At 41.2% G+C, this 137,289-nt stretch overlaps 1 protein-coding gene and 1 long non-coding RNA gene across 3 annotated transcripts; one reads left to right on the top strand and one right to left on the bottom strand.

Annotated features, from left to right (window-relative positions):
• Positions 1-36,171: 36,171 nt before the first annotated feature.
• Positions 36,172-134,630, bottom strand: LOC112546211 (uncharacterized). Of its 2 annotated transcripts, XR_012904103.1 has the most exons (8): positions 134,496-134,630; positions 130,901-130,976; positions 92,514-92,565; positions 66,802-67,312; positions 54,469-54,527; positions 44,744-44,862; positions 44,298-44,402; positions 36,172-37,742 (listed from the first exon to the last, which is right to left on the bottom strand). It is a non-coding gene; the product is annotated as an uncharacterized LOC112546211 (long non-coding RNA). The 2 variants fall into 2 exon arrangements; XR_003089851.2 differs by lacking the exon at positions 54,469-54,527.
• On the top strand, positions 52,724-61,288 carry LOC142829574 (interleukin-21-like). The gene is made up of 5 exons (XM_075929845.1): positions 52,724-53,023; positions 53,148-53,183; positions 57,544-57,687; positions 58,163-58,240; positions 58,360-61,288. Exons 1-5 carry the CDS (start codon positions 52,889-52,891, stop codon positions 58,372-58,374), a joined length of 408 nt encoding a protein of 135 aa, XP_075785960.1. The 5' UTR covers positions 52,724-52,888; the 3' UTR covers positions 58,375-61,288.
• Positions 134,631-137,289: the final 2,659 nt, after the last annotated feature.

The following is a 137,289-nucleotide window of genomic DNA, read 5'->3' as shown; positions in this document are numbered from 1 at the left end:
AACAAGAGATAGTTTATTGCTTCAAGCCTCTTGAAGCCAGCACTCTGCCCCCAAAACTCTCTCAGTAAGATTTTTTCAGGGTCATTCTCCCAGAGCTTGTCTAGGTTATGAACTTGGCTTTTCAACTTCTCTCTCAAATTTTCCGGTTATTTCTCACATAGGCCTAGTCTATATTGAAAATTTAGGTTAACATAACTACAGAGCTCAAGCATGTGAAAAATCCAAACCCTTCTCCCCCCAATGTTATGGCAACCTAACTCCCAGTGTAGATACAGCTAGTTTGAAGAAAGAATGCTTCTGTTGACCTTGCTATCATTGCTTGTAGTTGAAGAGTTCCTACAATGATGGAACAACATCTTCTGTCAATCTACCCTGTCAACACTATGGCTACGTCTACACTGGCACCCTTTTCCTGAAATGCTTAAAACAGAACAGTTTTCCGTTATAAGTATTTCCGGAAAAAGAGCATCTACATTGGCAGGATGCTTTTCCGGAAAAGCCCTTTTTCCGGAAAAGTGTCCGTAGCCAATGTAGACGCGCTTTTCCAGAAAAAAGCCCCGATCATCATTTTCGCGATCGGGACTTTTTTCCGGAAAAGACTACTGGGCTGTCTACACTGGCCCTTTTCCGGAACAGTTTTCCAGAAAAAGGACTTTTGCCTGAGCGGGAGCAGCATAGTTTTTCCGGAAAAACACTGACAATTTTACAGTAGATCGTCAGTGCTTTTCCGGAAATTCAAGGGGCCAGTGTAGACAGCTCGCAGCTTATTCCGGAAAAGTGACTGCTTTTCCGGAATAAGTGGCCCAATGTAGACACAGCCTATGGGATTACAGCAGCAAAGATACTGCACAGTAGCTACACTGCTGTAACACCTGTAACATAGGCATAACTACAGACAAAGAAACCTTCACCAAACGATATCCAGAAAAAGCTTGCTACCGCATGTGGTAGTGGCTGTTATTGTTTTAGCTACATGGTTGCATAAACAATAAAGAAATGGTCTGGTAGCACTTTATAGACTAACAAAACTTATAGATGGTATTATGAGCGTTCGTGGGCACAGCCCACTTCTTCAGATGACTGGAGAAGTGGGCTGTGCCCATGAAAGCTCATGATACCATCTACATGTTTTGTTAGTCTACAAAGTGCTACCAGACCATTTCTTGGTTTTTTCTGTACAGACTAACTCAGCTACCCCCTGAAGCTTCTGGTTTCATAAAGTCATTTACTGGTTTTCTACAAGGGTCTCAAATTCTCAGTTACACCCTCAGTTGCAAAAAGCTTTAATTCTCATCCTAACAATACAATGGCACAAATGCATTATAAATATAAGCACATCCCTCACACTCACAACTGTTTCATTGGATTGGCCCAGACTCAAACCAAACCACTGATAGCATGCGGATAAATCCGTTAGATGCTTTAGAAAAAACTCCCTCAAATTCTTTGTCAGTGCAGCTATGACAGCAGAGGCTCCCTCCCAACCCACCACTCAATGTGGATGGAGAATAAACTGAAGGGGGTATTCCTGCTAGATTAGATAACCCAGCTCCTTGAATGACATTAGCTAAAGGGACCCAAATATGGGTTGCCATTACATTTCAAAAGGGTCGCCAAGAGTCTCCCCAGGTGGCTGTGCTCCCTTCCTTTCCCCCTGATTTTGAATCGCCTTGGGGCACCAAGTCTTCCTGAATTGTCAAAATGGGTCCCCATCTGGAAAAGGTTGGGAACCACTGAGCGAAACCAACAGAGAGGCACTTTTCTGTTGGCATAATTGCATTTACACAGGGATTTTTGCCAGTATAACTGTGTCAGATAAGGGTGTGATTTTTTTTTACACTTCTAGATACAGATATGATGATAAAACTTTGTGGTATAGACTAAGCTATAGCATAGGTGTGCACAGCAGATCTGAAGTGTGATGCCGAGCCTGAGTAGGTTTTATAATATTGAATTAACTAGACCAATTATTATAGTGCACCTTTAAAATTAGTGTAATTAAAAGTCTGCATAGGGGGCTATGTGTGATCCTCTGGTTTATTGATTCACACCACTGATGCAGACATCTATAATAAATGAATTTCAATTCTCAAGCTTTCCATTTGACCTTTTAAACACTGACACACAACCTCAGTCCTTTTTAAGCCAAGGAAATGACATATGCGGCATTACCGACTGAGAAGCTCATTGGATATATTGTAAAGGTTGCAGGCACAGGGTTTTGAGTTTAAAATTTTCCATGCATGCGCTTTACTTCCTTAATTTTTGTCTATTATTAATGAGCAAAAGATAGAAGCCCTTGATAAGATCTTCAACAGCAGAAAAAGAGAGGTATGTTGGTAATTAATTAACATAAAAAACTTGGAGCTAATAGTTTGCATACCGTGCCATTTCTGTGACCTTATTTATATTTGTATTCCTTTGTTTATTTGTGTACACATTTTCAGTATAATTTTCCTCAGTGAACATGTATTGACATTTATTGGCTGAAACAGTGCACTGATCTGGAAAGTTTTTTTTAAAAAATACAGAGTAAAAACTTGTTATAACATTTTTTGATTGAAGTTATCCCTGGCATCACTCCACTGAAGACATTAAGGAGGAACATGAGTCTGGGATCTACTATTAAAGCATTTTTAACACTTGAACAGTGAGGGCTCATCAGAAGCAAATACCATCTAGAAGCCAATATTCTTTTGGTTGAGTTGCTTGTTACTATAGTATAGCATTTTAAGAAATGCTATTCTGGTGGTGGCTGATATATTAGTTTACTTTAAATGATGATAGGTAGCTTGAGAATGTATTTTTTTCAAAGTGACTCAAGGACCTATAGGAAAACAAAATCCTAGGCCGAGGGAACTCACATGCCAAATTAGCCATAATGCAACAAGCACTGAGGATAGTAGAATAAAGAGTGTGGATGAGCAGCAGGAAGGTTTCAACAGTAAAATAATGGAGTTGTTTGTTTCATGTGTGTCTGGTCAATCCCTAACTTTTTAGAACTATGTGGTCAGATATGAAAGCAGTATTAGATATAGCAAAATGGAGGAAGGCTAAATGGAATAAAAGAGAAAGTGCGTGCATGCATGCATACAAAATATCCTTATGCATGCAAATGTGTCACCATTCCTGTTAACTCTTACACAGTGGCAGGAACAAAGAAAAATCATAATTACCAGAATATCTGCAGTTTAATTCATTTTAGGACTAAGATTCCTTTGTATCAATACTGGGTGATATTTCTAGAAGTTTCGCATTAATAGTTGCCTTTTGAAATGAATTGAATCAGAGAATACTGGAACTGAAAGGAACCTTAAGAAGTCATCAAGTCCAGTCCTCTGCCCCCACAGCAAGACCAAGCATCATGTAAATCATCCCTGATAGACATCTATCTAACCTGCTCTTAAACATCTCCAGTGTTAGAGATTCCACAACCTCCCTAGGCAGTTTATTCCAGAGTTTAGACACACTGATACTTAGAAGGCTTTTCCTAATGTCCAACCTAAACCTTCCTTGCTGCAATTTAAGACCATTGCTTCTTGTCCTCTCATCAGAGGGCAAGGAGAACAATTCTTCTCCCTCCTCCGTGTAACACTCTTCTAGGTACTTGAAAATTGCTATCATGTCCCATCTCAGTCTTCTCTTTTCTAAACTAAACAAACCCAGTTCCTTCAGTCTTCCCTCATAGGTCATGTTTTCTAGATTTTAATCATTTTTGTTGCTCTTCTCTGAACCATCTCCAATTTCTCCACATGTGGTGTCCAGAATACTCCAACTGTGGCCTAATCAGCGCGGAAGAATTACTTCTTGGCTGCGTCTAGACTGGCAAGTTTTTCCACAAAAGAGGCCGCTTTTCCGGAAAAACTTGCCAGCTGTCTACACTGGCCGCTTGAATTTGTGCAAGAACACTGATGATCTGATGTAAGATTATGATGCTCCCGTCAGGAAAAAGCCCTCTTGCGCAAATGTATTTGCGCAAGAGGGCCAGTGTAGACAGCTCAGGACTGTTTTGCGCAAAAAAGCCCCGATGGTGAAAATGGCGATCGGGGCTTTCTTGTGCAAAACTGTGTCTAGATTGGCACAGACGTTTTTCCACAAAAAGTGCTTTTGCGCAAAAGCGTCCATGTCAATCTAGACGCTCTTTTCCGCAAATGCTTTTAACGGAAAAACTTTTCCGTTAAAAGCATTTGCAGAAAATCATGCCAGACTAGATGTAGCCCTTGTGTCTTGCTCACAACACTCCCATTAATGCATCCCATCCCAGAATCATGTTTGATTTTTTGGGTTTTTTTTTGCAATAGTGTCACACTGTTGACTCATATTTAGCTTGTGGTCCTAGATTCCTTTCTGTAATAGTCCTTGCTAGACAGTCGCTTCCCATTCTACATATGTGCAACTTATTGTTCCTTCCTAAGGGGAGTACTTTGCATTTGTCCTTATTAAACTGGGCATCATGATATTGTTAATCAATAACCTGTGGTTATCACAGGGACTTATCCTGATTTGTCCTGTCACTTACCATACAATAGGATTACCAGCAAAACAGTATTTTGGTCTTTTGCTATGCAGGAGACTAGAGGCTGAAATAGTATCATGGATATTAGTCCTCAAGGGCTGGGAATATTGTTGAGGCAACCTGTTGTCTTACATTAGTTTGTAGTGATCACTGACCAGTTGGAGAATGGCATTAATGAGACCTATTGGGTGGCTGCACTGTGCTTCCTTGACAATGAGAGTTGGAGGCTTGTGTGGAAATAGTAAAATTAAAAGGGAAGGGGCATTGAATGAATGTTGAGGCTTTGGGGTATAGGGGAAAGCAAGTGGAATTTTAATGATCTACAGATAATCCCACATTTGAGAGATTTCACCATGTCGTAGCTCATATAGTTTCATATAAAATCATTTCCCCTTGTTAACATTATCTCTCTCTCTGAGTTAGGCTGTCTAGGTCCACAGCATAACAGTCTATGGGCTAACAAAATAACTGGTAGCCATAGAATGCTGTTACTTCTATGGGAATCCGCCACTAACAGAAGATAGAGATGCACACTTTGCCAGTGGGTTTCAGAGCTATTTTCTGACAGCAAGAATATTGAGACTCAGGAATAATAGATTTTATTCCTAGCTCTGTTGGGAGTGTTTTCTAGTTGTTACAGATCCTCCTGCCTCACCCTCAGAGCAAATCACCACAGCAAATCACCATTGCACTACATATTAAGTAAGACCTGTATTTGGTCTAACAAATTATGTTTTCAGATTTCTTTGCAGCCCCATTGTTTTCTGCATCAAAAAGTGCACCTCCGTAAGCATGTGTTTTTCTCTTTAAATAGTTTTATTTACTGTTGTCATTTCAGGGATGTCCATCTAGCTTTGGTACTGACATTTAAACTTTTAATGCTGAGTAACTGATTGCATTATAAGTCAAAGTTCCTTCTGCAGATTCTAAGATGTTTGAATATTTTGTTCAATTCCAAGTCTGCTCTTTACTAAATTTGCGTAAAACTAGTTCTATTTTCCTAATTACAGCTTTTTAAACTATGCAGCACTAGTCTGCACAATCTCAGCAGAGAGGTGATGGATAACAGAGGCTTAGAGGATGATTCCTCAAGGTCAGATTTGAAACACCCACACTAAACCTTTTAGAAAAACAAACTGAAAAACTGTTGAAGTTCTTGCTATGTATTTTGTGTTTACAAATATTGTCTGTTGAGCTGTTACCTAGTTTCCACATTTTTTTCAGAACATAGTAACTTTATCTGACATTTTGTCACTTTTAAGCAACTTTAATATCCTTATTTGGTCTGACTGCAACTCTAGGCAACATATATTCAATAAACTGCAACTTTAGGCAGCACACTTAAATGGGAGAAGACCTCTATTTCCTGCCCATTGACTGAGAGTTTGGGAAGGTGTTTTCATAATTATATGGTTTATATGATCTCATAAACAAAGCTATATAAAGCCTTCTCAGGTTAGTTACAGTAAAATAAATAGAAAGCTGTACATCTACTTAAGCCAGCGATGACCAACCAAGGCAGTGAGTGGGTCGTATGAGTGACTCTTCTTCATCTCAGTAGGCCACATGATTGCCAGTGATGGGCAACCTGCAGCCCGCTAGATTCTACCTGGAGCCCATACATCCTCTCTCTTCCTACTTCCCCCACACCTCTTGCACACTGGGGCATTGGAGAAGCTGTGGCGTTCAAGCTTTGGGAGGGAGGAGGAGGAGCAGGGACAGAGCACAAAGGGTTCATGGTGCTTCAAAAGTGCTGGGAGGATGGGGAAGGAGTACGAAGTGTGGGGCTCCAGGGCCTCAGTGTGTGAGAGGTACATGGGGAAGAGGGATAGACAGATGGTGCATGGGCTGCAGATGAAACCCCAGTGGGCCACATGTAGCCAACAGCCAGAGGTTGCCCACCACGGCTTTAAGCTGGGTTTCCACCTCGGACCACGTTGGTCAGCCTTTGCCATACTGTTTGCAAGTTCCCCTCTCCTGTATTCTATCAACTTGCTTATCAAATCCCTATCTCCAGGTCACCCCCTTGGATATCCAGAAAAGTTCCTAGAGTTTATCATCATTGCAGACAGCACTCACCTGTGTGTGATGCATTTTCCCTAAGTAGTCTTTTAAAAGGTAGATGCACACAACAGGTGCCAGTGAACATCTACTTTTATTCTTCCTAAGAGATTATTCAGATAGGGGAAGAAGATCCTTTAGAAATGTTAAATAACCTCCTTTAAATGCTTAATAAATGGATCTTACCTGATAGGCAAACTCCATTCCACACCTTTGTCTGGGATTTGAAAAATAATGTACAGACACATGAGTAATATTTAAATATGGTCAGAATTAAGTTATTCACAAATACCACTGCTCAAATGTGTTATAAACAAACCTGCTTCCCTCCCATTAGTCAAAAATTTTTATATTATTCAAATGACCACTAAATAAAGTGGTCGGGGTTATATTTGAGAAGGGAAATTCCCTGGAAACATGACCTAGATGAGAATGCTTTTCTACCAAGCCTCTGGCCTGTCAACTTTGGTTGTCTTTTAGCTAACAGTCTTGCAGCTCTTATCCCTTTGAGTAGTTCCATTATAATCAAAAGGGACTGTTGGTGTGGTAAGGGCTGTAAATTCACACCCTTTTGTCTGATATCTAGTGAAGAAAAAGGTGTGTTCTTAAGTTAGCTAGTTTAAGGCAAAATTGTAGTGATGGGCAAGGAAGGTGGTAGTTTTCACAGAAGTTAGCAAGTAGAATTAAAGACAATTAAGAGTCCAGTCCTCTGCCCTCACAGCAAGACCATGCACCATGTAAATCATCCCTGATAGATGTGTATCTTTCTAATCTGCTCTAAAATATCTCTAGTGATGGAGATTCCACAATCCCCCTAGGTAACTTATTCCAGTATTTAGCCACCCTGACAATTAGGAAGTTTTTCCTAATGTCCAATATAAACCTTTCTTGCTGCAATTTAAGCCCATTGCTTTTCCTGTGAAAGCTGCAGCCTGCCTCAGGTTGGTTATCTTGAGTTAACACCACCTTCTCCATCACTACCCTCCTCCCCCAGAGAAGACACGGCTTTAAATTGTATCATCCTCTAGACAGAAACCTTTATGTATCTGTAAAATACTATGCACACCTATAATACCATAGAAGCAATAATAGCAAGGTGATCATTGTTATTAGCTATGGGTGGGAATTTGTCTCAGCAGTAAAACATAACGGCAGATTGTTATAGAATAGCTTTATGACTAAAGATCCAAGTTCCTGATTGGTGTAAATATATAGTTGGACTCGCTGAACAATGACCTATAGAAAGAGCAATATCGTGGACAGCCAGAACGCCACAGACATTGCTAGGTGACTTGACATAGCATTGGTCACTCGGAGTTTGAGGACTGTTACGTTGATGTTCTCTCATACCAAGTATGTGCTCTTGTACTTTAAACAGGAAAGAACCTGAATTACAGCATGTTTCTCTAGCTGAACCTGAGAATTCTAGTCAGGTACTTCTGACTAAGCCCGTGAGCCGCGGTGCGCTGCTCTGGCAAGAAGGCTCTGGCCAGCTGGGGGGTTCCGCTGCAGGAGGTGGCACAGTGCACTTCCAGCCTGGCTCCAGGGGCTCTCCTGTAAGGCTGCCAGGCTAAGAAGTAGGCAGATAAGCAGGTGAAAGGTGCTTTCTGGGGAAATGATTCCCCATCGTCTGGGAGTGCCTCAGCCCCCAGTCTGCCCAGAATGCCATTTAGGGAGGTCCGGGGAGGTGGGGGAGCGGGAGGGAGACTGAAGCTTCCCCACCAGGTTTGTACCAAGATGCTGCTTGCTCCTCCCCTTGCTGTCACTGTCAGGGAGCGAGAGGAAAGTGCACAGCTTATCTGCATTCCTCTCCTTCTGCCTGGTGATGGCAGGGGGTGCAGGAGCGAGTGACCCACACTGTGCACTTTCCCCTCACTCCTGGACAGTGATGGGAAGGGGAAGAGCAAGCAGCATCCTGGTAACAATCTCATGGTGTGGGAAGGATTCAGCCCCCTTGCCGTTCTTAAATGGTGCCCTTGCACCTCACATTCTCCACCACACCCCCCAATCTTCTGCCCAGAGTCCCCCCACACTCCCATTCCTGCATCCTCCAAACACACCTCAACCTTCTGCCCTGACTTCTGCACCCTCCACACCCTGCCCTGAACCCCCCTCAGCTCTGATGTCTGCACCTCCACATCCCCCCTCTCTGAGCCCCCCCGACTCCTGCACTCCTCCACACACTACAATCCTATGCCTTGAGCCCCTCCCCACACTCACCAACCCTGACTCCTGCACCCTCTCACTCTGAGAGCCCCACATCCCTAAGTCCCTGCCCGGATTCCTGCACACCTCCATATTCCTATCCTGGCTCTGAGCTCCCTCTACCCCTCCATATCCCATACCCTGACCTGAGCCCCCGCATTCCACCCCACACTTACATTTTGTACAGGTACTATCATATTGCAGCCCCCTGCTGTGAGAGGACATGACATTTAAGTTAGTTTCACCCATGTAAAAAAACAAAAATAAAATGACAGTTCTTTGAATGATTAAGACTCATTAAAGTACATAGACCTTGAAAGACCATTTGCTGTTCAACATGAGTCACTAAGGACAAAGGCTGGCATTTTTAAACACTGGGTCTCTAAAGTGAGACATCTTACTTAGGTGACCAACTAAGTTCCTGGTTTTGGAATATACCGAGTGCTGAGCAGCGCCCTTTGACTCATGTTTTAAAATATTGGCCAAAATCTTACTATCAGACCTGAAACATGGGAACAGTAACATTCTATCAAAGCTTACAAAGGCCAGAGAGGCCAAATGGAGGTTGTGGTGGTCAATTGGGAGCACAGTGGACAATTCTGTGTTTCTTAATCATTGTCATTTTCTGAGTACATGTGACACATGAGGAATAAGACAGCAGATTTGCTACTGCCCCATGCAAGCTAGCTAGCTTGTGGCATGGTAACACCAGCCTAGGCAATCAAAGATTTGATAGAAAGTGGCCCTTTCTTTTTGCATCACTATGATTATGGTTTTTCGCTGCAAGACAGAACTAACATGCATGTGCTACAAAGCAGCTCTATACGTCATTTGAACTCTAACTTCAGAGGCTTATTGAATGCCTTGGCATTTCCTCAACAGCCTCCCTTCAGTAAATCTCTCAGCCTTAGGATAAGCCAACAGCCATCCCTTTGAATGGCCTCCAGGTAAGACCAACATGCAAGTGGTTGAAGAAACCATCATAATTGGACTATATTCAACATATTTTAAAAAGTGGCAAATTTTAGACTCTGGGTCTCTACAGTGTGTCTGTACAGCAATTGAAAGTGTGGCTGCTGCTTGGGTAAGTATATTTGCACTTGCTTTAGTTCATCTAACATGGCTTTAAAAAAAAGCAATGAGGCATCAGCGGCACAGGAATCAGCACGTGTTCTGCAAGCTGGCTCAGTGCCCCTAGGTACATATTCATGTTGTTAGCCGCTGTTGATGCCCGGGTGCTGTGGCTTCACTGGTATATTTAGAGTAAGGCTATGTCTACTCAAGCAGCAATCACGCCTTCTGTTGCAATGTAGATATACTATAAGTATCGCTGAACCTTTTGGCGATATTTGTCGCAACACAGAGAGAAGCAGCCACAGACGTGTTACGGCTTTTCACATGTATGACTGGATCAAGGTTAAATGACCGCAGACAGGGAAATGAAAATCTGGTAAACAGACATGGAAAAGTGAAATACGTCAAATGATATTCTTACTCTGTCGTCAGAGCAGTTCAGGAGTTGCGGCTAGCATGGCAAGAAGTCTACAGAATGGGAGATTTCTGACGGTGAAGCCCGGTTGGGGTTTTTGGGACAGTTATATGTAAGATACCAAAGGAAAGGCTCAGAACGACTATCCCCACCTACAGTGTTTCTTTTCCTTTACATTTACCGTAACAATGGGCAACAACTTTATTTTTTTTTCAGTTCCTATTTACGATTCATTGTGAAACTTGGTAAGATTGGCCATGTTTGATTGTTACATTGTTCGGCACAGTTGGTTATTTCTCTGAAAAAATATTTTCAGTATATGTTTATTAGATTGTTGGAGGTATACATTGGGGTAGATTATGGGGATAGAGTGTTCCGGCATCCTTCTCTCTCCCTCCCGCCCTGTAATTTGCATTACTATGTGTGATTGAGGCTGAGATGGCACACAATCCTGACAAAATACATTGAGGACACTGACAATAACAGCAACATTGTAATAACTTCAAGCATATTTGTATTTGGAAATGAGTAAATCTTAGAGGACTCTGGCCCTTCCTTTTCAGTTTTTGCTGACTTTTACCAAAAATATTCCTGGTTTTACACAATCCTTTATTTGGTTTTTACCAGTTTTGGAGTGCACAACTCTCCAGACCCAGCTCCTCGCTCCAAAAGGAGAGGCGGTGGGTTGCCATGGATACCAATGTGCTCTCTTTCCTTTTGGAGTTGGGAACCATGTCAGATGTCCTTGAACTGTACTGGTGTACATACTGCTTTCAGTCCCACACGATCATGTTCATAGTACCCTCTTTACAGACCATTTAAATACTTATTCAAAGCAAATAAAAGTTAATGAAATACACTTCAAGCTAAAAATGGGTCAAAATGAAAAATTGAATGACTACATTTCAGAATAAGGTGTTTTTTAATATTTTAAGAAAACAAAACCAGAAGAGAGATATTTACACAGAAAACCACAAAATTAATATTCTGTACTGATTATTTACACTTTTTTAATTTTTGTAATAAACACTGATAATTACTGGGGACATTTTAAACAAAATAAAAGACAAAAATAAAGAGGCTTAATTATAACAAACAGTGAAGGAAAACTACAGTGTAATATAATATGAGTATCATTTCAGCTAGTTGTAATTACTACGGTTAATTACAAAAAGCAAGTCAGTGTTCAACTATTTTAACTAGAAATAATACATAATTAACTGCCAAATGGAAGCTTTCATCAGAAGATCAGGCTAAGAAATAATGGAATGATTACTTTAGAAGAAAGGAGACTTTCAAAGTTGTAAGGTAAGTGCTGTTATAAAAAATAATAAAGCATTTTTAAATTAAAACATACTACAGAGCTTAATTTACAACAATTTTGAACACATTCCATTTACTCAGATATTCACATTGAAACCACATTCCCTGGGCCATAATCTGAATGATGAGATTTAGCCTCATACCAAAACATCTCAGTAAAAGTGTGTGATGAAATAATTCTCACTATTCCTAATTACAGAAAATAATAAATATTTATTATTAATTGAAACCTGCAATAAAAACTAGCTTCCAATAGACAGCACTATTTCTAAAACAATATAGTCAACTTTGGGGAAACACTAAAAAGCTTTTCTTCAACAACTTAATTGCTTGTTTGCTGAAAGTGTTTTCAGTGTTCATGTATATATTGAGGGCCAAATGCAAGGAGTTCCTGCCTACCTGCTGGCTGGTATAATTTGTAGCATTTCAATTGAAGACAAATATTGCTCCCACAAATTTAAACTCAAGAGAAAACTCAGATATCTAGAGACACAAGTCATCTGATATCTGCCCATATTTGAATATGTGGAAGCAAAATATCACAAATAAAGCATTAACAGGTTCAAAATGCAGGCACAGTGAAGCTTGTCTCTCAGTTATACCACCATGTTTAATACAATCCTTACCAAATCCTCGTCCATTTTAGATCCTTAAAATATTGGGGGAGAGCTACCCTGTTTGCTCTTGGTCATTTTTATCAAGGCTATCATATTAAGGGGAATGTATTCAAATGCCAGGTTTCCCTTGTACACATGTAAAAGTTATGTTGGAGCATGCTTGTGTTCTCACTTGGCCAGAGAAAACACACACACACACACATACTAACAAACACTCATTTTGAACAGACTAGCATCTGCATGCGCCTTTGTGTCAGAACTTGCAACCACAAAACGTGGTTAGGGTTGAAAGTGCCAATTCTAACATCTGCAAATACAGTCCTACTGTACTTGAAGTGTTGGAAATTTTTATAGCGCACTGGCCAGTGTGTTCACTTTTAAAAGGGGGCAGGGGGAGTGCAAGAGTGTGATTGCAATTGTTCATTCACACAAGTGGAGATTGGGCAGAGGTCTGGATGACAAGTTATCCTATGGTCCTCAGAATGGAACACAATATCCCCTCTTCCCCCACTGCTATGTGACTCTAAATACAAGCCAGAAATCACAATGACCACTTTATATAGGGAATGTTATATGGGGAATGTGCGTCATCCAGATTATATATATGTCAAATTTACTGTCCACTATACTCCTGGCAATGGGTTTTGTTTGGCTTTATTGCTTTCCAGTAGTTCATTCCCATTGAATATCCAGGATCCAAGTATAGGTCCCTAGATGTGTTTTCCCATGGCATATTCCATTTTATTTCCTTTTAAAATGTTTCTAACCTTACCCTGTTTTATAATTTCTCTGTCCTCTTTGGTGTTTGAATTTACTACCTCCTCTCTCCTTGTATTGAAAATAAGCCATTACTCCATGAGTACTGCTGGCACCTTTGATACAGAACATCAAACGGGACTATAATGGACAGGGACAGAACATTTGAGGAAAAGTAAGTTTTAGAACTTAGCTGTAATAGCTGGTGAATATTGTAGCTGATACTGACCTTGTATCCTGCAGTCAAAACAGATAGTGATAATACTTTCAAGGACTCTTCCCCGAGGGGAAAATTCTCCTGTTTATCCCACAATGCAAATCTTAATGCTGATATTCTTTCCTCAACAGTATAGCTTTCCCCTTAGAGGGTGACATGATCATGTAAATAACACACAGACTCTGAAAAGGAATTTCTAAACACACACACATTTTACTCCTAGAAAACCCCAAGAGATAAACAAATCCATTAAAAAACAAGTTCCATTTGTTAATTTTGCATGGTATCTAGAATAGTTCCATTTAACAGTTATACATTTGTTTCTCGTAGCATTTATTTTAAAATTAATTTAGTCAGATAAAGTTTAAGCAGTGGGAAACATATAGAGGAGAATATAACTAGACATGTACTATATATTTTGAACTAGCCAGTTAAAATATCTAACTACATTTTTAGCTATCTGGCATGTTCTTAACATCAAGATATATTCTGAGTTATCTGTGTGAAAGTGTAATTAACAAAAAGAAGACAATTATATAAATAGTACCCAGTAACCAACAATTAAAAAAAAACCACCTCCCAGGATGAATTGGTATGTCTGTTAGACCATTTTCAAGTAAAATGATACCACATTGCCAGAATGCGAACCACAGAATTGCCTCACAGATAATAATCCAGCAAGCACATGAATTTAAGAAACCTCGTTTAGACTTTCTATAGTGAATCATTTTTTTTTGTTTAGTTGGGGGTTGCAGAGAGGGTGAATCATCCCATTCTGAAATTATTTCCAGTTTCAGTATATTACAACTTTGTATTCTATAACATCTTTCAAATGCATCTTTCCAACCCCCACCCCGGACAGACAGTTCTCAGGGGTGCCCCGCTTGAAAACCAGTCCTGGTTTGGAGTGCCTACACTGGGCACATCACAGCACTCGGCCATCAGACCGGCTGCACTTGCCACAGGCTGCCATCTGGGGAGAGGGGGCAATTGGGGGGCTGCAGGAGAGCTTCCACCCCCAGAAGCCCGCAGAGCCAGCCCAGTCCTCCCCATCGGGGGCTCGTACCCCATTCCTCCCTCACCTCCTTCCACTTACCCTTCCCTAGCCCCCCTTCCTGATGTACAAAATAAAGATAACGTTTCTTCCAACATTGAGTCTGTCTTTATTGAACAAAACTGGGGGAGACTGGGAAAAGGAGGTGGGAGAGGGGAAGAGAAAGGCTGGGAGAGGGGAGGGCAACTAACATGATCAGGGGTTGGGAACAGGTCCCAGATGAATAGAGGCTACAGAGACTGGGACTGTTCAGCTTAGAAAAGAGGAGATGGAGGGGGGACAGGATAGAGGTCTCTAAAAGCAGGGGTTGGGTGGAGAGGGTGCATTCATAAAAGTTCTTCATGAGTTCCCATAAAGAAGGACTAGAGGACACCAAAGGAAAGGAATGGGTAGCAGGCTTCAAACTAGTAAGAGAAAGTTGTTGTTCTTCACAAAGCAAATAGTTAACCTGTGGAACTCCTTGCTGCAGGAGGCTGTGAAGGCTACAACTAGAACAGAGTTTAAAGGGAATAGAATCATAGAATCATAGGACTGGAAGGGACCTCAAGAGGTCATCGAGTCCAGCCCCCCGCCCTCAAGGCAGGACCAAGCTCCATCTACACCATCCCTGACAGATGTCTATCTAACCTGTTCTTAAATATCTCCAGAGAGGGAGATTCCACCACCTCCCTTGGCAATTTAGTCCAATATTTGACCACCCTGACAGTTAGGAATTTTTTCCTAATGTCCAATCTAAACCTCCCCTGCTGCACTTTAAGCCCATTACTCCTTGTCCTGTCCTCAGAAACCAAGAGGAACAAATTTTCGCCTTCCTCCTTGTGACACCCTTTTAGATATTTGAAAACCGCTATCATGTCCCCCCTTAATCTTTTTTCCAAACTAAACAAGCCCAGTTCATGAAGCCTGGCTTCATAGGTCATGTTCTCTAGACCTTTAATCATTCTTGTCTCTCTTCTCTGTACCCTTTCCAATTTCTCCACATCTTTCTTGAAATGTGGCGCCCGGAACTGGACACAGTACTCCAGCTGAGGCCTAACTAGTGCAGAGTAGAGAGGCAGAATGACTTCACGAGTTTTGCTTACAACACACCTGTTGATACAACCTAGAATCATATTTGCTTTTTTTTGCAACAGCATCACACTGTTGACTCATATTCAACTTGTGGTCCACTATGACCCCTAGATCCCTTTCCGCCATGCTCCTTCCTAGACAGTCGCTTCCCATCTTGTATGTATGGAACTGATTGTTCCTTCCTAAGTGGAGCACTTTGCATTTCTCTTTATTAAACCTCATCCTGTTTACCTCTGACCATTTCTCTAACTTGCCAAGGTAATTTTGAATTATGTCCCTATCCTCCAAAGAAGTCGCAACCCCACCCAGTTTGGTATCATCTGCAAACTTAATAAGCGTACTCTCTATCCCAATATCTACATCATTGATGAAGATATTGAACAATACGGGTCCCAAAACAGACCCTTGAGGAACTCCACTTGTTATCCCTTTCCAGCAGGATTTAGAACCGTTAACAACAACTCTCTGACTACGGTTATCCAGCCAATTATGCACCCACCTTATCGTGGCCCTATCTAAGTTATATTTGCCTAGTTTATCAATAAGAATATCATGCGAGACCGTATCAAATGCCTTACTAAAGTCTAGGTATATGAGATCAAGTCATGGAGGTTGGGTCCATGGAGTAGTCTTAGCCAGGGGGTAGGAGTGGTGTCCCTGCCCAAGTTTGTGGAAGGCTGGAGAGGGATGGCACTAGACAAATGGCTTGGTCACTGTCTTCGGTCCATCCCTTCCAGGGTCCCTAGGGTTGGCCGCTGTCGGCAGACAGGCTACTGAGCTAGATGGATCTTTGGTCTGACCCAGTACGGCCATTGTAAGCTCAGGGTCGGGGGTCTCAGTGGACCCCCTTGATTTTCATGCCAACCTGCTCCTGGGTGGCCAGGCTGGCAGCTCTCCTGCCCTAGACGGCCACTTTCCTGTGCCTAGTGCGGAGATCGTGGACGAGGTCCACGATGTCTGCACTTGCCCAGGAAGGTGTCCGCCTCTTGCGGTCCCGGGCAAGCTCCCGGGAGCCGCCAGCCTGGTCCCGGGAAGAGGGGGTGGGCTGGAGGACATCGGGTGGGTGGCTCTGTGCCATGCCAGGTGCAGGGTCTGCTGGCTGGGTGCTGGCAGGCTAGCACCTGGCACGGGCACCGTAGCCAGCCCGTGCCCCTTTAAGGGGTCCGGGGCCAGGAGGGGGGCATACGAGTTTCCCTGGTGTTGGCCAGAGTGGCCACCAGGGAAACCTGGGGAGGGCTAGCCTCCCACTAGTTCGAATTAAGCTACACAGCCCTTAATTCGAACTAGCTAGTTCGAACTAGGCTTAATCCTCGTAAAATGAGGTTTTCCTAGTTCGAACTAAGCGCTCCGCTAGTTCGATTTAAATTCGAACTAGCGGAGCGCTAGTGTAGCACCTATGAATGTTAGTTCGAACTAACGTCTGTTAGTTCGAACTAACATTGTAGTGTAGACATACCCTCTGATATTTTCTCTCACACTAATCACCTTCTTATCTAATCTTATAGCATTTATATCACAAGTCAATACAGGGAAATAGTCAAACACATATTATGGCCACAGGATGTATCAACACATCCAAAACATGTGATTGCTCAGATTTAACAGTTACATCAACTCGAGAAGAAAATTTCTGCAACCTAGCAGTTTGCTCTTCATCTTTTATACCAGCAAAAATCTAGCATGTATGCTTGGAAAATTGGTTCACTGTCTAGTAAGGTTACTTGTGTGCTTACAGTGGCCAGATCTCCTTCTCTCCAACGAATTACGATACAGCTGAGCAAACAGAGGTATGGAGAGATGAAAAGACTCATCCTAGGTGTCACATTGACTCAGTGAGAGATCCTGGAATATAAACCAGTAACTAATTATCATAAATAGCATGCAAAAGATGACAACTAAAACTTTTACAGTTTTTTGTACAGATTCTCTTTATGATGGTGTACTCCTCAGATTACAGTAATTGCATGCTGAACATGCTCAGCATAGTACAGAACATGGAGTAGACATGGGGTGGGGGAACCTAAGACCCAGGGGCTGCATGCGACCCCCTAGCTTGCCTGGATCTGGCCCCCTGAGGCTCAGGGCTCCCCACTCCAGTATCAGGGAGCCCATGCTGGCGTTACAGCCCTCGCCGCTCCTCGCAGGGCTGGAGCACACAAAATCTACTAGCTAGGCCCCCCCACCCAGGCTCTGGTGTGGGAGGAAGAATGTGAGGAGTATCATGTCTTTTTCCTTCTCAGTCAAAGGCCATGTCAGTGAGAGGTTTGTTTAGTTTTTTTTTCTTTTTTTTTTCTTTGCTTGTATGCAGCCCCCAACTGATTTTTCTGTGGGTCAGTGACTCCTGACCCAAAAAAGGTTTCCCAGCCCTGGAGAAGACCAAAGAATTACATCATATTAAACATAAAAAATATGTAGCTGCCTCCTATGTATATTTCTACACTACAGCGTTATTTCAAAATAATTAATTTGAAATAAGTTAATCTGAAAAAATGCATCTATACACAAAATGCATTTGGAAATAGCGTTTTGCTATTTCGAAATAGCGTGTCCACACTGAGTGGACTCTGAATCGCATTTAAGGTTGGCTGGAACCAGTTCCAGCAGGGCACCAGGTCAGGACTTACTATGTGGGGCTGCTGCCTGAGGCTATCTGAAGTCTGTGCTTAAAGGGACCTCTCCCCCCCCCCCCCAAGACAGCCAGTTCTCAGGTTTCCCTGCTTGCTTATCTACCTTGATGAGGGACAGCAAAGCATTTTGTCTCTGTGTGCTCTGGTTGCCCTCACTTGGGACACCACAGCACTCTGCAACATGCAGCCAGAGCTGCCCCTGGGACTCTGGTGCTTCTCCTGGACTCGTTGCTGTGAGCCTGGCAGCATGTTCTGCAGACAGTAACAGTCTCCCTGGTGTGCCCCACTGGGGGCTTCTGCCTCATTCCTCCCTCACGTCCTTCCACTTCCCTCTCCCACCCCCTTTCCCCAGAGTTTCATTACCCCTCCCCCCCCCCGTTTTGTTAAATAAACAGAGTTTATATTTTTGAAAATACCTGTATTTCATTTGACATCAGGAAGGGGGGCTAGGGAGTGGTGAGGGGGAAAACTGGGAGGAGGGAGCTGGAAGGGGGAAGCAAAGGGAAGAAGGGGGAGGGGAAGCTCAGGGGTGGGAGTCTCGCCAGGCTGACTCTCTCCCAGCACGGCGGGTATGGAGGCCTTGGTGTCCCCAGGGGTGTGGAGGTTGAGGTGGGGTGTGTGGAGATTGAGGAGGAGGGTGTGGAGGGAGAGATGGGAGGGGGAGGAGGAGTGGGAAAAGCCGGTGCTGGAGCAGCACAAGGGTGCACGCTCTGCACCGCGGTGTGCAGGTGGTCACATATAGCATGACCTGGGGCAAGCAGAACCCGTCGGAAGTCCTTTTCATCCTGCACCCGCTACTCCAGGGTATGGTGCAGGGCTTGCAGGGCCCCCAGGTGCTGCTCGTGGTACCCCTGCAGTGTTCGGGTGGTCCTGCGGTGGAGCCCGTGGGTGCGGGAGGCTGTCCCGGGTGGGGTGGTGCACCCTGCATGTGCAGCTGGTGCGGCTGTGGAGAAAGAAGAGAAGTGGTCAGTACTCCCTGGGGATACAGTGGGTAAAGCCCAGACCCCTCTGCGAGGTGAGGATGACCATGCCCTGCACTGTCAGAGCCGCTGTGCTTGCACAGAGGCCATGTTTGGAATTTCCGGCTATCCCTGGGAGTGAGAGCTACCCCGAGACTGCACCAAGGCCCCTGTGCTGTGTATAGTGTGGGAAAGGTTGGGGGGAGATGTTAGAGGGGGCTTGTGAAGGGAGGGCATCCTGCTGTGTCCTGCCCCGGGTCAGGAGCATGTCAGGTCTCTTCACACACACGTGTGTATATCAGGCCATGGCCCTTGTGTGGCAGGCAGCTGGAGCCACCTGCCCAGGGGTGGCACAGCACGTGCTTGCACATGCACAGGTTGCTGCGTGATGTGTGGTAAGCAAGGGTCACACGTGCAGTCCCTGGTCTCTCTCCCACCCTCCCCCCTCCCCGCCCAGGAAGGGGACAGTGACAGCACTTACATGGTGTGGCCTCCCCGGACGACCCTGCTGACTCCTCTCCTGGGACTGCTCGGGGGTGCTGCTGGCATGGTGGCTCCTCCTCTGCACCCTGGTCAGGGCCCTCAGGTGTCGGCTCGCTGCCCCTCCGGGGTGGCACAGACCGCACCGTCCCCCTAGATGCGGCACAGGACGGCAAAGTAGTGGCAGCTCTCTGCCCCTGCTGCAGAGCTGCCCCGAGTGGCCCTGGCGTATGCCTGCCGCAGCTCTTTTATCTTGAGGCACACCTGCTCCTGGGTGCACTTGTGACCTTTCTTGCCAATGGTGGCAGCTATGTGGCCGTAGATGGCCATGTCCTCCATCTAGTGTGGAGATCATGGACATTGGGGGCCTGCCCCAAACCTCAATGAGGCCCATGATCTCCCCTGTAGTCCAGAAGGGCGCCCGCCGTCTACGGCCCCTGACTGGCTCCTGGGGGCTGGGGGACTGGGCAAGAGACAGCTCACTGCCACTGGCTGCCTAGTTCATTGTGTGGCCACTGGTGAAGGGCAGTGACTGCTGGCAGGCCTGGCTCTGGCACATGTAGTACTGCCAGAGTCTACCCCTTTAAGGGCTCCGGGCCTGAGGAGAGGAAAAGAATTTTCCTAGTTTGGCCCAGAGTGGCCACCAGGGGAAACAGGGAAGGGCTGGAGGCCCCCTATTTCGGATTAAGCATCTACACAGCACTTATTCCGAATTAGCTAATTCGAGTTTGGCGTTATTCCTCGTAGAATGAGGTTCACCTAACTCGAAATAAGTGCCCCACTATTTTGAATTTATTTCGAAAAAGCGGTTTGCTTGTGTAGACGCTATGGAAGTTAATTCGGAATAACGGCTGTTAATTCGGAATAACGGCTGTTATTCTTAACTTTGATATGTAGACATACCCTATGTCAGCCTTGTGCTGTACACAAGTAGGCGTTAACAGAAACAGCGGTCAGTGAAAATTGTCCTCTCACTGGACACAAGCTGCCCTCAGAGTCAATGAATGCAGCAATTCAGTGTGTTTGTGCAGGAAAAATAATATTCAGAAAACTGACTTTAAAAGACAGAAGTTTAAAGACACTTATTTCTCTCACACATTATCACCTGTGAGAAAGTAAGTTTCCCTATTCGTTGCTACAAGTATTCCTGCCACTGGTTTTGGGCAGGAGCAACTTTATAATTAAGCAACAGCTGTTAGGTAAACCACAATCCAGTTAAAAGCACTGGTTAAAAGAGGATTTGCTTCTTTTATTACTGGCTGCCTTTCAGAAAAAATCCCAAATATTTTGAATCTGAGGGCTTCAGCACATTTGATTTTTTCTGCAGAATAAGAAACTCTTTGTTTTAAATTTACTTTCTACTGTATCCTCTTGGTTCTAGTGCTTAGCTGAACAAAGGCTATACGCCTTCACAAATTTCCATTTACACGGAATTCTACCAGTTTAATCAAAGTGAAACATAAGGTACTGTTATGGTCCTCATACCTTAAGATTTCCTTACTGATAACCCACAAACGGTCTGTTAACCCATTGCATCATTGAGAAGAATAAACAAGCTGGGCTCAGCACACAGGAAGTTAGACAAAAAGGAAATAGAAAATATTAGTTTTAAAACACACACATATATATTTTGATTTACCCACAGTTCACACTGACAATTTTTCACAGACAAGAGTACCCCTTGTAAGAAGAAACTTAGATTCTCTGAAGAGAAAAATATTACTTTCTATTTTTTAAAAAAATCTATGAACATTTTAACATAAAATGTTTTCACAATGTTTGAACACTCTGGAGCTAAAAATTTGATTGATAGAAAGGATAGTAAGACAGTCTTAACTATGGAAGAGCTGGTACCCTTCATAGTAATAAACAGAGAAACATAAGCCTATTGTCCTTACTCCTAAAAATAGCATTCTTCATGCAGCATCTTTCTTACCCTTCTTTTGGCTTAACAATGAACTTATTATTTATTTGTGTTAATTACAGTGTAGGAGCCCTCGTCATGGACCATTGTGCTAAGTACTGTGCAAAACACAAAACAAATAATGATCCCTTCCTCAAGGAGCTTAGTGGAATAAATATGGGAAACAAAGATGGATATTGACAGGACAAGTGAACAATGAGACAACATTGGTCAGCATCACCAGTTGTAGTCTCAGCACACTAGCTAACTGCGGTCAAGTTTTATGTAGGCATCATGGCAAAGGAAGGATGCTAAGGTGAATAAAGTGACTCTATGGGAGTTTACAGGGGATGCTGCCCAAGTGTGTGTGTGTGTGTGGGGGGGGGGGGGGCACCATGATAGAAAACACAAAGATGTTTGTTTGAAAATTTAACGTAGAGTGATGGAGGCTGGCATCATAAGCTGGTAGGAGGGGAGCACAGATAGCTTGATTAAGAATGACAGATAATGAGGGAGAGGTATTGTCTGCAAATGGCCTTAATAGCAAAGACAAATAGTTAATGTTTAATGCACTCTCCCTACCTTTAATATCAGCAATTCACAGACACTTACCTTCCTTCCTCCCCCTTCCCACCCCCCCGCATCCCCCTTCTGTTCTGCAATGTGATTTGTCCTTTTCATATTTGTTCATTTTTTTAAATTGTATCCTTTGGTATATATGGTTGTGACTACTTTCTTCCACTATTTGATCTGAGGAAGTGGGTCTGGCCCACGAAAGCTCATCATCTAATAAACCATCTTGTTAGTCTTTAAAGTGCTACATTGTCCTGCATTTTGCTTCAATGTTTAATGCGACAGGGAAGGGGAAGCCAGAGGAGGGATTCAAAGAGAGGCAGTATGGCCAAAGCAAAGGGCTAGGAAAATTATCTTTACAAGGGCATTCTGAATGGATACAGGTGACATCCCACAATATTTGTCAAAGCCAGAGGAAAACATATGTAGTAACTGACACACAAGATTGTGAGAGAATCAAGAGTTTTAGTTTTTAGAGTTTGTAAGGCCATATATTAGGGTTTGTCTACACAGCAATACTATTTCAAAATAACTTAGTCCGCGTCTACACAGCAGACAGTTATTTTGAAATGTCGAAATACCGTCAAACTGGAGGACTTCGTACTCAAAATCACGTAACCCTCATTGTAGGAGGAGTAAGGGAAGTCGGAGCAAGAGTGCTCTATTTCGAAATAAGTGCTGTGTAGATGTTCCCAGTTTTGAAATAAGCTACGCAATTGACATAACTCAAAATAAGCTGTGCAAATTTAGTTAAGCCCCACTGTGTCGATGCACCCTTAGAGATGTTATGCAGAAAGAACAGGAAGATTTAGACTTAGCCCAGATGTTGGGGCCTAGAGAGTAGAAGTCCAAGTAGAAGATGACACCAAGGTTACAGGCTTGAGTAACATGTGGGATGAAATTTTTGTCCTGAGTGATTAAAAAAAATAAGTAGCAGAGAGAGGTTGGAAGGGAAGGTTAGGAGGTTTGTCTTTAGTTATATTTAGCTTCAGCTGATGGCTGCAAACCAACAAGGAAATGTCAGAAATGGGCCACGAGTTTTATTTTGCCAAAGAACTGAGGTATGAAACAGAGAGGTAGATCTGTTAGTCATCAGCATAGAGTTGGTAGTTGAATATATGTGTTTGCAGATGAGATGACCTAGATTGAAGGTGTAGAGAGAAAAAAGAAAGGGAACCAAGACAGAGCCCTATGGAACACCTACAGAAAGCTGAAGAGTGGATATAGAAACTTCCTCCAAAACTGAAGGAGCAATTGGAGAGGTGGGAGGCAAATCAGATGACTGTCCCAGAAGTCAAAGGAATACCAGCTAAGAAGAAGAGTACGGTTTACCTATCTCATCAGATTGTCAGGCATTCTATGCCCGTAGGAGGTTGATAACCTGATAAAGTTGGAGATACGTTTTTGGCCATCTGTTGAAAGGGGAAATGAAAGCCTTATGAAGCATTGGAGTGTGGTGTTAACTACAAAGATGGAAAGGAATGCATATGCCTGTCCTCTTAATCTCTCCTTTCCTTCCTATTCAGTTCTCAGGTGGGTGGAGCGTGGTCTGCTGCAATCTTACTGCCACTAAATGGAATTTTTGTCAAGAAAGAGAAGAGCTGCACCTGCATGGAGATATGAGAGAGAAACTGTGCTGCCCCTATATCAACCCTCCTAAAAGGTGTGCATGTCTGAAATGCAGCTCAGTAAATTGTCTGTTAAAATTTACCTCCCACCCCCACCCCTTATGGAAGTAAGTACACCAAGAGCAACTCTCCACATTCAGCAGTAATGACGTAGCCAGTCAGCTGGTGGGAACTTCTGTGAAGGAATGTAAACCATTCAGTGGCATTTCATGGATTTCTAAAGATTGGCTATAGCCAGGTGCAGCTTCAGGGTGAGCATATCTGCATTGCACCAGCAGCTGTGCCCATAATTCTCTTCCTTGACGGGCCAGTGTCAAGCACTCTCCTCTCCTTCAAATCCACCAATATGGCACAGCTGTACGTGTGACAGATACCGTTTGGATTGAACCCATGAGCTTCACAATGATGAAGCACGAGTCTTCACAGCTTGTGCTAAAAAGAACTGACCACTCAAGCTGAGTGTCATCTCAGACTCATACCTTCTATGGAAGGGACAGAGAGGGGAGACAGAACACACACATTACCCACGGGGCTATCCAGTTGAAAGATGCAGCAAATGTTTGTCACCAAATGCACACTTCACTCAATAGTTCACAGATTAAAGCCAGTTCAATGCTTAAAAATCCTAGGATAAAGTGACATTCCTCCCCCCCTCCCCCCGAGGGGGAATTGACTCCCAGACCAGTTTAAAATCCCAGGATCCTAAGGCACATTTGAGCTACAGGAATAATCACTAGGTCCTTTCTAAGCCTGCCATTAGGAGAGGACTTGACATGCTTTCCCAGCAGACTACATAACTAATTATTTGGCAGAAGAATATTGGTGACTAGGAATCCTGGATCCCATCCCTTAAAGGAGAGTGGTTTATTGCGGTTAGAAGCAGGATTCTCCAAGCTGGTTTAGTCACATTGGAAAAGTGGTGTACTGAATAAGATTTGGGTTCACCCTGTTTAGAAACCTGACTTCTGAACTAGCAATGTGCAAATCAGGCCAGCATAAAGCTGCTGCAGTTAGTATATCTTATGTGCGTACTTGGGTCCTTCATTGGCTATGCTTGAATTCATCATGCACGCTTGTGTCCATGCACAGTATGGTTCAACTTACCGTTGTCAGTGGCACTGAATTTGGGGAAATTGACAGTGCACAATGGGCAGAAACAAGCCATGCAAGGGAGCCTGGGCACAAGAGGTCCAGTTCTCCTCATGCAATTTTTTTCAACACACAGTGCTGTCTATATTTCGTTATTTGCACCCCTCTCTTAAGTCCATAAAGCTGCACAATACTTTTTGTTCTTTGTCATCAGTGGCAGACGCATGGAGCCCATGCAGCTCTAGACTATTGTCAGGAGTATTGCAAACACAGGCCGCATGATACGCCGCTATATGCAGTGCCAAAATGCAAATGACAGAAACGGGGGACCTGAGAATTCATGGAGGACTGATTGCTGTGGGACATGGTGGAAGCCCTTTAAGGTTGTGAACGGCATTCACAGAGACACTGTAAATAGTGGAGTGCTGCTCTGGGGCCTAAGAAACAGGTGCAGCCCACTGGGATTGTACCACAAAGTAGGTTTGGGATAACAAGCAGCGGCTGCAGAACTTTCAGACATACAAGGCCATGTTCCTGGATCTGGGAGCTAAGGTCATCCAAGCCCTCCAGAATAGGGGCATTGGGATGAGAGTTGCACCACCAGTTGAGAAAAGAGAGGTGATGGCATGGTGGAAGCTTGCAACATCAGCTTGCTAACAGTTAGTGGGAAATCATTTTGGAGCTGGAATATTAGGTGTGGGTGCAGTGGGGCTACTCACCTTATAGGAGCAACCCTGCCAGCCAGCTGTATCTTCACATGCACTCTCTCAACTTTGCTCAGCTTGCGGTGACCCCATGGATGGCTAACCTTCTTGAGCACATTCTCAGTGACTCAGCTGAGTCACACCCAGGCTGTTGATAAACAGACAGACCCCCTCCAGAGTACAAGTCAAACAGGGCCTCTCACAGTGCTCTCTTCTGTAATCTCTCCGTCCATGGCCTGTCTGTTTTTAATCAATCTAACAGAGCCTATTGCAGCACCCTCCTGGGCTAGCTTCCAGTGATACCTGCTCTGTTATAGAGCAGGGCCTCAGGGCTCCTCCCTGACGACTCTTCATGCCATAGCAAGGTTTCCTGATATCAGCTCTTCAACTGAGTCTCTAGTTCAGTCCAGTCCCCTTCCAGGGTAAAGAAAGTTCAATCTTCTGTCCCCTTCTGTGGGATTAGGCCACTTTACTTATGGGGGAGAAGGGGCCAGGCCAACTGCCCACCTCACTACTCCAGGGCCAAATCCAGGAACTCTATAAATAGCCACAATTGTCTACTTCCCTTTAACCACATGCTGCTTTGTTTTCTTGGGATACATCCCTTCGTAGCTCCTGCACCTTCAGCTTCACCTTTATATCAAGGCTGAAGTTTTGCCTAAAGCCCAGTCATTAGCCAGGATCACAAGCCTTGCTCCCTTAGCTCCAGCCAACAACTGATCTGTTCTGTCCAACAGCTCCTTTTATATGGGCCTGCTGGGTTCTGATTGGCTGCTCCCTGCAGCCTCTTTATGCAGGCTGGAGAGATCACCCCTACTGCTCTCTCTTGAAATTAGCTGTGGTAGGACCATGAGGCTTCTAGCAGGGGGCCTCAAATGGTCTGATACTCCCCATCACAGAGTGCCATTATCATGAAAGTGTGCAAGGCCATTAATCATCTCCTGCCGCACAGCAATGTGACTCAATAATATACAAGACTCAGTGGATGGATTTGATGCAATGGGGTTTCTGAGCTGTTGTGGGGTGATAGTGCACATGCATATTTTGATACCAACCCGCCTTGCAACAGAATACGTCACCAGAATGGACTACTTTTCTGTGGTTATGCAAGCATTCATTGATCATCAGGAACCCTCCACTGACCTCAGCGTTGGGATGGTGCACGATGTTCACATTTTTAGAAATACAGGCAGTCCCCGGGTTACATGGATCCGACTTACATCGGATCCCTACTTACAAACGGGGTGAGGAAACCCCGCACTAGCTGCTTCCCCCCAGCAGACCAGGGAGACGTGAAGCTAGCGCCCCCCCCCCCCCCCAGCAGACCAGGGAGACGTGGAGCAGCTTTTCTCAGCAGACACCTCAGCTTGAGAATAAAGGACTGAGGGAAGTGAGGTGTGGGAGAATAAAACTGAGCTCTGGAGAAATGTTTGGCTAGAGTTTCCCCTACAATATGTACCAGTTCCGACTTACATACAAATTCAACTTAAGAACAAACCTACAGTCCCTATCTTGTATGTAACCCGGGGACTTCCTGTACAAGAATGTTCAAAACTCTGGACTGCTATTATTGGTGTTGAAATACTAACAATGATCCGTGGGACTCAGTCTTCCCCTTCCTCTCCTGGCTTTTGATGCCACCTTGACAGCATCAAGGAAACGTTTAATTACAATCTCAACCAGTGCAGAACATCAGTTGAATGTGCTTTTGCTAGACTGAAGCGAGGCTGGTGGTTTACTCACCAAATTGGATCTTAGTGAGAAAATATCCAAATGATGACATGTCAAATGTCTGCAAAGCAAAGAGGGAAAGGTTGTCACCAGGGTGGAGGCTGAGTTTGAGCATTTAGAAGCAAGGGCTACTAGAGGAGCTCAACATAAAGCTATACAGCTGAGGGAGGCCTTGAAAGAGCATTTAACAGGCAGCCACAGTAATGTGGTGTGGTGGACTGTGCACTATTTGGCCCTGCAGTTTTGGAGCCTGTATTTTCAAGAACTTTTTCTTTTTTCGCCCAAAGCAGAAAGTTGTCACACACACAGTGATTTTCTAAAATGAAGGTACGGTTGGCTCATATAGATGTGCGGAATATATGACAAGATATTGTTCACCACAGCAGTTGGTAAAAGCATTTTTTTTAAAAGTTACATTTTTGTTCTGCTGCTCAGACTTCATCTGTTTGTAATTCAGTCAAACTGGGATGAGAGAAAGTCTCTTGGGGATAGCCCAGTTAGTCAGTAACTTTAAAAAACAAGTAGTCCTATGGTACCTTAGAAACTTACAAAAACAAATATAGTACCATGAGCTTTCTTGGGCAAAACCCACTTCTTCAGATGAGCTGGAGTGGAAAAAAACAGGAACCCAGAATTTATAAACAGAAAAAGGTGATGTGTGGAGGGGTGCGTGGGGAAAGGTACCAGTCAATTGTAGTCCTGGTGCTAATGAAGCTAATTGAGTGGGCTGGAAGTGTGCCATACTTAGCTTTTGATGTAAATGAGGTGTTAAATGCAGAGAAAGTTGGCTTTATAATGTGACATCCAGTTAATGTCTTTTTTTTCAAGCCCAGGGAAACAGTGTCAAATTTGCATATGAACGTCAATTCCACACTCTCTCTAATTGGCTTGTGAAATTCCTTTGTAGAAGAATGGCTACTTTTAAATCCATGATTGAGTGTCCAGTCAGGTTAAAATGTTCTCCTACAGGTTTATGTGTGTTACCATTTCCATGTCTGACTTGTGTCCATTTATCCTTTGTCACAGAGACTGTCCAGTTTGACCAATACACATGGCAGAGGGGCATTGCTGGCACTTATTGGCATATATCACCTCAGAGGATGTGCAATTGTACGAGCCCCTGATGTTGTGGCTTATGTAGTTAGGTCATGTGATGGTGTTGCTTGTATAGATGCGTTCACAGCATTGGCAATGGGGTTTATTGCAGGGGCTCCTGGGTGAGTCTGTCAGATGTGGTGTGTGACTTCTGGAAAGAACATGTTTCAGATTAAGAGGTTGTCTGAAGGCGAGGACTAGCCTGTCTCCCAAGGCCTGTAAGAGGAAGGGATCATTTTCCAGGATAGGCTGTAGATTGTCAATGATTCAGTGGAGGGGTTTTAAGCTGGGGGCTGTAGGTGATGTCTAGATGTGTTCTGTTATTTTCCACTCAATTAGCCTCATTAGCACCAGGACTACAATTGACAGGTAACTTCCTCCCCCACTCCCTCTTCTTTTTCTTTTATAAATTCTGTATTCCTGTTTTTTCCCCACTCCAGCTCATCTGGAGAAGTGGGTTTTGCCCACGAAAGCTCATGATTCTATATATATATATATATATATATATATATATATATATGTGTGTGTGTGTGTGTGTGTGTGTGTGTGTTAGTCTCTAAGGTGCTACAGTACTACTCGTTGAGATGAGAGAGAGAGAGCCAAAGAGAAGCCGCGACTGAGCTCAGATGTGTAGGAAGTACTTGATTCTGTATCTTCACGTCAGACTGTCTGAAAGAATACATTTTTTTGAATGCAGATTGTGCTTATACTACTGATACTACTTGCAAGTCCACTAGAGAGCAGTTAACCCCCACATTTAATGTGGTTTATTTTTGTATCTGATTCTGAGACATTCAATGCACTTCTTCCAAACGATTAGTAATGCCTCAAATACTTTCTAAGCACACGGCTGAGCCAATCACTGTTTTAAGGTTTCTCTGACTCATACCCATCTATAACATCATTCTTATTGAGCTGTAGAATGCTATGTTTGAAGATCTTGGAACACTTTTAATTAGGCAAGAATCACTTCATTTGAATGAAAAAATATGGGTATAATATACAGCACTGACTTTGATGGGATTTTTCCTTAAATAAGGACTGATTTTTTCAAGCATACCAGAAGTCCTAGGTAAAGATCAAGAGTTGAGAGGTCTCTGTACCTTGCAAGATCAGACCCTGAGTGAAGAATAGTTAGTATGGGCCTGATCGTGATTCCATTGACTGGCTCCATTGGTCCAAGTTCAGAGCATCTCTGATTACATTTAGCACTGGCATTAAATGATACTGAAGAACTTTTTACATTTCTTCAGACACCTTTCTATTGCATGCAGCTCTTCAACTCCTCCTGTCATCTTCATTTTAATGTTTGAAAACAATATTACAGTAGACTTCCGATAATCCGGCACCTTTGGGACCCAAGGGGTGCCAGATTATCAGATATGCCGGAGTATTAGGAGATACTCCGGTGGGGGGGATGTGATGGGTCTGCTGGGACCCAAACTGCAACCAGCAGGGGGCGGGGTGGGGTTGGCAGGGAATGGCATGGCGAGGGGCGAACCCTCCGCTGTTTTGCAGGGAGGCGGGGAAGCCCCGTGCAGCCGCCGGCGACAGGCCAGCTAGGGCGGCAGTGGCTGACTTAGGGAAGCGGCTGAGCAGAGCAGGTGGGGTGCTGCTGGGTTGGTCCTGCAGCACCACTGTTGCAGGTGGCTGCGTGGGGGCTTCCCCCACCTCCCTGCAAAATGGTGGAGGGTTTGCCCCTTGCCGCGCCATTCCCTGCCCACCCCGCCCTCCGGCCAGATGCAATGCAGTCCCGGCAGACCAGTCACAGGGGTATAATCCCCTTCCCCTTTCCTCCTCTTCTGTTTCCCGGCCCATGAGCGCACATGGGGCTCATAAGGAGCTCCAATTGTCCAGCTGGCTGGAGCACTTCTGGGTTCCAGTTGGTGCCGGACTATCAGGACTGCCGGACCACTAGATGCCGGACAATTGAAGTTTTACTGTATTTATATTTATAAGACATTTAATCGTATGCTAATGATCAAAAACACAGTTTGAATGCCAATGGCTACATGAGTAGGCTTAGAAGGATTCTGGTTTCATTGACAAATGGTAGTAAATGTTGATTTTACCATACACAAACAAAACAATTAATAATCTTTCCACTAAATAAAATTTAGAGATAAGCAAAGAAAGAAAAATGCTGTTTGAGAACTTATTAGAATTTGATTTAAAGATAATTACTGTGTATATTTTAACATGTGATGCTGATCTTTGTATTTTAATGATTCTAAAGCTTTAACTTTTTAAATCCCAGCTTCTACTGCCACTAAATAATTATCTGTTCCCCTAATGTGTGACAGATCTCCGCATAATATTCCAGAATGGTGAAAATTTAAAAAGGATAAAGATGTAAAAAAATACTTAAAGGAAAACATTAATATTAAGCTGTCAAATTATTTTTTTAAAAGAATTCTGCCAAGCCTATATATTAGTTACCATTCTGGCAGAGGAAATGAATTAATGAAATCCATTTTTAAAAATAATGCTCATATAGTTGAGAAGAATTTCAGAAGAAATCTATTTGATTTCATTGTAATGAAAGAATCTGCAATTTATGAAAAGGTAAATTCTATTTTCTGATTAAAAGATTTGTCTAGTGGCTGGAACCGAGGAATGGAAACCAGCAACTCTCAGTTCTACTCTTGGTTTCAACAGACTTGCTCTGAAGCTTTGAGCAAGCCATTTCACCTCCCTGCCTCAGTTTCCAGATGACATTTTGAGACTAAATTGTGAAATGAACATCTCTAAAGAAGTGCTCCATATTAGAGTCTGGCTATAGAAACTCATTTTTGTAGCAACAAATGGGGATTACCACTTTGCTAATGATTATTGGAGCCCCGGATCATGCCTTCTTCAAGGATCTTCTTCACTAGAAGTTCCATTATAAATTCTACTTAATCTGACTCAGCAAAGTGAGCCGAACTTCTCTTGTCTACTTGAGGTAGGTAAATAGTATTCCCTTTGACATGACCACCTCAATTCTAAATTTATTCAAATACGTCCACAGCAAGATGTCTTCATTGATAATGAGCTGCACAAGCCTTTTACAAATCTATTGTGAATAGCCTTCAGCCATATATGTGTCACCTTAAGCTTAGTTTAAAATTTTAAAAAGTCTCTCCTTTAAGACATTTAAATTTTGTGACTACAAAAGCAGGTTATCTAATCTTAAAATGGTACACAGCTGCTGCCTCTTGTTCTGCCTCAACAGTGGCTTTCCTGGACTGGTAAATTTATTTGGAGGGGCTGCCACACCCAGTAAGAAACTCCTTTGGGGATAAACAAAAACTCCCAACACAAAACAATCTTCAGCCATCCTCAGTTTAAACAATTCCTTGGTTGGTTCTTCCCCAGTAATTGCCAAGCTTTGCCCAACTCCATGGACCCTTTATATACATAGTTTAAAAATGCTCAGATTAGTTCATTCAGTAATTTGCATGCACACACAATTTGAAAATGACCATACACTTCATCTTAAGAGACATATTTTTGGCCCAAGAAGTACAAGGGACCTGGAGCTTTGCAAAACCTCATAGCTGGGGCTGATGGATAAATGTTGAAGGGTGTCTGAGGAAAAGTTGAGTGCTGGCACGAGAGTGGTGAGCAACAGTCAGGGCTGTTAGTTTGTGTGAATGAGTTGGGGTTGTTGAGATGATGTGGGGATAGACGTACCTGGATAGAAGGGGGAAAGTTCAGTGGGAAAGGATCTGATTTTGGGAAAGGTAGGAATTGCTGGGGGAAGCTGAGTTTGCAGATGTTTCTGGAAAAAAGAGCTGGATTTGTGGAGTGTCCAGTTAGGTATGGAAAATGCTGCGGGGGGCAGCATAGTTTGTGGGGGGGATAACCCTGTGTGCGCGCTCTGGGGAAATTTTTAGGGGCAGCCGTGCAGCTGGTTGAGCGTTAGGAGTTGGGTGGATGGGAGTGGCTAAGAGGCCATGACTGGGGCCCCCTCCTCACCTGCTAGTCCCATTTGCCTGTGCTTTCAAGCTGCTTTTTTCCTTGCTCCTGTCCAGGAGCAGCACAGTGTAACAATATGTGGCTAGTTACCACCTATTACAATGTTACATACGAAAAAGGTCACCCATAGTAACCCACGATTTTCATACTTTTTTCCCCTCAGCCATGATGCATTGTTTCCCAGGCTACAATTTCCAGGCACCATTCAGGTAATTACAATTTCCTTAATCTGCTCTTGTCTTAGTCCAGGCTTGTCCTATTGCCTGCCTTAAAGAGCCCCCACTTGGAGAAGGGATGTGTTGGCCCACACTTAAAGGAGGAGCACACCCTGAATCAATGACCCTGACAAATCTGTCTTGGTGCTCTCAACCAAGATGAGGTGAGATTCTGGGTAGCTAATGCTTGAGTCATTTGTGTGTTAGTATTTGCTGATCTCCCTTTCTCATACAAAATCACTTGTCCTTCATAGTAGAAATAACAGGAGTAAATACCACAGTTATACATATCCTCAGGGAAGTCAGATTTTTCTTGTTTAAAAAAATTCTCCTCTTTGGTCCCCATCGTTTTGAATACTAAACAGTTTCCCCCATGTACAATGGGTAGTTGCTTTCACCTTTTCAAAAAAAGCACGGTATAGGCATTTGTGCAAGGTACTTCAGGGGTTACACAAGAAGAGTATTTAATTATATACACATTATGAAGTACCTGTTCAATAAACTCATAATGCTTTCACCTGTGTCATTTTTGAACTTTCTTAAAGGTAAGCAATATGTCTCCCAAGGTTTGCTTGAGGAAGAACAAAGAGATAGATAATGTTCAACCAGCTCTGAAGCAGTAGTCACTATAGTGAACTAGCCACACTTAACTGGCCAAATAGTCATATGTGACTAGTGACTTCGGCACCCACGAGTCTATAATGATCTGGGCTGACTGCAGTGGTGTTGGAGCTGAACCAATGCAGTCGTGGTTAGGTTAGGAAACTTTCATGAGTGTGGAGGAGTCTGAAGCATCAGGGAGTGAATTGGAGAAGACAAAATGAAGCACAAGCACAGTGATAAAAGTGAGGAGGGAATTAGGATGAGAACTGGGGAAGCAAGTGTGGTTAAGAGTTTTTCTGAAGGTAAAAGCAAAGGAGCCAAGGTGAAGCTGAGAAAGGATGTAAAAGAGGACAGAGGAGGAAGAGGACGGGGCCAAAGGGGCAGCCTGTATGGTGAGAGGCTCAGGTTCACGTAAGTCAGATAAGGGGATAATAGAGATGAGGAGGAGGGAAGTGATTCTTGATGCCTCACGTGTGTCATACCAAACTTCAAAACAATTGGCAAAATCCTGGGAATAGAGGAGACATCAGAGCACGTCTGAGAGAGAGACGTGGGGCATGAAAAATGAAGGAATTCTCAAGGGAGAGAGGCATGCGAGTATATCAGGGAAAAGTAGAATTGTTTCAGCTCCCTGTTGCTTGTTAAAGACAATTTACAGTGAAATATAGTCATAGGGCTTTCCACAGAGGCCCTTAGCAGAGCTATACTATAAAAAGAGGCTGGCAAAGGCAAGGAGAAAGCCAGACTTGGTTGAAGATGTAGCAGACAGATGAGAAAGGGAAGCAAAAGCAATGAGAGTAACAGCTTCCAGCATAGTGAGTATATAAGGGTACGTTTCAAACCTGTAGTAAAGAGGAGTGAGGGTGGACTGTCAGGTGTCTCAGGTAATAGACCAATAAGCTATATCAGGGATAGTACAATAAGTATTGAGAAACGTATAGAACGCAGAGATGAACCTGGCTGAGATATCACTCCTGAGGTTGCCCAAGACCCAGAATAGGCAACTGCTTGAGGCCACTGTGGACTAGTGGACTGTACACTGCTGGTTTCTACATAGCGATGGTGCCGCTAGAGCTCATTGCAGAGCAGTGAGAGAAGATGTCCTACTGCAGCATGAGGCACAAGGCAGCCTTTCCGAGAAACGTTTGGTCAGAGCTTCAAGAACACATGCTTGACAACTTTATCATTCTAGAACGTGCTTGAGGACAAAATACAGAGTCATGTCAAAGTCTAACACACAGAAGAATTTTCATCACTGCCTAGTTCTGCAAAATCAGTTCGAAGCCATACCCCCCTGAACCAGCAATACATCATTTGTACCCTAAATCCAAGCTCAGAATACAAGTAATTTATTTTTGTGTTGGACTCTGAGCCTGAAAAAACAAAGCACCGGGTCTTTGTTTTCATGTTTGCTTTATAATTTTATTCATAAAGACTATATACTATTAATTACCACTTACTGGATTGCATGCAAGCATTATTTTAAATTGTCTATGTATTTCAGTGCTGACATACAGGTTTGGGTGTATTTCTTGTTCTGCTTGCAATACATCAACTTTCTAGAAGACTTACCTGGGTCCTTCAGCAGGCGTCTGGGAGGTACAGGAGTCAGGGCAGAGCTTTGGGGACGTGGGGTGCAAGACTGAGGGTTGGGGGTGAGGATGGGAGAGGCTGGGGGTACAAGAATTTGGGCAAGGGGTTGGTTGGAAGGGGAGCTCAGGAGATGGAGAACTCAAAGAAGAGGGACTTAGGGGCGGAGGGAAGGCGGTTGCCAGCTTTTCCCTAGGAGGCGGGGACCACACATCCTGCTCCCTGGCTTGTCCCTGAGGTAGGAAGGGATTCAGCTGCACACCCTGCCCTCTGGTTTCTCCAGGGGCCTGCCTGGGGGGGAACGCACACTGCCTGCTGGCTTCTACTTTTTCCTGATATACTCACATGCCTCTCTCCCTTGAGAATGCCTTCATTTTTCATGCCCCACGTCTCTCTCTCAGACGTGCTCTGAGGTCTCCTTTATTCCCAGGATTTTGCCAATTGTTTTGAAGTTTGGTATGACACATGTGAAGTACCAGGAATCACTTCCCTCCTCCTCATCTCTATTACCCCCTTATCTGACTTACGTGAACCTGAGCCTCTCACCACACAGGCTGCCCCTTTGGCCCCATCCTCTTCCTCCTCCTCTGTCCTCCTTTACGTCCTCTCTCAGCTTCACCTTGGCTCCTTTGCTTTTACCTTCAGAAAAACTCTTAACCACACTTGCTTCCCCAGTTCTCATCCTAATTCCCTCCTCACTTTTATCACTGTGCTTGTGCATCCCACAGCTCAGAGGGAACACTGGTGAAAGGGAGTTTTCTGAACAGAATTTTTTAAAGAAAGGAGCACAAATGAACACATTTACCTGACCTCCCTTCCCCTTCATCAATGGTTTCCACTTCAGGACTTGTTTTGAGTTGGGTTTGACTGGCTGTTGGAGGGTGAGAACAAGCATCTTTATTTCTGTGGCAATTCCACAGCTGGGATTATGCTTCCCCTTCTTCCCTCAGGCTGAGGAAGTCCAGAGCTTCTCTTGACATGGGCTGCAGCATAAGGCTTGCCTCACATTTTCTTAGCCACACCTCCATCGGGTAACATACCTGTGCACTTGGCTTGCAAAGGTGGGCTCATAGTAAGAGAATAATGTCCAAAACAAGCAGGGATGTTACACTGGGGGACAGGTTTCTGGTCTCTCAACTCATAAGGCCTCTAGACCCTGTGTTTGGATTCAATAGAGAAACTCCGTAGTGTCATACTACCCTTGGAGCCACCTGCTGAGAGCCCTCAGCAGCAGAATTCTAAACTGGCACCAAGAAAAATATCACCGACATACTGATATTTTAATACAGAAAGCTTACTATTTTCCTACACCTCAATTGCTTACCATTATGACATGTCTCCATTCAAGTTGTGTTGATGAAACATGAGCAGTATCAGCCCTTTGGTTTTCAGCTGAAAAGGAGATTTTCAAGCCTGGCACTTAGCAAACACATCTTTTTACCTGTAAAGGAACATATCTAAAACCGAGATCACTGAACAAATTTGTAGTTAAAAATCAACATATCTGACCTTTTTTACTTGTGAAGGCATGTGTTTGATACAGAAATCAGAGTTAGTAACACGAGTTTCTCAAGGCCATCTTCTCTGAAATGACTGTTCAGTCATATAATCATATACTAAATCCTTGTTAACACAAAATGCAGGCAAGAGAGTTCTATTATCTTTAAAGCTTTCAGGTGGGGTGAAAGGATGTTTTACACAGAAGTATCTAGCTCCTTTTTTATTTTGCCAGAGTCTGATTTATACATAAAAGTTACGTCAACTTTGGTACGTCACTCAGGGCTGTGAAAAATTCCAGACAGTGCAATGTTGTCTCAGTTGATGCAGCTAAGTCAACAAAGTAATTCTTTCATCAGCCTTCTCAAAAGGCTGGTAGATTTACTAGTAACAACAGGAAAATTCCCGTCCACCGCTGTAGTGCCTACGCTATAGCAGCATAGCTAAAGTATGTTGTAGTAGCATTTGTAGTATAGATATACCCAAGAAAGTTTGTGGGTATGTTTTGAATCTTTGAATGGTCTTTTTCTTTCCCTCTTTCAGATGCATAGGATTTAATTCACTTCCATTGCTTCATTTTGGAGAATGATGTATTGGCTGCATGGGCACTGATCCCATCCCTCCAGAAGGCCCCAGGTGTGGTACAGTTGATGGAGTTCTGCTACATAGGATGAGGGAAAACAGGATTTGCTGAATACAGAGGCCGAAATGCTCTGCATTCCACAGCTCTCAGGGTACCTATCTACACAGTAGCAAGAGGAGGAATGGTTGGGGTGAAGAGACAGGCTGAAGCCAGTGGATCTATTACTAGCAGAAGAGAGGTTCAGGAGTGACTTCTCTTCTGCTCCACAGCATAGGAAGACTAGTGAGACTTCCCCATCCCAAGATAATCCCTTTTTGGCATCAACACCTGGATTTAGCTCTCTAAAAGAACAGCAGATATTTACATGGTTCTATGTCGCTGTCATACATCTACTACAAAATCAAAGATTAAAAACATAATGATGTGGCTCAGTATTGAATCAAGGAATATGAGACTGCCTCTGACTCTGCTTGTCTGGTCTCAAAATTGATTCCAATCACTCAGGACTTACCCTCCTTCATAGTCTTCCCTGTGTCCTGTGAGCAACCAAAAGACCATAGTTATTGCAGGCTCCTAAACAGTATTAGTACTGTAGCTTATTTTGATTTAAATAATGTATATCAATAACTGAATGATTTAGTTTCTAATGTCAAAACTCTAGTTTGGAAGGCTCTGAGTTTGTAGAATCTGACTTAACATTGGTACTAAATTCCTCTATCTCCACATCAGAGAAATTGCCCCTTCTCTCCCTATCAACTGGTTACAATATTTTATTTAAGCTTACTTCTACAGGTAAAGCATTTTGACTGTTAATCACAGAAAAGGACATATTCCTCCTTTTCTCTTTGGAGGTCAAAGCAGGTTCACAGCAGGCTCTAAAATATTTGCACTGTTTTTGTTTCCACTGAATGCAAGGAAAATAGGGTATTGAGTTCATTAAATAAAATAAAATAAACGCAAAAGTCATTTTCATAACTCAGATGTTCAGATTTCACCGCTCAGAAATAAGGATGTCAAACGTGTCCAGCTTGTACAGCCCTCCTACGCAGCAACCACAAGTCTCAACGATAAGTCACTGAAACCACAGGATTCAGCTTTTTTTGTCCATGACTAGCATTACCAAATGGGTGCTCTTGTTGTAGTGCTGGGTTTGATCGCACAATCATTTTTCCAAAGTTCGCTTAAAATGCTGATCTCTGAAAAAAAAGAAAACCACATCATGCAAAGCAACTATTCAGTATAGCTTTTTAAATTTTTTAAAATGCATGTATACATACACGTCAAAAGGATCAGAGTAGAAGATCTTAACAGAAGCCATTTTCTAGGCATGCCACACAGGATTTGTCATATTTAAGGAGGGTACATTTCAATGTCCTTTCGAATGATACCTTAATTGCCAAAAGCAAAGAAATAGAACTTGACTGCACATAAAATTTGTGCCACTAACTATATTAGTATAGGTAAACAGTAGAATCACTAGTGTGTGAGCAAAGTGATTGGGATAAGGGTGTGTTTTACCTATACAGCATTTCTTATATGGGACATGGAGTAACTCTATTGGTATAAGGCATAACTTTGTCCTCACTAGGGCTTTTGCTAGTGTAACTATATTAGTTAAGTAAATCACACCAGCAAAGTAAACATTCGAGTACAATGGGAAGATAGGTCTCTGAGCTGTCTCTGTCCTCCTCTTCCTTAAAGGTCAAATTTAGCTCCAAACTTAAGTTTATTAAAAAATTAGGGGCCTGCTTCTGCTCTCACTTGCACCAGTTAAAAACCACTGACACTCAATTACTCCTGATTTACCACTGAGAGAAGACAATTGGGCCTGAGATTTTACAAAACCCAGGACAAACAGAAATGCTGCTATGGTTTTTAAAATTCATTTTTTTTAAAAATTCAACTTACAGTATTTACAGTCTAAAGATAACATCACCATTCTAATGCATTAGAAGAAAATGTCTTCACCTAAAACTAAAAGTAACATTCATTAATCAAAAATGCATAGTAGTCCAATATTAAATTAGATGTTTTGAAAGTTTTAATTTTAAATAATCTGTAGTATATTTGTTTAAAAAAACAGATAAAGGGATATCCAATAAATTTGTAACATAACATTATCCCTGCACAGGTATTGGAAAGACCTCACAAACTATTTATTTTAATACCATGCGTATCATTGTGATTTTAGTGCAATACAAGGAATGGCACTAAAGGGCATGCCAGAGTTTTCAATACAGACTATGATCTCCATCCAAAACCCATTAAAGTTAATAGTAAGATTCCCAGATTAGGCTTGCCTATCAGTCTTGAATGTAAAGTTTTGCAGCTTTTTTTGGCTTCTGGTTTTTAAATAAAGAAGTCTTTATTATTATTATTTTTTTTGCAAATGTAGTTTCTCTTGTTTCTTACTGATAGAGAATAAAACAAAGGCAACTCTCTTGTAATCCTGACCTATCCTGCTACCTTTATTTGCCAGATATGCCCGTCCAATAAGAAAAGAACAATTTTTTAACTTTATTTAAACCAGATTTCTTCTTGTATTCTTACTTTACATCACACTGAGTTGTGTTCCAGTATATTATGTCATTACTCTTTACAATATACATTGTACACACCGTGAATGGAGTTTTCATTATGTGTCTGTTATTCTAAGAGAACTCTTAGGTAGCAGAAAATAGTTTGTTGCTCAGTGTAGCTTGAATGATGACAGACCTACCTCATGAGAAGGGCTGAAGCTCTCCAGCACAATGAAAATACCCTAACCACACTAGACCATGAGCAAGCAATACTTTCAATATGGAGGAAGAAGAGGCTCCTCTCAGTCTGTCATTTCACCATCAATCCCAATCCCATTATTTTGGGGCTGGCTGAATTTCAGTTTCCATAATTATATTTTGCTTCCAAAAAATGGAAAGGTTACAATGTTTCTCACTTCCTGTCCTAAAATGTTATGTTACACTTCAGAGGTGACTACACTTTAATGGTGGTTAAGCTTATTAGTACACTACTAAGTGCATGTGATATTTTACAGAAGACAGAGTAAAACTGGGTTTTGGCACTATAATGTTCTGGAATGAGAAAGTTCAAAGATATTACTGATGATGTTGAGAATGCTTCATGAAATAAGCAAATTTCAACAGATGCGTAGAGAGAAAGAGGAAAGGTGCCATCCAGGAAGCACGAGGCTGTTCCAAAACTTCATATTTGTCTATACACAGACAACTCAGGAAAAATTAATCTGAACTGACGTTTTAGTAGTTAAACTGCACTCAGAATTGAAGTGGCCTTAAATCAGTTTAGTTTAACTCCCTGTGAAAGTGGGTTAAACTGAACAACAGGAATTCTTGTTCTGCAAGAACAGTGTCCCCAAATAGAGTTGTTCTGAAATAGCATTATACTTTAAATTCATAACTTTCTTTAACCTGCATTCTCTTTCAAGTGGACAGAAATGCTAACAAGTGGCAGAATATTAGATGCAAACCCAAGTGGTTGAGAAGGACAATGTGAACAGCTAGGAGAAAAAGTGTGAATGCATATTGAGGTGGTGGAAGACAAGATTAAAGATAAATTGTGAGAATTTTGAAGATGCCCATGATATGTAGCTTATCTACCAATGTTTTGTCATGAAAATGCGCTCATGGGAATAGTCTCATTAACTTCTTGTGAATAGATATGCATGTGCATATTGGACCCAAACTTTGATTCATGCTCCGGACTCATTACTAACTGCTGCAGCAACAGTCTTTCTTATTGACAAGAATCTAAATGGAAACAAAATATGAAGTCATACCGCTAAACAGATACATAGTGGGATAATCAAGTTGGGCAAAACCAAACATTCATCACGAAATTGGGAAATGGCTTTGTGGTCATATGACACGCTCAAGTGGTGTGGTCTTAGCAAAGATAAAAAAAAGTTAAAAGGGTTGAGATCTAGGCAAGTTGAGAATTACATAGGCCATGCTGTAGAACAATATTTTTACTTGCATGGGAAGCTATTTTTACATAGGTCATATTACTGTTACTTTTACATTGCCAGTTTTTTGCATTTAAGTTGAATGGCACTATATCTAAAGCCTAACTGCAATAACTTAAATGATGTTCATCAGAATAACATGTTTATTTTCAAATCTGCTAAGAATTAGAATGGTAGGAAATGTTTAGCTCGATGCAAAAGTTCCCACACTTAGCCTTCGTACAAGCTCAGCCTGTGTTCATGAGGCTTGTTAAAACTTTTTTAGGTCCAGAAAGGGCTAAGCTGAAAGCCCACTGAAGTCTATTGGAGTCTTTGCACTGACTTCAATAGGCTTTAGAGACAATGACTTAACTGTCTACGTTGTAATGAAACCTGACTATGAAAGCTGAGTTGGTACAAATCTAAATCTTTTTTAACATCAGGACTTGCAACATGGTTCTGTGTGAATGGTATGACTTACTGATTCAACCCCCATCCCAACAACCTTCCTTCAAGTTTGAATTGCTTCCAGGCATGAGCAGTGTTTCAATATAAGTTCCCACACAGTACAGAATTTTTTCCAAGCTGTTTGGGGAGCTTTTCATACCTAACCCTGGACCATTTAAGTAAATCTTATGGTGGAAGTTGCACTGTATTTTGCCTTGATCCTGGATTGGCCAAGTCCATTAGTAGGGTCATCTGACTTTCAGTTAGTTCTTCAGATGGAGAGGAAGAGGCAATTACATGGAGAAAATGTATTTGTTTCACTGATATTTGAACAGACCAGTAGTATTTTATTCCAGAACACAAACAGATGTGAACACAGGCACACAAACATTGCATTTTTTGTAATTATCCATTAATAGGAAGTACCTTAATATTGTGACTAAAGTTATGCTTATCATAGTTGGCTCAGAGATAAGGTAGATGAAGTAATATCTTTTATTGTATCAACTTCTGTTGTTGAGAGAGACAAGCTTTTCAGCTAACACAGAGCTGTTTAGTCTTCTCTGTATAAACTCAAGAGCTTTTCTCTCTCAACAACAGAAGATGGTCCAATAAAAGATATTGCCTCACCCGCCTTGTCTCTCTAATATCCTGAGACCAACATGGCTACAACTACACTGCACATATAGGGGTTTCAGTTTTATAAAGAGGAATTTTCTGTGATATGAATTTTTGTTTGCCATCAGTCTGAAAAGAGTTGGAAGTTTTTCAAAAGGACATTATTAAGGGCCCAAAAGCAAATTATTCCGCTGCATAGGAAAGATAGAAAGTACGACAAAAGACATTCTTGGTTTAACCAGGAGATCTTGCATGATCTAAAAATCAAAAAGGAGTCTCATAAAAAGTGGAAACTAGGACAAATTATAAAGGATGAATATTAGCAAACAATACATGTATATGCAGGGGCAAGATTAGAAAGGCAAAGGCACAAAACAAGCTCAAACTAGCTAGAGACATAAAGGGTAACAAAAAGACATATTCTCTCTCTCTCTCATATATATATATATATATATATATATATATATATATATATATATGAATGAGAGAGAGAGAGAGAGAGACACACACTAAGGACAGGGTAGGTCCATTGCTCAGTGAAGAGGGAGAAACAACAACAGGAAACTTGGAAATGGCAGAGGTGCTTACTGAATTCTTTGTTTTGGTCTTCACCAAGAAGTCTGATGATGAAGGAATGCCTGACATAGTGAATGCTTGTGGAAATGGTGTAGGTTTAGAAGATAAAATAAAAAAACCAAGTTAAAAATTACTTAGAAAAGTTAGATGTCTGCAAGTTACCAGGGCCTGATTAAATGCATCCTAGAATACTTAAGAAGCTGATACCTCCTCTATCTGAGCCTTTAGTTGTCATCTTTGAAAAACCATGGAAGTCAGGAGAGATTCCAGGAGACTGGAAAAGGACAAATATAGTGCCCATCTATAAAAAGGGAAACAAGAACAACCCAGGAAACTGGGTAAGGGACCAGTCAGTTTAACTTCTGTGCCAGAAAGATAATAGAGCAAGTAATTAAGGAATTAATCTGCAAACATCTGGAGGATAATAAGGTGATAGGTAACAGCCAACACGGATTTGTAATGAACAAATTACGTCAGACCAATCTGATAGCTTCCTTTGATAGGATAACAAGTCTTGTGGATAAGGGAGAAGCACCTAGACTTTAGTAAGGCATTTGATATGGTCTCTCATGATCTTCTTATCCATAAACCAGGCAAATACAACTTAGTTGAGTGCATAAGTGGCTGGATAACCATTCTCAGAGAGTAGTTATTCATGATTCACAATCATGCTGGAAGAGCATAACAAGTGGGGTTCTGCAGGGGTCTGTTTTGAGACCGGTTCTGTTCAATATCTTCAGTAACGATTTAGATATTGGCATAGAAAGTACGCTTATTAAGTTTGAAGAGGATACCAAGCTGGGAAGGGCTGCAACTGCTTTGGAGGATAGGATCATAATTCAAAATGATCTGGACAAACTGGAGAAATGGTCTGAGAAGTTTAATAAGGACGAATGCAAAGTGCTCCACTTAGGAAGGAACAATCAGTTTCACACACACAGAATGGGAAGAGACTGTCTAGGAAGGAGTAGTGCAGAAAGGGATCTAGGGGTCATAGTGGAGCACAAATTAAATATGAGTCAACAGTGTGACACTGTTGCAAAAAAAGCAAACATAATTCTGGGATGTATTAATAGGAGTGTCGTGAGCAAGACATGAGAAGTCATTCTTCTGCTCTACTCTGCACTGACTAGGCCTCAATTGGAATATTGTGTCCAGTTCAGGGCACCACGCTTCAAGAAAGATGTGGAGAAATTGGGAGAGGGTCCCGAGAAGAGTAACAAGAATCATTAAAGGTCTAGAGAACATGACCTATGAAGGAAGACTGAAAAAAACTACGCTTGTTTAGTCTGGAAAGGAGAAAACTGAGGGGGGACATGATAGCAGTTTTCAAGTGTCTAAAAGGGTGTCACAAGGAGGAAGGAGAAAAATGGTTCTCCTTGGCCTCTGATGATAGGAGGCAATGGGCTTAAACTGCAGCAAGGGAAGTTTAAGTTGGATATTAGGAAAAACTTCCTGCCTATCAGGATGGTTAAACACTGGAATAAATTGCCAAGGGAGGTTGTGGAATCTCCATCTCTGGAGATATTTAAGAGCAGGTTAGACAGACATCTATCAGGGATGGTCTAGACCAGTAGTCCCCAACCTTTAGATGCTGCCAGGCGCCAGGGGGCGTGGCCATTCACCTGCCGGGCGCCAGAGGGCAGGGACACATGCACGCCCGGGGGCAGGCGGCCCCCCCCATAGCCGCGTGCTCGGGGTCAGGGCCCCCCCCAAGCGCCGCGCGTCCGGGGCCGGCGCCCCCTCCTCCCCCAAGCGCAGCACGCCCGGGGCCGGCGCCCCCTCCTCCCCCAAGCGCCGCGCGCCCGGGGCTGGTGCTCCTCCTAAGCGCCGCGTGCCCGGGGCATGAGCGGCCAATTCGCGGCGCTCCCGGGGCCGGCACTTACCATGCGCCCGGGCCGGCTCCGGCATGATGCATGCACCACGTGCCTGGGCCAGATCAGCCCTGAGCACTTGGCGGACGCACACAAATGGCCCCGCGGGCACTGTGTTGGGGACCACTGGTCTAGACGGTGCTTGGTCCTGCCGTGAGGGCAGGGGACTGGACTCGATGACCTCTTTAGGTCCCTTCCAGTTCTAGTATTCTATGATTTTATGATAAACCATTATTTTGGTTAGAGACTCACAGCTTCCTTACCCTTGTACCACTTACTTCTGTAATTCCTTCAATTACCACTTTATTCTTCAATGTTAGCTTCATATTTGTGTCTTGTCATTTCCATTTTCCATGAACATGACTTTGGAGAATCCAGAAATGCTAGTGGTACAAAAGAACAAGATAAAGTTTATCTTGGAACATTAGCCAGACCTGAAAAAGAGCAGACAGGGGACAAGAGACAAGACCATATGCGTAGCTTCCTTAGCTTTGGAAGCCCTGCAGACTGGCAGCTCCATTTGCAAATTCTGGAGACTGACTACCCAGATATTGGACCAGATTCGCCATACACTCTGTGTTCTTTGTGCCAGTTTATTGATGCTACGTAGTCATAAACCTAAGTTCATTCTCTAGCTAAATTTCTACAAATTCTTCTAATCAGTAAGTGCGGTGAAAAGCAGGTTATGCCAATAAATATAGTGACAACTTTTTTCAAAGCATACCTGTGATTAAACAGATTATGAAGTGGGCAGCTGGAATGCAGGTCTACTTCAAGGATACTTCCAATGATAGAGAAATTTCTGGTCAGATCTTGAAATCGATGAAGATGCCAAAATGATGACTATAATTAAGGGAGTTGAAGAGAAAGAGCTGATATGGACTGAAGTAAAGAGACAATAGACTTTATACAGAGGAGCAGCAAACACCATGTTGGCTGTGGACATGAAGCTCTCATATTATATTTGTTTCCCCATTGCAGCACACATAAGTGTTCATGCAGTACAAAGTGATGGGACTGGCAAACAAGAGTACATAGAGAGCATGATATAGGGAAAAGTTGAAAAGTAATAAAAGTAGCATTTCAAAAACTGATGCTGGCATCTGCCCAAGCCACTGGCAGCATTCCAATGCTGCAGTGAGAGTCTGAGCATGGCTAAATCATATCTCAAGGTCCGCAGCACCAGCATCCCTTTGCAGCTGGGGCATTGTTGAAAATTCTAAAAAATATTTGGACTTAATGTTCCATCGGCTGTCAAATGCTTCGTTGTAAGTTACACAACACATGCCAAAATAATTTCCAATACAACTCATGTAAGCTGATTAATTCTTATTTAAACTTAAGCTTGAATATTAAGGCACCGTACTGAGTCTTAACTATCAAATTAAGTGACGAGTTTTATATGTGAAGTTTGGAAAGAAGCTCCTAGGTTAGGTAGAGCTGCCTTCCCATCCCAAACAGAGGGGAGGGAATGGGGGATTTATAGCTAAAACTATATTGTTAGTAGGAAAATATGTTGATTTTCCAACGGGAAAAGTAGAAGAAGAGAGAAGAGTGAAAATACATCTGGAAAAAATCCTGATTTTCCTCCCCCAACTCTTCCTTCCTTTTTTCAGTGGGGCAAATAGCATAGGGAATGGAGTGAGAGAAGAAATAAAGAAAGGGAAAGGAGAGGGAAATAATTCAAACCATAAAAATGGAAAATTTCCTCCCCCCTGAAGCTGTGAAATTGACAAGACAGCCACCAGCCAACATCAGAACTGCAGCATCTGCGCAGATACAGAATCATTAACTAAACTGGCATAAGTCCTATACATTACATTGGTATACTAGGCACTTTCATTGACAGGAGGATTTTATCTATGTTCTTATATGACCTCCAGCATTGTAAGACCTTAGCATCTCCCACAGACAATGAATTTTTGTTCGCGCAACCCAGTGAGGCAGGGAAATAAAATAATCTCGTTTTACAGATGGAGGAACTGAGATGCAAAATGACAACTTGTCAAAGCTTACACAGAGCTGTAGCAGAAAGGAAAATTGAATCCTGAACACCTAAAACACAATCCAATGCCTTAATCATAAGACCGTTTTTCCTGTAGTCTGTACAGTTTTTCACTTTTGTATATGTGGTGTTCATTTTTCATAGTTACAGCCTCACATTTCCCACTTACATTTATTCTGAATTTTATATTTAATACCATTCCAAATTAGTAACTTTGTTTTCCTTATTTTTCTATTTTCTTTGTGCTTTAGTGACTTAAAAGAAAAACTAATAATACCTATAGTGATAAAAAACAACAATACAGAAAGTGGCAATAAGAAACTGGTATGATTTTTTAAAAATGTTAACTATTTTAAAGACTTTTTTTTATCTCTGTTACACATTAGGTCTTTTGCCCCAGTCACCCACTTTGAAAAACGGTATCTTCTCCTCACTTTTCCTCCTACCCCTTGTGGTGTAGATGAAACTCCACAGAATTCTTTGAAAGCAGCTCTGTACATTTGTAGTTGAAAATGGTTGAAACTGCCTCTAACCCAGCAATGACTAAGCTATAGGAAAAGCCTTCATTCAGTTATAATGTAAAGGAAAATGTGGGTGGAGGAACTGGGCTTTCTGGGTCTAACTCATTTAAAATCTGGACAGTAACAGTCATCAAGAGGAAGACAACTCTCATCAGGCATGGATCTGAGGTTTTTCAGAATTCCATTGTCTGGCAGTTCCCCTTGTCCCTGACTGGTGATGTAATTCTAGAGAGAGTGCAATTATTTGACTCAGCATGTTCCTAAGCCACAAGAAAAAGTAGTGACGTACATAAAAAGCACAGTAGTCGCTCTTATCAGATGAGAAGGACAGCAAGACGTTTTCCCCGATTTATGAACACACGGGAAAGCTCTTCTTTGTCCTTGCTTTTTTTTTTTATTCACTTGATGCATGTGCCATTTTTCAAATGACCAAAATACATCGCTGACCATGTCCCTTAACATAATATACCAGGTTATGCTCTACTCCAGAGAAATGGCATGAGACCATTAATTGTTTCATTGCCAAAGATATATTACTTGGCTTCCTATTCTTGTTATTCAAGATATATCATAACTGATTTAAGTATCACAAATTATCGTTAGAAACGGGCTGGGCTCAGACACCCACCCATACATGCTACCCACAATATCCTCAAACTACCCACTGGATCAGTGAAATACTAATGGAATCTGTCATGTTTATAGGCTCCTTGTGGAAGTACTGCCTGTGAGTTAAACTGTACATCTGCTATTTCACATAGTTGAGTTTCATTGTAATAAAACTATGCTCTCTCCACTATCAGCTCCCACATAAAAATATTTAAGCTATATATCTTTTTTTCTTTACTTCATGAAGGACTTTCTGCAATACAATGGGATACCAACAGGTTCACAAGACCAAGAACAACATACATACTTACTAGTAGACCATCATTGGGGGATTTTGCTATCTCTCTATTCTGCAAGCTCATTAAATTCTCCTAAATTTAAGGGGCAAGCACAATATCTCTCCCACTAAAATATAAAGTTTATAAATGCTCAACTGAAGCATTTATAAACTTGAAATTAGTTTGAACAAACATTAATTTTAAGCCACTCACACTAGCCCTGAATTTGGAACAGTATGTCTAATGTTGCCTTATTTTACTGTAATTATTTGTTAACTTCCTAGGAACAACAGACTGTTTGAACCACCCAGATATGGCTACTCTTTGAAATCTTTTAATTATGTGATCTTGTCAGGTCATCTTATTGTTTTATTACTCAGAATATACCTCTAGTAATTTCAAAAAATAATTCAAAATAACGGGTGGCTTGTTTAGACGTGCGGTAGCTATTTCGGGATATCTCTGGATCCCAAAATAGCCGCGAAGTGTAGATGTACCCCAAGTGAACAGGCCTGGTTTTGATCCCTTGGTTTGATATCTCTCAGAAAATACCAAGCATGTTAATTCGGAGAACAGCTACATGCCAGTCTGAGAGAAGGTCAGATGGGTAAAAACCCCATCCAAATGTAGCCACTCATTTCAGTACAATGCTAGGCTTTAAAGTAACCAGTTTGCTAAAGCTACACAGCCCATCCAAAGGTTTCATTTATTTCAGCCTTTCAGGGATTAATTTTTAAGGGGCAAAACTCATCCACACCAACTAAAATAAAATAACTATAATATTCAATTTATACAATAAGTTCATCATTAACAAAAACTACTTATAAGTATATTTCTTGCCTGGTTCTAAGTTCAGTCCTATAACTCGTGTCTACTGGAAACAGTGTTCAACACAAAACAATGTTCAGTCTTAAAAGACAGCAAGCAGTAGCCAGAATATTGCATTTAGACTCCAGGCTCCTAAACCTGTTTTGGGATTAACAGCATGTTTCAGAAATTTCTTCACTAACTGAACCAAATGTTATTTCCACTGTGACTGAGGAAGGAGAATGGAAAAATGTATAGCACTCCAGCATCTTGGATGTTTCTGATTTGGTTTTACTATTAAATGCTATGCTAAATAACCTGTTCACTGTTGCAAGAGCCATTACTGAGATCTCATTAGGGTCACATAAGTGCTTGTAACAGGATTCTCAACCTTTTTCTTTCTGAAGCCTATCCAACAGGCTATAAGAAGTCCATGGCACACTGTGCTTTTTTGGATATAAAAGCCAGGGTGCATGATAATGGGTAGCAAGCAGGGCAATTGCCTAGAGCTGGATGACACAGAGGGCCTCACAAAGGTGAGCTGCTTAGCTTTGGCTTCAGCCCTGGATAGTGGGGACTCAGGGCCCCAGGCTTCAGTCCCATATGGCGGAGCTTCAGCTTTCTGCCTTGGGCCCCAGCAAATCTAAGACCAGCCCTGCTTGGCAGACCCCCTGACACCTACTGTGGCCCTCCAGGGGCCCCCAGACCTTTAGCTGAAGAACCACTACATAATAACATCCTACATAGAGAGAGATGTTTTATTTTGTTTCCTTCAGTGAGAATTTCTATCAGAAGTGTTGTTTTAGTAAAATGTTTTCATTGTTCCAGCCCACACTGGCAAAGATTTCTTGTGTTTGTGTTTTGGTTCCATTTGCCCATTTCAAGATATATTCAGATTTAAAAGCACTAAATTGGGCCTAATTCAAGGTTTAATGAAGTCAATGGGAATCTTTCCATCATTTTCCAAAGACTTTGAATTGGAGCCTTTGTACATGCATAACTCATAAAAGGACTGAAATATCAAGCTGAAGTTGACATTTTCCAGGAAGCTACTCCTCACTGAAAAAGAAAATTTAAAATAATTTTGTTATACACAATCAATTTTGCTCATGTTTGGTATGGTACTACCACTACATTTAGAATGACTATACTATTTTAAAAATTATGGAATAACATGATATGTTTGTAAGATAAATAGGTGTGAAATTCTATGGCTTTTCTAGTTATATGCCCCTGGACATACACGTGTGGGGCTTTACAACAGATCACAAAAAACTAACAACTGGAATTACACCCACAAACATACCAGTGGACAGTACTGTTTCTGATGCATCAATGTAATGTATGGAGCAGAGCAACAAAAATAAGTGGGCATTCACATTCTGCATTAGCTGAAGATTGAGAGGTCTTTAAGTATAACTCCATACCAAACACACTGCTATAATATAACCACATGGAAAATTGACAAGTGTCTAACAATGGCATGGTTAAATATGACAATGAAGATTTAAAAAGCTTTCTTTATTACTGTTATCTATAAATTCTAGAGCAGCTGATGGACAAGCAGACCACAACATGTGGCCCTCCATGAAAAACCTCCCCAAACCCCACAACCACAGAAGGCATCTTTTCCAGAGGTTCATTCTACACCCATCCCAACAGCATCACTAGTGTCAGGAATGAGCTCCAACTTACTCTAGTCTAAAATGCAATTTTAACCTGGCACTGGTAGAACAAAGAAACTGAATATCCAATTCATTAAAAAGGAAACACAGACCTAAGTATCATCTGTATTATGATAGTACTGCAGCCTAAACCGTCTCACCATCTATCCCAGTAGATTCACAGACGCACTGAACTGCTGAAGTGGAAAAACATAACCTTCTAGAATTTCACACAGACCTCTGGGGTAGATGTAAACCAGCCCATTATTAATCCATGGATTTTCTTTGAGAGAAAAGAATAGAGCCCCTCTAACTAGAATCTTTTTACTTCTGCCAGTCTCCATAAATGAACTTTGGTTATTAGTAATAGTTATTAATAATCAATTAATCTATCTATCTATATTTTAAATTCCAATTTGGTTTTAATTGGTATTTAGTGTCAGTAGCACACACACACACACACACACACACACACACACACACACACTTAAAAACTGTCAAAATTGAATTGAAAAAAATCCCAAGCTACATTTAAAAATATTTTATTTAGAAGAGGTTAATTATTTCCAGCATTTTTCATATGAACTTTAAATTTAAAAATGTTGCCTGCTAGGTCATTCTGAGAAATACATTTAACTTTTATTTTTTAAGTTTTGTTTTTCAGGGTTTTTTTTGTTTTGCCAATATTAATTGGCCATATAGCCCATCTTGTAGGAATTGTTAAAAATAAAAAATATATCTTTAAAATCTTCCTTTCTGAAAAATTCCAAAATGATTAAACTCTTTTTTAAAAAAATGCAGAAAATGAAAAATCAAAACTATAAAAAACAAAGACATAAAAATGTTTTTGAATTTGTCAATGTGATTTTGTTTTTTTTAACCAACTCTGTTCAGACAGATCAAAAAGAATCACTATGAATACTTGATCTGTGTGTGTGCCAGGGAGAGAAAGGTGCGCACGCATGTGTGCGCGCGCGCGCACACTCACACACACACACACACACACACACACACACACAGTACATTTTTATCAAACGAGTTAAGGTTGAATACATATGATTAACTGAAGGATAAAAATGTTACAGTGATCTTGAAATTAGCCCAAAACAATTGTACAGACTCAGGAAATTAAAAGGTTAAGATTTATTTGGGCTTTTGAATTAACCTTAACTCTGCCCTGTAGTAACGTCATACAATAACTGCTGCATAATAGTGTTTTCATTTCAGATTTAACTGATTTTCAGACACTAGCATTTTTCTTCTCTTTATGATTTGTCACTCTTGGGAACAATGGGTGTAAAGCAAATTGCTCCCAGAGCAGATGATGACCCCCTCCTATTGTAGTCTAATTGTGGCCTTAGCATAGCATTTGTAATGAATAAGGGAATTCCTGTGTATACAACTAACTCCACTGAAGTTAGTGGAACTCCACACAGGTGTAGCAGTTTGTACATTACAGGATCTGCACCCTTTGGCAGGCAATGGCTATTTTGAAATAAAGTATCTGTGACAAGGGCACATTTAGCTTCATTCCCTTTGAAAACAACAGGAGATAATCATTTAGAAAGTAGGAAATTCTTGAAATTCTGTGTAACAGAACATTATTCATCACCCACTACTAAAGAAGAAACTCTCAGTTATGGAGAATAAAAAAATAAGAACACAGACATAAATCCTAAATACATTTCCGTTTCCCCGGATTGTAATGAACTTTTACTATGTGAAAAGTTTGAAACTCTGCCTTACTTCATAATTAAGTCATTCATGAGCAAAATAAATAAATAAATAAATAAATATCTGGGTCTAACAGAGTGCTAAATTTCTTAAAGGTTCAATTTTAATTTATTTTAGTTCAAACTAACTACTGTAACCTATTTACTTGTAAGTGATAAGAAAATTCATTCTATAATCAAATAAATGCTACAGTATCCTTCATGCACAACAAATTGTTTGCTTTAATTGCGAAATTAAACTCAGCCTCGACAACAGAATCATGACCTGTATTCCCATAATATAATGAATGCATCTGCAATGTGTAAAGGGGATCCCTGTGTTGCTGTTGTCCAACAAGAAACTTTTATGGAATTGATGGCATGTTAGGTCCTGATCCTGAAATATATTCCATGTTGGTGGACTCTGGATTTCGATGCGGTTCTTCACAGGCACAGAGGACTATCTGCCTGGAGCACACTGCAGGATCAGAGACTTATACTGGCTATCACTGCACAGTGCATATACTTTCTAGGGTGTAATTAAAATACTTGGCAACACTTATGAAGCTAATTTATTAATTACAACATTCTTCAGCTAGCTCAGATGAACTGATACTTTCAGCCTCAGAAACCAAGCCATGCCTCCTTATTTTGAAAAGCCAAAATAATTCTAACATCTGAAAAAGATGGTATTCTTCAAGAAACAGAGGAAATTAACACTCTCTGTAGGAATTACAAACAAGCTAGGGTAAGAGTGAGTGAGTGTGTATTAAAAGTGTCATTGATAGAAGTGAATGCTGGCACTTTACTCATTGCTATAGTGTTATTACAAACACACATTTGTGCAATAGGACAGGTAAGAAACTGTCAGAGAAAAAAAAATGCAGCATCTTTGTTTACTTAGGCTTGTGGTTTCTAAGTACCTATTATTTACTGTGTTCATTTCTTGACTCAAAGTGAAAATGGGAATTCACCTTTTCTCTTTTTTTTTCCTGTCCAATGTGCAGATGGGGCATATTTTTATTCACTCCATCAATCCCTGCCCCCTACGCACTAACTCACACACATACACCTAGCCAGTGGAAAAGAAAAAAGGGTTACTCATTAATCCATTCTACAAAGCTTTCCAAGCTGAAATGGGTGGGTTTTCATCTCCAGTAAGGATCAATAAATAGGTAGGTATGCAGTGTACCTGAGCACAGTTGAAGTGAAGCTTACTTCTTGGATATCATTTACTCTACTCTGGGCATATTTTAAAACTAAACCCATCAATATGGAGAGGATGATCACTTTCTGTCTGATTTTCTTCTGTTCCAGTATGCTGCTGAGTGCAGCTGCACCTACAGGGCTAAGATACAGGGAGCTTGTAAAGACAGTCACTCTATTAAAACAAAGTGTGAAAGTTAAGGTAAGCCTAATATTTGTGGCAATATTAAAATCGGTCTATAAAATTCTTCTCAGTATATATTGTTGAGAATAAACCTACTTGGAGAAATATTTAGATACTAAAAATACTAATTTTTTTATTCTAGGAAGTTGAACCTCTGCCTATATCAGAAGACACTGTGGTAAGATTTCTTTAACATTTCCTTCCAAATATACTGCATGTCTTTTCAACAGGTTCATTCTCATTAAAAATAACAACTGCATTTTTCTGAAACACATCTTGGTACATACACTAATTACTAGATTTTAAACTATTAAAACTAGATTAAAAAACAGAAAATACTTTAAATAGAAGTTGCTTATTATTTCTGTGTTCTAAATACCAGATTAATATTACAGTATGCTTTAGTACTCTTTTATTATTACTTGTACAATATGTATATTTCTAAAGCATCCATTGCAATAGTATCTGGATGTATTCCTTTTACTTGAAACTTAGTTCTAGTAGCACACATTCACACAACTGCTTGATAATCAATATTACTCTTCAAGGACTCAGTTCTGTAAAGATCCTAGACACCTTCAATTTACATCAGCTGCATTAGGAATTGAAAGTTCTCAGTACCTTGCAGAATCAGGAACTTGATAAAAAAGTCAAGTATCAAAAATGGAAATACAGGCCCTTGCAGAATTTTCTCATGATTAGTTCTACTGACTTTTGTGCAACTACTCATGTTTAAATAATTTTTTGAGTACCCCAGTAACTCAGCCAGAGATTAGGGGTCTCTTCTAGAAATGGGTGGGTGAGATTCTGTGGCTTGCTTTGTGAAGGAGGCCAGACTAGATGATCATGATGGTCCCTTCTCACCTTACAGTCTATGTGTATATGAGAAAGGACTACATTTCCAGGCAAAAAGAGAGGATAAAATTATTATAATCCATTGGACTAAATTTTCTTTATATTATGCCTTGCATTAATATAACAAAAGTAAGACATTGTGCAGTCTCATTTCAGTATGTATATTTACACTGTACAGTTCTGTGAACTGACATTATACACAAGAACAACATTTAAGTTAGTCAGAAAATGCCTGCACGCAGTAGAAAGTGTCACACTGCAGGACATGTAATAAAATTAAATGTAAATAAAAAATAAGTCTACACAACTCAAAAATTTTGAAGGGGAATGAAATCCATTTGTGCTGTCTTCTGACATTCATCAATGCAGAATTAAGTTCTAAACCCAACATGTACTTATTTAATTATACTATCAGCTGCGTTAGCTTTAACTAGAACATAAAAATGTAAGCAATAGCAAGTATTTCGGAAAACTTAAAACAATATTCTGACTAAGATATAAAAGATGATTATTAGGCCTGGTGATTCACCAAAGCATGCATAAATTGAATCACGATTTGTTTTCGGTTTTGTAAACGTACTGCCGAAGAAAATAGAGGAAAAACTCACCTTGTTTAGCACGGCTTTGGTTACACTCCTCATGGTCTTTAGTTGGTTTCTTTTTGTTACTTGCCAGAAAAGAAAAAAAATGTATAAGCATGCAGAACCCACGCGGACTACTCTATGTCACTGCTGGGAATTCATGCAATGCAAAATCCTACTATATTTGAATTGTTGGGGATTTTTAAAATTTCTTTGAATGTCTAAATTTTCATGTCAAAGTGAAAAGAATTGTACGATTAGCTATATTGTTACTGAGATAAACCTGCCACTATCCCAGAAATGAAGCAACTACAGCTAGTGACTAATTGCTTAATCATAACTTTTTCAAAACAACGCTGTCAACCGAGCTCAGGAAGAGAGATGGCACTTCACTTACTACTCAAAAGGACAGTTCTAGGGTCTGATTCTACGAGAACTGAACATATCCGTTGATTTCATTAATCATAACACATGAAACATGTCACTGCCGCAAACCGTTAGTGCACAGATAAAGGTCTTAAAAGCAATCTTACTTCACTGTCAGTCAGGTTCTCAAATGCTAAGGATTGCACTGAATTCTTGTAGTTATGCAAGTGGTCTTTCATCGGTGGTAAACTTGTATTGATTGAATTACAAACTTTTCAAACAGTTTAGCCATAACATTAAATGTGAGACAGTCAGGGGCACGTGAAGTGCAATTAACCTGAAATCAATGAAACTGTACATCCTTATATCAGGGCTGAATTTGCCCTTGTACACACAGGAAGAAGATTGCCTTATACATGACCCAAAATTCAGTGGTTTGTCACTGTCGGTTTTGACTTCCTTGGAGCTTCCTGTGAGTGGACTGAGTGTTAGCCCCAAATCAACCCCACACAATTCCTTGTGTGTTCACTATTTAAATGTTAAAACAGCAATGGGCGAGGACAAGTTTAAGAAATAAGACTACATCAACAGACAGAAGGAAATATACGGAAGTTGAGATGATAATCTTAAAATTGGTTCAACTGCAAAAAGGAATGTGGTCAGATCCTTAGCTAGTAACAATAGACATGATAACGCTACTGAACCCAAGTCTCAGAGGGGTAGCTGTGTTAGTCTGTATCTGAAAAAAGGAGAAGACCAGTGGAACCTTAAAGACTAACAGATTTATGTAGGCATATACATCTGTTAGTCTTTAAGGTGCCCCAGAACTCCTTGTTGTTTCTACTGAAACCAGTGGCACTACGCTGATTTGCACTAGTTGAGACTCTGGCACTATGGCTCCTAGCTCAGGAAGTGGAGATTTGTCGGGGCAAGCAGCAACATTATTCTGAGTCAGACGTAAAATACCCTTTACCCATTGCTGTAAAATACTTCTGATATGGCAGCTTTACACATCTGCCTACCCGTTCTCAGAAATCACCAGCTTCCCATGACTTTGGACAAACTAACATCTATTAATTGTTATTCTCAGCTGTGCACGAACAGTCTGCAGGCAGAATCATATTGTTTCTTTGACTGTTAACAATTACCTGTAGATAGGCTAAGTCAGCAAAAAAAAAAAAAAAAAAAAAAAAAAAAAAAAAAAAAAGCTGTGCCTATGTGTTATATGAGAATTGCTGGTTTCTCAGCTCATCACAGATGAGACAGAAAATGTTTTCAGTTTCATCTGGAAAATTGAGCTCTTTAAAATGAATTTTTTTCCAGTAAGTTAGACTGGTTACAGTAAGAAGCTTGAGACAAACATGAATATGTGGTTTTTAAGGAAAATATAATGCTATCTCTGACTGACAAAGGGTTTCTGTTAAAAAAATTTCTATAAGAAATACACAGTAAGAACATCATCTTGTCCTTGCGCGAAAAAAATTGCATCAACACTTGATATACCGGATGAGATGGAGTTTGGGTAGCAGTTGGTATGCAAAACAAATATGACGGTTTTATCTCTTTCTTGATGTGCATAAGCAACATTTCTCAGTTTTTTCTTCTTTGGAAAGTGCAAAGCAGGTTAGAAATTGGCTACAGTAAACAATGCTGATCTCTCTCCACTGAGTAGTTAGTTTCACTAGTAGTTTCCACAGCTATGCAAAGGAAGGAAAATGATCACTGCACAGGATGAGAGATTCTGGATGGGTCAAAGTGTCATGCTACCAGTTTTAATACAATTACCACCGCAACATGAGTTAGGAGGAGGGGGCACTAGGCCATTTTTGCTCTGGGTATAAGAAGTGTGTAAAAGAAAATTTATGCCATGGGACAAAAATCCAAAAGAAAAATGAGATAATTTTCTTAAGAGTAGATACAATTGTTGCTTGATGATATATACTGTATGTCCTATGGTTTAAGGTGCATCTGAGTTTAAAAGTGAAATAGTAGCACTGTGATTTAATAGGATGAAATTAATCGGAGCCAGAATTCCCTGAATTCTTATCCCTTCTTTTCCCCAAACTCCCAGCAGTGCCCTTAAGGAGTGCACTTAATTTCTCCATCTCCATTTCCATCACCTTTTAAATGGGGATACTTAAGATTTGTACAGTGCTCTGAAAGTATAAATCTAATGTAAATTCTAAGTATTATTAAATGTGTTAAAAATAGAATAGAGGATCAAAATGTATACAAAATAAAACATTTCAGTGGGACGTTCATTATCTGTGAGAAGAAAACATTTGAACTTAGGCCTGTCAAAACCAAAACCAAAAAACCAAAACCAAAACCGAAACAACAACAACAACAAAAAAACCCAAGCGAAAAACAAAAACAAAAAAACAAAAGCAACAATTGAAATGTAGTAAGATTAATTTCTGGATTAAATTCTTGTTTTGTCAATGTGTTGAGTAATGGCGAAAGAGATTTTAAGAATTGTCTATTTTAAAAATATATATTTAAAATTTGTCAAGGAGAAGCTAGAGAGTAAAGGATACAGCCTCTTTTATAGTGGATGTGTATAAATAAAAATAAAATAAACACACTTTAAACAAAAATATGAGTTAAAGCTCAGTGATTTGTTAGGAAAGAACAATGCATGTGCAATCAGAAAAATCAAGCAAATGTATAAAGCATTAGTTTACTTTCTAGAAATTTCTGGCAATAATTTAATTACTTGCAATATTTCTCTTTCAGAGTAAATGCCTCTCTTCTCCTATCAACTGCTTCCAGAAGGCAAGCTTACACTTGCAACCAGCAAACAAACAATCACAACATAATTTTCAATACATGATTAAGAAGTTGCAGAGACCAATCAATAATGACACCACTACTGATATGGTAAGACTGTTTGACATATTTGCTAACTTAATTGAACAATATTTTGAAGTTTACTGTACTCTAACTAAAGCTTGGTGAAAGAACAGATGCTTTTTTTTAAGTTATACTAAGAGTTAAAAATGTAAATATTTGTAGTACTTCCATCTAGGATCACACTCATTCTGGTCCTACTAATCAACTGCTCATACATAGCTAAATAATGGGAAGTGTGAAATACGGAGGTCAAGTTGTCCTGATTAATGTAAGAATAGGAATCAATGGCTGTAGGTGCTACTTGACTGCCATTCCTTCACTTTGCTATTACCTAATCTTCCTGTACCTCAGTTTTCACATCTGTTAAAAGGAAACAAAACTACTTACCCACATTTAATGAATCACATATTTTCAATTTTCTCAATTTATTTCAAAGTATTTGTTATGACACATTTTTCAAATGCAACATGTCCGATAAAAAGCCCTTTTCTTTGTCTTCCAGAATTGTTCTCCATGTTACTCTTATGCTAAAGAAGCGCCCACAAAATTTTTGAATAGCTTTATATCACTGCTACAGGAGGTAAGCAACATTCATTATTATTCATCATACATTTCTGGCTTTGTCTTTCATTTTGTCTGGTTTTTAGACCATTTTGATATCTTTTATTTTAAATAATTGTTAATATTTTGTTTTTACAGCAAATCAAGGCTTAACGATTAGGACAGAATAGAAATGAAGACTACCGGACATCCTCTATTTAAAACTGACACTATATTATGTAAGACAACAATGAAAATGTAAATATTGTGAATTGAACATTATGTGGGGGATGCATTTGTGTTAGGCCTTCCTCAAAATGCTTAGATGAATTTGATAGTTACTGAGAGCTTATCTGAGTCACCCTTCATATTAGAAGTTATGCTCAAAACGTTTCTGGAAAAGGTTCTCTCATGAGATTTCAAATATTTCCAAATTTTAGTTGGTTTAGAAATTCCATGGGTGTAAGCCTCGTTTTTTCTTCCAAATGAAATGAAGAAGCAGACTTATTTGAAACTTTAAAAAGAAAAAAGAAAAAAAAAAAAGGCACAGCAGAAAAACTAATCAGAATTTCTGAAATCTCGCAAGAGTCTGATTCTGATGTTATCTGGACCAATTTGTTTATCTTCATTATCCCACACAATTTCATTTATGGATACAGTATTTGGAACATTTTATCAATCAAGTGCCAAAAATATTCCGTATTTTACTTTGATCAAAAGTACCTATTGAAATATGCATATTTCATAGAGACTAATGTTTTTGTACTCATCTTAAAATTACTGGAAATACATTTACAACCCTATTGAAAAATGACTGTAGAATTAGGTATTAGGAGAGAGGTAGCAAAGACACAAATGTATTTATCTCACTGTCACAATAAGCTCTGGTAAAAAGAAATTGGTGAGCAAAGAATCTTCCAGTATTCCCACTTACAAGTGCCCTGCATCTTTCTGAAACGTGCATTATTTCAAATACATATATCAGAATAGGGAAAATGATTGTTAAACAAAAGGATAAAGTTGCCCTTGTGTCCTCACTGCTTTTTGACTGATGACATTTTAATTTGATGTAGATATTTTTGCTTTATTTCAGAAAACTTATGTTCTCTGAAGTAATTCCATCTTCTAAATCAGGGATTCAATTTAACTGCCTGAATATTAATATTAATATTCTAAAACTTAATGGTAGCTAACAACATTTAAATGCCCTTGATTATCCCTTTATTCCAGTCTCCATTAGTTTATCTATGCATGCACAAGTCCTTTAACTGACTTACTAGTAATCAATATGCTAAGGAATTGTGGAAGCTGAAAGATTTGCAACTATTACAGTTAAATACAATGAGGACAAATATTCTCCAGATAACTGGAAAATATTTAAGACAGTTATTAAATCCCTAAATATCCACTGATATTTATTTTTTATTTTTAAAAGAAATTTAAGAGAATTCACTCATATTTTAGAGCTCCTCTAGTAACACTGTATTTCACCTGAAACAAGTTCTTCTTTTACTAAATTATACTAGGCTCAGAAATTAAGGCCAAAAAGCTGTCCATCAACATAAATCTCATTGATTTAAGGATGGGTTTAATATTCACTCAAAGTGTATAGTTAAAAAAATTGTAAATGCTTTTTCCAGTAATTTGCTGTGCGCTTTCAACTGTGCAATCAATACTCTAGAGCATCCCTACAAAATTCTACTTGCCGACTTTCATGGGGAGAATAATTTGTTTGGATGGGCCAGAAAAATAATGTATTTTCCATATTCATCAATAGTCAAGGTGAAATTGTGGGCAAATAGATTTTGTTCTTGGGCAGTACAATTTATGGCAGTTTTGCAAGACTGCTCTAGAGCAGAAATTTTTACCAGAATGTCATAAGCTAATCAGTGATTCCCGCCTGCAATGAAATAGGATATGTTCTTGTTATGTGGGAGAATGTGCAGGATGGTAAGCACTGTACCTGTATGTGCTTTGGATGAGTTGCTCCATTTTTCAAATTAAGTAGCTAACACAGTAGCTGAATTTAAATTGTACTTAATTTATTATAAAACATTTAAAAGGATATATTTTTATCACTTTATGATCCTTTTAAAAATATCTTAGTAAACTATAATAAAGGACACATTAAAAAAAGTAACTATTTACCACCATGAAGAATTAATAAGCTACTGGGTAGTACTATCAAGAAATGCCTAGGAATAATGAGTTACTACATTATATACAATGAAACCTGATTTCAGGGTAAAATTCACTTCTGTGCAGTTCCAGCACAAGGACTATGAACTACTTAAATTATATTTAAAAGCCCTCAAAATAAACTGTAAGTAGAATTTAAGTGGCACATATGCCTCATGTGAACTACTTTACAAAGAATGAATTTCACTCTTAAAGAGAAGTTTCCACTATGTTTCCACCTCGCAGGCCAATGGTTAAGACGACTATTTAAAAAGCTTAAGTTGTGCACAATTTATTTTAAGAATCCTAGTTTTTGTAGCCTTTTACTTTGTGTCATTTATTTATTTAATACTCAGGCTTGTGCTCCCCTCAAAAGTCATTGATCAAAGGGTCACAGAAGAAGTAGGGCAGGTTAATATACATTTACAATTCCCACCAGAATTTGTGAAATGGAGTATGCTAGACTAGGATGAATTATTTGAATCCTAAACTTGGAAGAACAAAACAACAAGGAGCAAATCAGTGTTCAGGATAAATGTGGGTTCTCTTTTCTGGCACTGTGAGCAGAAGAAAAAAAAAGAAGAAATCCCATGAAGAAGTTAAGATGTAGGAAGAGTTGATCTTCGAAGCTTCTGAGCTATGTAGCCAGTCTGAACAGAGTCACATTTATAAACTTAACTGTGTGTATATTAACAGCCTTTGCAGCACCATTTACTGCAAAGACAGGTTGAAAGTTCCTATAACTGAGTGCATACAGCAAGTCACAGAGGCTCATTACCTCCTAGGGAGGATTAACAACTTATTTATAATTTAGTAATAGGTGTCTTTTTCAGACACCTCTATGTGTTTTAGCATGGACTGTAACTCCTGTATAGCAGTTATGTTTTCAGAAGAGTTTCTATTTTTTATATCAATTGTCTGTTTTAATTTAATGATTATTTATTGCCTATTAATGAAAAGCTGATACTGAGAACTATGTTGTATATTTATATATCAAATCATCAAATTTATTTAAAAAGCATAACACATTAAATACTGCTAAGCTGATATACCTGTGTCTTGTCATCTACTAAAAACTTGTGGCATGTGTACATTACTTCCGTTGGTCAAGGTGAGGCATCTAATAGAGGCTGTTATTTAACTTATGTGGTCACAGGATTTACCATATTAGATTAGGACACTGATTTATCCAGCTGAGTATCATGCCTGAGTAAATGATCAGTACCCCATGCATTCAAGAAAAGAAAACCACCAACTTCCTCAATTTTACAGAATTAATTGTCCATTGCACACATTAGGAGAAATGCCTTCCTCGCCCTATCAGATAAGTTGTTCACGTATGCTCTGGTATATCAGATCTGTTGACTGCCAATACTACCATTGTTTTTTACATTCATAGCACTATGTACTTAGAGCATTTGACTCAATTTATTGCAGCAATGAAGCAGTGACACTAATCTGGCTCGAGGCACTGTTGTCTTTCAGATTAGCTAGGTGTTGATTTTCTAAAACAAAACAACTCTTACATGGCTTTTTTATCCATCATAAAAACCACCCAAAACTGAATGAGCTCTTAAGGCTTCATCTATTAACTTGGCATAACACTGTTGTCTACAAGGTTTCTTTTTGAATCTTTCTTTCTCCTCGTTATATTGGAGAGGATGGAAAGAAGATTAGGAAAAGGAAGGATTGTAAATGTAAGGTACCTCAGAGATTTAAAAAGTCTTGTGAAAACTGATCGGTCCCTCCTTTTTATCTTACTATGTAATGCAGTATTTTTTATTTCTTCTTAATTTAATCACACATCTAAAGATAAAGGAGGATAAAAAGGAGGGACTGATCAGTTTACACAGAGCCCCAACACAATAGCGAGAGAGGAGAAAGGATATGTCTCAACCTGGAACATGTCTGAAAGATCCATCCTCATGTTATAATACCTGAGAAGCATACACTAAATTAAATACAATTCAGAGGTAATAAAACAGATACGTGTGTATGTGCACACCCGCACATGCAAATAGAGGTAGACACAAGCTGTGTTAAAATTATTTATTGAGATTGCTTAATCAAGCACTCAAAAGCCAAGAAATGCCACATGGATGCCCGTGGAATCTGAATTCCATCCTGGGCACTGGAATGAAGCTGAGCACTGAAATAATAGTATGGGCCTCCGGGGAATTAACAACGATCGTAACACACACACACACACACACACACACGCTGAACTGAGGTGGCATGAACAGAAAATTTGGCTTTGTAACCTAATTAATGTTTTTAATGTTTTTTAAAAAGGGTAATTTTCTAGTTTGGGTGGTTAGTTTTTGGGGGGCTGTTCATAAAGAAAAAGAAAAAACAGATCCTATGATGTGTGATTAACAATACCACACTTTGAATTATCAGTGTTTGAATCCTTAGCTTTCAGGACTGCAGCACAGAATGCTAACTCCTGTGCAACAGGGCTAACTATATTAATTGGTGGCAGGAGATGGCTGGTATCTTTGAGGGGGGAGATAAAAGCACAGAGTTGAAAGGGACTACTAGATGACCATTTAGTCTGACCTCCCTTCTATCACAGGCCACCAACACTACCTGAACACCAAACTCAATAATGCAAACAAGACTGAAGTATTTTTGCTCACAGGAGAGTAGACTACAGGTTGTACCTCCCTTCACCAGAACTCTCTGGTCCAGTAATATCCGTGGTTCAGCAGGACTACAGCTGATCTTGGACCAGAGACCAACCTGTATTATGTGCCACAGAGAACTTAGGCCAGAGGGCAGGAGCATGGCAAGGGGGAGGGGACAACTCAGCTGGAAGCTGTGTGTTGAGGGGGCGGAGCGGCGCCACAGCAGGGAAATCAGGTCCCAGCAGCTGGCCAGTAGCACGGGAGTAGCAGCAGCCACGCATCTCCGGCCCCAGCAGCAGCCAGGGAATTCCAGTCCTGGATGCACAGCTCCAGCCCTGGCAGCGGTGGGGCCAGTGGGAGCTGGTGTGTTCCAGCCCAGGGAGCGATGGCTGGTCACGCAGCAGCAGGGCAGGCTGGAGCCCTAGCAGGGAGAGAGAGTTAGGGGGAGGAGGAGAAGGGGGACAGCATTTTAGCACAGGCCAGGAGAGGAGTGACCTCCTCTGGTCCAGCAAATCCGCTTTATCAGGACCGGTCAGGTTGCGAGGGTGGCAGACCAGGGAAATCCAACCTGTATTATGTGCCACAGAGAATAAGAGGGCAAAAGTTGCATCCATGGCTGAGGCCCTCACAACAGCAGGGAAATGGTTAAGTGAGACATACCCATACAATCCTGATAACAACCCACGCACACTCTGCCGAGGAAACGGAAAAACCTCAGTGTCCAATCTACTCTGGAGCAGAATTATTTCCTAGCTCCACAGAGGTAATCATAGAGCTCCTGAGAATGTGAGCAAGATGAACAACTGAGTCCAGGGGAGAGGGCGGTGAAGAATTCAGCCTGGCCTACCTCTATCCTCCTCACTTCAGGGGGCTCCTGTCCCACATTAAGTTATAGGGGAAAAGGTATGTCTGAGACGGGCTCCTGGAGTCATGTTCACATTCCACAGGGCAGTTAGAGAGTCTAGGTTGGCTCTGACTTTTGCTCTGATGCCTACCAAAAAGTTGACTGCAATTACTATGCTGCTGTGCTCAGATCACTACCTATTACACTGACCCATACTGTCGCATTTTTCCTAGTCTACCACCATCTGCCTATATCCATTTCATATCTTATACTTAGATTGGGAGCTCCCTGGGGCAGGGACCAGCTTCGTGTTTTTATTGTGCCTAGCATAATGGAGTCTTGGGCCATAACTGGAGCCCACATTAGGGATCTAAGCAGCTAATCGAGTGACTATTTGACTAGTTGCTTCCCCCTCCCCGCCCCCATGTGTTGCCTTTACCAGACGCAGGAAGGGGGCAAGCAGGAGCTGGTGCTGAGGGGAGCTGGCTTAAATGCCAGTTCCCCCCAGCACTGTGTCCGTGGAGGGGTAGGGGAGGCAGAGGCAGCAGGCGACTGGCTTTGAGATGGGAATCAGGTGTCCCAGCTTGTGTCTGGTCCCAGATGCTGCACCTCTGCCTTTAAAAAGAACCTGGCAGCTCTTACTACATTTTCAAGGCAGAGCTGCAGTGGGGCTAGTTTTGTTTAATTAGCTGATTAAACAAAATTTAACATCCCTAGCCCACAAGGTGTATGGTAATACAAATATTAATGTATTAATGGTGACTGGGATCACTGGGGCCAGATTCTGGAGGTTTAACAGAAGTGAAGAGCCCTGTCTGACTCTCTCTCTGCTCCTGGCCCATGTAATACACTGGGGCCATATAGGGAGGAGTAGCCTATGACAGCTGCTGTAGTAGCTTCCAGCTGCTCCCAGTGCAGTGCTATGACCAAGCTCAGAATGTTCTTAATGTATTCTTTGGACTTACTGCCAAAATTTTGCTGAGTAATAGAAAAGAGAAAAGAAAATGGCAACACTTAACAGTTTGTGTCTTGGAAAATACTGAACAAAAGGGACAAAGGAAAGGCAATTCTGCAGCCTGGAGGCATACTGCTTGCTGAATATTGAAGACCTGCTGTAAGCAAGTGAGTCAGTCTCTCAGTGAAGATTGCATGAATCTTTTCTTTTGTTAGGTAGCCTAGATGTAGTGACTGCAGGCAGTTGCCCATTTCAAATAACATCACATCATGGGAGACCACGATCGTGATCGTACATAGTCTACAAGATGATGATGGAGAAAGAAATGAGAAAATTCAAAAAGCAATGTGATACTAAAAAGAATTCTTATAGGACATTTGGGGATTGAGACATGTTAATACTAAGTAGGAGTATTTTGGCAAGTATTTTCCAGAGAGAAACAGGCTGCCTTTTCCTCACAATTAAATTGGTGGTAATACCATTGAAGTCAATGGAGTTATACTGAAGTAAAACTGGTGTAAGTGTAAGGAGAAACAAGAAAAATGTGTAAATGCCATATAGCAGCATCTGCAGCACTGAAATTTGCAAAAGGAGACACGCATCATGTAATGGGCTGGCAGTCGTCATTCACAAGGGCCCCTTTGTCTAACTGTACGTGCCTGCACTTTCTGAGTTGTCGTGAGTCTTCAGCTACTTGGCAGTCTGTATGTGAAATAAAAAGCAAAACTCTTCCAGGGTACAAGTCCAGCAGAGGCTTCTTGCAGTGCCCTCTGTTATGTCCTTTATTTGCATCGTTATCACTCATCTCACCCCTCTATCAGGGCCTGATGCAGTACAGGCAGTCCCCGAGTTACGCGGATCCGACTTATGTTGGATCCGCACTTACGAACGGGGCTTTTCTCGCCCCGGAACTCGCGGCTGGCGGGACCACCCAGACACACAGTGGTCCCGCCACCGCGTCCTCCGGGCCGAGAAAAGCTGCTCCGGGTCTCCCTGGTCTGCTGGGGGGGTCCCCAGAAGACCAGGGACACCCTGAGCAAAGCTGCAGAGGCGGCGGGGTCCCGTCGCCTCTGCAGCTTTGCTTGGGGTGTCCCTGGTCTGCTGGGGACCCCTCCCAGCAGACCAGGAACACCCGGAGCAAAGCTGCAGAGGCACGGGACCCCCCTGCCTCTGCGGCTTTCCTCTGGGTGTCCCTGGTCTGCTGGGGACCCCCCCCAGCGGACCAGGGACACCCGGAGCAAAGCCTTGGAGGCGCGGAACCCCGCCGCCTCCGTGGCTTTGCTCCGGGTATCCCTGGTCTGCTGGGGGGGGGGGCCGCTGCTAGTGCACCCCCCCCAGCAGACCAGGCTTTTGTTGTGGACGCCTGGGGTAGAGCAGCTGGAGTGCTGCCGGGTTGGTCCTGGGGGGATCTACCCGGCAGCGCTCCAGCTGTTATGTCCCAGGCTCCAGATTCAGCTGCTGTTGAAACTGATCAGTGGCTGATTCCAGGAAGCTGGGGGCAGAGCAACTCTGCCTCAGGCTTCCTGTAGTCAGCCCTGGTCAGTTTCAGCAGCAGCGGCTGAATCTGGAGCCAGTTCCGAGTTACGTACAAATTCAACTTAAGAACAAACCTATAGTCCCTATCTTGTACGTAACCCGGGGACTGCCTGTACTCTGATTCAAATAGTCTCTCATCTTCTTCTGGGTTCTCTCAAAGGGTTCCTGCTCTGCTACAGAGGGAAGTCCCAGACCTTCCTCCCTGTAGGTAAGGTCTTCACCTTCTCGGGGCTTTTCCAGCCCCAGCTTTTCTGCTAGGCTACTAAAAGTGTTCAGTTCCCTTTTCTGGGGTGAATCAAAAGTCAAGGCCACTTCTCCAGTGGCTAATGGGGGCAGGAGAGATGCAAGCCCAGGGACTCTTTGGACAGATGCCCTCCACGACACCCGTTTATATAAACTGTATCACTGCTACAATTCCCTGGACTACTTTCCCATAGCCCCAGCACACTCTTCACACTTACCTCAGAGCCTCATCGTGATTGAGTCCTAGCAGCCAACCCGGAGCTCCTTCTTGCTTCCATCCAGTATCTGCCAGCACTACTCTGTCCGAGGTCCTGTAGTCTTCAGCCAGCTAGGTACATTGTCCATGGTCCACCAGTTCCATCAAGCAACTGCATTCACAGTGGCCTTGTAGCTCCTTTTATACTACCCTGCTGGTTCCTGAATGGTTGCTCCCTGTAGTCACTTTTATTTGGCTATATCCCAGTCAGTCATTCTGGGCATCTTGGAGAACCTACTCCACTGCCCTTTTCTGGGACAGGGCGTGGCAGGGCTGCAAGGCCTCCAGCAAGGTGTCTCAGGGCCTACTCCACCACATTACACATCGCCTGACAACAATAAGTTCTGGCTGCAGATTGCTTCACAAGCAGCAGGAGACTCGTGGTGAACCAATAGTACTGCTTTAATTCTAGACTCCAAAAGTCTTATCACGATCAGTCACATAGTATCAATCCAAGTAAGGATCTTATACATCTGAAGAGGGAAGGGAAACAAAACAAAACAAATGGGCTACAATTCATAAGGAAAAAATTCCATACATTTTCACAATACTATAAATTGAAAGTTTAGTTATGTTCAGGAATGGGAATGTGTTAAAATGACACCTTATCAGTTAATACATCTATTCGCTATACGTGTTAAGTCTTATCTGTTAAGTGGCAAAAATAAGGGATTATTACTTTTTCCTTCTGTTATCACAGAAGAGCCAACAGAGTTACGAAAATGTGCTGAATTCTTTTCTGGAGCTCACACATTCACAGGATTATTAAGTAAGTCCCAGATGCAATATGATTGTTATTGATCATGTCAAAGTCAGAAAAAACACAGTCCTACTTGAAAATTGCAATGGTAAATTAAGGGGGGAAATCGTTTACCATGTTAACTGAAAGATTTGCTATAAAGTATAGATGGGGGTAAATTAGAAAATTCAGATCGATTTTGATGTCCCAAAAATTTGGAATGCTCAGATCTGAGATTTAGACTTGGCCAAATATACAGTTGGATCCAACTGTGAAATTCTGATCCAGATCTTAGTTCATATTCTGAATCTACTTAACCTTGAAGAACATTTTGCTCAAGGCTTTTTGTTTGGGACCACACTGACTTCCATGTTCAATGAAAGACAGTAAAGATGGTTACTATCACTTTCCAGAGTATAATTGCACTTTAAATACACTGCCATACCAAAAACTAATGACCTCTCTGCAAAGACTGTATCAGCTGTTAAAAAAGCCTTCGTGGAAGTTCTGGTTGATAAATAGGTTTTAAAACTACAGAAGACACAAGATTGTGTAGCTATAATGTGATATATGTAGCATAAGAGAGGAAGAATGTATATCTATTATATTTAAACAAAAGCATCGCATTTCATTTGACAATTTACATTGTGATGTTACCCACAATATGCTAGACATTATCCAAATTCAGAGGAAAACAATCCTTACTCCTTGTCTGCTCCAAATCAGCAAGGTACTTAAGCGCATATCTAACTTTAAAGACAGAAGTAGCCTCATCACATGCATAGTCACTGGAACTACTCGTGCTTAAAAGGTCATCATCTACATAAGTACTTTTCTGAATCTGGGTCTTAATAATTAGGGATGATTGAACTGTTTGGATTAATCACCATATTCAGATCTGATGAAATGAAGAGTGTTTTCCCAATAGACACAGAGCTATAATTTTGTGTTATGAATAAATATTATCATGTTATTTTGCATCCAAAAGCAACCAGTCATGAATAGCGCTGCATTATACAACTCATATTCCTGTAGTGCTGGTGACAATATAGGATTGGTCCAAAAAACCCTCTGCAGTCCATAAGCCTTTCCTGAGTAGTATAAGATAGGTAGGATGAGACTAGGGATAACATTTTCAAGAGTGCCTGAGTGACTTTGAGGCCCAGTTCCAGTTTCAAAATTGATTTTTCAAAACTGAGGCATTTTAAAAAATTTTACACTTGGTTTTGCTATGCCAATTTGTCACACTCACATCAACGTTAGTTCACTCACACGATGGTAGAAGAGAAATCGCTGAAACCTACAGACAGTAAAATACTCTTACCTGGTAAAATTTACCTAAAATCCTTACTCTTACCTAATTTACTCTTACCTAAACTTCTGATATCAGAAAAAAAAATTGGGCTATGTTGGTAAATTGTAGAAGGCTCAGAGAAGAGCCACGAGAATGACTGAAGGATTGGAAAACATGTCTATCACACTAGACTGAAGGATCTCAATCTACTTAATTTAAGAAAAGATTGAGGGGTGACATGCTCATACTTTATGAGTACCTAAATCTACTCAACAAATATTTGTAATGGGCTTTTCAATGTGGCAGAGTAAAGCTTGAAAAGGGATGTATTCAGACCAGAAAAAACACAATTTATCAGTGAGGTTAATTAACAATTGGAAGAACTTGCAAAGGATCATGGTGGACTTTTCATCACTGACAACTATTAAAATCAACATATTTTTACAAATATATGCTCTAGTTTAAACAATAATAATTATGAGGATGTTCTAAGGCTTGCGTTATGTAGAAGGTCAGACTAGGTGATCACAGTGGACCTTTTGACCTTAGAATCTATGATGGCATTAAGCAGGGTTCTTAAAGACAGTCTTAGTGCAACTTTATTCTCACATTTGAATGGACAGGTTTTTGAACAATGATGAATATTTGATAATTTGATAAAACATTGATAATTTTTTAAAGCTACCAAAGTTATGCTTATAAAATCCATCATGTGATCTTGTACACCAGATTTAATAGCAATCAAGAAAATAACTGTTCCCAAAAATAAATGTTTTTAATATTTTTTATGTGAGCAGTCATGCGGTAAGTTTTAAAACAGAGACTGAAGCATCATTTCAGACCTTCAAAATGTTGTTTTTGCCTTTGTCAATTATTTGACTTTTTACACCCAAAATAAATTATTTCCTTAGTCTGTTGATCATTCAGGATTGTGATATGGAAGAATTCTTAAAGAAGGCCCGCTGCAACATTTTAGTCTTATGATTATTTATAAAAATGCCAGATATACTCTCCATAATTCTAATGCACATAATGAATCAAAATGGCACTCATATTACTTTAATGGAAGACCCCTTTTATTTCAAACCACTGTCCCCTGCATCCACCTTCAATGAATTATTTGAGCAACAGCAGACTGCATGGCTTGTTGACATCCTGTTGTCTCCCTGTCATCAGAATAGTGAATGGGGACAGGCAGCATCAGGAATATTACAATATCCAACAATAACTGAAAGAATAACTTGTAGAAAGTTTAAAAGTAGCAGCCACTTATATGCCATGAAATTTACATTTTAGAAATAGAATTCCCTTCATAAAAAGGAAAATATGCTGTGCAGTTTGTTTAATACTTTGTGATGAGTATAAATAAGAAGCAGCCATCAAACTGACAGAATTGAAAAGAAATGTTAATCCTCTCCCCGCCAAAAAAGCACAGAGTCTGAACATCCTGAAATTCTGGGCACCCAAAAACTAAAAGAACAAAAACGATAAAAGGCTTAGAAAACCTGAAAGATCAAAAGAAATGGGCATGTTTAGTCTTGAGAAAAGAAAACTCGGTGAGACAAGATAACAGTTTTTATATATGTAAATTGATGTTATAAAGATAACTGCAATCAATTGTTCTTCATGTCCATAGAAGGTGAGACAAGTAGTAACTGACTTAATCTACACCAAGGAAGATTTATGTTAGATATTAGCAATTTTTTTGTAATAATGTTAGGTAAGGTCGGGAATAGGCTTCTAAGGGAGTTTATGGAATCTCTATCATTGAAGGTTTTAAACAACAGATTGGATAAACACCTGCCAGATTCAAAGATGGTTTAGGTTCATTTGGTCTTGCCTCAGTGAAAGGAACTTAACTTGAGTTCTTCAGTTCACTTCCATTCCTACATTTCTATTATTCTGTTAGTTTTGATGGCTTTCTTTCTCTACAAAAAAGAGCTCAAGTTCATTGCCAAGTTGCTGTAACATTGCAACCACTGAGAAAGTAACCATAACTATGCTGCTTAGTTTGTCTGGGCTGTCACTATTGGCTCTTTTCCTATACAGGCAGTCCCCGGGTAACGTACAAGATAGGAACTATAGGTTTGTTCTTAAGTTGAATTTGTATGTAAGTCGGAACTGGCTCCAGATTCAGCTGCTGCCACTGAAACCGACCAGAGGCTGACTACAGGAAGCCGGAGGCAGAGTTGCTCTGCCCCCAGCTTCCGGGAATCAGCCTGATCAGTTTCAACAGCTGCTGAATCTGGAGCCTGGGACAGAACAGCTGGGGCGCTGTCGGGTAGGTTCCCACAGGACCAACCCAGCAGCACCCCAGCTGCTCTACCCGAGGCGTTCCGCAACAAAAGCCTGATCTGCTGGGGGGGGTGCACTAGCTGCGCCCCCTCCCCCCCCAGCAGACCAGGGAGACCCGAGCAAAGCCACACAGGCGGAGAGACCCCGCTGCCCGTGCGGCTTTGCTCCTGTCTCCCTGGGGTACTGGGGGGAGTCCCCCCAGCACACCAGGGAGACCCGAGCAAAGCCGCACAGGCGGAGGGACCCCGCCGCCCGTGTGGCTTTGCTCCTGTCTCCCTGGTCTGCTGGGGGGGTCCAGCAAAGCCGCTGGACCCCCCCCCCCCCCCAGCAGACCAGGGACACCCGAGCAAAGCCGCCACCTGGGCGGCTTTGCTCGTTTGCCCGGGAGCAAAGCCGCCCAGGCGGCGGGACCCCGCCGCCTGGGCGGCTTTGCTCCTGTCCCCCTGGTCTGCTGGGGGGTCCAGCAAAGCCGCTGGACCCCCCCCAGCATACCAGGGACACCCGAGCAAAGCCGCCCAGGCGGCGGAAGTCCTGCCGCCTGGGCGGCTTTGCTCCCGGGCAAACGAGCAAAGTCGCCCAGGTGGCGGCTTTGCTCGGGTGTCCCTGGTCTGCGGGGGAGGGGGGGGTCCAGCAGCTTTGCTGGACCCCCCCCAGCAGACCAGGGAGACCGGGAGAAGCTTTCTCGCCCCGGAGGACACGGGTGGCGACCCGCCGCCTGTGAGCTCCGGGGCGAGAAAAGCTCCGTTCGTAAGTGCGGATCCGACATAAGTCGGATCCGCGTAAGTCGGGGACTGCCTGTAGTCTCTAAATTCATGCCTATTTGTTTCCATTTCCTACTTATTTTCTCAGACATTTTCTCTTTTACGTTTTCTTTCTTCTCCTGTTTGCCCATAGCTTTTTTTCCCTCTTCCCTCTGCTTTTCTGTCTCTCCTTCAGTTCAACATCCTTCCTGCATCTTTTTCCCTCCATTTTCCTTGCCCATTCTTAATTCTCTACTTCTTCCTCCCATTATCATCCTCCTCCTTTTCTGATTTCTTTCTTTCTCCTCCATTCCCTCCCTCATTTCCTTCATTCTGACCATTTACCCTTGGTTTTCTTCATCTTCCTTTCTGTTTTCTACACTACCAGATTCTATATAAAAAACCCCATAGAATCTGGATGTTTCTGCTAAAATGGAGTAAAATAGTTAGTAAACACGTTACCATGCAAAATCAGGCTTCAATATTAATGTCCTCATTCAGCTCAAATGTATACACTGTACTTAGATTTACTAGGAAAAATTCACATTAGAATATATTTGCCAGTGTTTCACTCAGGGTACGTCTAGACTACAGGGTTTTGTCGACAAAACTGCTGAGTTCTCAGCGGTAGTGTAGACGCAGGTATAGTTTTATCGACAAAAGTCCACTTTTGTTGACAAAACTCGGTAGTCTAGACACACCCTCAGTCTCTCTCCAGACAGAACTGCATTTGGTAACACACAGAAGACTATGCTAGGAGTCCCGCCACAGGAGTCCATCTGGACTGGTGGCAAGGTGGTTGGTGTGCCAGCAGGCTCCAGTCGGACTAGCAGGGCAGAGGGCTGCTGGTGGCGCAGAGGACCAGGAGCCCAGTGGGGCAGCTGGCTGCCAATGGGGCCAGCCCAGTGGAGCCCATATGGCGGCAGGCTCCAGCAGAGTGGAAGGGTGTGGGGTGGAAGCTGGCAGGAAGGCCGGCAACTAGGCCAGAAGTGGAGCTGGACTGGGGGACAAATCACCTCCCCCAGTCCAGAAAAATCCCTTGTTTAGAACTAGTTAGGTTCTGAGGGTGCCGAACCAGGGAGGTCCAACCTGTGCAGAGACTGGTGGGATGGGATGTAGGTTCACATAGAACATTTACCAGAAGAGATGATGATGTCCTTGTGCACTGTACTACAACTGAAAAGCCACTTCATTTCTCCCTTATGTGCTTTAAAGGATCAGAAAGACTTTTAACATAAAAAGATAGTACCACCTAAGAAATAGAGGACTGTCAGGTAAGGATTTTCATTAAGAGAGACATGACACAAAACATTCATTGGAAGGGTGGGGAGATTTAGAAGAATGGCTGATAATCACACATGTGCAGTGGCGTTTCATATAACCAGTAAGCAAATCTATTCTTATATTAATCATTATTTCTTAGAAAAAAAGTAAACAGTATATTGAAGTAAAGAATAGTTCTGCATTTTAACCACCAGATGGCAATGTACAATCACAAAACAGTGGCCAAAGGTAATTGAAAATTAAAACCATCACATGCCTGGAGAAAAAATACTGTGAAAGGACATTTTATCAAAACATGCCAATAAAAATCAATTTCTTTCCATTTTTTCACTTTACAGACTATTCATGAAGAGAAACTAATCCAAAAAGTTAAGTTGTTAATTAAATCTTTCTATTTTGAGCATGCATTTAAGATTCCTTTTTTGTGGGAGAGATGAGAAGGCAGCTGACTCAGCTCTTACCAGGACAGACAAAGGTGGAGGGCCTCATATTCAATTAACAGTCCCTCTGGCTAATTGAGAAGCAGAGTTGATGGGCCTTGAAGACAGTCCTCTTTGATTAAGAGGGTAACAGTTTCCATAAGAATTTTTGGGGATCAATGACAGAAATATGAAGAAATGTTAGACAATAAATTTTAACTAGAGAATACTCTCATGTCTGCCCTGGTCTTCTCTGCCCTATTACCACAGTACTCTTGTCCCCTCTAGGCCCTTCTGAGGTAGGGAGGTACTTTTATCTCCCATTTTATAGATGGGGAACTGAGTCTCAGAGTAAAGCAGAGGCTTTTCCATATTCATTCATGAAGTGTAGAGCAACGGCAGAAAATGAACACAGGCCTTGAAAGTCTTAACCACCGACCTCCAAGTGTCAGGCATCAGGGGTGGCATTCATACTTTTGACAGCACTTTCATATCTGGTAACATTTCAGATAAAAACTCATGCATATTTTTAGGACGAGAGAATACTTACTCTCAAGTACTATGCACTTGTAATCCAAAAGCCATTCTTATATTCAGACCTGGTCAAAAGCAAATACATCTGCACTGAAAGTCCCTACGTACCATTCCTACCCTCATTTCTATAGTTATTTCCCTTCTCAAAGATTGTTTTAGATGTGCAGTCCATACAATTTTGTATACTGTAGATGTTCTAGCAAGAAACAGATGGGTTTGCTGCTGGTTTTAAAAGTGTGCGTGGGGTGTGTGTGTGTGTGTGAGACAAATGGGACTATGATGGGCTCTTGTTGGAAAGACAAACAAGGGCTCCCAAAAAACCTAGTTATAATTCATTACATCTTTCTAATACAAGAACGCAACATTAGCAAGGCAGGTCAAAAATTGTCAGAGTAAAATTTTTCCTAAAAAGGGTTTGCCTGTTGTGGAAAGTATTTATTTCCCAAATGCATCAAACTCATAATATTTTAACTGAAAATAGAAATATTTTGATTTTAGGGCACTTGCAGAAGATAAAGACCTTTTATGAAAAATAGTGCCTCAACAGAAAAATAATTATTTGGAAATATTGCTGTGATGCCTCCTTGAAGCTCAGGTTGCTTCTAGGGCTATCAAGCGATTAAAACATTTAATTGTGATTATATGCTGCAGCGGTGTTTCAAAGGGGCAGCACTGTGGAAAGCCCAGGATCAGCTGGAGTCCTCAGCTGATCCCAGGCTCAGTGCAGTGCTGTCCTTTGGAAAGGTTGCCCCAGTGTTTCCAAGACGCAGCGCTGGAGAATCCTGGGTTACAGATGTTCTTGACTGTTACATGTGTCAGGAAAGTGGCTAATGATACCTAAGCCCGGCATTTCCAAGGGCCAGCATGGCAGGAGCCCAAGGTCAGCTCGAGACCCCATTTGACCCTGGGCTCCATGCAGCACTTCCCTTTTGAAGTGCTGAGGCAGCACCTCAGCTGATCCTGGGCTCCGCCTTGCACTGTCCCTTTGAAGCGCTGCTCTGGTGCCTCAAAGGGGCAGTGTGTTAAAAAAATTAATGCGTTAATCCTTCCCTGAGTTGATCACGTGTTAATGCACATCAATTGACAGCCCTACTTATAAATCAAGATCTTCCATGAGACTGCATTTCCCAGGAAGCTCTGCTTCTCATTCCAAGAGAGGTGATCACAAAGCATAACAGGAGATTGCAGCCCAACCATAGAACCCATTCTTTAGAAGAAAAATAGCTACCTGTGCCATAACTGGTGTTCTCTGAGATGTGTTGTTTGTGACTTTTTCATATTAGGTATGTGTGCTTACCACATGCAACAGTGCTGGAAGTTTTTACCCTCAGCTGCACCCATAAGGGAGTAGCTCTAGCAACCCCTGCAGTGGGACCTCCATGGTGCATTACATGGTGTAAGAGGCATTACATACTCCTCCCCCCCCCACTCTCAGTTCCTTCATGGAAACTCTGACAGTAGGAGAGGAGGGTGGGTCATGGAATGAACACAAGTAACATCTCAAAGAATACCAGTTACTCAATAGGTAATTGTCTTTTCATCTTCAATTGTGTACATTCCACACTAGGTAACTCCAAGTAGCATCCTCAGAGGTGGATAGGAGTTCATGACTATGTTGACTGACGAACCCAGTGTCGTCTCAGGCCTGCTTAGCGATGGGGGAGTGAGATGTGAACGTGTGGAATGAAGACCATGTCACAGCTCTACAGATGTCCTTGACTGTTACATGTGTCAGAAAAGTGGCTAATGATACTTAAGCCTGGTTGAATGGGCACTGACAAGCCATGGCAGTGGACCTTTCTGAGCTCATAGCAGGTCCGCATGCAAGAGGTGATCCATGGGGAATCTTCTCTGATAAAACTAGGAGCCTGTAGCCAGACAGGAACCCCCCCTTGTAACATCCATTTTTGCTTGGAGCATACAGGGCACACAGAGCAGAAGGCCCAGGCTGCTGTGACCGTGAATGGCTGTAAACACAGATACGCCAATTGCTGACGAAGAGGCTGCCAAGGAGTGCCCTTGACTCAAACCCATATTGATACGAACACACATCCGTCCGCGGGGGGAGGAATCTCTCGCCCAATAAAAAAATGTCTAGTACTCACAATTTAGTTATCTCTCTTGCAAGTGTAAATTAACTTGAAACTTGCTTGTAAGAACTGGCACCACAAAACGGACCAGTAGAATTTGGCCTCTTAGATAAGAAAAAGGATACTGGCCCCCAGGGGTATAAAGATGGGTCCAGCAGCACATTTTCTCTGAGTGTCAATCTACCATCTATCTGCTGATCTCCCGAGGTTCCAGAGGGGACGCCCACCTTGTATTCGTCTTTCCTAGGAATTGAGAGACCGGCCCTGGCCTGACACGCTGGAGTCGAGAGGCACAGAAAGGGGTAAAAATTGTACCTGGATGTGGTCCTTTGCTTAAGTATATATATACACAGTGTTAGAGCTCTTTAAAGATTAAGCTGTCACTTGGTACCATTATTTCTATTTTCTATCTTTACCTTTTTCCTGTGATCATTTTTAAGACCTATATATATATATTTGCTAGCATTTAAGAAAGAGCAATAGCCATTGTAACCATATGCTTTTATAAGTCTTTTAATAAACCTGTAACTGTTTAAGCTTTAACCTGACTCCTTCAGTTGCTGTAATAGAACCAAGCACAATTTAAAAGAACTTCAGCCAGTCATAAAGGGACAGACATAGGGAGAGCTTGGGCGTTTGGATCTGTGTCACTCCCAGGTGACAAGATCCGTTGGGGCACCTTTTCAGCCTTTCCTAGGCTGCCCGCTGCGAAGGAACCCCTGTGTTCTAGCAGCTAAAATCTAAGGTGTAATAAGCTCTTCCTATATAACGGGGCGTCTGTTGGCCTGCTGGCCACCCTCTGCGATGGGACCCCGGTCCTAGCAGTAAAGACACGGACGTTAAACCTTTTCTCGGAAACACACACACTGCCCTGACCGTCGGCTGACAGAGCCCCTTTAGCCTATTGACCGTAGTGACAATAGCTGCATCAACATTTCAGGTAAAAAACCAAGGCCCTCTGAAAATCAAAGGCAAGTAGATGTCTCTTGTCCACTGTCTCGTGAGGCTTGGGGCAAGACACAGGCAGAAATGTGTCCTGGTTCACATGGAAGGAGGAAATGACCTTTGGCAGTGTCGAAGCAAAAGCCTCACTCAGTTTACGCGGCTAAACAGACAGTTTTATTGGCCAATAAAAGCAAAGCGAGCCAAACGTGGTCCTAGCAAAGCCGGGCCCAGTAAAGCTGGCTAATACAATCAATTTTAGTATTTTATACCTTTAACCAAACAAGTCTGACGTCAGGGCAAGAAATCAAAGCGAACTTCAAAGAGGAATTATAATCAGCAGATAAAAGAAACAGGTTTAGAGGGAGTTCGAGCTTCAGCTCAAAATAGTTCATTAACACATTCCAACAGTGCATCCTTCTGGCCTCTCCCCACCTCAGTGAAGGCCAGTTCACTCCCTCTAGTATATGTGCAGACACAAGAAACTGAAATGGCTTTTGTTATACAGAATGGCTTCTAGCTAAATATGAAATGGTTTCTACAGCAGGAAAGCTGGGGGGGGGGGGGGCTGACAGCTGTCCCTTATCTTTATGTAAAAACTGAGGGAAAAGCTTCTGGCACCAGCGTACCTGGTGAGCACGCACGCTTAATATGGAATGGACACAAGCAATCATTCAGGGAACAGAAGTATTTTGGAGAGAATCAAAATTGTGTGCGGAATTTTTTTAAAGTCAGCTTTACAAATTATCCATTCAATTAGAGTTGGGACAAGGGTTAGGGCTAGGACAAGGCTAACTGGCAAAAGGCAAATTATGCAGTCTGGTCCTGCCGCAGAATATGCCTCTTTAGTTAGCAAAACTAACTTTGAATATAAATTATTTTAAAAATAAATGCAATTTATGTCAATTATCTGCCCTTCCATGAATTTTTTCCTATGTGACCAATTTCTGACCCTATCTTGCCCCATTTTATGAATGCTTCCTCTCCATCTCTCTGTGTCCCTTTGGATTTTTTCCTCACCCATTACCCAAGCATTTGGTACTTCCTTCACTGCTTCATTTCTCACCTTCTCCCAACAGGAATTTTATCTAACCAATCATCTCTTCCGGTCTCCTTCAAAAATAATCAATTATATGATCAGATTAGTGATAGTAATGTAGACGTGTTAGTCTGGTGTAGCTAAAACAAAAAACAGAACTATGTAGCACTTTAAAGACTAACAAGATGGTTTATTAGGTGATGAGCTTTCGTGGACCAGACCCACTTCCTCAGATCAAATAGTGGAAGAAAATTGTCACAAACATATATACAAAAGGATACAATTAAAAAAAATGAACAATTATGAAAAGGACAAATCAAATTTCAGAACAGAAGAGTCTCAGACACTTTGCCAAAGAATCAATGCCCACAAAACAGATATTAGCCTTTTCAACCAGAGAGGACATTGTCTCAATGACTTGATTACCTGCATCCTGCTTCAAAGACCTTTTATGACTACACTTGAAAGAGGATCCTCTGAATTGTCATTTACGCTTAAATTCGACACTTTACACCTAAGCTTAAACAAAGACATCAATTATCTTACCCATTACAAAGATAGCTCCCCTAATTATCACCTCTAATATCAGTAGCTCACAGACATTTACCTTTCCCCCCGCCCCCTCCATCCCTCTTCTGTTCTGAAATTTGATTTGTCCTTTCCATATGTGTTCATTTTTTTAATTGTATCCTTTGGTATACATGGTTGTGACAATTTTCTTCCACTATTTGATCTGAGGAAGTGGGTCTGGCCCACGAAAGCTCATCACCTAATAAACCATCTTGTTAGTCTTTAAAGTGCTACATAGTCCTGTTTTATGATCATATTAGTTTTTATGCAGAAGTGTTTAGTAACAAGACTAAAGTTGGATTAGATAAAGCACTGGAAAAATCTAGTCCTGCTTTGGTCAGGGATGTCTACAGGTTTCTATAGATTGAAATATAAATTCAGAGCACTAAAATAATTTCATTTCTATAGTCACCACTACTATTTGCAGATACAGGAAATGGAAATTACAAATTACCAGAACATAAAATATATGGCATTTTAGGGGCAGCGTGGGGAGCTCCGTGGTCTTGCTGCATAGGACGCGGAACTGCTGCTAGCTACTTCTGCGTGTGGCATGGTGTCAGAACAGGTAGGAACTGGCCCAGGGTTTTCCATGTCTGGGTTGTGACCCAACCTTAGCAGGCCACCAGGGTCACGGGGGCTCAAAAAGGCAACCCAGTGCCTTACATTCTGCAACCCATACTGGGTCATGACCAGCACTTTGTAAACCACCGGCTTAGAAGTATCAACAGCATATGGCAATTTTATAGGGATTAAGAGCATTATGAGTTTAAATCAAGATGAAGATAATAAAAATTCCTATATAACAACTTAGAAATTTTTTAAGATGGACTTTTCAGGGTCTTGATTTTCCTCTAATAGCAACTAGTAGTTTAAAGCTCTAACTCAATATAGTGTATTTTTGAAAGTTATCCAGGGGAGGCCTAAAGCCAGCACATGAATGGAAGAGGATCTACATATTCTAGGTCAGTGGTCTCCAACCTTTTTAACCACAAGATCATTTTTTCAATTTAAGTGCAATGTAAGATCTACCTCAAACCCAAATATTCTTGCCCCATTTCCTTCCTGCCCCTTCTCTGAGGCTCTGCCCTTGCTCCACCCCTTCTCTGAGGCCTCACCCTGCTCACTCCACCCCCCTTCTTCCTCAATCCTCACTCACTTTCACCAGAATGGGGTACGGATTTGGGGTGCAGGCACTGGTCTTGGACCAAGGAGTTTGGAGTGTCGGAGGAGCTCTGGGTTTAGCCCAGGGAAGGGGACTGCGGTCTAGGAGGGATTTAAGGGTGCAAGCTCTGGAAAGGAGTTTGGGTGCAGGGGGACTCATGTCTGGGACAGGAGGCTGGGTGCAGGAGAAGGTGCATTCAGTAAAGCTTCTGGAAAATTAACATATTACTCCTGACCAATCATACATACATATATTTATTTTATATATGTATGTATGTATGTATGTTTGTACGTAGTGGCCTCGTTCGTCTTTACAGACATTTATTCTGGATATGAGGTCACAGTTGGGTGCTACAACTTTTTTGACGACTATAATAGCCAATTCTGGACAAAGAGATTTTATCACATCAAATGTAACAAAAGGTGCTTTCCTGTTGTCTGTGGCTAGTCATTCAGTTTTTTACTCTGTCTTTTTGTTCTAAGTGTAGAGAGCCACTGTTTACCATGTTCTGTGATGCCTGTATTCAGACTGGATCGCCAACTTGAATGATCTTTTTCTTGGGCTTCCCAGGTCTGTGGTTCAATACCTAAGCATTTAAGATCTCTCTTGCGGGTGTCTTGCAGGCCTATGTTTTGGGCATCTTCTCTTTGACCCTCCTTTAACTCACAATATAAGATGTGTTTAGGAAGTCTTCCATCTTGCATCCTATACACATGACCTAAGCAATGAAGATCGATGAGCTTGATAATAGCTATAAGGCTGATGATTTTGTCCTCATTAGTACTTCTTCATTGGCAATTTTTTTCTTGCCAGGTGATGCCTAGAATGGATCTCAGGCACCATAGATGGAAGCTACTGAGTCTCTTTTCTTGCTTGCTATATGAAGTCATTATCTCACTGCTGTAAAGGAGCTTACTGATTATGTAGGCTTTATAAATCAAGACATTAGTCTTCATAATAAGCTACTTGTTCTTCCATACTTGTTTTGTGATGCAACCAAAGCTGGTGGCTGCATTCCCAATATGTATGTCCAATTCATCCAATGACAAGTTTCTGTCAATAGTAGCTCCCAAGTAACAAAATGAGCTCATGGTTTGGAGATTGGTATCACAGAGTGTAATACAAGGTTGGCATCCTGTAATTTGCCCCATGATTATTGTCTTTTTCCACACTAAATGGTGACTGAGAAATTCTGACATGCATCTCCAAAGTCATTTACGAACTCTTGTAAGTGAAATTCACTGAGATACGAGAGCAGTGTCATCAGCATAAAGGAACTCTCTCAGACCAACTTTTCACACCTTGGTCTTCCTTTCCGTCTAGCTAGGTTGAACTGCTTGCCATCAGATCATATATGAAGATAAACATCATCTACATTTTTAAATGTATCGCTCTAAGAATAGAGAAGACTATTCCAAATGGTTTAGGTGCCATGTTTCACTCTGCTTTTTACCTCAAAACTTTCAGAGGAGTCTTCTTCAAATATCACTGTGCTTTGCATATTGTCATGGCAAGACTGAATTATGCAGAGGAGTTTTGGGGGGCATCCAATTTTTCGAAGTACTGTGTACAGACTGGATCTACTAACCATATCAAATGCTTTGGTCAGGTCAACCAAGGCAACAAAAAGCCGTTTCCCTTGTTTTCTACTTTTCTCCAGTAGAACAGTGGTTCCCAACCTTTTCGTACCATGGACCGACAAACCCATTCACAAACTTTTGGCCAACTGGTAAGAGTTTTATTTGTTACTGGTGCGCCAAAAGCCCCAGCCCCCAGAGCTGCCGTGAACACCCAGCTTCAGCTCCAGCAGTCGCCACATGGCAGTCTGAAGCTGGCTGTTCACGGTGGGTCTGGAGTACACCCTGTAGTAAGGTGGAGGCCTAAAACATAAGCCCATGTAACACAGGCCTGGTGTGAGGCCTGAGGCCTAGCTAACAATGGATAAAACATTGCTAACAAAGCAAAGCTAAGCTGTGAGCAAAAGGCAGGACCTTGCTCATAGAGGTTGGTATGAACAGGGCTGAAAATGCAAAACACTAATTGCTAATATAGCCAGGTGTAGAACAGTAATTGGTACTAGGTACCTACTGTAAAACAATAATTGGTACTGTCATAATATGAAAGTACATGACAACACCAACCCATTAAAAAAGACCTTGGTACTCATATTCCCCACAGCTACAGACCCAAGTTCAGGAAAGAGTCGAAAATGATAGAATGATGGATAGAGATGATCTAACCCAGTGGTCCCCAACCATTTAAGGTTGCCGGGCGCCAGGGGGCGTGGCCGTTCGCCCGCCGGGCGCCGTGTGCCCGGGGCTTCCCCCCCCCCCAAGCGCCGCGCACCCGGGGCCGGTGCTCACCGTGCACCATGTGCCTGGGGCCAGGCCAGCCCCGAGCACTTGGCGAGCGCACACAAATGCCCCCGCGGGCGCCATGGCGCCCACAGGCACCATGTTGGGGACCACTGATCTAACCAAACCACAAGGTTTTAGGTGATGGGTGGCATCTAAGAAGTGTCAGAGGGTGATAACCGAAGGTGTGACTTTTTGTACCTGTGTATAAAGTGGTATCTTGAGGGAGACAGTCTCTGAATGACCTATGAGTCATTACATTGTTATGAATTACACACGTGGAGCGGTTCAAAGAGTCTACTGACAACTAATACTGTACTTTGCTCAACAATAAACCTGGCTGGGCACCTTCAATCCTTATCTGATTTGTGGTCTTTGGGGGCTCTCTTGAATTCTGCTGTATTAACGTGTAAATCAACCTGGCGCACATCACTGAACACAAGAGCAAGCAGCCTTCTGGTTATCATCATCGATGGAGCCAAAGATCTGTCAAAAACTCATTGGGAGGACCCCATCTGACTGACAACACACCCCCAACCCCGAGACCCCCAGTGCCAGTCCTAATTCGTAGAAGCCCCCACCACTCCACTACCCCCCGTGCCAGCCACTGACCCTGGAGTCCTCTGCAACCAACCCCCATCAGTGCCAGCCTTCCACCCTCAGGAGCACCCCAGTGCCAGCCCCCCATCCCAAATGCATCAGTGCCAGCCCCCCGCTGGTTAGAACTCCCCAACACAAAGCCCCCCAGTGCCAGCCTCCTGTTTCCAGAGCCCCACTGTACCCCACTCCCCGGAGCTCCTCCCAGTGCCAGTCCCCAAGATTAGCCCCATCCCCAGAAAACCCCGGACCAAATCCTCATCCTGGACCCCGTGGTGTTCCCCCAGCATCAGCCCTCTGCCTCTTAGAACCCCCCTCACCCAGAGCCCCCCCAGTCTGTTCCGGTCAAATGGTAGATCTTCTATTGAAGTATGGATTTCCTTTGGGAAGGAGGAAGATGAGAGCCAGGATACACGATGCATGACGACTGCTGTGGCTATGGACCTGGCAGCTGTGTCTGCGACATCTAGTGCAGCTTTGAGTGCTGTGAAAGACATTAATTGATCTTTAGAGTCCAGTGCCTGAAATTGTTGTTTCTCGTCTTCAGGCATGTCATCAATAAAAGTTTGTATTTTGAAGTAGTTTCTGTGGTCGTATTTCATTAATAGTGCCGCATAATTGGCCACTCTGAATTGCAAGGTGGAAGAGGAGTAAACTTTACATCCAAATGCCTCCATCCTTTCATCATCTTTGTCGGATGAAGAAGTCTTGAATTGTTGCTGTTGCTTGTTCTTCTGATTAGCTGGTTCCACTACTAGCGAGTTGGGAGCAGGGTTTGTGTAGACAAAGGTAACAAAGAAATTCTGGTCCACATGTGCCTTTGGGTGTGATGGAGGCAGGTGTCTGCCATATAGTTTGTGCAGACTGCAGGAAGCAGCATTAACATGAAGTGCTATTTTGGAGGTGGCGGTGACTTGCGATATGTCTGTGAGTTCATGTTGGTTATCCAAGACATCCTCGCAAGCAATACTGAGGTCATCCACCACTCTCTTAAAAAGGACCTGAAAGTGGGAGAGTTCATCCCTAGATGCAGATGTGGTGGACAGTGGGCTTGTTGGGTGAAGGGGGTGCCCCAGTGGCCACAGGTGAATCCTGCGATTTCTGTTTGTACGTCCAGTAGAGGTTCAGTATTACAGTCCACTTCCACTTTAAGGTTTGGCTGGAGAGATTTGTGGACTTGCCTCCGTGTAGCGGGATGATCTGCATGTTGCACTCTGTAGTGTTCCCAGTTGGCCCTGATCCTTGAACCTAATGAGGGGAGTATGTGGGCATGGATAGCTCTGCTGACTAAACAAACTGTCTGTATTGCTGAGGCAGCATTCACCTGAGGCTGACCTGTGAGGAGATTCCCAGGTGCAGTGATGGGAGCGGGAAGAGTCCTATGGTCGGTGGGAGGGCAAGCACTGATATATGAGACAGGGCGGAGTCTGAGGCAGGCACGGGAAGAGCTGTTGCCTCAGTGAGGGCTGACTTTTTTAATTTTTTATTGCCCTTTCGGTGCTCACCCAAAGTACCTGGTGTGGTCGAATGTGCTCAAGTGGTTATTGCCTGAGTGGTCTGACTTCTTTCCCTCAGCATGGCACTTTAGGGAGCTGCTGATTCACAGAGATTGCCCTTGCCTTTGATGGCTTAGGGAATGTTTGTCTTTGATGTATCACTCTGACCCAAGCCCTGTTCAGAGGTATGTTGTTTGCCCTTGTCAATGAGGAGCATTTTCAGGCACAGCTCTCTATCTTTGCGCATTCGTGTTTTTAGCTTAGCGCAGTGCTGGCAGTCATACTGTGAATGTGACTGCCCCAGGCACTTTATACGTTTATCATGGTCCTCAGAAACCGGCATCGAGTCCTTGCAGAGTTTGCAGACTTTGAAGCCAGGTGAACTCAGTAGTCAGACATAGCAGTTCGAGACTGCAGACATCTTTTTTTTTCTTTTTTTTAAATATAACTAACTCTAACAAGTAAGAACTAACAAGTAACAAGAACTCTGGAGATAAAACTATTCCCTTCGATGGTTGTTTAAAATTAAACTGTGAAGAAAAGTCTGTTGCGAGAGCACTGAAGAGTTCCGTCTGAAGCCGGGGATGGTAGAAAGGAACTGAAGGGGGGGGGCCCTCGCATGCGCGATAGCACCGGGGGAGGATCGCACGCACCGCGCATGTGCGGCCACCAATGCACTGCTAAGAAAAATCCATGGAGAAGGGCTGGGACGCTCAACACCTAATGTGGAGCACTCCCAGGGACGCCTCTTGAAGAAGAAATAGCGGTTGCTCTCTAAAATTATTTTGCCTAGGACTCAATTTGTAGTCTGCTTTTTGGATTTTGTCTTAGTCTCACATATCCAATGAGGCAGGCAGACTCTGGTGGGCCAAAATGCTATTGGCCAGAGGCTGTCCAGTTTAAGTAAGTGATAGCTGACAAATGAAGTACAATGACTTTTCCCACCAATCAAAGTTACTCCTAGCAATACGCTCGTCTACGCCAACTGAACTGGCTTATAATTGGTGAACAGCAATTTCCTATGTCATTTTCTTGCTGGGGTGACCAGAAAGATGGAGTGCCCTCTCCATCTGTAACACAGTTGGAGCACTTTCTGCAAATGCCTAGGCAGAGAAAAATATGGAAAGTATGGCTTGTCCAAAGAACTACCCTCTCCCTCAACTGTACAAGCAAACTCCAGGACAAAGGCAAAGTCTCTACATCTGAAGCCAGCACAATTGCAGAAGTTGCCAGAAAACAGTTTATTAATCTCACCATCAAATACTAAAGATTAAAATTTGGCTCATACACTAAGAAAAAGAATGTACAAAAGCATATACAAGTGCAATCAGATGATAGCTGATTATAACATTATTGCAGGAAAGAACTGATTCCATGTTGGATTTGAAAATATACTTAATAGAGCCATCGACATCAATAAGTGATGTTTGTAAACTTCTTAACTATAGGGTTTTTGTGGCATTAACAAAACAATGTCATCATACTTAATGCACTCAAGAGAAAAAAGATTTATTATTCATTAGCCAACGCTTGCTCCAACATGTACCACAAAGTTCAAAAGTACTGAATAGTATTAATAAGGCTAGAAATTGTTTGCTTACAAACGTTAAGATGTAGTATAAACCAGCAAACTCAGAGGCACTCAATTTTTAGGCCACTGTTCTGAGACCTGTTGGAAAATCCACAGTACAATGTATGTATTAGGTGCCCTTTACCAAAGAACCCAGTGGGAGGAACAGTGGTGAATGCAAGATACAGAGAGAGATCTGCAAAGCTCATATAGCAACCCTCTATGATAGAATAGAACACAGGTTATAAAGACAAGAGGAGCTTAGAGATGGATAATCATCCTATTAAAAAGTTTTGCCTTTACGCAAGTTTCCAAATGAGTATTGATCTTCTACCCTCATCTCAGACCAAAAAAAAAAAAAAAAAAAAAAAAAAAAAAAGCGCCTCATGGTGTTTTCCCCTCCCCACATAACTCCTTACTTTCCACCAAGGTGAAACACCACCAAAATTGATTGAATATTAATCTATGTCAACTGTCAGATATCAGCCATCACATAACTTTGGAAATCTGATGATCAACTAATTTTTAAAGTAACCAAAGAATGATACTTAAGAAAAAATACTCATTCCTTTATCATGCCAAAAAAACCACGTTGTAAAACACCCAAAAAAGTAAAGTTTTTTTAAAAAGTCTAATTTCAATGCTCAAGCTAAATAAAGTGTTAAAAAAACAAACAAACAAAAAAAACCAACCAGCATGAAGTGGAGAAAAATATTTGCTTTTAAATAATCTAATAGTTTCGGTCACATAGGTAAGCTCATTTCAAAACTGGCCTTTTAAAGCCATACGCATATCGTCCAAATGGTCTGGGATTTCAAACAACTTTTTTAGTTGAGCATTTACTGTAAAAGTTTTCAATTTAATTATTATATCTGCCTAGAAAATGTCCATATCTAAATTTACCCTGCCTATTGGGCTTAAACTGCAGCAAGGGAGGTTTAGGTTGGACATTAGGAAAAAGTTCCTAACTGTCAGGGTGGTCAAACACTGGAATAAATTGCCCAGGGAGGTTGCAGAATCTCCATCTGTGGAGATATTTAAGAGTAGGTTAGATAAATGTCTATCAGGGATGGTCTAGACCGTATTTGGTCCTGCCATGAGGGCAGGGGACTGGACTCGATGACCTCTCGAGGTCCCTTCCAGTCCTAGTATTCTATGATTTTATTGGTGTCATTGGCCCCATACTATTAACAGCAAATGGAAATTCTCCTTTAGCTCAAATGATTGGCACTGCTGTTTCTGGCTCTGAGGTCTATTTCTGCAGGGGGCCATACAAGGTATCATGGAGCAGTAAAAAGGCCATACATATCTTGTATCATGTAAATAAAGTGTTTCTCTATTTCCAGTGCTATCTACAAGGTGATTTGGTTCACAACACAAGTCCTACATCTGACATGCACTTTACCAAACATTTCAGAGATTATTCATCTACTATCCTTAGAGTCTTAGCCTGACCTGTCCTACCCAAGGAATTCAGGACCATTATTGTGATACCTTTTTGTTCTACTTCCACTTCATATTAGCCAATCTGCCTCCTCCACCTTTTCAACTGACTTGCCAGACCCCTGAGCAATTTTTTTTGTGGGGAGGGGGGAGGGGGGAGGGGATTCTCCATGCCCTTAGAAGGGGCAGGGCCTCAGGTAGAAGGGACTGGACTGAGGCTAGTCTCCCCAGCCAGGCCTTCAGCGCCACACAATGTGTAGCTCAGCTCTCCAGTGGCAGTTTAAAGGGCCTGGGGTTCTGGCTGCCGCCCCTGCCACAACAGCAGCCAAGAGCCCTGGGCCCTTTTCAATAACCAGGCCTCTCCCTGCTGTCCCTTCTTAAATAAAGACACACACACACACTCACTCACTCACTCACTCACTCACTCACTCACTCACTCACTCACTCACTCACTCTTACTTCAAGTCAACATATTCCAATGCCAGCTGGTAGGAGGGAAGCCTGAAGTTCTAGAAACACAAAGCAACAAAGAATAAAATCAAAAAGGAAATAAAAAAACTTGAGTACATAATAAAGGATAAGAACCACCCCCTATTCATTATAACAGTAACTGTAGTACTGCATTTCTATCAGTATGTGGCACTGTTTGTTTTCTGGTGCTCATTTAAAACATGGAGCCACCCACCTTTCAAGGAAGTTCTACCTGTCAGTTTCTCACCTGATGGCTTACTTGCATCAACAATATTAAATGATAAAAGCCTGAGGTGAAGAGAACAGAAAAAACAAAGGTAAGAGAAAACAATGGAAGGAAGAGGAGCTGGGGGCGGCAGAGACATATATGATAACCAAAGATAAAGAATATGAAACATGAGTGAACCAGACCACACTATAAATGAGAAATTCCAACTGAGATCAAAATACCCATTGATATAGTCTTCTGTATCTCATTTATTTTGTTCTCTCTTCCTCCTCTGCGCGTGTAGTCCAGTTTCACTCCTACATGAAACTTAGGGTACATCTACACAGCATCATCATTTCATAACTACTCATGTTATTCCAAAAAAACAAAATGCACATCTACACTACAGGCCTTGATTTTGAAATAATGTCGAGCTAGAGGGCTTTAGTCCGACTAATGGTAACCCTCATTTCACAAGGAGCAAGGGAAGTTGAAGGAAGAGTGCTCTTCCTTCAACTTCCTGTTGTATAGACAGCACCAAAAGCCAAATTAGATGTTTTGACTTAAACTATGCACTTGATGCAGCTGAAGTTGCGTAGCTTAATTCAGCTTTAGCCCTGCTGTGTAGACATACCCCAGTGCCACCCTCAGAACAACCCACTTATGGCTAAAATGAACAATGTTAGGGTGTGTCTAAACTACATGGCTCCATTGACGGAGCCATGTAGATTAGGCTGATCGGCAAAGGGAAATGAAGCCGCAATTTAAATAATCGCAGCTTCATTTAAATTTAAATGGCTGCCGCGCTGAGCTGACAAACAGCTGATCAGCTGTTTGTCGGCTCAGCACGCTAGTCTGGATGCTTCCATGCCGACCTGAAAGCCCTTTATCGACCTCCCCGTTATGCCTCATAGGATGAAGTTTACCGGGGACGTCAATAAAGGGCTTTCATGTCGGCAGGGGAGCGTCCAGACTAGCGCGCTGAGCCGACAAACAGCTGATCAGCTGTTTGTCGGCTCAGCACAGCAGCCATTTAAATTTAAATGAAGCTGCGATTATTTAAATTGCGGCTTCATTTCCCTTTGCCGAACAAACAAATCTACAAGGCTCCGTCGATGAAGCCATGTAGTTTAGACATACCCTTACAGTGCACAGTGAGGATAAATAAAAAATCTCTAAAACGTTAATCGATGCCATGTGGATTATAATCTCAATCATAATCTGTCAATGTCTTTGATGTTCAGATACAATGATTTTTTTTTCCAGCTACATCCCCTAACACAGCAGGCTGCAGATTCTAACTGGTGCCACATGGTCAGAATTTCCTCTATTGCCAGGTGAAATGGCAACTTTTGATAGGTGACAATGATGTGAATTATCTAGTCCACAGGTTCTCAAACTTCATTGGACCACAGCCCCCCTTCCGACAACATTTTCTGCAGCACCCAAGAGTGGGCTGCTGCCCAAGTGCAGCTGAGGCTTCAGCCCTGGGTTCCAACAAATCTAATGCTGGCTCTGGTGAGCCCATTAAAAGTGGATCCCTACCCACAGTTTGAGAACTGCTAGTGTCAGCCATAGTACAGTACACAGCAAAATTTTGATGCCTGCCATCTACCCATCTCTGCAGAATGTTTGGAGTGATAAAAAATTAATTAGATGAATCCACAACAATCACCATAGCTAGAAGGCTCACAGACACTTGAGCTGACTGGGCATTAAGAGTCAACAGCCCTTAAGGAATTCAGATGGGGCTAATATAAACTCTAATGGCAAGGCAATGTGGAGAAGCTCACACTGTTGCTGCTTTTAACAAACATGTGACCTTGGAATGCTGGAAAGAGTGGTTCACATTTCCTGACCCCATTAAATTGAATGCCAAGGGTTACAAGAAAGTAGTATGTGGGAGCAACTTCATGCTCCAATATTTCAAACTACCACATGGTATTGAGTTCATTAGAAGTTACATGAAATGGACAAATATTTTCACTGTATTAGTATGTGGTCATTATGCTTTTTTATTATGTTTACAGTGATCATGTTGCACTCTGCTCCAATATTTGTTTGGAAATCCACTTTTTGCTCATTTATTTCCAGTGTCATCCTCAATCTGTTGTAGAATCTTGGTTGGTAACAGAATTAAGAAATCCAGATGTGAACTCTGTTTCTGTATCATTGGCAGAATTTTGTCTATCAGCTGTCGTTCTGTCCATGCACGTTGCTTTCATGCTTTTTTGGAATTTGTGATACGATATATTTTTGCAACTTGGTTGTTTTTACTGAATGCCTGACATCACAACCTTACGCTCGTCTTTTTTGTAGCATATTATAACTGCTTCATCAATCACTGCAAATAAACCTGGTCTCTGTGACTTTAGTACATTGTATTGTGTTTTTATGACTTAGTATGGCTTTTAAATCAGATTTACTGCTGCTTCCTCCTTACCACTCATTTTGGACCTGTTTTTACAAGTCCTATAACAATGTTCTTTGCAAAGTCAAGCCTATTTTTCAGTGTAACCTTGATTAAATGCATCATTTATAACACATAATTCTCAAAGTAGCTTGTCATTCATGTGATACAGTTTTATTTGTAGATCTGTAGTAATATAGTCAATGGGCTCAACTGGCAACTAGTTGCTTGTGCTGTAGTGCACCTTTGTAGGTTTAAGTAATGTAAGTGAACTCTGCAGGTGTTCACTGAGGATGAAAGTAAACTCTAATTTCATCTAGCTGTCTGGTAGCATGTTCCATAAATCAAAAGCTAAGACTAAAGTGCCGTAGCTACTCCAAGCAATAGGGGTCATCCTTAGTGGCCAATCTTTTCCTAGATCACTTCATGTCATCCTATGCAGGGATATAAAAGGAACAACCCTTAGGACTCCCTTACGCAGTCCTCCTACTGCTTCTACACAAAGGTGTCTCATGAGTCCCACTTGCAGGCTGAGGCTGCATTTGCTGGCGCTGCTACTCCTAGCTTACACAGCAACAGGCTACTTTTCTGACTAGCACTCAAGAGTTCAGTCCCACTTCTTAGACTACCTGCTCTCTTCACAGCAGCTTCTCATGCTTCTGCCTCTGGCATCCAAACTGCTTGGAACCCCAACCCCATCTACTTCTCTCTAGTGCTAAAGCGTGGAGAGCAGCAGATTTACTACTTCACAGATTAACCACAGTACACTTCAAATTATTGAATGACTTTGTCTAGTGGTTTGTAGCACTTCACAAGTTCCCCCAGTATCGTAGTGGACCCGGTCCTTTAACAATGCAGAACAGTTCACAAACCCAGATTTCTCATTAACTTCACCCTCTCATAGGAAAATCTAGAAACCCTGCCATCACCTACTTCCATTCTCCAACAGATTCTCTTCCACAGAAGGAGACCCAGGCTATGTCTAGACTGCAGAGTTAAATCGGAAAAAGATATGCAATTTGCGGTACCCAAGTAGCATATCTTTTTCTGGTTTACTTTAGAAAGAGGCTTTTCCGAAAGTTGGCGCATCTACACAGCGCCAAATTTCTGAAAAAAGTGCTCTTTTGACACATCCCTTATGCCTCGTAGATCAAGGTTTACAGGGATTGCGAAAGAGAGAGTCCGCTTTTTCGGGGGGGGGACAGGACCCATGCACCCATCCACCCACACACACCCCGCATCCCCTTCTGGGATCACTGAAAAGCAATGCAGTCTAGACATAGCCTCGGTGCATTCATTTCTGCATTTTTTGCCAGAGATTTAATTTACAATTGCGTAGTATAATAAAGGAGTGAATTACTGAGCTGCTGGTCTTTTTATTTCTTATTGTATCGTCTGGCTTGGTCAGCATTACAAATAGAAACATGGTAGGGGACAATACCACTAACTTCATTGACCAGTGTTATACTCCTCATGCTGTTATCTGTTAAATAGATAAAAATAGAGGCGGCTTGATTATCGGAAATGCTTAGCACTCAAAACTTCAATTTAAGTCAATAGGAGGTGTAGGTGCTCTTTATTACAGGACTACTCTATATCTGTTTATTGTTAATCATATATAAAATTCCAGTAAATTGTTCTCAAAAATATGTACCATAATTTCTAGGTACCATAAGAACCATGAAATTGCTGTAGTATTCTGGAAGTAATTTCCTCTGTTACGTTTTTTACATGGACTTTTTAATACTCAACATCTCTGAAGATCAGGCACAGATGACGGCCTTCAAGTTTTAGAGCTATTAATTCAGCAATTTTCCTGGTCACTAAAAATGTACTTTCTTTTAAAAAATTCATTTTTAAATGAAGAGATTCCTTATTAAACTAATCACATGGGAGTACTTACAAGAGGTGAAGTTGCTTTACAAGAAGCTCTTTAGAGGATATGACTAATATACCTGTACTTTTTATGATTATTATTACAAAACGTTGAGTCAAATCGCAGTCATTTTCTTACATTTTCATTTTTCTTTGTTGTTGTTTTCTCTTTGAAAACTTTCATTCATCTCCTGGATGGAAAAAGAAAAAAAAAAACCCTAGGTAAGTATATGAATAAAAGTAAAAGCAAACCCTGCAATTTCAGTTTAGAATTCTGGGTTCTCAATCATTTCATTTTAATGAATTCCATCATCATTTGCAGTGCTTACGTTCCTCCTTCTAAAGATAGTGAGACAAATTCTATTTTTAGTCTACATGTGAATCTGGATAACCTACTGATGACAATCAGCTTTGCCTATCCCACTGCACTAGATTTACATTGGTGTAGTAGCCAAATTTGGTTTTCTGTTTTTATACATTTGCAAGAAAGCAGGGAGCAATATTTCGGAGTTCAATGGCTAATTTTAAACACCCAACGTAATGTTCTATGAATTACCAGTAGGGATGTTAGATGTCACTTAATTTAATAATTGTGTAAATGCACCAAATCTTAGTTGTTACACAATTATTTGATGGTCCTCAGGGTGGGATTAGCAGCCACTGCACTCATGGCTCCACTCCCGGGGAGCCCCCTGCCACTCTGTCCTGCTCCCTCTGACACAAATGCAGCATCATGAGGCAGCAGCAGCCTCTGTCTGTGGGGCGGGTCTGAGCTCCCCACAGACAGAAGCTCCACTGTGGACAAAGGATGACCATGGCAAGAGTCCCCATCTGCAGGGCCCAAGTTCTTCACAGACAGAGGCTACACTGGCATCCCACGGAGCAGCCTTTGTCTGTGGTGAGCCTGGTCAGGCTGCAGACAGAGGGTGCTCCAGCATTCTGCCTGCTTCCCCACCCACGCGGCTGCCTCTGAAATATCCCACCTGTTCCCCCCCGAGCAACAGCTTCCTCAGTGGGAGGCAGCGAGGGGAGAGGGGGCACAGGTGGCTCCGTGGAGTCATCACATGCGGGGAACTGGCTGAAAAGCTGGCTCCTCACATGTATAAGTTCCTGCCTGCCCCAACCCCATGCTGCTTCCTCTGATGGAGAGGCAGCAGCATGGGGGCATGTGGAGGAGATGGCTCCACAGGAGACAATATGCACTGGGAGCTAGCTAGAAAGTAGGTTCCCCATGTGTACCAGCTCCCGCCTGCCCCATTCACCCTCTGTGCTGCTGCTGCCTTTGTGTCAGAGGGAGCAGCACAGGGTGGCAGGGGGCTCCCCGGGAGTGGGGCCATGAGTGCAGTGGCTGTCAATTCCACCCCTGGGAATCATCAAATAATCGTGTAACAACTAAGATTTGGTGCAGTTACATGATTATTAAATTAAGTGACATCTAACATCCCTACTGGTAATTCATAGAACATTACCTTGGGCGTTTAAAATTAGCAATTGGCTTCTGAAACATTGCTCACTGCTGTCTTGCAAAGCTTATAAGCTAATCATTTACATGACTTTATGCTAACATCCCTAATTACAAGCAGGTTATACATACAATGCAAAAGCGTTTAATTTCATCATTAATTTGCTACACTTAAGTACATTATTTGAAACTAAATTTTAATATACATTTTAAATATGAGTGATACTTTACATTTCTGCAGCACCTTATTTTGGGCTATAAAGCATTTCACAAACAATCACAAATTACTAAGGCCCTACCAAATTCACAGCCATGAAAAACGTGCCAGACCACGAGATCTGTTTTTTTTGCGAGGGAGGGGAGGGGAGAGGAGTTATGGTTTTGCCACCTTTTCTACTATGCTACCCTCAGGGCTGGGTGACCAGAGAGCAGTGACAGAAGGCTGGCATGGTATGGAATTGCAGCTGGAGAGTAGCAGCTATTTACTGAGGACCTGACTCTGCAGGTAGCAGAGCAGAAGGAAGGGTGGCAATACCATATCATTCCATTCTTCTGTGGTGCTGCTTTTGGTGACTCGGCCCTCAGAGCTGGTATCTCAGCCAGCAGCTTGCCATTCTTCAGTTCTGAAGGCAATGCTACTGCTAGCGCTAGCACTAGCACAGAAGTTAGGTTATCAGTACTGCACCTCCCTGCCCACAAGTTCTTTTTGGGTCAAGTTCTACAACACTGAAATTTCCAATTTTAATAGCTGAAATAATGACATTTACAATGTTTAAAATTCTATAACCATGAAATTGACATAAATGGACAGTGAATTTGGCAGGGCCTTACAAATTACACATACAACGACACCTGTGTTAAAACATTCAAATCGCAAAGACAAGAACTAAAAAGTTAAAAAAATTGACAAAAATAATGTTACCTGTGCACGCTTAATTCAACCCATTTGTGTGTATGTATTATGATATGTTCTTTATTTATGTAGTCACATAGCATTCCCCCCAATGTTCCTGCCTCATTCAGTTCATGGGATGGACAATACTTACCAAATGAGCAGCTTTTAATTGTTTTATTTTCTCATCATTGTCCAATGTGACCCCATTGCTTTATTTACTACACAAAATTCAAGCACTGCTCTGAATGCAAACTAATTTCCTCATCGACTTTTCTGTGATGCTCATCACAGCAACAGGTGTTTCACTAATTTTAATGATTTTATTTTTATAACACCCTTGTGAGAATAAGAGGTATTATTTTCAAGATGGTAAACAGAGATTAAGGTCAGACAGTATTCACTAATTATTTGTGCCCAATCTGTGCATGACTTTTCACAGCTCTTAGCATTTTACAGTGCTTTAAATGGTCAAATAGCAGCTCTCATTCAGTGCTTCAGAAAATGACATTCCATAGTCTCAAGTTGGGCATCCATAAAATAAGTAGCGTACAATTAGTGACCTATGAAAAAATTTGGTTTCAGTGTCTTATCCAGCATCACAGTGGAACTCAGTGGCTGATGCACGGATAGAATGCAGATCTCCAGTGCAGCACTCATTTACTTTAACAATAAGATTCTCTTTCTGCTTCCTGTTGTCCCCTCTCCTTCCAACTTCTGCAAAAAGTGAGGTATGGATTCTACTAGCAGCCTTCTTTACAAAACAACCTTGACTTGTCCCTGAGTAGGTCCATCCTGTACACAATGAACTAGGGGTCCCATGGAAAAAATAGTAACTATCTGTAACTGAAGACTCGGTGCCATCTTCTATAAACCCACACTGTTTCTGTTATTGTCACCACCCACTCTGCCAGTCCCAGGTTTTCCTGCTCCTCGTGCCAGCATATGCTTTAGGCCAGTGTTTCTCAACCAGTGGTATGAGTACCCTTAGGGATACTTGAGAGAAGTCTGGGGGGGAACATGTCAATTTGGAGAAAACTGATTTTTTAAGTTTTACAGGCTTTATTATTTTTGTACTTTTTACACACAAAAATTTAATCGCCTACCCAGCTATGATTAAGTTGTTTAAACAAATGTGTTGCAATGGTAGGGGAAAAAATGGTGCCTGAAAACTGTAGGTACTGCGGGGACTTCTTTTTTTTTTTTTTTTTTTTTTTTTTTAAAGGGGGTACTTACAATTTTTTTTTGAAAGAGTACTTCATAAACAAAATGCAGGACAATGTAGCACTTTAAAGACTAACAAGATGGTTTATTAGGTGATGAGCTTTCGTGGGCCAGACCCACTTCCTCAGATCAAAAACAAAGGTTGAGAAACACTGCTTTAGGCCCCTTGTCCAGTCAGTCCCAGTTCCCCACAATTCCTCATCCAATCTCTTTTCTCCCTCTTTCTTCCTCAACTGGCTCCAAGACCCAGTCTCTCACTTCCCCCACACACTTTGCCTCCTCATCCCAGAGTCCCTCCAGCCTCCTAGAGGCTCCCTCCCTGTCTAGCTGGTCTCATTTTCCATGACACCAGCTCCTCATCTGATACATTTTTCCTACTATTGGCTCCCAGTCATCGCATGTCCCTCTTAATGGTCCCAGTCAGGGTCTCCTTGCCCAGCCAGTCCCAGATTTTCCCTCCCCTATACCAGTTCCTAACCCTATGCTTTTTGCCCCATTGTACTCCCCTGACCCAAGGCCCGGCTCTTTTCTCCAGTGCACTTGAGCCAAAAAGCTTTCTCCTCTGCATTGTCTATGCACCAGCAGGGGGAGCCTTTACAGCACAGGAGAGAGAGATTCTTCCAGTTCTTAGTTTCTATATCCAGCCTCCAACCAGGATTGCAACAGCCAGGAACAGAAATTTCATGGAAATTTCATGGAAATTTCCTGTTCAATCCCTGCTTCTCTGGTTCAGAGCTTGCTCAGCATAGATGGAATCTTCAGAGAATTCAGCTGCCGAACAAGAATTTATCCACCAATACATTTGAGCATATTTCAACTGAGATTTTTCAAAGGTTTGCCAAACTTCGCATTTTTACAGGAATAGCAAAAGGCATATCCCTGACACAACGGTCACCCCTGCCCAAATATCAAGTCCCTGCTCCAAAGCACAAACACAGTAATTGTTCTAAATACATAATAACTTACAATCAATGGTCTGGTAGCACTTTATAGACTAACAAAGCATGTAGATGGTATCATGAGCTTTCATGGGCACAGCCCGCTTATAATCAATTTGTTAACATGGGCAAAACAATTACCCCAATCTTATCCTCTGAGATAGTTGAACAATTTTTGCTTATACTTTCCAGAATAATTTAGCTCAAGCTAGATACCCAGCATGGAAAATTTCAGCCCAACAGTTTATGTTTGGCAAAATTATAGGGTCTTATAATGGAGGTATCAGGCAATGCTGCATACACCTATAATTATGTCACACACTACCTCTGATGTAGGTAATTATTATCCTCACTTTTATAGATAGTAAAATTAAGGCATAGGCATAAGGTGGATATAATACGGTTTTGGATCTTGGGTAACCTGGGTTCTGTTCCTGGCTCTAACACTTACTCAGTAAACAAGTGTCTTCACTGATCTGGCCTTAGTTTCCTTATCAGCAAAATGGGAATAAAGATATTTGCCTCCTCTGAGAAGCACTTTGAGATTTACTGATTAAAAATGCTAAGAACTAGGCATTATCATTATTCAATATAAAGCAGTGAAGTCCCACAATGTGTATTTGCATATTGTGAAAACTAAGCCTAACTAATACTGAATTATGCCAACAATCAACCAGGCTTCCTTGTCTCTGATAGAATAATCCACATCACTAGCCAGTGAGAAAAATTTGAACTGTTCTGGTAAGCGCAGAGCAAAAAGCGCACCTTCCTGACTTCAAGATATTAACTGCAACTATGTAATATTATTTTCCACTAAAGTTCCCTGGGAAAGAAAAAAGAATCCCATGTGAAAAGAAGGGTAATAAATTTCACACGCAGTCTAATTGCGTTACTGGTGATACTATTGCTAGCATTTATGTGAAACAGAGACACTTCCTTTTAACATAGGAAATTTATCTCCCACAGATCTCAGTTTCACTTAGATCTTTTTCTTAGACATTAAAAATGGAATCTTTTGACATTTTTGTTCAACCACATATAAGAATTGGTGGGTACAATAATAAAAACTCTCCAAATCATACAATATCAAGGGAAAGAGGATCCCGTGAAATACTTTTTTCCAATTTCTCTGAAGATTGTCTAAAATATTTATTCAGATTTAAGGGCCACTCCTAGCAGTACCTGGAAAAATAGGTCTTGTACAAACATTTAAAGGGAATTTCCCTTTCTTGCCATGAGCAATAACCATATACACAAGTAACACAGATACATGCAATTAATGGTTCAGTCATGTAAGCTACTGCAAACCCTCAATTCTCACTGAAGCTAGTGGGATTTAAGGCTACTGATACCTTGCAGGAATTAGTCAAAGCCATTCAGGATTGACCAAATCTTGCCACTAGTTCAGGATTATGATATGACTAATTTTTACTATGACAACACGACTCTCCTTTATGAACTCCCACGTTATTACATATTTGGAAATAAATCAGGTTAACAAGCATAAGCAAAACTAATCTTATCTGTCAGAACTCATGTGTTCACAGTAGCCACTCAAAAAGGTTTGATGTAGATGAAGAGACAGGTATTAGAAAGAACAGTTCAGCCAAACAGCAATGCAGGGTTCAGATGAGAGTGCAAAGAACAGGACTTGGGGGCTTAGGTGGGCAGGCTAGAGAACTTGTAACATAACCACCCTAGTTCATCCCAAGCAGATACCTTGGAAAAGACGATACTTTTCAGACCTGTCTTTTACACACAGACACTGTGGGGATGCCAAATAAGGCCATAAGGGATGAACATATACAACAAACAAACAAACCCCTTGCATTTAACATAGGTCAGAAGTTAGGAAATGATAAAATTAAGGTTACTTATGCCATATCCATTCTATTCCCGTGCACCTTTTGATAGTCTTAATTAAAAGAATATGTACTCTTTTTCCCATATGCACTATTAGCAGGGCTTGAACCTGAATCTTTAAATCCACAGCACATACCCCTTCCACTTGATCTCAAGGAGCGCCTGGTAGCGAGGTGGTTCTTGGGTTCAACGTCTTACTCTGGAAGAAGAGTCTAGTAGGTAGAGCAGAGATTAGAGGCAGGATAGCCAAGAATGTATTTTTCAAATATACTCAATACTATTAACTTGAGTATGTTGTCACTGGATGATTCAGGAATTTAATTGAGATTTAAATGCAATAAATTAACAATATTATACTCTTAGTACTTCAAAGAGGAAGGGTGGGATTTTCAGAATTGCTCAGCATTGGCCTATTTCTGCTGCCAACATAGTTAACAGGAGTTTTACATGGTTACTCACTCCCTGCAGTAACTGAGATTCTTTGATATGGGTGTCCTCGTAGGTGTTCCACTGCAAGTGAACTTGTGTCCCCTGTGCTTTGCCTGAAGAATTTCAGTGGCAGTGCTCAACTGGATCAAGCATGCGCCCTCCCTGTCTTGTGCTGTTGTCAACACCTAATTAATATGCACAACGACATCCCTCTTTTTTCCTTCTCTAATGGACAGGTACGTCTAGACTACGCTGAATTTTCTAAAGAGGATATGCAAATTCCACAATCTTACTTTTGAAGGTGGGTCTTTCGAAAGTGAAATTGTGGAATTTGCATATCCTCTTGCGAAAATTCAGCGTAGTCTAGACGTACCCATAGAGTCTGGAAATTGAACTCTGAAGTATAGAGGAAGCAGTGGAGCTCCCATAGGGGTATTCACCTCAAAGAACCTCAGTTACTATGTAGGGTGAGTCATCTTCTCCCCTTCAAAGAGTATCACTAAGAAGCTCCCCTTCCAGTTGAGAAGCACCCCTTATTAGATGGAAGGGGCTTCAAAATTGTATGAGCATGTAATACAACAGTAAAACCTGGTGATGTGTCTGATCTTGATCCCTGGTTGATTTAATAGTATTTTGTGAACGTAAGAAGGGACACCCAAGTGGCTGCTCTACATATGCCCATAACTGGCACATTGTTTAGGAAGATACTGAGATAGAGATCTGGTGGAGTAAGTTTGGATCCCCATTGGGGTTTGTAAGTGCTTCCATAGACAGAAGAACTGAACCCAGAAATCCATTTAGATAGTTTCTATTTGGAAATAGCTGAACCTTTAGTTCATTCCACAGTGGAAATAAAAAGCCTGTCATTTTCTGAAGGGCAGAGTTCTGCCAAGATAGAACAATAAGGCACACGTGACCCTCTAAAGTATGAAAGTACTGAATTCTCTGTACTCCCATGATATTTAGGGAAGAATGAGGGAAGATGGATTGGTTGGTGGAATTTGGGTCAGCAACCTGCAGCTCTGGAGCCGCATAGGGCTCTTTAGCTGCCCCTTTGCATCTCTTTGGCTAATCTCTTGAGGACACCTAAAAGTCCAGTGGCACAGCAGGGCTCAGGCTCAGCCTGCATGCTGCAGCCCCGGAGTGGGGAACCTCAGGTCCAGGGGCTGGATGCTAGACCTGCCACCTGAAGCTCAGAGCTCCCCCTGCATTGGGGAGCATGTGCTGGTGCTCCTGTCCCCCCTGCCCGTTCCCCTACTGCCCACCTCAGGGCTGGAGGACACAAAATCTACTAGGAAATGTGGGAAGTGCACCTCCTCATTTGGGTGCACGTCAATGAGGGTTCCCCCCCTCACTTGTGTGCAGCCCCAACTGATTTCTCTGTGGGTCAGTGGCCTCCGACCCACTACTGCTGTAGCCCCTCTCTACCCCAGGAGCAGTGAGCTCCTGACATCTATTCATGGGGGTTATAACTCCATGTACTGCTCCCACCCCCAATGCCAGCCTCACTACTCCCATTGGCTGGAAAATGCTTGTGGGCATGGGCAGTGTACAGAGAGGCCCACAGCCCAAGCAGTATGCAGAGACATGCCAGCAGCCAGCTGTGTCTGGGAGCAGCACTGGGCCATGGTATACAGGTAGCCTACCTGAGCCATACTGCACCATCAGTGGGGAGCTGCCCATGGTAAGTTCATCTCAGCAGGATCCTGCACCTCACATTCCCTCTTGTACCCCAACCCTTAGCTTGCACCAAACTACTTCCAAGAGCCTGCACCCCACACTCTGCACCACCTCAGAGTTCCCTCCTACACCCTTTACTGCACCTCAATCCCCCACATAAGCCCCCTACTGTACCAAACCAATTTGTAAACACAATTTAAAGATAATAAGCAAATCATTAAATATGACAAGTCACTATGTAATGTCTTGGTGACAACAAAATATACCATCAAATTATGTTGTTAAAGAATACTCAAAGGAAAAAAAAACCTCTAAATAGATGCAGTTTATTCCATCACCTATTTTGCTTATTTAGGTCAGAATTTGTCTATCATCCGCAGTATATTTGTGTATTTGTACAAGTAGCTTTGCATGTGATGAAACTCTCAAAAAATTTTGGCCAAAGACAAAAAACAAAACAAGGTGGCTGAGCCCTGCTTTACCTGAAAAGAAGAGGTACTTTAGATAACAATTTTGGGTGAGGTCTTAAGATGATCTTGTCCTTGAAAATGATGATGTAAAGTGGGTATGCCATGAGTGTTCTAGTTCTCCCTCTGATCCGACTGACATGACAGCTAATAAGAATGCCACCTTCAACATGTAAGACAACACGTTGCTAAGGGTTCAAATGTGGATCCAGTGAGTGTAGTACTAAGTTCAAGTCCCAAGGCGGAGTAGATACATGTACTCTGGGGTAGATATTTCCTTAAGGGTATCAGAATCATCTGATGATGTGGTGGGCAACTATTGATATGCCATACAATAATGGTGGAAAACAGTAATAGCCATGAGATGTACTCTGAGCTAAGCGATAGTCCAAATGTCTTTAGCCCAATATATATCATGGGTAAAGAGGTGAAAATAGCCTTGGCTTGTTTATTTTGACACCATATATTGACTTTCTTCCATTTATGCAGGTAAGTATTTGTCCTTCACCTGTTCAGAGCAGGTTAGCTCTTTATGTTGGAACCATGTAGGAGAACCAGGCTCTCAGGTCCAACACCCTGCACTAAAAGGTTCAGCAGAAGTGCAAGTGTGAGTGATGTGCGTACCACCATCCTCAATAGATACAAATACCATGTACGTCTGGTCCATGTGAGGCCCAATAGAATGACTTTGGTCTTGTTTGTTTGTACTTTGTTTATAACTCTCAATAACAGGAAGATTGGAGAAAATGTGTTTAGCAGAAGTGCATCCCATTGAGGAGGAAGGCATCTCCCAGGAATTAGGAATTACCAACCCTGCTCTTTGAGCAAAGCTGCAGGAATTTGTAATTATAGGATGTTGCAAAAATATTGGTGGATGAGTAACTTCCGTGTTTGAATATGTTCTGTGGAAGTGCATTGTTTAGTCCCCACTCATGATCCTGAGGAAATTCTCTGCTCGGTGTGTCCACTGGAAGGGTATGAAGCTGTTATTTTTAAATTGTAATGTTCACACTATTTCCCTAGTCTCATGGTTTTGGTGCACAGGCAGTACGATCTTGCCCCTCCCTGCCAGTTTATAGAAGACACGAAGGAAATATTGTCCATCATTACCCTTATAGTCTTGTTCCTGATCAGGAATGGGAAGTTCAAGCTTGCACTGTGAGCCTTGTGCAGCTCAAGGAGATCTATGTGTAACAGTGTCTCAGAGGGAGACCACCTGCCCTCCCTAGCCTATCCAGGAGGCATCAGTTGTGAGAATCACTCAAGGCAGAATCAGTGTGAAAGGTGCTTGACATGCACATTGTGGGGCTGCATCTAGCAATCTAGAAAATCTTTGACTTTGAGCAATATGACGAGGTGCTTGTTCACAGGCAGTGTTTGTGTGATATGTAGACGGTTCTTAGCCAAAAGCGCAGCACATGTGAAGTTGTATGTGTCATACCACAAATATGGTTGCTGCCATATGACCTAATACTGAGGCAGGTCTATTCCAATGTATGTGAACTGTTCAGCACTGAGGAGATCAGATTCATCATAGGTGACAAATCTGTTTGGGGATAGTGACACTTTGGCCTGCAGAGAATTGAGATGGGCTTCACAGAAGTCCAGTTTTTATATGATCAGTGTTGATTTTTTTATGTTTAACTGTAATCCCAGCCACAAAAAGAGGACAATTGTCCACTGAGTGATGTACAGGACATCTGCTCAGGTGGAGGCTTTTAATAGACAATTGTCCAGATAAGGGAATACAATTACCCTCTTTTGACAAGGTGCACCACCACTACTGCAAGAATTTTGGAAAACACCCAAGATATCAAAAGGTAGAACTTTGTATTGGAAATGTTCTGTCCCCAAAGTAAACTAAGGAACCTCTTTTGAGAGGGATATATGGTTTTATGAAAACAGGCATCTTGGAGTTTGAGGACCAAAAGCCAGTCTTCCTATTGCAGTGCTGGTATTATTATTGTTAATGTGACCACCCTGAACCCACTGGGTCTTTACAAATGTGCTGTGTTTTCTGAAGTTTACAATAGACCTCCATCCTCTGTTCCTTTTCTGGGTTAAAAAGCAGTGGGAATAAAAAAATCTCTGTGTTCTAGTACCTGTTCTATGATGTCCAGATATAGGAGATGGTTTACCTTTTCCTGTATGAGAAAAGTCCCTGAAGAGAGACAGAGGCGGTAGAGTGGGTGGGTGCAGGGGGGAATAGAGCTAAATGGTATCAAACAGCCCTGTGTGGATTATTTCTAGAACCCATTTGTCCATGGTGATGGATTTCCATGCTGAACAGCAAGTGGTTAAATGGTGTCTAAGGGAGGATGGCCGGTGATGTCAGCACTCATGAATGGAGGAGGTCCTCAGGACTTTGACCATACCCTCAAAGTTGTTGTTTCACAGAGGGTTGTTGGGACATCAATAATTGATGCAGAGCTGGTCAATGATATGGAGATCCCTGTCTCTACCATTTTGTATCATATGTTGTACATAAGGAACAGATCTTGTGCACCAGGAAGGATAATATTTATCATATTTTCTCTAGTTGCAGGTGTTTGTATCCCCAACGTCCCTTGTATACCCAGGTAGTCTGGGTTAGAAGATGGTCCTCAGAGATGATGGCTTTGAATTGGCCCTTTTTTGTCTTCCAGGATGTAATCAATGAAGTCAGAGTTTGGAATAGATTGTGTGGTTGTATTTAGCTAGCAATGCAGCATAAACGGTGAGCAGAAAATGCAGAGCGGCTGATGAGTAAGTCTTGAAGCCAAAAAGAGTTAATTATTTCCACCCCTTGTCATATGAAATGGATCTGGTGTTGTCTATAATGCTGACTCAGAGTTGAGTAAAGAGTTGCGTACAAGGTAAAAAAAAAGTCCATCCCCTTTGAAGGGACATAATATTTTGTATCCACTCTCTAGCAAGTGGATGGTATAGTTGCAGGGTCTGCCATACATTTTTGCTGGCTCCGAAAGTGTTTCATTTATGAGAAACACTATTTTTGATGACAAAATTCCTAGAATGTCCAGTAATTTATGCTGTGACTCTGGAACCTCCTCTAGAAGGATCTCTAGAGTATCTGAAGAGCTCCTAGAAATGTCAGATGTCAGCAGCAGTGAATAGTGGAGGCATTATAGCCTCACCTGGGAAAGAGGACAAAATGTTGGCTGATGGTGTTTTCTGCTCCAGGGCTGCCTCCTGTTCCTCAAAGCTTTTTTCAGGAGGTTCTGATGGTGTAGCCATTGATGGTGGTGGGTGAGATCTAACACTCTGCTTGGACACATGGGGCACTATCTCTTGTATGCTGCCCACAAGTCCCAATAGGACCACTATGTGGGAAATGGCCTAGGTGGTAGTACATCTAGGTGGCTGTACCAGGTCTGGGTGTCAATCCAGTGATGAGATTTAGGCTGTACAGGGGGTCCTAAGATTGCAGCAGTTTGGATGGAAGAGAAATGTGATGAAAAAAAACAAACCCTCTTCCTCTCATCATTTTCCTCCTGGCTAAGAAACAGTGAGCCAGAGATGAAGTGGGCTGAAATGGTACTGCTCATATCAGAGATACATTGGTACTGAAGAGTGATGATTGTGACATCAATAAGACAAGAAGATCTTTGTATTGCAGCAAATGGTGTAATGCTGATGGCACCAAAGTGAACATAAGAACAGCCATACTAGGTCAGACCAAAGGTCCATCTAGCCCAGTATCCTGTCTTCCGATAGTGACTAATGCCAGATGCCCCAGAGGGAATGAACAGAACAGGGTAATCAAGTGAACCCTCTCCTCTCATCCATTTCCAGCTTCTAACAAACAGAGGCTAGGGACACCATTCCTACCCATCCTGGCTAATAGCCATTGATGGACCTATCCTCCATATATTTATCTAGCTTTTTTGAACCCTGTAAAGTCCTGGACTTCACATTATCCTCTGGCAATGACACTGTTCCTTTTGTGGGCAATGGTGCGGAGATCTGAGTGCTCTGTGTTATTGGAGCAGGCCGTGAAGCCACAGCCTGCGAGGAGTGCCCTGGTGCCGCATCTTTAGGGGGTTCTGTTGGCACTGTAGTGGAGAAGGTGGGCTTCTGTTTACTCAGCCATTCCACGTGGGGTCACTGGCTTTCACACTTCGTGCGGAACTGTAGGATCCTGGTGCCTCCTATGCATTAAACCACTGTGCAGTTGGCATCAAGGATACACAATGAGCCAAAGACCATTTCTTTTTTAGTCTCTCTTTAATGGGGAAGGGGGTTGATGCTCTTTTCCTCACCACCTTTTTGGAACAATAAGCCTTTCTCTGTGAAGATGATGGAGTTTCTGGAGATCCTTGTCCAGATGGGGTGGGGCTTTATGCTGGGCATAAAGATTTCTCCCTAAGTATAAGTTTGAGTGAAGGTCTCTGTCCTTCCTGGTGCAAGCCTTTGAGTTGTTGCAGTGAGAGCACTTGCGGGATGTCTCTCTCACATAAGCATTGAATACACCCAGAGTCTCCATCAGATACAGAACCACCTCCCAAGAGGAATGCAGCACAAGAAGCCTGCTGAACCAGCCATTGCTTGAATTATGGTGGGTCAGCTCATTATTTTAAGGGGTAGGAAAATATATATATAATTTTTTTAATGAAAAAGTGACAGGGAAAGAAAAGGTGCAAGTAACTGACTATTAGATTTTTATGGTAGTCATAGTATATTAGGACATAAGAATGGCCATACTGGGTCAGACCAAAGGTCCATCTAGCCCAGTATCTGGCTGCCGACAGTGGCCAGTGCCAGGTGCCCCAGAGGGGGTGGACCGAAGACAATGATCAAGCAATTTGTCTCCTCCCATCCATCTCTACCCTTTAACAAACAGAGGTCAGGGACACCTTTCCCTATTCTAAACACTTAATAAAGCAATCAATTTTCACAGTGAACAGGGATGCATGTTCATGTGAAGTGGAGCACCCACAGGGGACACTCCTCAAAGAATAGCAGTGACTTCAATGGGAACAAAATTAGGCCAACGCTAAGAACTCTTTTGAGGAATGGACAACAACTCTTCTGCCCCCCCCCCCCCAAAAAAAAACACTGTAGTATAAAACATGAGCCAAATCATTCTCCTTTTGAAGTCATTGCAAAGCTTGGTTTCAATAGGATGAGGATTGGGCTAGTTGATTTAGGATTAGGTACAACATTCCTGTGAGATACAGTATTCTCACTGTACCCATGAAGAAGCTAAAGCACAGAATTTCAGCCACTTGCCCAAGGTAACGGGAGAAGTAAATATAAGAACTTGAATTACAACACGGAAATTCCTAGCCCTTATCTCTGTCAGAATTATTTTGAGGAATGGACATCTCCCTTCCTGCACCCCACAAAATCCCATAGAAGCCAACCAGTATTAAAACACACACAATCGGACAACTTTCAAATGCTCCGAAAGAGGACAGACTGAAGAGTTAAGACTACATACGCAATGGTGAACCATGAAGAGGTGAAAGGAAAACCCCCTGAGTTACCACAAGCAGGGATATACCTGTTATGGGGGAAACCCCTATGTTCTACACATGAATCACATAGATCAGTCATGAAATGAGAACCCAAACCACAAAGATACTGTGTGTTTATTTTTAGAACATACTCATAATTAAGGTAGGAAAAGGAGTAAGTATGTTTCAAATTGTTTTTCCGGCACTCTCAAGATAAATTATTCACCTCCCTCACACAGCGCATACCACCTAAATTTTGTGACATATTAAAATACTTTTGCTACATGAGGATTAATTACTAATCTACCCTGGACTGACCAAAAACTTTCACAAAGGCTTTTTTCATTCAAAGAGATATGATTTTATTTATTTAAACCAATCCAACAACAAACCCTTATAGCCACCAAGGCTTTTCAATCTGCACTACAGCTACAACTATGTACCTATATGAAATACATTTCCATTAGCTTTGTCCCACACATTATTTGCTTCTTGTCTTAATTTAATTTGTAAGGTCACTGGGTCAGAAAATATTACTACAGTAAACTTCCTATAATCTGGCACCTTTAGGACCCAGGGGGTGCTGGATTATCAGATATGCCAGACTATTGGAAGGGGGGGCTAGGAGGGGTCTGGGATGGGGTGAGGGGGATGCCACCCCAGACCCCTCATACTCCCCCTTCCGATAGTCCGGCTCTGCCCCAGGCATCCCCGATTCAGCTGCTGCTGAATCGGGGACACCTGGGGCAGAGCAGCTGGAATGCTGTCGGGTTGGTCCGGTAGCACCGAGGAGCGGCGTTACGGGAACAACTCGGCAACACCCCAGCTGCTCTGCCCCCGGCGTCCCAGATTCAGCTGCTGGTCAGCTTCAGCAGCTGCTGATTTGGGGAAGCCGGGCACAGAGCAGCTCCAATTGTCTGACAGCCAGAGCACTTCCCGGTTCCTGATAGTGCCGGACCATCAGAAGTGCCGGAGCATTGGATGCTGGACCAATGGAGTTTTACTGTACTTATTTACACAGGATCTAGCAAAATGGAGCTTCAAACCTGAATCATAGTACTAATAATAAATACTCAACACCTATGTGTCTTATACTGGTTCATTCTCAAACACTGGTTTGGAGGAAACCTACCATCTTGCAACATCATGCTTCTGACTGAAGTGCTTAAGTTTCAGATCTGAGATTCTACCTTTCCTGAAAACTCAGCCTCTTCTCTGCAGTGGCAATGCCCAGAACTTGCCTACATTTTCCCATGAAAGCTCTCCCTTACTCATGACCTTAATAAGCCTTAGAAATTGTTCCACTTTTTAAATGCACCCCTCTGAAATTACTGCATATGGAGGCAAGTCAAGAGTCTTTTGCCAGCTGTGTTTCATTACAAGCAAAAGTGGACTCAGTTTTAATTAGAGATGGAACCGAGCTGAAACGTTCCAATCCAGATTTAGATCCAAATTTCACTTAAAATTCCTGCATTCATATTTCTTGTTATCATGGTAAACATGGACCAGACTCAAGAATATTAGCCCTGGATTCAGATCTGGTCTTTCCCAAAGTCCAAGTAGAAATTTGAATTTAGTGATCTATTTCAGGCCTAGCTCTACTTTTAAGAGAGCTAACACCAGCATTATTTTTCTGTAGTCTAATACTAAAGTGTTCTCAAAGGAGTCATTTGAAGTGGTGTTTCTTAGGGCAGTGTTTCTCAACCAGTGACATGAGTAACCTTAGGAGTACTCAAGAGAAGTCTGGGGAGAGAGGTGTCTGTCAACAACTGAAGTTTGGAGAAAACTGAATTTTGTTTTAAGTTTTACAGCGCTTTATTAGTTTTGTATGTTTTACATCCAAAAATTTCATCATCCACTCAGCTACGATTAAGTTGTTTAAACAAATGTGTTGAAATAGTAGAAAAAATGTGTGTGTGTCTGAAAACTGTAGATACTGGGGGTACTTATTTCTTTTAAAAGGGGGTACTTTATTAAAAAGAGGTTGAGAAACACTGTCTTAGAATATACACATATAAATATTTCCACTATCATCTTTTGTAAGGCAAGGTCACTGATCAGGAACTAAAGTCCAGGTAAGTGAGCCAATGCTTCAGAAGTAGCTGGGGGAAAACATCTATGATGCGGCCAATTTGCAAAGTGGTCCACAGCTTGTGACTAGTATCTACAATTAGATTCTCATCATCCTGAGATGTGAGAGATGATGACATCTGCCATGTAGAATTCTGAAAATATTTTAGGCAGGCCATTTTTTCCAGGCATGTTGGGGTATTAGCATCATTCCAGAAGTCTTTCTAGTGTGTGCCATGACTGAAGTGTTAGCCCAATCCTAAAATGACTTACAGGATTTCAGGCATGACTTTGGAAGCTTCCATGTAGGTCTTCATGAATTGGTAAATTTAAGTTGGCTATAGTTCAACTGTACTCACAAACTGTCTCTCTCCAGATTTTGAGTATGTGCATATATGCAAAAATGGATAACCACAAGAGAGGTGCTCATTTCAATGTTCCAGCTATAATTCTCATCTTAACATTGAGCTGCATGTTCAGAACTATGCTATGGGAGCTGCTGGCCCAGAGTGCTGCACAATATTCAATGGTTCTCTGCAACAGTTCTAGAGTCACTATTTGAAGTGTGCATGCATTAGTACCCTATGATTTGTCTGTTTGGTTTTTCGCGTCTTTTCCAGATGAACTACATTATTCAGTCATCTGAGTAAGGGTGCACTAATGTATTTCAGAATGGGTGCTGAATGAGTCCAAAATTATCCCCAAGGTGATTGTATGTGTTTCCTTCACAGTTTTGTTGATTTATCTATAAGGCTATTAAACTTTTGGAGGCACTAGAGTATACCCTTTCAGTACTGAAAATGTTCTGCTATTAACCTGAGGTCAGAAAGCACATTCCTGATGGTGATCAAGGACAAACGTAAGACCTATTCACTACTTTACATTTGACAGGTAGACCTCCAAAAGACAGCATCGGGCAACAGTCACTGTTCTCTTCAAACATGGGAAGTCACCAAACAATGTTGCCTGCTATTGTCTACCATCCTCCTCCCAACAATTTGCAAGTTAATGGAGAGAGTTTTATTAGTCCACCTGTTATTTTTGAGGACATTCTGCCAAAGGAAAGGCAAATTTCAGACGGGGACAAAGTTGCTGTAAGCAGTCACACTGAAGCTGATAGATTGCTGACTCCTTCATTGTCCAGCAACTGCATTTGTGATTTACCTGACAACTTTTCATAAATTCATTTATCATGACAACATCTGATTTCTACCATGGTTTTTCATAACTATTATGGATGCTTCCCAGTGTACAGTTTAACTCACCAGAAAAGAACATATTGCTATTATGGGAGGGTCACATGCAAATTTTCAAGTTTCTTTTCAAGACTCCACTCCACTCCCAGAGAGATGAGATAGTAGGTATTTGCTCCATGGTGCATAACATTGGGGTGGGAAAGTGATGTCACTTTTTCAGTTTATCTGAATGGAACACAATGAGGAAGAAAGCACATTTTCACATATTTTGCAAAACAAATCATAACAGGTCTTTCTTAAAGTTTTCAAATATTGTTGTTAAAGAACCCCTCTACATCATCCCTGGTATCCATCTAAAACTATGTCCTACCAGCATATCACCACCTAAGAGTTTAGTTGGTCCTATTTATTCCTAAATTGATTTTGCACATGCTTTTTTGGAATGCATAAATGCTGGTCCATATATCAAAATTAATCCAGAATAAAGCAGGATGTGAATTTGAAGTGATTTAGCTATTCCTGATTAAGTCCATGTGCAGACATTTATTTCAGAACAAGAATGCTGTCCTCCATATTTTAATGCATTTACGGATTATTCTTTCAGGAACAGTTATTCCAGAATAATATTCTATGTAGACAAGCCCCAACACAATGTGGGACATGTAGAATTTTACTCCAGTTGTAGCAAGATGTATCAATCAGTAATGGCTTCACTTAGAGAGATCTGCTCCCCAGAGAAGTGCTAATGAGTGTTCTGTCCCTGACACATTCAAAATGGGAAAGCAACATCTTGGAGTGATCACCAGATAGACATCATTTCAAACGGCTACGAAGATACACACAGATCTGAGGTGGAGAAACATTGTACATTTAATATGTGTAATTTAAATTACTTCAACTTTTGGATGCTCCTCTGAAAAAAGGGAACTTAAATTAGAGCTGGTGACAGAAGTTAAGTGCACGATCAGCAAGGAATTTACAATAATCTGGAAACATCAAACATCTCTTCGGACACATATGACCACTTCCAAACCCAGCCACAGGCCAGCATTTTACATTTTCTACCTTTAAAAATTAGGAGCAGTCTTCCATCATTATCGTCCTTCACTCACTGGCATATAGGGCAGCAACAAAGGTCCTCCACTTCTGTCTGTCTCTGGCCAGCCTCTCAATAGTGCCCCAAGTGTAATTCATGCTCTTCATTTCTACGTCAACGGTCCGGCGCCATGTTGTTTTGGGTCATCCTTGTTTCCGCTTCCCTTCAGGGGTCCAGTGCACAGCGATCTTTGTGATGGAGCTTTCATTTTTCCTGAATACGTGCCAAATCCATCTCCAGCATCTTTTCATAATGATGGCAACCATGTCATCTTGTTTACACTGTACATACAGGTCGAGATTAGAAATTATTCTTGGCCAAAAAATACAGAGGATCCTCCGAAGACTTCTGATAATAGTGTTGATAAAACACAGCTCTGATAAAACTTCAGTTTGGTATGGATGCTGTACTATGACGACTTCCATTCATCATTCAGACTCATGAAGACATTCCTGGCTTTACTGAGTCTGCTCTGGATATCACTTCTGATGCCTCCATCTTGCCCAATAATTCTACCCAAGTATGTAAAGCTCTCTGTGATAAGTAGGTCGTGGCCATCCATCTTAACTGATGCTGGTGCCTCAATATTTAGGGTCATGACTTCTGTCTTCTTCTGGCTAACTCTTAGCCCGACCTGTTTTCCAAAGGTGCAGACTCTATTTGTCTTCTCTTGCATATGACGATGTGTATGGGAGAGCAGAACAAGATCAGCAGCAAAATTAAGGTTCTCTAATGTGGAGAAGACAGTCCATCTGATGCCTCTTGGCTTATCTTCAGTTGTACGTCACATAACCCAGTCTATGACTAAGTTAAAGAGCATCGGAGACATGACACAGTTCTGCCTTAGTCAAGTCTTAACTTAGAAGCGTAGAGCATTGTTCCTCACGCTGCATATGAAACTGTTATAACAGCTCTTAATGAGCTGAACTACTACTTGTGGTATTCCATATACTCTCAAAATACGCCAAAGACTATCCCTATGAATGCTGTCAAAGGCTTTTTCGAAATCAATAAAGTCGATGAACAACTGCCTCTGCCATTCAATGCATTGCTCAACGATGTTATGCAATACAAAAATTTGATCTACACGCTCCCTTCCTTTACAAAAGCCAGCTTGTTCTTTCCTCAGTGATTTATCAACAGTGTCTACAATCTGCTGAATAATGATCTTAGCAAGGATCTTGCTTGGCACTGAAAAGAGGGGAGGCTGTGCCAGTTGTTACAGTCATTGTGTGCTCTCTTAACAATAATTCCATTTGTCCATTCCTCTGGCACCTGCTTCCCCTTCCCATATTGCTGTAAAGAATGGTTGGAGAATAGTGGCTCCAAGTTCTGGGTCTGCCTTGAACAATTCAGCATTGAGATTATCGTGTACTGGAGCTTTACCATTCTTTAAGGATTTTATTGCCATGCTAATTTCTTCCATTTTTGGTGGAGCAGTATTTATGTCAAGGTCTATTTCCACTTCTCGAATATCGGCTTCTTCTTCTGCTGGTGGCCTGTTTAGAACTTCCTGAAAATATTCTGCCCAATGAGCTTCTTGTTCCCTCTCTGCTGTAAGTAGAATTCCTTGTTTGTCCATGACAGGGACACTTGTACTGGCATGATATTTACTGCAAACAAGCATGGTGATTTTAAAAACCTTTCCTTGCTCTCTTGAGTAGCTGCTTCTTCAGCTTGTGCTTCCAGTTCCTCTATATGAGCTCTCTTATCAGCTCTCACCAATTTCTTAACTTGCCAGTCTTTGGATGCACTAAAGCTGCAGACAAGGTAGTGTAGTAGTCAGGATTTACTGAGGTCTCCTCCATCAATTATGACAACCAGTTGGCTGTGCGTGTGTGCGCTCAGTCATGTGTGCTGTGTTGACTTGCACACATAGTCAACACAGCAGACTCCGAGAAAGCCCCCAAATCAGATAAGGCTTGAAGGTGCCCGGCCAGGTTTATTGTTAAGCAAAGTACAGTAATAGTTGTCAGTAGTCTCTACTGAACCACTACGCATATGTAATTCATAACAATGGAATGACTCATTGAGTGGGAGGTTCCCGTCCCCTAGGTCAGACCAAGACTGTCCCTACAAGACACCACTTTATATATAGGTAAAAAAAAGTTACACATTTCTCCTGATGTGTCAGGTTGCCACCCTCTGACACTACTTAGATACCACCCATCACCCTGAACCTTGTGGTTTGATTAGTACATCTCTGTCATTATCTGTGGGGAGTGTGGGTACCAAGGATTTTAACGAGCTGGTGATACCCTCCTTTTGGAATGTGCTTTCAACTTATGATGAGTAACAATTACAGGAGGCCCCCGCTTTATGATGGCCCAATTTATGCCCCCCCCCCCCCCTTACAACCTTTTCCATAAGTGCAGAAGGGGCCGAAATCCCCCGACTTACATCCTCAGCTCCGCATTTACAATGGCATACAATGTCTGTCGTAAATGCGGGCTCAAGTTATGATGCCCTCTACTTGTGATGCTATCCCAGGAACCGATCAAGTTGCAAGTCAGGGGCAGCCTATACTGTTTTACAGCTGGTACCCAGTACCAATTACCGTTCTACACCTGGACCTATTACCAATTAATGTTTTGTGCGCTCAGCTCTGCTCATAGGGGCCTGCGTCTTGCTCACAGCTTAGCTTTGCTTTATATTAGCCAAGTTTTGTTCATTGTTAGTTAGGCTTCAACCAGGCCTGTGCTACATGGACTTTTGTTTCAGGCCCTTATCTTACTACAGGTAGTGGTAGAACAAAAGTAACATGACAAGTTACAATAAGGAAATGTGATGAATATTCTGTGAGATCCTTGTAAAAGGCTGATTGAAAGCCATCTCAAAACTATTCTGAATAACTAGCAAGAAAGGTGCCCTTGAAATGGAGATAACATTTCTGTAACAGTACGTGTTTCCTGATTTGTTTGCATATCTGATCTATAATTTCAAAACTTGATTTGATTTAAGGATAATAGGTTCGGTTTATGATACCTTTAAATAAAGTGCAGAAACAACAGTGATGGTATATAATGTGTATAATTACATTGTATATTAGATAACATCAAATACATTACAAAACTATAGAAATTTAAGTTTGAGTGGTATACTAAAGGACACTAATGCACATTGACTCAGCTTTTCCCCTCTTCTTGCTTGTTTCAGCATATTTTGGATAAGTGTATTCAATAACCTAATGACTGTGTTCATACATGTTACTAATTATTATTAGTTATATTCACCCCTACAAAAGCACTTTAAGTTAAGGTCCTTGTCCTGAATAAGTCAAGGAGTACATGTTAAGTTTCTGTTTGTAGTGTTTTCACTGAATGGATTCTGTATGAGGAGACGTTCCTTCCATTTCCCATTTGAGTAACGGTGTGCATTTTCTATTGGTGTGTGAACCCCCCTCCCCAAGTGAAATATACACTAAAGTATTTTCAAGATATAACTCTATGGGTTCTAAAACAACATTTCTGTGTTTATTTAATGTGTATTCTGCAGTATCTTGAAGCAAACAAATATTTGGAAAATAGTCAATTGCCCAAATTTTGAATTGAAAAGAGATCAAGCCAAAGCTAGATCATATGTAAAAGACTTGAATTTCAGTAAACATTAGATGACTACATGGAGTTATATATAAGTAATTTTTCTAATTGTAACAGTGAACTTCCCTTTCTGTGGTCAAAGAGGGAACTTCCCACTGATGATGCCTCTACTGTTCTCGACTTCTTACTGGGACCTTGCATGGGAGGGTTATTGACCTACCGGCATTAAGAAGCAAATGAAAAAATATTGTTTAAAAAAAAGTTAAAAATTGTATAGGTGAGATCGGAGAATTAACAATGTTTCATAATCCCTTACTTTTACTGGTTTGTATCACAATCTTTATATTATTAAGATCCATACTTTAGCCTGTGAATATGGGGGAAAATACTCTCGCTCGTTCAGTTATGGAAGGTATGAGTGAAATCATTATGATGGAAATGCCACCAACAAATCACTACCAATCTTCCCTTCAGTAAGGTATGGAAAGTAAAAAGTACATTAATTTGAATAAAGGTGGGAAGACCAATTCGCAGACAAGTTTCTCCATTGCTTTTGCTCATGCTATTAAATTTGTCAATAAGAAACTCCAGACAGTGAGTGAAAACTCAGTGCTAGAATTTCAACACTTTTTCCATTATACGTTCCCTCTGATCACCTTAATTTGTACTTCTTCAAATGGGGAAATCACCTAAAACAAACTCTCTCCAGAGCAGCTATTCATGTATTTTAAAATTTGACTTTGTGGTTTAATAAGGTTCCTGTTCTATCAAGGTTTCAAATATTAAAAAAACAAAAAAGAATAAACTCTAATCAGATCACTGTGGTCCTGTCAAAAACCTCTAACTGTACAACTGCAAGTTTCAATTTCCTGAACTATTTCATTACTGATGAGCAGCATGAACACAAAGTTGTATATGTGAAAATGATGAATGCCATGATCTTAGGGTCCTTCTACCACTGCAGCTCCCTCAGATTATAATATTTCATTTTAAAGTAATCTATATTTTCCTCTATTGCAAGGAGGCACTCAATGGCTGATGCTCTATAAATCTTGCCTCATCACAGAAAACTGTTCCCAGGCAAATAACAGCTATTGCAAAGATGTGAACTCTCCTTTCCTACAATATACTCACGTTACTGTGCTTTCCTACAATATACTCACGTTACACAGTGAGGCATAAGCTGCAAAGCCCTAAGATATTTTTGCTTGAGGATCCCTGAGAACACAGGTCCTATGTGGGACAGGAGTTAATTTCTTCCTTTATTTCCAAAACCCTAGACCAGTGGTGGGCAACCTGTGGCCCACGGAGGCTCCACCTACAGCCTGTGGACCCCCTGGCTGCCTCTCCTCCACATGCCTCTCGTACACTGGAGTCTGCACTTCCTATGCCTCCCCCTTCCTTCCAGCACTTTTGGAGGAACCATGAATTGACTGATTTGTGCTCCATCCTTGCTCTCCCTCCTGCCTCCCAGAGTTGGAACGCTGGAAATCAGCTGTTTGTGGCATTCCACCTCTGGGAGGGAAGAGGAGGAGCAGGGACGGAGCACAGATCAGGCAATACATATGCTCTGAAAGTCTTGGGAGGGAAATGAAGGAGCAGGTAAGAGCAGGGCTCCAGTGCCCTGGTGCAAGTAAGGGAGAAGCAGCAGCCAAGGAGCCACAGGACTGCAGGGAGAACTCTAGCGGGTCCGTGTGCTACTGAGAAGGGACACCTATGTGGTTCACCCACTACTCACGGTTGCATCTCTCTGCCGAAACACTGCTATTTAATTATACAATCTTCCCTTCTTTGGGCACTTATTCTATACATGGACACAACAAACAGGAAGCATCTGAAAAAATTAGATAAACAGATTATATATAGGTGATGTAAATGGAACATGGAATGGGACTACTTATTCCTTTTCTTTCCCCCCAAATCACTGAAGTAGTCACTCTTCAAAACCTTTGTTCCAATTCAGAACTGTTTTACCTGATGAAGAAACAGCATTAGATTTTTGTCCGCGATCTCGTGGAGAAAGACTGGCTCTAAAGAAATTCTATTTAGAATAAAACCCATCAAGCAATAAGGCTACTATTGCACAATCAAGATATTACAGATGTCTCCGCCATTACACAAGCAATTCTCCTTTTTTCTCCAGATGGAGTTTCAGGCAGCTGTCTCCAGATGCATAGAAAGTTAATACAAATACTGGAAAGTTACAGAAATTTGTAAAACAGGCTTTAAAATTGATTTTCTTATTAAACATTTATTCATGCATTGATTGGATTTTAAGGAGTTACAGCAATTTTTATTTAAAAGTGAACAGGAAAACTAAATTAGAAATTGAGTGATACCCAGGAAAATGAAGGGCCTGATTATGGATTTCTGAGCCTCTCCTGCAAGATGCTGCACATGCACAATTGCAAATACCTCAACTGGATTAGACTTTTAAAACACTCATGTGCATTAGACCAACAGTATCTCCATTTTAGATATGCAGATACTTCTTTCCTGGCCAGCCCCACTTTAGTGAAATAAAAGATCTATTCTGAGTTGTGCTAAACAGACCAAGGGGGAAGGAATAAGCAAGTGCACATCATACATCACAAAAAAAAAAAAAAGTCCAACCCCACAGTAATACCACAGATGAGAGAGTCACCTAACAAGAAATTTCCCAATGACTACTAGCTGCATCACCTAACAGATGCAGTTAAAATGGAATTCCACTAACTATGGAAATTTGAAATGTTTAGATTAAATCACCTTTCAGTTATCATTTGATTTTTGAAATTCCCAAAATTAGAAAACTAGCCTGACAGTCATTCTCTTATACGGTTTCAGAGGGGTAGCCATATTAGTCTGTAGCTCCTTGCTCCATTCATCTGAACAAGTGGGTTGTGCCCACGAAAGCTCATGACACCATCTACATTTTTATTAGTCTCTAAGCTGCTGCACGACCATTGTTGATTTTTAACTGTTTCTTATACTGTATAACAAGTTCAACTGTCAGGAGATAACTGAAAGCTGGACACTAAGATTTTCATCACCTACTCTAGGAACCTGCATGGTGGGAGGGTCCCAGAGCCTCAACTCCAGCCCAACCCCGGAAGTCTATGCAGCAACTAAATGGCCCCAGTTGGAGCCCCACAAGCCCAAGTTGGCTGGCACGGGGCTAAGTGCGAGTTTTTCTTTGCTGTGTAGACAAACCTTTAAAACAATTATTTGATGCTGAAATGGTCTACCTACATAGCTCTCTTTACTGAATGGAGAACCAAAAGCTTGCTGGCTATTTGTTTTTTATTATGCTTGATTAAATTTAAACATTGAGAAAGACATGCTCTGAACTCAGCTGCTTACATCTGAAATTACACTTTCAGAGTCTATCCCAAAGATTAGATTATTTTGTTTCTGATGTTGCAGAAAATTATCTGCTTAAAAAACAACAACTCTAATACCTTCCAGTATTAGATAAAGGGAGCAGAAAAACCATAAGTTACCGGTAGGAGGTAGAATGCACTGAAGTATTAATACATTTAAAAATGCTTATTTATACAATTTTTTTCCTCTATATTCTCATTTGAATTAGTATAAATTAATCACTATTTGGATACATAGGCATTCTCCATTCTAAAGTCATAGCATACTAGAACTAGAAGGGATCTCGATAGGTCATCAAGTCCAGTCCCCCGGCCTCACAGCAGGAACACCACCATCTAGATCATCCCTGATAGAGGTCTATCTAACTAACACACTCTTAAATATCTCCAGTGATGGAGACTCCACAACCTCCCTAGGCAATTTACTTTTGCTCCTTCAGCAACATCAGAAATACATTCATATGGATGCCAAGAACATCCAGAGTTACAATAATTTAAAAGAAAAAAAAAAGACACCAATTAAAACTCTCATACTTCACTCAACTTTCAATAGGGTCAATAAGTAACTTAACTCCATGGACAAGTTGTTCCATAATTACTACAGATGCTTACAATGATTTTATATAAGTAGTATATATTTCAATAAACTCTTTTAAACTCAAATTTTCCTAAAAAGATTTCCATTTTTTCAAAAGTTGTTCAGTTTTCATTTTCTGATGAAAACTTGAAATTTGATTTTTAAAAAACACTGACAATTTTCACAGGAAAAAAATCATTTCTTGACCAGCTCTAACAATTACTCATTTAGAAAGTTTTTAATCTTCTTCTGAAGCAGCTAGTACTCACCTTAGTCATAAACACACTATTCAACGTGATGGACTCCTAATCCGACCCAGTTTGGGAACTCCTAAGTTCTTACTTTATCCCAGCCCAAACCTTGCCCCCCAGACTCCTGTCTCTCAAAAACACAAGCTCTCTAAGGGTATGTTTACATTTCATTCCTCTCCCCCCCCCCCTCGGAATGCAAATGCAGACACCTGAAATTGCAAAGGAAGCGGGGATTTAAATATCCCGCACTTCATTTGCATACTCGCATTTTAGCGCTATTGCAAAATAGCACTATTTCGAGATAAAAAATGGGGTTATTTTGAGATAAAACCCTTCCTTCGAAATAACCCTTACTAATTTTTTGAAGGAAGTATTTTTTTTCCTCGAAATAATCCCACGTAGACCACATTTGTTTTCCCGAAATTCCCTATTTCAGAAAAGCGGCGATCCGCAATTATGCAAATGAAGCACGGGACATTCAAATCTGTGCTTCATTTCCAATTTCACTTGTCTGCATTTGCATTCCTCTCTCAGAAGAGGAATGCAATGTAGACATATCCTAAAAGCTATTCTCCTGCATCCTTTATATCCTACTAAAGAAAGCAAAGCCTCCCTAATTCTTTCCCAGGAGATTAAACAGGGTGAGTTGTTTCAGGATAACACCTGTTGTGACAGGACAGGTTAGAGGGCTTGATAGAAGGAGAGAGAGAGAGCTCTGAAAAATAGCAAAGGCCCTGGTTAATTAGGAACAGCTGAGATAGGGTTGCTATAAAGCAATTAAGGGCCAGCTGAACTGACTTCAGGCTGCCACAGAACTTCTTTACAAACTTTCCCTGTGGAAGAGTGCACAGGGAGCTGAAGAGGAGTTTGGAGAATGAAGGTGGAGAGGAACTTGCACCTGATAAGGAGAGTCAGAGAAGCCAAGCAAAAAACCATCAGCATTGCCATAAAACCACAGGGGCAGGTGAGAGGTTCTAACAGGAGCAGTTGGAGATTCCCTTCTCTCCAGGTAGCCGGAGACTCCAGCCAGTAGCTGAGGAGGACTGCTTCCTCAGCCCATAGAGACCATGGCGGTCTGGGGACCTCTGCCCCAATGCCCTTTTTGCCCACAAACCAAAGCCCCATATGCCAGAAAAGGCAAGTGGGACTTTGTACCACAGCCCAGAAACTGTGGAATAGTGCAAACTGGGGGATAGTTTCTCAACCAGTGGTACACGTACCCTTAAGGGTACATCAACACAACTGAAATGTAAAGAAAACTTAATTTTTGTTTTAAGTTTTACCGCATTTTATTATTTTTGTGTGTTTTTACACAATTTTACAAAATTTCATCGCCCACCCAACTACAATTAAGTTGTTTAAACAAATGTGTTGCAACTGTAGAAAAAGAGTGTGTGTGTCCGAAAATTGTAGGTACTGGAGGTACTTTTTTTTTTTTTTTATTAAAGGGGTACTTTATAAAATAAGGTTGAGAAACACTGGGATAGTGTACAGAATAGGAGTCTAGGACCCAGGAGTGGGACTGGCCCTATCACAACATATTATTAAAGATTCTCCCCTAAAATATCCCAAGTTATTCCATTTCCCTATTAGCATCAACTGAATTGTGTTTGATAACAGTAGTATCAGGCAAAAGTGTGTGCAATATAAAAAATGCAAATTTCTAACTGCAACTTTTGTGTTGACAAGCGACTATTATCTGAAGGAGGAGGACTGGAGTAATTTAAGAACTTGTTTATGGTCTTATATTTAAAAATAATGTTGGGATAGCTTAGAGTTAGGTATTCCATTTCATGGAGTATAAATAAAAATTAAACGAGGGGGCTGCACCTCATGCTCGCTACACTGGCCACCCCACCTCCCCAGCCACTTTCACAGCCAGAGAACCTGTTAATCTTGCAACGATTATATAGAAAAGTGAACAAAGCTGTATAAAAAACCCTCTGTTAATTGGTCTATTGCTCATGTACTACATGTTACAGACCTCAGTTTTGCAATTGGCTCTAGCTGAAGTGCATGTAAGTGAGATGCTGAGACTCCACTTTCAAGTAGGTTGATGATGTCATTCTATTGTGCGCCAGGAAAGAGAGAGAGAGAGAGAGAGAGAGGAGAACCTCAACATATGTAACTTTAGTTTAATAGTAAGAAACTTCAACTTTCATCTATGTTCTACCTTTCTTTATTTTCTTCTAAATAATTTTCAATATACAGACTGTATCAATAGTCTTAGCTTGTGCTTAATGAAAATAATAAAACTGCTTTTGTCTTGATACTTTGTTAATTTAAATCTACATGAATGGACCTTTACATCTGTACTGTATCCCACCGAAGGGTACTGCAAGGGTCCTCCATGCAGAATGTGTCTGGAGGACAGGGAATAAAAATACTTTCAAATAATACGTCTACCTTTATTTGTGCTCTAAAAAACATGAGACTTATTCTACCACAGAAAAAGAATTGGTTCTTTAACATTGCAAAAAGAGTGAACCTAGGACAGAACTAGCATGAGTTAAAAGCAACAGATTATGATCACAGGCTGATGCTTATCGTATTTGTCAGGTGTATGAACTCATTGTGGTTCCTAGGACTCTGTTGACAATAATCGTCTTAAATGAAGTACTATAGTAGGAGTTTGAAAAAAACACTCCTGCAGAAGTAATATAATATAGAAAACAAGACAATAGCAGTGACACTCTTGAATACTGCTTTGTTCTTGTGATGGGAAGAAGAGGTGAGCAGCTTCCTAAAACATCATTGAAAGTAAAACTTCTCTTCAAACTTACTAGTCATCAGCTTTGTATGGAAAAAAATAAGAACCAAACTTTCAGAAAGTTGCATAAGAGAGTAAGATAAAAATAATTAAGAGCTGAGTACATGTTGCAAGGTTTTGATTGTGCAAAAATACCACAGATTATTTAATAATTAAATTAGACATCACTTCTATTTTAGGTTTCTTCTGAAAGATGACACCTCTAGTAACAAGTGGTCCACCTTGATGAAATGCAGAGTCACTACTGACTCAGAGAATAGTATATACTGAAATACTGTGGTTTTTCTTACACTAACAAAAATCTCCACTGGGCAGCTCCACTGTTAGTTGCAATTGCAGATAGATCTCAGTTTCGCAACTGGCTCTAGTTGAAGTGCATGTAAGCAAGATGCTGAGACTCCACTTTCAAGTAGGCTGATGACAACATTCTGTTGTGCACCAAAAAAGAAAAAATATATATACACATATCAAGAGAGCGAGCGCCACCGTAAATGTAGCGTCTCAGCTGCTGCCGCCTACTGATGTTTCTTGGATGTCTTCCATCCAAGCACAGATCCAGTCCAGCTTATAAGAGCTAACAATGCACAAAGTGGTAATAGTAGGGCCTACTGAATAGTTTTGAAACTAGTTCCTTGTCTGAAGATTCCTCCCTAAAACAATTAAGAACCCAGATAAATGTGAGATACAAAGGAGGTAGAAAGGCTTGAATTGATTGCTGAATGGATTTGAACCAATGGCTTAAAAAAATGAATATTCCAAATCTGATACTTAGTCCTCTAAGCCAATCCTTCTGATACAATATACCTATGAAAATACCTAGAACACGGAATTATAGAAATGTAGGACAAAATGGGATCTCAATAGGTTATCTAGTTCAGGCCAATGCACTGAGGCAAGACTAAGCATTATCTAGACAATTCCTGACAAGTGATGGCATAAGCTACTGTTGTTCTATGATGGAGATTCAACAACATCCTTACATTATTCATTCCAGTGCTTAACTACCCTTATAGTAGGAAGTTCTTCCTAATGCCTGACCTATATCTACCTTGGTGCAATTTAAGCCCATTACTTCTTGTTCTGTCCTCAATGGTTAAGAAAAAAATATCACCCTGTTCTCTGTAATAACCTTACACATACTTGAAGATATCAGATCACCCCTCAATCACTTTAATCACTTGTTACTTTTCTCTGGACTTTCTCCAATATCTCCACATAATTCCCAAAGTATGATGCCTCAAACTCGACATAGTACTGGTGATTTTTTAATAGTATTAAGTATAGTAGAAGAATTAATTCTCATGTCTTGCTTACATCACTCCTGCAAATATAATGCAGCAAGGCATTAACTTTTTTTTTTTTTAAATTAAAAACACGATTCCTTTTTCCTCTGGGGGACAAAACCTGCACCTCAGCACAAGATCTTCCTTTGGGAACCCATGATCAGATTTTCAAAAGTGCTTAGCACTTCAAGTACAGAACTATTTTGACTATCTAGCTACTCACTGAGTTGCATAAATGAAAATTAAGCTATTTTGAAAATGTGGTGATGATTGTGGGTGCATAGCACTTCTGAAACTCTGTCCCCAACAGTGCACCATGACTTCAGAACATAGGGACTACCGTACTGGCTCAGACCATTATCCCATCTGTTCCAGTATTCTTTGCCTGAGTGAGCACAGCAGCCATTCTAGCTAGAGTGAAATCCTCTCTTCTCCATATTTTCTGTTTTTGAACATATGGGGCCACACTGTGTTAAGTCAGTGTTAACCCAATGAAAAAGTATTAGCCACAAAACCACACTATCATAAGTGGGTATGTCAAAACAATCGTTAGTGCTTATAAGGAAATCTCTAATCCAATTTTTGGTAAAACTACACAAGAAAAATCTCAAATTCAGATAACAATATTTCCAAATATTTTCTAAGGGACACTTTAAAGCAGCCAGACAAACATAACATTAGTGCATCCTGCACGCTGTAGTAGCAGCTGGAACTCCTACATGCCTATCAATCTTAGGTTTTACACTTTGGTTTCAACATCACAGGGCGTGGGCTCAGCCTGATCTCTGTGGGCAAGAAGTTCCACAGCTGGAGTCACACTTACGAGCATGTCCTCAAGATCTCAGAGTTTATCCATCTACACATCATTTCTTTTGAGCACAGCTGTCTTGCAGGATCATGGAAGGGAGGTCCAACACTCAAGTGGCTGATAGATCAGAACCGAGAGTGAACACTATTCGGAAGAGAACAGAAAGCAAGTGGATTTGTGAAATACATGTTTGATGTGTGTGCTTTAATCTTAGCTGCTAGTGAAGCAGCTACTTACTGCATCATTTTCAACCTTTCAAAGTGGCTTTGTTCAGTGCCAGTCTGAGTTAAAAAGAGAGGGCAAAAGCATGGATCACATGCCTAGATCCTTCCCTACCTGACACATCTGTGCATGGATATATACTGAACATTGATTCACCCTATCCTTATTCTTCTATACTACTGTGGAGTAGCAATAATATTTTGCTGATAAGTTTATGGATAACCAATAACTGATACGAATTTTCACTGTGATATGTTTATTGAGAGAAGTTCTCTCGAGTTTGGATTAGTTTAATAACAAACCTCGGTAGTATTCAAAGCTGACTTATCTAACTGATTAAATAAATCTAAAGACTGCACATAAACAGAGATATACAGGTTGAAACTCTAAAATCCAGTATTCTTTGGTCCAGCAACATAATGTGGTCCTGCTGGAGTGTGGGTATTACTGGACCCGAGAGCCCTGCTCGGAGTGGGGGTGGCCAGGGACAGAAGAGGTTGCAGCGGGGCCCAGTGGCTGCGGTTGGCACCTGGGAGAGGGGCTGATGGCCAGAAGGGGAGCTTTGACCTCCCCTTACCTGGAAAACTCCCTGGTTTGGGACCACCCAGATCCTAAGGGTTCTGGACCAGGGAAGTCCAACTTGCATCATCACCAATAGCTGTGGGAAACTTTTCCTGTAATTCTCTGACTATCTGTGTCTAGTCTGAAAACAGATCTTGCTTCCCCCTATGATTTAGGGGCAATTGCACCCTTGTTATCCTTATTGTGTATGAGACTGATCCTTACCTATTTCCTCTGTTTGGTTCATATTTCTTACCTAAAGCTATTTCCAAGGTTCCCTGTCCACTGCAACTTTTCAATGGTCTCAACACTTCTTAAAAATACCCTTCTTAAAAATATCATGCATTATGTAGCTTGCAGTTAGTATATTATATTATCTCTCTATAAAACATCTTTCAAAATACATTAAGGGTTAGTGCACACTAAAAATCCATTTACCCATTTTTGTTAGATCTCTATCTATTACAAAGCATCATGGGAGTCTTGCTCACAGGCAAGCCTTACAACATGCTAGGAAAGATTTTAAGTGTCAATAAGAACAAAGCTCTAGAGAAATTAAGGGGCAGAGTCCTTATGCATGACCTCCCCACGGTCTATACACAAGAACTAAGCTATTCCAATGTGTTTGGGGTTTATGTGCAACAGAGGAAGTATGTAGCTCAAAATTAAGCTCAAGGTGGACAGAACTAAATATTAAAATTTGCAATTAGCATTCCTGAGCCAGCAGCAGTCATTTTGCCAAAAATAACTAATAGTTTATGAAACTGCACAACATGAGAGCCTAATCAACCTCCCTGTAAAACAGTCCCCTTCCAACTTCAATATGCAGTACATGAAGCAAGGTAGGAGGTTCAGAGAAGAATATAATCAGAAAATAGCATGACAGAAAATCATATGTAAATATCCAAAAAGCAAAATGATATGATATTAAAAAACAAAACAAATCTACCCTGGCTTTTCATCATATGGTGGAAGAGAAATTAATTAAGTAGAAAAATTAAACAATCCAAAAACCATGGATCTTTGGTAGGGAGGTGATAAGGGGGCTAGTTTCACAATAGTTTCCAAGTTGATTGTGTAAAGATTGATCTCTGCATCTATCACTGAACATGTATTAGCAGTCTTTTGCAAAAAGATGACAGGAGAAACCACTGTCAGACAGGAAGCCAACTTTCTTCCTGTTGTTTAATCAACAATTCAAAAAAACAAAATAAAGTATCTTCTTTCATCTGTACATTTCACTTCTCCTGCACTGTGCCACATTAAATCTATTCTGTGTATAAATAAATGTGAAATTTACAAAAACCATGCATGTTATGGTTCAGGATACAGATTAAGACCAACATATTATATGCTTATAGCTTGGCATAGTCTATCGGGCGGGGGGGGGGGGGGGGGAGAGAGAGAGAGAGAGAGAGAGAAAGAGAGAGAGACACAGAGACAGAGACAGACATGCGAATGAGTGAGCGAAGGGGAAAAAGTGTTTCATATACATAGCATGAAGAGAAGCCAAAAGTGTGGGCTTCTATTACACCAAGAGGGATTTTACCTACATCCCTGCACTGCTTACGAGGCTTTAAAAGAAATTCCAAAATGTCATCAGAAGAGGAAAAATGAAAGTAATGATTCTTGCCACACAGGTAGAACATATGAGAAAGTGTGTAATAAACCAATACTTTAACATGACGCCCCCATCATTTTTTTCCAGAATTAAGAGCATATATATACCAACAAACTAAAGCACAATTTACCAGCTCTAACCATAAATCACAACTTGGATACTGACGCACAGTAAATTAGAACACTGTTATAATGTGCAAGGTATTGGTTACTTGCTATATTCTACTACTGCTTGCAATCGCAGCAAATGGTAATACGTTATGCTCACTACACAAAAAGCATCTAGAACATGCAATTGCTGATGTAATTGAACTAGAAAAAATGAATATAGTAAGTGGATTTTTTCCCTTTTAAAATTGTATTGTAATTTTTTATTTTACTTTTTGCATAAAAATTAACTCTTCTTTTTCTCATAGAGTATTGAAAATGGCGGCTTTTACACACCAGAGGATTTCTCAAATGTGAGTATAAACTTCATGGAATCTTTTAAAGGGCCTTTATAAGTGTTGCTACTTTTAATGAGTGTTATTAATTCATATCAACAACATTTTATCTCTTCTTAAAAGGAAGAGATATGAAAAAAGACTTGACCAATATCTGGAGTGCAACTTCACTGTATGAGCCCCAGTCTTTGGGATTCTAATTATGTTTTTGCTTTATGCTGTCTGACAGCAGAAAAAGCTGAAATAACAATGCTATCTTACCACTTTCTTACCACTTTGTGTAACAGTGTAACACAGCAATATTAGTTTGCTCTATTTAATGCACTGCAATTGAATTCATTTGGACAAGAATATAATTTGTTACTTAGTGGGCACAGGTTAATATGCAGCAGGTGATATTAACTCTTACATCAGCAGCACAAACAGCAAGATTAGTCTTTAGTGTGAGGCGATATTTAAAATAAAAAGCCTGTTTCATTGAAGAATACAGGCAGAAATTGGCACAAAGTATAGTCTAATTTTATCCCAACTGTAAGTGCAGAGTAGATGGTAGGAACTCCTGTTAAAAACCTCATATAACACAGCACAAAACTGCATTGTAATTCCAGCTCTCCATAGACACACTTATCAAATCACTCAACCTCTTTAGTATTAGCTTTTACTTTATGTAAATAGAGATAATACTTACTTACCTAGATAATTTATCCGAGAAAATTAATGAGCATTCAAACATGTATAACAATTAATTGATTTATACTTATGCAAATCCTGAATTGCAAAATTACCATAGAAAGTAATAGGATGGCTTGAGTAACACACAATGACTTTTTCAACAGAGTAATTTTACTCATGTACTTACTGGATCAAATGTTAAGAATTTCTGGTTTGGATTTTTAAAAGTAAATTTATTGGGGATGATCATGTGCTATGGTCAAACGGGTTTGACAAAACTTGTGATGGTCCTATGTAAAGATGATTACCCCAGAATCCAGGGGGCAGGTCAGTCGCAGGCATGAAATAGATTAGCCAAACTATTCTAATTTACATCAACTAGAAAGAGGCCCTTGTAGCAGTTGGGAATCTACTTTATGTACAGGGGCTAAGGCTACATACCCTTTTCAAGATGATCTCTCTATGCCACAAGCTATGACCAAGTCTTGGTTTAAGAACTACAAGAGCAGCTCTGTGCCACCTGAGGATCTTCCTATGCTCAAGGAATCCTGCAATGGTTGGCCAGTCTTACAAGCAGAGCAGCACAAGCTTATAAGGAAATACTGGAGTTGCGCCCATTTTTAATGTCTTAAATCGTTCACCCATACTCTTGAAAGTCAGATTATAGTATAATACATGTCTCATATTAGCAACTGAATTTTTAAATCAAGGCATATTCACTATTCAGAATACATTTTCTTCTGTAAATAAATAAATGCCAATCATACTTAGCAATAATGTATTGCTTTATGCAATAAATAATGTAATCATACTTATTTTAGGAGAAGCGCAGAAAGGAGGCGTTGGACGTTTATATGACTGAAATGAACGTTTTAAAAGAAGAAATCGAAGACAATCCTGATGCCAATAATACCATTGCTCTTATCAAGAGAAATCTTCAGTGTATGGTAAGGATTCATTTTTATTAAATTTGATACAAAAATTTAGAAGTTGATAGACTATCAACTAGAAACAGAACAATGTATCTGCTGGCAGTGGACCTACTGCTGCATTTTTTGCTCATTTTACACTCCCATACTCAGCCTCAAAATCTTGTCCCATTTAATATATCTAGAGTCTATATTATTCCCATTGCTACAGGATCTGAGCACCTACTGACATTTTCTGTCACTGGAAAATGGTTCTGTTGTACTTAAAAGAAGAAAATTAAATTGCCCATTCAGTATTCTCACATTACTACTGTTGCAGATGGGCCACATCCATTCTGATTTAATTAGGATGGAAAGAGTCCCATCTCTGTATCCTATTCTTTCTTTCTTCCTTCCTTCTCTTCAGCATCTGAGGAATTGAGGTGTAGCTCACAAAAGCTTATGCTCTAATAAATGTGTTTGAAGTGCCACTGTACTCCAAGTTAATCAGACAAGAGTCCCTTTTTTAATTTGGGTTGTATGCTTTTAAAAAAATAAAAATTTTGAAGCAGAGTTTTAAGGGCTAATACACGGGAGAAATCCCCATCAATTGCAATGGGTATTTTTTCTCTCTTTTTTTCTGTCCTTCAGGTAGAATAAAGAAGAGATCTTGGTAATGGGAACTTCAGATTTTCAAATGTGTATTAGATTTTCTTGAGAATTTCTGGCAGTGTAATAGTCTAAAATATCTAATGTTTTACATATGTAGCAATGTATATGTATATAATCCACTAGGACCAAGGTATCATTTGTGCTCCTTTGTTATATAATGTTTACAATCAAAATTTTCTGTAATAGAGATTCATAATTTATTTTATTAAGCTGCCTATCATTAAATTCAACGTGCCTAGCTAGTCTTCCTAATCTTAAAAAAAAAAAAAAACACCAACAGAAAAAATGGCTAAGAGAGGGCCACCTGATATTTCAGAAATATCATTCTGGCTCTGGTTAGAAAGTGAAATCTACCTCAGCTGCATTATTAACCAACTATAATTATTATTACCGAAAGTGAATAAATTGAGGTAGTAATATATTTTACTGCCACAGAGGATCCCAGTGTCTGTGGCTCATTTTATTATATGAATACCTCTCCTTAGCAAAAAGGAAAAACTTCAAACAAACATTCTAGGTCTCATTTTGGAAGAAAACTCAGTATGTACAGGTTCATTCATTACCACTGTTACTAGTCAATGACTGAAATATCACAAAACAATAATTAACCAGGCACATATTTTCATTGCAGAAAATACAGGAAAGAAAGGTCTGTGAAGGCTGCCAACAGAAAAACACTCAAGAATTTCTAGAAGGACTGCGGCAACTTCTGCAAGCTATGTACAGCGAATAGCCACTAACTACTTCAGTCAAAAAAGTGGATAACATTTGTCATTGTAACTTCTACCTTATTTATTTAAATATTTAATTATTATAATTTATATTTTTACCCTGTGGGTTATTAACTTGTTGTCCGACTGGCACTGTCATATCCTTTGAGTACAGGTGTTAAGCAAACATTTCTGCTGTAAAAAGACATCTGATTCTATCTGTAAGCCCTACGGGCTCTAAACTATTGTGTGTGTTTGTGATTAAGCCTATTAGTTCTCATGAAATTACTATACTTCAAATCAACTATTTATTGAAATACGATCTTAAAAATAGTTCATGATTTATTAATGTATATGGTAGAAAATAAAGATGTGTACAATTTTCAGAGGTGTAATTATGTTTACTGATTTGTTTCTTCATGAGGCTCATCTAAGTTTACAAAGCTTATTTAACTGGTGGCGGGCACAGTGAGTGAATCACATGGAGAAATCTAGTTAAAAAGAGCATCTACCTGTACACAAGAGTTCCTGTGACAGATTAAACATGAGTCACGTGGAGATAAGTTGTGACTTTACCTCTGTGTTTTTTAAAGGCTCTATAGAAATTCTATTCAACAAAATACAATATCAACTAATGTTTGCATAAAAATCAATATGTAGCTTATATAGAAGGCAAGTATTGAAACAAGTACAGAAAACTAGCAAGTCTCTTTCTAAAACTCTTTTGCTGAGGCTCCCAGTTACATCTTTTTATATAAAAAGCTTTGCAGTAATCAATGCTTAAACTCAAAAGAGAAGGCCTGTTTTTGAGACACTGGAAGGTCTTTGGAAAGCTGTCCAAATATCAATAATGGACATAAATAAACCTCCAAATATGAAACCAGGGCCCTAAACATTTTCATAGTCATTTTAATCCAACAAAAAAGGGAGTTGCCAAATAATATATTCTAGACAAACATTATTCTTACATTTTTTTACATAAAGCCTTTTTGTGCAAGCTCTGAAATGCACTTTTTCTGAATGAAAATAGAGTCAGACATGTGACCTTTAAAAAAAAATATATGCAGAAGGAAACAAGTAAGCTGAGTACCTTTTTACAATTAAAAACCCACCACTCAGTGTAGACAACAACTCAATTTGTAATTAAGGAAATCAAGCTACACTTGTACAGTTATCAGTTCATCATTGTTTCTTTGAAGTGTTTTACTAAGTGGGTGGGAAATGGAGTATTCACAGTCATATTTCAGAACACGCTGTAAGTAACTGGAAAAAAGCAGCAGTTTTCTCTACTGTGGCAAGTATCAGAAAACAATCTATAATGGCAGCTGTCTGTCAAAACTGGTAAAATTACTTACAGTACTGGTGTTTCTGTTTGCTCTAGTCATCTTCTCTTCCTTTACTGTCTGAGGTAGAGTGTTCTGTCTCCACCCACTAGGATTCAAGAGGCAGAAGACTGTCAATCATCAAAACCATGTACAAACCACCTCCACTTTCTTCTCACTGATCTGATGCTGCCCTAACAACTAACAGCAATAAGATGAAAACTGAATTCAGAAGGGAAGGGGAAAGCACAAAGGGGATAAGATAATTATATCAAACAGAATTATTACAAAGTAGTTTTCTTTGTCATATCTCACTTTTGTTCTTTGTGGAATAATATTTCTATTTATAGTCCTTTTCCCCTGCCAAAATGTTCAGAAGAGCGCACTGCAAATAAAATAAAACAGACCCCACTTAAAATATACACACAAAATAAACATGAAAAGAAAAGGAGTTGTAAGGGTGTGTGTTAAATATAAAGTTTTAAATGTGGCGGGACATTTTCAGAAGATGGTGAAGCTAAATAAGAAATTATTCCTTCTGGCAGGTAGCCAGATTCCAAGCTACCAATTTTTATATTTAGTACAGTGAATTTTAACTGGCTGGGGCAGCATCAGGAACTGGAGGAAAGTTGTAGTGTCCATATGCTAGATTTTAGTTTATATTTTAGTTGCTATTCTAGTTTCAGCCATATTTTTCTTTCTAAAAAGTATATACAGTAGACTTCCGATAATCCGGCACCCTTGGGACCCAGGTGGTGCCGGATTATCAGAAATGCCGGACTATCAGGAGGTACTCTGGCAGGGCGGGTCTCGTCGAAGGAGAAGCGGAGGAGGGGGTGGGAGTGTGCCAAACCCTCCCTCCTGCTGCAGGGAGGCAGAGCCTGTGAGCGGAAGAGGAGAGGCGGTGACAGGCAGGCAGCCGCATTCAGGACGTTCTGGTCAGTTACAGTCACTCCGGCTGGATCCACAGCCGACACGCAGTTAATGTAATTTTCCTCTCTACTGCCGGGGGGAGGGGGGGCAGGGGAAGGTAGGGGTCGGTGGGAGAGGGGGAGGGGGAGCAGGAGGAGGCGAGGGTGTGCCAAAGCAGCCGCATTCAGGATGTTCTGGTCAGTTTGATCCAGCCGGAGTGACTGTAACTGACCAGAACGTCCTGAATGCGGCTGCTTTGGCACACCCTCGCCCCCTCCTGCTCCCCCTCCCCCTCTTCCACCGACCCCTACCTTCCCCTGGCCCCCCGTCCCGGCAGTAGAGAAGAAAGTTACATTAACTGCGTGTCGGCTGTGGATCCAGCCGCAGTTAATCAATTACTCTAACAACTTGAAGCAGCTGCCGGAGCACTTCCGGGTTGCAGTTGGTGCCGGACCATCAGGCGTACCGGACCACTGGATGCCGGACCACCGGAGTTTTACTGTAAAATGATTGCAAAACACCCAGAGACATTAGTAGGTGGTGCAATGTTTGTTTAAGTCTGTTCATTAGTAACATATTGCATGTCTATGAAGAGGTGCTGAACTAGGGATGAGGGATGTGCATTTCCATTATATATACAGGATTTACAATTAGTCCAGTGGCTATCCAACCCCCATTGTAAAAATTCTTTCAGCAACCTGTCTAGAAAAGCTTGGAGCAACATGCCACTATAAAACAAAGATCAAAGTTCACGCAACTTACTAAAAAAACCACAAGGCCAATTAAAGATCTACAGTAAAGTATGTTTTCAATTTTATTTTTTTTGTAAATCTCAAGTCTCACCTACAGACAATGTTTCTGTTTCCACACAGCAACAGAACATTTACTTATTGTATTTGAGAATACCAGGTATTGGTGCTAAAGAGTCAATATTCTTCATAGTAGTGAGATTGCTGAAATGTTTTTCAAGCCACTGTAGTTTAAAATGTCTTCTAATACCCAAAGAAATAACTTAGCCCTTTTAACCTGCAAGGTTCTCAGTTCACTGATGTTATACATTGCAAATTTCAAAGCAAAAACCACATGGCTAGCAGTACAATATTTTTAGTCCATATTTATTTTATATTCTTAATAATCCACCACTGAAGAGAAAAATGCACATGCTGGAATTTGAGTGTGTGCATTCTAGCCTGTTAACACATATGCTATAGCAGTCAAGTGTTATTCATAAGAAGAGATTTCAGGACAAGAAGCGCAAAGGTGTTAATTCTCCTCCTCATGTGCATACACTACTTTCCATTAATGCCAATAAGAATCACGCAGGCTCACTAAGAAGAGAAATAATTCTCCCAACCTAGTTTAGGCCTCGATTCTACAATTTAATTTGTTTGGTGATAAAGTTCAATATAAACAAACAAAAAATATTATTCCTGTGCTATAAAGGTTTCACAGAGATACATGTTTAATACTACCACCACCACATTTACTACTACTTGATTACCTTAATATCTAAGCCAAAAAAGAGCAATTGTAGCAAATTTTTAACAATGTTATTTTTAGCTAGGAAGGTTCCAGGGGGGCTTGCCCTTTAAGAGCTAGGAGTCTCCTGAGCAGGACTCTACTTGTACGCAGGTTGCCCACTACCTGCCTACAGGCAAGAAAGGATTGGAGGAAAGACCTGATAACAGGGTAATTGGGTAGACTGTTTTTGGGATAGGTTTTAAGTTTATTTTATTTGGAAAAAAAATTCCAGACTTCTAGAACATTGTGAATGGACAAAATGGTTGTATGGCATTTATGTGAGGAACCAATGGGGAAACTGACGGGCCACATGAGACCACTTGATGAAAAGTCATATTCAGTTAATATTTGTACATAAACACACTGTTTCAGCTTTATACTTTGAATCAAATAAGAATTCTATAACTAAAAAGAACAAATCAGTACTGACACCGATAAAAAATCTATTTTGGGAAGTTTTAAATAAATTAAATAGAAGATTTATCCTTGGGATGTAGAACAGCTATCGCAAAACTGATAAGAAAGACCCCAAATAGATGTTTTGAAGAGCGCCTTCAGGGGAAAAAAAAAATAAATCACAAGAAACAAAGATTCAATTTTTTTTTTTTTTATAACTGAACAGTTTGAGATTGCCTTAGAAACAGATTTCTGCTCAGTCACCTTACAAATGCTGACCAAATCTATGTAACTTGCAGAATGATCCATCATACTTTTGGACTCTAAACTAAACAAAACCATCGGTCCCACTATATCTTTAAGTAATGCCTAATTATACTTAAGACATTTAATCTAGCTGGAATTTTGAAATAAAAACAGATACAAAGCCTCAGTAGAGGAGAAATTACACAACAAAACTGCTTTAACAATTCATTGATTTTAAATTCTTGTGCACTACGATTTGTGTATGATATAGAAAAGATTCAGAAACCAATCTTTTCATTGTTTGTCCAGCCAGTTAATTGTTCACATTGCATACCAGATTATATGCTTTGGAGTTACACATCTATTAGTCTTAAATTAACAGTAAACATAACTTTTTAATTAGCAGAGGCAGAGAAAATAAGCCTCATTGATTATTTTAAAAAATATTTTTCTTTGTAGAGATGCTAACATTTAATATGGTTACATAAGCATTTTGAATCCACTATATTTTTTAAAAACACCTCTCAGTCATAACAAAAACTTCTGTACTAACCTCTCAGGTACTCAAAGGTTTATAGCTCCACTGGCATTTTCCACATGATATTCTTTCATGGCACTAGAACACTCACTCAAGAGATTGATCCATAAACTGCAGCTGTATGGAGAAATTGAGGCAGATGATTCTGCTGTACCAAAATGCTTGCAGCAAAACATCTATTTTTACATGTTCAGTACGACCAAGTGGTCAGCACATTTCCTGTAGCTTTTCACAACACATCCTGTGGTCTGTATCTTCTCCTATATGGTAAATGTGAAGCTGCATAGGAATATGTAAAAAAACATACTGTTATTGTTGCTCAAACAAAACAAAGATATATGTGCATTTTCCTGTCCTCTCCACTCCACAAAAATCCTCAGGAATAGTTACCCTCCTACTTCATGAGAAAATACACCTGAAGCTGCTTCTGATGTTAAGTAGCCCCTTGCACTGAAACATACAAGGCTGATCACCTTGTCTGACCCCAATAACTGGTATTTTCAAATCAGACGGGAAGACAAGACTTAAAAACTGTGGCAGCAGTGCTTTCCCTCTCTTTTCAGTCTATGAATGAGTGGTAGTTCAATGAATGACCATTCAGATGAGTTGTGATGTAATTCCATCCACATCATCATCAAATGAGGTCTAAGTATGGCTGCATGTTCATCAGAGAGGTCACAGATTCCATGACTTTCTGGGACTTTCATGGCTCGTGACTTCTGTAGCAGCAAGTATAGCTGGCCTGGGAATCGCCTGAGCAGCTTGCTGTGGTTCTGGGCCAGCTGCACCAGCTGCTGCTGGAGCTGTCTTGGGCCACCACCAGTATCACCTGCTGTCCAGCAACAGTAACAGTAGTCCTGGACTGTGCACTGCTGTCTGCCTGCCTCAATCACCTGCCCCCCTCAGAGCACCTTTCTACCCGTGCACCTAAGATTTAGTCATACTGCAAATCATGGACAGGTTACAGACTGAGTACTTCCCATGACCTATCCATGACTTACTAAAAATATCCGTATTCTCAGGTCTTCGTGACAGAGTATACCTCTGGGCATCACTCAAGAACAAAATAAGGAAGAATATACCTTAATCACACTGAAAATGATGTTAGTTTGTAACTGCCATTCTTTGACATATATATCCCTACCTCCAACTTGTGTGTGTACCTCGTAAGCCTTAGATTGGAGATTTTCAGCTAACAGGGTTCATTTGATCCACACATGCACCCTAAGCTGCCTTATGCTAGACACCAAGGCTATATAGAGTGCACAAGCCCTCCTGTTTCTTCTCTACCTAAGTGTCCCTTAAACAGTTCAAAGCAACAGTGTCTTTATTTTCTTCTCTTCCTCCTTCAAGTTGTGTCCCCATGCATGCGCCACCTCGGGTGACTTCTGAGCAGTCTTCTCAGGAGGAGGAGGGAGCTTTGAAATAGCGTCAAGAACTGAAGACAATATTGAAGAGCCAAAGGTTGCATTGAATCTGATGACATAAATAAGGGTCATGAATGATGAAAAATCGAAGACGATGCCTAATGATCAGTCCCAGCTCAAGCTGGCTCCTGGAGCTACCCCACTGTGGCTCTGCAGAGCAGTCCTTGTCGACTAATCGTGTAGTCAATAAAAAGTGTATCAGCTACACGATTAGTCAGATAACCACAATTTAACATGAACAGTTATGAGAAGGTGAGTAACCTTCAATCCAAATCAAATGACTCTACTGGTGGTGGGGCCAGAATTAAAGAATCACCAATTGCAGGACCACTTTGCCAAAGGATGCATCATCATCTCTGGCATGCTAGTTGACAGCACGGTGAGTGGTAAGCATGTGCACTGAAGACTAGGTTGTCACTTTGTGGATAGGCACCTGACGAGGCTTGTGCTCTTGCTGAATAGGCCATAAGCACTATGGCTGGCACTTTGGCCAGTACATAGCAGATATGGATGTAGTCTGTGATCCATGACAAGGTACACTGTGATGAGATTGGAAGAGAAAAACTCTTCCTTCCATCTGCCACCACTATAAACAGTCGATTTAACTTCCTAAAAGGTTTGCAGTTGATGTAGAATTTTAACAGCCTCCAGACAGCTAGAGAGTGTAGCCTCTAGTCATGTACACGAACATGAGATTTGGGATAAAAAACCAGCAGGTAGAATTGAGACTCTACTTTGGATAGGAAAACTGGGTGTTGTCTGCGTTGTAGCTTTTCCAACGGAAGACTGTGTAGGAGTGGGGAGTGGAGAGGGTCAGATGTTAGCACCTTCAACTTGGACACCCTCACGGTTGATGTGAAGGCCACCAGAAATGCCCCTTCCATAAAATATATTGAAGGGAGCATGTGGCAAGCAGCTTGAAAGAGAGTCCCATAGTCTAGAAAGGACCAGACTGAGATCTCAAGCAGGTATAAGGTGGTTGTGAATACGGGTGTAATCTTTCCAAACCTTTCAGGAAGGGCACTACCATGGTGCAGATGAATACCGAGTGTCCTAGGCCTCCCAGATGGAACGCCAAGATTACCACTAACTGTACCCCGGTGAACAATCCTTCCAGCCCTTGGTACTTAAGATGTAGTAAGTATTCCAGGATGAGCAGTATTGGTGCTTGAAGCAGAGGTAAGTGATGTTGCTTGCACCAGCACAAGAACCTTTTCCACTTAGCCAGGTAAGTGGCCCTGGAGGAAGGTTTTCTGCTACCAGGCAGCACCTCCCTCACTGGTTCTGAACCATGAAGCTTCCAAACCATGAGATGGATGGACTGGAGGTCTTGCTGCAGGAGGAGACTGAGCTCCTGTTTGATCAGGTCAGGGTGCAGACAC

Source organism: Pelodiscus sinensis, chromosome 5 (genome assembly GCF_049634645.1).
Source record: "Pelodiscus sinensis isolate JC-2024 chromosome 5, ASM4963464v1, whole genome shotgun sequence".
Lineage (NCBI taxonomy): Eukaryota > Metazoa > Chordata > Testudines > Trionychidae > Pelodiscus > Pelodiscus sinensis.
Note: the sequence above shows the minus strand (reverse complement) of the source record. Positions and strands in the feature narration are given on the sequence as shown.

Excerpts from the sequence above, each read along its gene's own strand:
- LOC142829574 (XM_075929845.1), top strand. The coding sequence starts at position 52,889 with ATGGAGAGGATGATCACTTTCTGTCTGATTTTCTTCTGTTCCAGTATG. Across the intron at positions 53,024-53,147 it reads AACAAAGTGTGAAAGTTAAG|GAAGTTGAACCTCTGCCTAT; the intron begins GTAAGCCTAATA and ends TTTTTATTCTAG. Across the intron at positions 57,688-58,162 it reads ATGACACCACTACTGATATG|AATTGTTCTCCATGTTACTC; the intron begins GTAAGACTGTTT and ends TTTGTCTTCCAG.